This window comes from Heptranchias perlo, chromosome 15 (genome assembly GCF_035084215.1).
Source record: "Heptranchias perlo isolate sHepPer1 chromosome 15, sHepPer1.hap1, whole genome shotgun sequence".
Taxonomy (NCBI): Eukaryota; Metazoa; Chordata; class Chondrichthyes; order Hexanchiformes; family Hexanchidae; genus Heptranchias; species Heptranchias perlo.
The window spans coordinates 40,372,952-40,503,902 of NC_090339.1; the positions used below are offsets into that span (position 1 = coordinate 40,372,952).

At 42.1% G+C, this 130,951-nt stretch overlaps 1 protein-coding gene across 2 annotated transcripts; it reads right to left on the reverse strand.

Moving 5' to 3' along the window:
- Nucleotides 1-6,156: 6,156 nt before the first annotated feature.
- On the reverse strand, nucleotides 6,157-112,850 carry gab3 (GRB2 associated binding protein 3). 2 transcript variants are annotated; one of them, XM_067997118.1, is made up of 10 exons: nucleotides 112,643-112,850; nucleotides 50,376-50,676; nucleotides 36,633-36,861; nucleotides 30,766-31,226; nucleotides 29,203-29,288; nucleotides 25,838-26,096; nucleotides 18,817-18,907; nucleotides 16,890-16,995; nucleotides 12,803-12,916; nucleotides 6,157-12,307 (listed from the first exon to the last, which is right to left on the reverse strand). In XM_067997118.1, the coding sequence occupies exons 1-10, from the start codon at nucleotides 112,712-112,714 to the stop codon at nucleotides 12,167-12,169; spliced, it is 1,860 nt and encodes a 619-aa protein (XP_067853219.1). In that variant the 5' UTR covers nucleotides 112,715-112,850; the 3' UTR covers nucleotides 6,157-12,166. The 2 variants fall into 2 exon arrangements, with proteins under 2 accessions (XP_067853219.1, XP_067853218.1); XM_067997117.1 differs by having other exon boundaries at nucleotides 25,838-26,099.
- Between the last annotated feature and the right edge of the window lie 18,101 nt (nucleotides 112,851-130,951).

Here is a 130,951-nt window from a genome sequence, read left to right on the forward strand (position 1 = left end):
GAAAACAGAGAGTAGGAATAAACGGGTCGTTTTCAGGTTGGCAGACTGTGACTAGTGGGGTACGACAGGGATCGGTGCTTGGGCCCCAGCTATTCACAATCTATATCAATGATTTGGATGAGGGGACCAAATGTAATATTTCCAAGTTTGCTGATGACACAAAACTAGGTGGGAATGTGAGTTCTGCGGAGGATGCAAAGTGGCTTCAAGGGGATATAGACAGGCTAAGTGAGTGGGCAAGAACATGGCAGATGGAATATAATGTGGAAAAATGTGAAGTTATCCACTTTGATAGGAAAAACAGAAATGCAGAGTATTTTTTAAATGGTGAGAGATTGGGAAATGTTGATGTTCAAAGGGACCTGGATGTCCTTGTACATGAGGCACTGAAAGCTAACATGCAGGTGCAGCCAGCAATTAGGAAGACAAATGGTATGTTGGCCTTTATTTCAAGAGGATTTGAGTACAGGAGTAAAGATGTCTTATTGCAATTATATAGGGGCTTGGTGAGACCGGATCTGGAGTATTGTGTACAATTTTGGTCTCCTTGCCTAAGAAAGGATATACTTGCCATAGAGGGAGTACACCGAAGGGTCACCAGACTGATTCCTGGGATGGCGGGATTGTTGTATGAGCAGAGATTGAGTAGACTAGGCCTGTATTCTCTAGAGTTTAGAAGAATGAGAGGTGATCTCATTGAAACATACAAAATTCTTACAGGGCTCGACAGGGTAGTTGCAAGGAAGATCTTTCCCCTGGCTGGGGAGTCTAGACCCAGGGGTCACAGTCTCAGAATAAGGGGTAAGCCATTTAGGACTGAGATGAGGAGAAATTTCTTCACTCAGAGGGTGGTGAATCTTTGGAATTCTCTACCCCAGAGGGCTGTAGAAGCTTAGTCATTGAGTGCATTCAAAACAGAGATTGATAGATTTCTAGATATTAAAGGCATCAAGGGATATGGGGATAGTGCAGGAAAATGGCGTTGAGGCAGACGATCAGACGGATGGCCTACTCCTGCTCCAATTTCTTATGTTCTTATGTTCTTATGTTTTCAAGCTTGATGGTATGGACACTGTGGGCCTTAGCCCTTCACCTTGCTTTCTTATTAAAAGAAATATGTAGTAAATCAGCTCCTTCACACTACTGGGTATGTGAACTCCTCCAGTTTCATCCTCCACAAATGCCTTATCAGTTTAAATAAAATATTCATTTTTTCTTTTTTACTTCTTTGCTCCTTTATTCTCCTCCCTTCCTAAATGTGTTAACTCATGCTGAAGTATAGTTGTCTGAATGCTGTCAGTCCTCTGGTACCTTGCCCAGAAGCTATTCATCATGTGTGAATCTCGGTAGTAACTCTTGGCAACCTATTTAACGACAGCAAATTGCATTTATATAGTACCTTTAAAACAGAAAATGTCCCAAGGCAGCTCACATTAGACACAAGTAGGAGTTGGGGTGAAGGAAAGTTATGGGAGGTGATTGTAAATGCAGTAGAAAGAGGTAGGTTTTCAGGAAGTATTTGAAGGTTGGGAAGATGTATTCACCAACTGGAGAGTGGAAGGATGGGCAAACATGCATTAGAACAGAGTTGGAAGAGTGAAGGGTGCTGGAAGTCATGCAGAGCGGGAGGAGGTTACAGAGGCAGGAAGGGGTGAAGCTGTGCAGAGATTTGAAGGCAAGAACATGGTTTTGAAATTACTGCACTGAGAGAACAGAAGCCAATGGATATTGACAAGGACTGGAGTGACAGGTGAGAGGGATTTTATGCAGGATAGGATACAAGTGGTGGAGTTCTGGATGAGTTGGAGTTTTTATAATGTGGAGCTTGGGAGGCCAGCAAGTAGGGTGGTGGAAAAGTTGAGTCTAGAGATGACAAAGACATGGGCAAGGGTTTCAGCGGCAATGGAGGTGATGTAAAGACAGAAAAGAGTGATATTTCAGAGTTGGAAGAAGGCGGTCTAGGTAACTAGATGTGAGGTTTAAAGCTCAGGAACAAGGAGGAAACCAAGACTGTAGAGTTTGAGCAGGCATCTGGGAAGGGGGTAAAGGTCAGGTGCTAGGGCATGGAATGTCTGGTGGAGAACAAACAGGATGGCATCAATTTTACAAACAACTGAGTCCAATCCTTAACTGATATCTGTGTGCTTCCCAGCAGGAATAACTGAATCACGATCAGAAGCAGAAATCCTGACTAACTTTTCTTCTACCCAGCTTGGGTGCTGAGGTTGATTGTAGTGAAGCAACTGCCATCGATTTTTTTTAAACTATAGAAGCAGCAAAATAAAACCAGTGGAACACTAATGCCAGTTTTAAAATTTGCAATCCTTTGAGTGTAATCCCATGATAAAGTCTTAATATGAAGTCACCCGATGGTTTATTGGATAAATGCACCATATGGTGTGGTCCTGCACCATATAGACCAGGAAGGCCTAATCCCTGGGCTATGTTGAGCCCTGGACTATGTTAATCCCTGGGCTATGTTGAGCTAGCTGATCTCAGCCCTAGTCATTATATGGGATGCTACTATTGACCTCTGTATCTCTGGGCTGGAAAGTTAAAAGAATCAGCCTTGGTTCTTGCTCTTGATCGCTACCCATTGACCCTTGTTTGGGCATTGGGCTGCTGGTGCCATATGCTTGCATTAGAGGAGATAATTAGGGAAAGAAGTGTTAACATGGATGTTGAAATGAAATGAAGTGATGGCACTGCTTTAGGTTCTCATATGAAATGATTCAAATGGGAACAAAGCATGATGAGCAACACAGAAAGCTGATCACATTCACTTGCTATAAATGGCCCATCTCCAACTACTTAAGGTGTTAATAGTGAATTGTCTGACATGCTTCATGTGGTATCCAGCCAACCTTTGATCCTGATTTTGGTAATTTGATGCGAACGTCAGAATTAGTGTCTCAAACCGTGAGTTATCGTACACCACTGCTTGTAAGTTCAAAAGCAATAGAAAAATTCCCAGATTTTTTGAAATATAAAACAGAAAATGCTGAAAGTGCACGGTAGGTCCATCAGCACCTGTAAAGAGAAAAGATTAACAAACTCGATTGCGATGAAAGGTCTCCATTAAAAACATTAACCTGTCTTTTCCCTTTTCAAATGCTGACAGAACTATGGTGCATTTTCTGTTTTTATTTCAGATTTTTAGAAAGTATCGACTAGTTTGCTTGGCAGAGCTTGACATAGTTTTTGTGTGAGTATAAGGAGGTGTTGAATGTCAGAGAAAAATTAGTTGTTAATAAAACGACTGATTACTGCTTTCAAGATTAGTCACGTTTTTGTCCCTTGTCCAAGAAATCATCTGTAATTACAATTTCTACTTCTCTTATGGCAGATCAGGTACGGTAGCATAGTGGTTATGTTACTGGGCTAGTAATCCAGAGGCCTGGACTAAAATCCAGAGTCATGAGTTCAAATCCCGCCACGGCAGCTGGCGAATTTAAATTCAATTAATTAATTAAATTCAATTAATTAAATAAAAATCTGGAATTAAAATACTAGTATCAGTAATGATGGCCATGAAACTACCGGATTGTCGTAAAAACCCATCTGGTTCACTAATGTCCTTTAGGGAAGGAAGCCTGCCGCCCTTACCCGGTCTGGCCTATATGTGACTCCAGACCCACAGCAATGTGGTTGATTCTTAATTGCCCTCTGAAATGGCCTAGCAAGCCACTCAGTTGTAAAATCTCGCTACGAAAAGTCATAATAAGAATAAAACCCGTCGGACCACTAGGCACCGGACACGACAACAGCAAAACACCAAGAACCGTCACCACACGGACTGCAGCGGTTCAAGAAGGCGGCTCATTACTTCTCAAGGGCAATTAGGGATGGGCAATAAATGCTGGCATTGCCAGCGATGCCCACATCCTGTGAACAAAGATTGAAAAATTATTTTGTACATCAAAAAATATATTTTAAAAAGCATGTTGTTTGCGCTTGACATGCTTTCATTTTCTGAGATATTTATTATATTTGTAGAAAGTCATTTGGTAAAAAAGAAAAAATATATTTCTCAAAAGCTGAAATAGACTCTATTCCTCAAGAAGTTAATTAATTTAGATTCTATCTGTCTATCACCCCTTTCAATACTTTTTTAAATACCTAAATTGAATTTTCTGGAGGAACTGTATGGTGTGAGTAGTTATACATTAGCCTTTCACCCCTGGTGAAATTTACCCCTCACAGTTGTGACAGGTGTGATCATTTCTCATTTCATGCCATTAAAAACAGCATTGCACAGTGGTAAAGTGCTTCATCCAGGATATAAGCCAAATTAACATTTTGGCTTTGTTTCATTACAAGCATTCGCTGATCATGGAAGCAACCCATTTCCTAAACTGAAGGGGCTCGCAGAGAGAAAATGTGATTTATTTTCCATTTCAAGATTTTAGTTGCCTTTTTGTGCTCATCAAGATGAAGGATGAGTGCTGGAGAATGAATTGGGTGCTTTCAAACACCCTGTGTCAGTACTAAGCACTCTCAGGTTAGGCACAGCATGGTTAGATACAAAGCTCAGTCTAGTATGTCACAACAATGTGGCCCCAAGATTTACGGAGAGGTGGGGAGGGTGCTGGGGAGGCCGAAAGCAGCCGAAGAACCCAGTAAGGCTGGGGACACAGAAATCCTGCCGATGTTAAGGCAGGACCTTATCAATATTTTTTAGTTCCGTTTCCCATCTGGCACCCGGCCAAATGGACAGCATGGCTGGCGGCCAGGAGGGAACACCAGCGGCAAAAGGTTGCAGCCGAGGACCCTTGGGGACAGTCCTCTGCAATTGAGAGCGGGGAGATATGCCGCGATTGAGAGGGGATGAGAGGCCACAATTGGGTGAGGGAAAGAGAGGTCAGCAATCGGGAAGGATGGGGGGTTGGAGGCTGGCGCTCGGGGCTGGAGGAGGCCAAAGGCTTCCTTGAGGGGCCTGGGCAGATCACTCTTGCTCCTCCTAGTCCACAAGGAGTGCTGAAAAAGGCACTTACCATGTGGAGCCTGTAGCTCCCGCCTCCCTTTCACTACGGGATTTTCCGGCCCCTAGGAAACTTGTGCAGCAACAGTCAATTTTAAATTGGGCCCCTAATGTGCGGTTGGAGCCTGATTTAAATATGTTAATTACGTGTCCCGCTTCTCCACATCGGGACACTCGGACGCCTCAATATCCGCCAGCCTAAAAAAGGTAATGGGCACGTGCGCAGCGTGTCGAGGGCGCGTTCCCCATATTTAACCTTTTAAGCCCCCCTCCCCATTGTGGGGGGGTTAATATCGAGGCCTGTATCTCAGCTCCAACTGTAGAAATGCACCCTCTGCTGGACCAGTGTGACATTTTTTTCCATCTGCCGTACCAGCCAACCTATGGTTTTGTTGAGTGAATATAGTGATGAGGAAATTATACTTCTGCCTGTTACTTATCTTGCTTAAACAGAGTTCCCTCTCCTTCACAACCAGGATACATTGCTTGGTTCTCTGAGATGAAGAATGATGCTGGTTGTTACAGCAGTTACCTAACTTTTAACTGTCACATTCAGACAGCTATCAAAAGTGTCACAAATAGTTAAAAGTGTTGTTGCTTTTATTTTCTGTCTTCCTATCTTGAAAAAACTGATTCATATTAGGGTATGGTTCCATGGGTGCTTGCAACCTTCTGGCATCTTGAAAAGTGCCCATTGTGCAAGGTGCGAACCTAGACAATGAAATAACCAACTGTGGAGAGCATCATCTTTTCCGCTCCCAATATCCACATACATATACTTTCCAGTATAGGTTTGGACAGCCTTCAGGAATAAAAACCCAGGCTGATTTTCCCCCTTTCTAGCCCAGAGGCACTGATGCCTATTGTAACACCTCCAGGCCTGCCCAGCTGAATCAACTAACTTGGCACAGACCAGGGATCAAACTTGATTCAATTATTCCCTTTCTTTTACCAATATTTAGGACTTTACAAAAGGTTTAAATTTCTGACTTCACCTAAAATTCAGTAGAATCACTGGAGACCAGGCATTTTTCTTTTCATTGTACCTATTCTTGAGAATGATTTATCCCATGTCAATCATTTCTTCTTTTGCAACATGCAGTCAGCTAGCATATGTACACCATTAACTTCACAATGAGATCTACTTTAAACTTACAGACCATGTAGAGGAGATGTTTAGCACAACACAGAAACAGTTTATTTTAACAGAAATATTTTACAGAGCCTTATATACAAATATTTACAATTGACAAACAAACAAGGGGAAGTTCTGAACTGCATCTGTCCCAATCCCTTTTCCTTCCTAAACTAATAATTCCAGTGAAATCCCTTTATTCTGAAAACTGCTTTTTGGGTTTCATAATTAGGTATTGTGGCTAAGTATCCCTTTAATAATTGTGTAATGTTTTTGACCCAGGAAATTAGAGGACAGTAAAATAACTGCTCCCTTCCCAAAAAAGAGCAGAACCTCCTTTCCTGAACACAATAGAAAGGTGCAACACATGGGCTGCCTCAGTTGCACAACTGTGTAAAAGTTTTGGCAATCACTGTGTAGACGTGTGCTTATTAGTTTGAAACATCTGTAATATACCAAACGGTACAGAAAAGATTAATGCAGAGCACTATTTCAAGGGGACATGGGGGCACAAATTCAATGTGGCAAATTTTGGACTAATGTCTAGAAGTTCTTCACATAAGTTGTGCTCAATGCATGGAATGGAGTTCCAGATAAGATTGTGGAGATGGAAACCCTGGAATCATTTAAGAAACAGTTGGATGCTGTGATGGGAGATTGTGGGCTTTTCTAGATAGCTGAGCAAGGATGGATCAAATGTTCTTCCTCATCTGCATCTATCTTCTGATCTCATGATTTCCAAGGTAAATAGGAACAAGATTCAGATTCATTTTTCATTCAGACATAGAAAAAATTATATTGCTCTTTATTAAGAACTATCTCTTTTTAGACAATGTGATTTTTTTGCTAATTTATTCATGTGACAGTTCAGTAGTTAAAAAAAAAGCAGACAAGAAAATGAGACAGGAAGCTCTAGTCTCTGAAACAACTGGTAATGTAATTCTTCTTGAAGTGTATAAGGACCTTGTGACCTTTTCTTCTACCGAGCACAGTGCAACTTTATATTAACTTATTTGGCTGACTCTAAGTGGGTCGATTTTTATTTTCTTGGCAGCTGCTAGACAACATTTGATATCTGTGGTTTAACTTCTCCACAACTCCGGGCACCTCTTATTGTCATTTGCACTGTAATCCCTGATCCCATGAAGATGCCATACATGCCATTAGGCAGTTCTACTTATACAATCTGGCAGCCATTTGCTGCTCCACTCTCCAACATTTGTGGTCCTTGACAGACAAGCTGCTCTTTCTATCTCTGAGGCTCCATTTATAGCCTGCCTGACTGTGGGATGTTTCCTGAGTTGTTTTCAATGCTATTTCTTCGCCTTTTCTTGGTCTCTAGACAAGGGAGTGCTATTAAAAATAAAAACATAAGATGAAGGAAACACATAGCAGGTTAGTCATCTGCTGTAAAGAAAGAAAAGACAGGTTATGATGTTTCAGGTGTGCATTCTTCATCAGAACTGAATTGGGTCATTTTAACCCAGTATATCTGGCGGGAAATTGACGAGAATAGATCCGCTGCCCATTTTACACCCCGCCTGATTTTACTTTCCATTAAAGTCAATAGGTGCTGAACTGAGGCTGTGCAAACTCCTTTCAAGTAAGGCTCTAGTAACCAATAGACAAAGACTTTCATCCCATTAATCTGAGCTGTATTTGAACCCAGGTCCCAGTGTCTAGTCCACTGCTATATTCAGCGCTTTTGCTAATTCTGTTCATGTGAACAAAGTAACCCTTCCCTTTTTGCTTTGATGAATCAATCCACAGGTCACACAGCTGATATTAATACAATTTACCAGCATTCATCTTATTGGGCAGTTGATCCCACCCCATCAGTTTCCCACCGGGCAGGTTAGGTTAAAATTAGGAATATTGGAACAGGAGAAGGCCATTCAGCCCGTCGAGCCTGTTTTGCCATTCAATTAGATCATGGCTGACGTGTATCTCAACTCTATTTACCTACCACCTTTGCTCCATATCCCATAATACTCTTACCCACGAAGAGTTAAAGATGGAAAGAAATTTGAATAAGATTGGAAAAAATCTTGATTAAGGATGCACATCCGAAAAGTCATAACATTTCATTTCTCTTTACAGAGGCTGAGTGATCTTCTGTGTATTTCCAGCATTTTATGTTTTTATTCCAGATTTCCAGAGTTTGCAGTTATTAATTTTATCTTATCGGAATGCTGTTGGAAGATAGGATTTTCTCATCTTTCACAGAGCAATTAAAGAGAACTATTTTCTCTTTCTGTTTCTGTGTGGTGGTCCCCAGCCTTTACCTGGCAACTACATGAAGTAGCATGATAGAAATCAGGAGCTCAATATGGCAAATTCCAGGTGCAGACCTGCATCCCAAGAGTTGATGTAATCCTGACAACGGCCCTCAAGTAAGACCTTTGATTATAAGTTAGTGAAATTAATGCCATTTGCCATTATTATTTTTATTTCCACAGAATGGATGTAGGTGAAGTGAGTGATGACATGTAGTAGAACCGTAGAGTGTACCAGTTAAATAGTGTTTTACCGTCTTTAGCACCTAAAGCAACTGCTCACCTGCTTATCTGCCCTCCTCACTACAGCAAAGTTCACAGGTGAGAAGCCATAAAATTAAAGAGGGTGAAATGTTTATAGTGCCTAGAAGTAACTCTACAGTCAAATGCCACTTGTGTGAACTAATTGGACCTGGAGTGGTGGATGGGCAGGATGTTCACATCATCTGTCAGAAAAAAACACATCCTTAGCTTCTCTATCTGTTTTATGATGAAATATCAATACCGAATTTACTTTACATGTAATCATGACCACAAAGGAAGTAAAAGTATTTCTGTTCTGGTAATTTACCTCTTACTGTACTCAGTCTGCAAGAGATTGAATCTGCATTGTGCAATAATAATCATGGGTTAATACCTTTGTTAAAATATCAGGTGAATTTAATCTGAACATGTTAATGCATAATGCTCAGTGCAATTTCAACCCCTAGGAGAGGAGCTATCTTGGCATTGGTTGGAATGAAACATTGATACAATTGCCACTTGTGTGAACTAATTGGACCTGGAGTGGTGGATGGGCAGGATTTCTGGTTATCTGATTGCTCATATATACTCTTAAAATTTTCCTGAAACAAATAGAAAATGCTTGCACTATTGTTATTTGTTATATAGAACGGTGGCTTTATCTTTGATAAAAGAGGAAAAATTTGGGAAAAAAAATTGCTTTTGAATTTATTTTGGGTTACTATTCCAGTATGTTGTTGCAAAAAAGCTGAACTCTTTTTTATTTTAAAATGTGATATTTATCCTTCAGTTTTTGCTCTTTTTCTTAGTTGGTGGGAAAGGACGAGGAGGATGAAAGAGGAGAAAGTTTTCTTTATTTCTGAGAGTTATAGGGAAGATTTTCTTCTTAGCACTCCCAACACACAGTTAATTTTGTTAGGCTAAACATTAAAGAATAAAAAATGATGGACTGGGAGTGCATAGTTTCTTGATATATACTACCTACAAGTGGTAGAATCATCAAAAAAGAAAATTTCCCCTTAAATTTTAGGGGTCACAAAATGATGCCTTAGCAACCGTTGTGCTGTTCAACCCCTTCCATTAACCTCAAATTCATTCCAGTGCGACCTTATTAAAAAAACAATTTCCCCAATTTTTCTCCCCACTTTTCCTGAAGGTGTTGGCTCTTAGTGGCGTGTGGTTTCACCAATAACATCAGCCCTCTTGTATCTCGTCCAAATGGTCATTCTCATGTAGTGCCTACTGAGTGAGTGTTGAGCAGGGGACTTGACAATGGACAGCATCACAGCAAAGCCTGAGTGAGATTGCAAATATAGTGCAACATATAGCCAACCCCTATCGCCCCACTAGTCTGGATAATCTAATGACACTTGCTGTCCAGCACAAGAAGAATAATAACTTAGGTGTGGTAATGGAAATTGTACCCCACTTAATATCAGTGCCTTTAGGCGGCAGCAAAAAAAATAACTGCTGAGTCTAGCTACTGCAATGGCGTTAGAGAAAAAGTATCAGACATGTATCTCACAAACCATTTTGGAGGTATCATTAGTTTAAAGGATAAGATAATTTTCAGACTTTTCAAGGGTTGCAGCACTCTAAAACATACCTACACCGACCCTTCATTTTATTTGTGCTTGTAAGAAAGGATTTGCTTAAGTAGCTGAAGAAAAGAACTGAGCAGAATAATTTTCTGGTTGCTATTTAGGTAGAAAAGGGAATGTTACCTTTATTGGGTTGAACCAGGTTTAGGCTTGATTAAGGTGGAGTCAAACAGAGCTATTCCTCAGTCTATTCACCCGTACTTTCCTAAAAAATTGCAATTGACTATAAAAAGAACAGAAAATGTTGGAAATACACAGGTCTGTCAGCATCTGTAAGAGACTAATATTTTGGTTGGAGACTCTTCATTCATTCTTACAAAGGTTCTCTATCCAAGACATGAATTTGTCTTTTCTATCTTCCAATGCTGTTGGACCTGCAGTGCATTTGCAGCATTTTCTGTTTTTATTTCATATTTCCAGCATTTGTTTCATCACCGTTGATGTTTCTATTCCTGAGTTAAATTATAAATCTGTTCTTTTTTTTGACCCAGAATAAGCACTTCTGTGTAATTTGAAAAAATAGTAACCTGTGCAATAAATGTAATAATAATTCCAGCAAAAAGAGGGACCTTAGAATGAGGCAGAAATTCTTATTTGATTAGAAAGTGAAGATAATTTGGAAAAATGTCACTGGAACTTGTGGAACTGTCCAGCAGCACCACTACAGCTTTCCAAAAACTTTTGCAATCCTATTTCATAGAGGTATCCCTTTGCCTACTCTTAGGCTGCAAACTAAAATCAAAAACTGTAAAAAAAAATGGATTTTTTTAAGCCTAGAAATGATTACTGTTAGCCAAAAGACTAAATTGATATATTTGTCATTGTCTTTGGTGGCTGAGATGGTGGAAACCACCTCTACAAAATACCAATATCAATGGTTACATCCTGCTCACTTACTCAAGGCTGAGACATCTTGCTATTTGTTTAAGACTTCAGTTCTGCTTTCATATATGGAGAGGCTCTTCTGACATCTCTCCTGCACTTCTGGACAGGATACAAGAAAAGTTGATGCCTGCCTCTGTTAAGACTTTGCCTCCAAGATCTCTCTCTCTCTCCCTCTGCAATCAACACTAGTATAGTTAGTACTCCTCCTAACTTTCCTGTCTTGTTCCTCTCTCAGCTCCAGGAATATTGCCCTGCAGTTTTCACCTTCCCTACATTTCCACTGCGTTGAAATCAGGACACATTGCATAGTCTCCTACTGCTTCAAAACCATGAAACTCCTTAACCCTCTTATTTCTCCTACAATCGGCAGGCTTCTAAAATTCAAGCTTGGTGTCACCTAATCGCTTTTCCTGATTTTACCTTGTTTTTCTCTTTCACCCAACCAACATCACTAAAACAGATTATCTGGCCATTATCACATTGCTGTTTGTGGAACCTTGCTGTGCGCAAATTGACTGCTGCGTTTCCTACATTACAACAGTGACTACACTTCAAAAGTACTTCATTGGTTGTAAAGCGCTTTGGGATATCCTGAGGTCATGAAAGGTGTTATATAAATGCAAGTCTTTATTTCTTCTTTCTTTTTTAACCTTGGTGGTGTCCTGTACTATGGCCTTTGACCCTTCACAATGGATTTTCAATTAAAAAGAAAATTAAAGGTTACTCCAGCAGCCAATAAAGCCACTTGGCATTCTTGTTAATTGTATTCGACACAGTACCTGACCAAAAGCATTGCTGTCAAAACATAAACCGAAAGTTGCTCAAAATAAACTAATGTGGTGGCATCATTGTTAGAAATACAATTCGTTCTTTGTATCTCTGACTGAGTTAGCAATGAGCAAGCTGCCTGTTTTCATTGTACTTTCACTTCTTATTTTAAAAAGAAAGTTTTTCAATTCAATTCCACAATCTGTTATTTCTAGAACCATATTGGCCTAGCTTGCGTCGTATTCCACTGCTGGTAAAGTTTTGTTATAAAAATCTGTCATTTTAAAGTTTTTGACAGGTTACAAGATTGTCGCACATCAGTCCACTCCTGCTTAGTGTTCTGCAAAGCCTGGGTCTTCTGTTCATCCACCTGGACATAGTCCACTCGCTCTTCCAGCATGGACGAAAGGAACGGCTTCTGTGTACAAGACAAAAAAGGCAATCTACTAAACATGACCCAAGATGTGTTATCTCTTTCACTCACACCTTTTCTCACTCTTACTCACTATCTCTCACACTCTTTTACTCTTTCCTGCAATTTCGTTCTTTCTCTCACTTTATTTTACTGTCTTTTTAGCAGTCTCTCTTGTACACGTTCTCTCACATTCTCTCACCCTTTCTCACTTTCCATCTCACAATTTATCTTGCACTCTCCCATATTCTCACTGTTCCATCACACTCTTTCTCTCACTCACTTTCTCTGAATCTGTTTTGCTATCATTCCTTTCTCATTTTCACTCATTAGTTTACTATCACTGTGGGCATTTTGCTTTAATAGATTTGTCATTGTTTTTTGTGTATTATCTAAGAGAACAGCCTTCACTCCGTTATATTCTTAATTGCTACATATATTTCAAAAAGCAAACTGATATGCATTAATTTAACACAATCATGCAGAATTTGGACAAAATACCTTCTGAACAGGAGAGGGAGACGTTGCATTGAAGTCTAAGGCTAGATAGTCAAGGTTTAACGGTCGGGGCCAGTGATTGTTGCCATTACCATTATATACAGAGCTAGAGCGTTCCTGTGGATAAAGATATTAAAAAATCAAATCCAAGGACTAAAATATTTCACAACAATTATCATTCATTTATGAATGGTCTTGTTTTGTAACTCCAAACAGTAGAATATTGTATTTTCCTTACTCTGATTATATGTACTAGTGTCTCAAAAACATTGTGCAGTCATAATAGGCAGCCTAGTAGTTATGAATCAGAAATGCAGAATATTGACATTTCATTTCAAAAACTACTTCTGATAATGTACAGTACAAAGAAAGTCACACCTTTTAAAAAAAAAGTTTCATTCTGAATAAAACTAAAGGCACTTTATCTGAATGCACGAAACATTCGTAACAAGATAGATGAATGGCACAAATAGAGATAAATGGGTTTGATCTAATAGCCATTACTGAGACATGATTGCAAGGTGACTAAGGTTGGGAACTAAATATTCCAGGCTACTTGACTTTTAGAAAAGACAGACAAAATGGAAAAGGAGGGGGTGTAGCCCTGATATAAAGGATGAGATAAAGACAGTAGTGAGAAAAGATCTTGGCTCAGAACCTTAGGAAGTAGAGTCAGTATGGGTTGGGATAAGAAATATCAAAAGGCAGAAAACAGTTGTGGGAGTAGTTTATAGGCCCCCTAAAAGTAGATATACTGTTAGACAGAGTATTAATCAAGAAATAAGAGGAGCTTGTAATAAAGGTAATGCAATAATCGTGGGGGACTTTAATCTTCATATAGTCAGGGCAAATCAAATTGGCAAAAGTAGTTTAGAGGACGAGTTCATGCAATGCATTTGAGATAGTTTCCTACAACAATACGTTATGGAACCAACCAGGGAACAGACTATTTTAGATCTTGTCTTGTGTAATGTGACAGGGTTAACTAGTAAACTCATAGTAAGGGATCCTCTGGGGCAGAGTGATCATAATATGATAGAATTTCTCATTGAGTTTGAAAGTGACATACTTAAATCCGAAACTAAAGTCTTAAACTTAAACAAAGCCAATTACATAGGTATGAGGAATGAGTTGGCGAAGATTGATTAGGGAATTAGATTAAAAGATATGATGGTGGATTAGCAATAGCGAACATTTAAAGAAATATTTCATAATTCTCAATGAATATACAGTCCATTAAGGAATAAAAGTCCACTGGAAAAGTGATCCATTTGTGCTTATATAAGAAGTTAAGGAAAGTATTAGATTAAAAGAAGAGGCTTATAATGTTGCCAAGAAGAGTAGTAAGCCTGAAGGTTGGGAGAGTTTTAGAAACCAGCAAAGGATGACCAAAAAATTGATACAAAGGAAGAAAATCGAATGTGAAAGTAAACTAGCAAGAAATATAAAAACAGATTGTAAGAGCTTCTAAAAGTATGTAAAAAGGAAGAGAATAGTGAAAGTAAACATGGGTCTCTTAGAGGCTGAGACAGGAGAAATTATAATGGGGAATGAGGAAATGGCAGAGACGTTAAACAAATATTTTGTATCTGTCTTCACAGTAGAAGACACAAAAAAAATACCAGAAATAGTGGGGAACCAAGGGGCTAATGAGAATGAGGAACTTAAAGTAATTAACATTAATAAAGAAAAAATACTGGAGAAATTAATGGGACTAAAAGCCAACAAATCCCCTGGACCTGATGGTTTACATCCTAGGGTTCTAAAAGAGGTGGCTGCAGAGATAGTGGATGCATTGGTTGTGGTCTTCCAAAATTCCCTAGATTCTAGAATGGTCCCAGCGGATTGGAAGGTATTCAAGAAAGGAGGGAGAGAGAAAACAGGGAACTACAGGCCAGTTAGCCTGACATCAGTAGTCAGGAAAATACTGGAAGCTATTATTAAGGACGTGTTAACGGGGCACTTAGAAAAATCATAATATGATTAGGCAGAGTCAACACGATTTTATGAAAGGGAAATCATGTTTGACAAATCTATTAGAGTTTTTTGAGGATGAAACTAGCAAGGTAGATAAAGGGAATCCAGTGGATGTAGTTTATTTGGATTTTCAAAAGGCATTCAGTAAGGTGCCACACAAAAGGTTGTTACACAAGATAAGAGCTCATGGGGTTGGGGGTAATATATTAGCATGGATAGAGGATTGGTTAACGAACAGAAAACAGAGAGTAGGAATAAAGGGGTCACTTTCAGGTTGGCAGGCTGTAGTAACTAGTGGGGTGCCGCAAGGATCAGTGCTTGAGTCTCAGCTATTTACAAACTGTATTAATTTTGACTTAGATGAGGAGACCAAGTGTAATGAATCTAAGTTTGCTGACGATACAAAGCAAGGTTGGAAAGTAAGCTGTGAGGAGGACATTGAGTCTACAAAAGCATATAGACAGGTTAAGTGGGTGGGCAAGAAGGTGGCAGATGGAGTATAATGTGGGGAAATATGAGGTTATTTACCTTCTTAGGAAGAACAGAAAATCAGAATATTTTTTAAATGGTGAGAAATGTTGGAGTTCAAAGGGATTAGGATAATCTTGTACACGAAACACAGAAAGTTAACATGCAGGTACAGCAAGCCATTAGGAAGGCAAATGGAATGTTGGCCTTTATTGTAAGGGGATTGGAGTACAAGAGTAAGGAAGTGTTGCTGCAATTGTACAAGGCTTTGGTGAGACCACACCTGGAGTATTGTGTACAGTTTTATTCTCCCTACTAAGGAAGGATATACTTGCCTTGCAATGAAGGTTCACTAGATTAATTCCTGGGATGAGAGTGTTGTCCTTTGAGGAGAGATTGAATAGAATGGACCTATACTCTCTGGAGTTTAGAAGAATGAGAGGTGATCTCATTGAAACATAAGATTCTGAGAGGGCTTGACAGAGTAGATGCTCAGAGGCTGTTTCCCCTGGCTGTAGAGTTTAGAACTAGAGAGCTTGGTCTCAGGATAAGGGGTCAGCCATTTAGGACTGAGATGAGGAGATATTTCTTCACTCAGAGGGGTTGTGAATTTTTGGAATTCTCTACCCCAGAGGGCTGTGGATGCTCAGTCGTTGAGTATATTCAAGACTGAGATCGACAGATTTTTGGACTCTAAGGGAATCAAGGGATACGGGAATCAGGCGGGAAAGTGGAGTTGAGGTTGAAGATCAGCCATGATCTTATTGAATGGCGAAGCAGGCTCAAGCGGCTGCATGGCCTACTCCTGCTCCTATTTCTTATGTTTTTATAATTAAGAATCAGTTGTGGAGAGTATTATCATGATTTGATCACAAAATGTAAAGAACATTATTCTTTTTAGGAATGAAAAAATTGTCTATTATACCCGATAAGCCTTTCCTTTTTCATAAATCAACCTCACATTCTCACCATATGCCTAAATCCCTTCTCTATTCAGAAACATATCAATTGTCTTTTTTGAATCCATTTACTCCACCTGCTTCATTGGCCTTCGATAGTAACTTGTTCCATAACTGAATTACACTTTGGTTAAAAAACTAAGCTTCCCTTGACTTCCCTTCTTACCACTTGTTTCCTGAATTTTAGCTGGTGATGCATGTATATTCAGACACTTCACCACAGTGGACAATATCGCTGGCTCAATTAATCTATTTCTGTCAGCTTACCTGGAAAATGCCAATTCATTTCTGCATTATTACTGTGCTTTACATATTTTTCTTTCAATATCTAAACTTTCTACTAAAACTATGATAGACAAGGGGGTAGAAATTGATTCTCATTACGCTCATTTTACAGGCATAATACAAGAGCAAAGAGGACCAATTTTGGGCCACACTGTCCTACGCCCCAGGGAGGCCTGATAAATGTCTGACCCGCAATGGGTCGTTTCATTTTTCATGCATCTGAGGTGGCTGCCTAAAACAGACTTGCATATGCTAATGGGGGGCTCACGCCTGATTAACAATCCTTTCCAGAAAATTTGGTTACCCTGAGCGGACATTGCATTACCAGAGGAATTCTTCCCCATGCTGGGCTACATTATACCACAAGTACTGGACTATAACCACGTGTTTGTTTTTTTTACCATTGCAGTATAATTTTCCTCGCTGTCCCCATCGAAAGTGCTGTAAAAGCTTCTGGCTGAATTACATTGATTTTCTGGTGTGATGCAGTTGGCTGTACTCCACCTGCTAAAAAAGGAAAAAAAGTGCGGTCAAAGATCTCAGCACAGCAAACAGCACTAAAAAATTGCACATAGAAGTTTAGGGTCAGGAATAGTCCATTCAGCCCCTTTAGCCAGTTCCACTATTCAATTAGGTCATGGCTGATCTGTACTTCAATGCCATTTACCCGCCTTTGATCCATATCCCTTGATACCCTTACCTAATATAGAAACATGCAAACATCAGGTTATTTTAACATTTGAATATGAATTTTGAAAGGTTTTTTTAAATCAAAAATATCATTTCTAAAATAAATTCACCAAATGATTATTCTGTAATTTAATTGCTCAGTGTGAAACTAACACAATTCCCTTCAATCCAGCCCTAGAAGGTAGCCAGAAGCGGTCGACAGCCATTTGTCATCTACACATACAGTCCAGAGAAACAAAATCAGTCAATCGTTAGACTTTGCTCCAGCTCCTCTGATGTAGCTAAGCCATACATATCAGAAGGTGCCAAGTTCAATTCCTGGTCTGTGCTGGGTTAGTTGATCTTAATTAGGGCAGTTGCTTGGGTGTTAAAATTGGCTCTTGTGCCCCAGAGCTAGAGAAGGGCCACTGACTGCAATCTGGTGAATGCCTTCTAGACATTGGGTGAGAATGGGATTGTGCTTTTTGTGATGCCTTTCATGGTAAGATATCCTGACACCACTCACTCTCTCGGCTCACACGTAAGAATGGCCACTTTAATGAGGCACCAGAGGAGTGCTAATTCCTATGAAACTGTACTGTACCAAAATTTGGCATTCTTTGGGAGAGAAGGAAAGAAATGTAGAAAAACTAGGAAAAATACTTTGGTTTCCTGCTTACAATGGTATAATCCAATATATGAATTTAGAATAAGGATGACAAATGTGATAAAAGCATGATACATAACCGTTACACAGTAGCATGATTTGCAAAAGACTTTCATTTTCAATGTTGATCACCCTGAATTATATAATTGTCTTTTAGATTTTTCAAATGCTGGTTGCACATCAGTAGTAAAATAGTTTCATATCTTCCACCTCCCAACCCAGCAGATAAGGAAACTTCAGCACTGGGTAAAATAAATGTGTTTTGCGGGTCTCTCGTTTAAAAGAAAAAATATATTATGAGAGATAATATTAAACATAATACATGCTCCCCTTAATGAGTAAACAGAACTCCTTCCCCATGTAGAACAAGGTAAATCAGACCAAAAGGTCTCAGGTTTGATTTCCAATATATGCTTCTATATGGGGAGAGGTGACTTTTCTCATTGGAGAGAGCGGATATCATTTTTAATATTGCCTTGCTTATAATGAGGAACAGTTTACTAGTTTCTGCAGACCTGCAACACCATTTTCTCAATGTCCACAAAGCTTCTTGTCTCTGGGACTGACATGCTGTGTTAGCTAATCTCAGACAGGGCAGCAGTTCAGGTACTACAGTGCCTATTGGCCGGGGAGGGGAAAAATCAGCCAGGGCTCCTGCTCCTGAATTCCATCCAATGACCACAGCTGTAAGTGGATGTGCGTGAACATCAGCCGGGAACAGAATCGAGCAGAATTGTGGTGTTGCTCGTTGTGGTTGGATAGTCTGCCGACACTCTAAGCTGAAGGTTCGGATTTTAATACTGGCAAATAAATAAGTTAAGATAACACCAATCAGAAAATCCAGCCTTCACTGTCTGGACTTTGGCAATGTACTGGAGAGTTGCTGACGCATAAGGAACTGGACCCCGGCAAGAGTGGGTGCCTTCATGACAGGAAGGGGCAAATTGGAAGAAAGAAAACAGAAATCTGTTCATGTAAGTGAGTGTACTTACAATGGCATACTTCGTGTCCTGCTGACACAAGGATGGTTGTAGTGTCCCCTGATTGTCGAGAGGCTCGTCAGATCTAAAGGTGGCGGTTTTACTGTAATTTAAACCACAATGAGTGAGCACACAGGTTCACTAATGCACAAAATAGTTGAAAAGACTTCTTCTGCCTTAGGAAAAATTACATTTTTTTTCTGTTTTCTTTACACTGGCAGTTTGTTACAGATTTCAGAATTTAGAATCATAGAATCATAGAAGTTTACAACATGGAAACAGGCCCTTCGGCCCAACATGTCCATGTCGCCCAGTTTATACCACTAAGCTAGTCCCAATTGCCTGCACTTGGCCCATATCCCTCTATACCCATCTTACCCATGTAACTGTCCAAATGCTTTTTAAAAGACAAAATTGTACCCGCCTCTACTACTGCCTAAAGTTTTAAACATTCAAATTTTAAGCCTTGAAGGGATAAGCACAGGCTCAGCGCAGCACAACTTCACCTTCGGAAACCACAACCGAGATTCTCCGCTGGAGTTATGCTGGCTTCCCAGCGCAGCTCCAGCAAAATGTGCCGGAAAATGCTCCCTGCTCGCCCCTGCCACTTACGGTGGTGATGGTGGGCATACAATATGTCTGCCAATATATTGCTAGACGTTACAAATTTCGGGTCTGCACTAGATATTCTCTTGGGTTCAGCGTCACTAGTCTCTCCCATAAGCAGACCCCATGTCCCCTATGATGAGGAGTTTATCTTTATTGTCCAATATCTAGTCATATGATAGCATGGCCCAAGGTTCATATCAATAAAACCTCATGTTGTGTAAAATGAATACAGTAATCTCGCACATGTCCCCATGTCTATTTCTCCTTCTGTTTGGAAGGTGGACTGATAGCAACTCATGATAGGAGACTAATTATAAACAAAGAAGTTGGTTTATTTTACATAAAATGCAGGACTGAACAAAACACAGTCTTTAGGGAAATTCAATCTAATCTCTACTGCTTCTCGTAACCTCAAAAATAACAAATTATACTGGCCTACCTTTACATTTAGAAGTCAATAATCATTCAGTTGATAGGTTCTAAATTTAGAAAGAGGGATCTCACCCCCTGTGACTGCTTCCACTCTCAGTTCGTCCACACCTCCTATATATGAGGCTTGACCTCTGACTTTCTCTCATCCCTCCATTTCAAAGGATTAAGTCAGTTGAGTTCCCAATCAACCGTACACTTTGGCTTAGGAACATCCCCCACTTTCAACACATACATGGTCTGTTCAACTAAGGCTCTGCTGTGGTTACGTGAATGAAACCATTCCAACATATTACACCCAATTTCCCCTCTGAGATGTGTGAACAAATCTCGTTGTCTTAAACTGATGAGGTCTGTGGGAAACACCATTTGCCCAGCTGGTTCATCTTATGTGCTGAATTCTAATCCGTATTCCCAAACACTGTATATTTGGGATTTAAACTCTGCTGAATTGAATTTAACTCAATACCCATATCTTGATATGTATTATCAGAAATTTCTTGTAGGTCAAATAATCAAAAATCCTGAAACATGACAGTGAACATCCTGAAATCCCATACAAATGACAAATATGACATCTGATATATTTTCCACCATTTGCGCCATAGCAATTATGGACACAAGAGACACCTGTTCATCCCTGGCATTCAAAATTTCTATCGGCAGCAGAGCACCCCTTTAAAATATAAATAGCCAAAAGGCCAATGCAATTGATTGCAGAGTCATCAATTGCATCGGCTTAGGCACTGCTTCTCAAAATTATGACTTTTATTTAACACTGTAATCAGCAGCAGAGACTGCCAGCTATGCTGTACGGCAGAAGGCCTCCAAAGCCTGCTGCAGCCAATCTCTGCCGCTCCCTCACTAACTACAGGTAAACTCCCTGGTGGAGGCTTGGGACTTCCACTAGTGTGAGGTCCAAGTGGAAAATCCAGACTCAAGTTTCTAGCTCAGACAGATTGGATTAAAGTTTTATCTCTATGTAAAGATGCTCAGATGGAAAGTGTTTGGGGCAGTTACAACCCACACCTAGTAGGTACAAGGCCATAGCGCAAATGTGTACCTAATGTTGGCTGATTCAACTGATATTATTAATCAAAGAGACCTCAAAGATGTCTGGTTTGGGAAATGGAAATGTTGTACTGATGTCCCTGCCCAGTGTGAGCTTATGGCAGATCGTCAGGCACAATAGGTAAAGCTTTGCTCTGCATTTAACTTATATATTATGTTGGGTGGAAAAAAATGAAAATCCTTTCAAGTCCCAAATGCTAATATCTCACATTAATAAATAATCAAACAACAAATAATCTCATGAATAAAAAATGTTCTGAGCAACGGTTTTACCCTCGAAATGTCTTTTCTTTTTTTAATTTGTTTATTTCGAACATTTTCAGGATTTGTTTCAAATAATCCAATCAGTTTTTTTCCCCAAAAGTTTTTTCCCTTTTCTATTTTTATTTTCAGTATGTGCTACAGGATATTACATAATGAAAATAAAAATAGAAAACATGTGGGTTCTCCATGGGTGGGATAGAACTCATCATTAGGGAAGTTGAAAGAGACCTGTGGGTGTTAGTAGAATAGTTTAAGCCCACCACTCCCTTACCAGGTCTCTTTAGCTGAGAAATGATTCAAACTATTGATGAACTTTGCATTATTTTTCTTGCACCATTTAGCTAGCTAATTATTAACATCCTCTGTTTTCCTATTAGTCTCAGTCTCTTACCTAGCACTGGAAGTACATCGATGAATTTTATCTCATATCCCCTCAGTTTGAATTTTCTTCATTTACAAACGTTTAACAGGACAGATGTACCATTACTTATGAACTAAGACGACAAGTTAAAGGTTATTAACCTGTTTGGTTTATGTTACCCAGATATTGCTAACAAAGGGCTTTACTGTCTCAGTACCAGGATTACTCGTCATTTAGAAGGCTGTTTCCAGTGGGGTTCCGCGGGGCTCAGTACTAGGTTCCTTGCTTTTTGTGGTATATATCAATGATTTAGACTTAAAAGTAGAGGGCATGATTAAGAAGTTTGCAGATCACAGAATCATAGAATGGTTACAGCGCAGAAGGAGGCCATTCGGCCCATCGAGCTCGTGCCAGCTCTCATGAAGAGCAATCCAGCTAGTCCCACTCCCCCACCCTTTCCCCGTAGCCCTGCAAATTTTTTCCCTTCAAGTACTTATCCAATTCCCTTTTGAAATCCAAGATTGAATCTGCCTCCACCACCCTTTCAGGCAGTCCATTCCAGCACATAACCACTTGCTGCGTAAAATAGTTTTTACTCATGTTGCCTTTGGTTCTTTTGCCAATCACCTTAAATCTGTGTCCTCTGGTGCTTGACCCTTCCGCCAACAGGAACAGTATCTCTCTATCTACTCTGTCTAGACCCCTGATGATTTTGAACACCTTTATTAAATCTTCTCTCCACCTCCTCTACTCTAAGGAGAACAACCCCAGCTTCTCCAGTCTATCCACTTAACTGAAGTCCCTCTTCCCTGGAACCATTCTAGTAAATCTTTTCTGCATCCTCTCTAAGGCCTTCACATCCTTCCTAAAGTGCGGTGCCCAGAATTGGACACAATACTCCAGTTGTGGCCAAACCAGTGTTTTATAAAGGTTTTATAAAGGTTCATCAGACCTCCTTGCTTTTGTACTCTATGCCTCTATTTATAAAGCCCAGGATCCTGTATGCTTTTTTAACCATTTTCTCAACCTGCCCTGCAACGACCTGTGCACATATACCCCCACATCTCTCTGTTCCTGCACTTCCTTTAGGATTGTACCCTTTAGTTTATATTGCCTCTCCTCGTTCTTCCTACCAAAATCATAGAATCATAGAAAGGTTACAGCATGGAAAGAGGCCATTCGGCTCATCGAGTCTGTGCCAGCTCAATGCAAGTGCAATCCAGCTAGTCCCACTCCCCCGCCCTTTCCCTGTAGCCCTTCAAGTTTTTTCCTTTCTAGTATTTATCCAGTTCCCTTTTGCAGGCCATGATTGAATCTGCCTCCACCACCCCCTTAGGCAGTGCATTCCATATCCTAACCACTCGCTGTGTAAAAAGTTTTTCCTCATGTCACCTTTGGTTCTTTTGCCAATTACCTTAAATCTATGTCCTCTGGTCCTTAACCCTTCCATCAATGGGAACAGTTTCTCTCTATCTACTCTGTCTAGAACCTTCATGATTTTGAATACCTCCATCAAATCTCCTCACAAATGTCTCTGTTCGCAGAAGAACAACCCCAGCTTCTCCAGTCTATCCACGTAATTAAAGTCCCTCATCCATGGAATCATTCTAGTAAATCTCTTCTGAACCCTCTCTAAGGCCTTCACATCTTTCCTGAAGTGTGGTGTCCAGAACTGGACACAATACTCCAGTTGTGGCTGAAACAGTGTTTTATAAAGGTTCATCATAACTTCTACACTTTTGTCCTCTATGCCTCCATTTATAAAGCCCAGGATCCGTATGCTTTTTTAACCGCTTTCTCAACCTGTATCACTTCGCACTTCTCTGCGCGAAATTTCATCACCCATGTATCCACCCATTTCATCAGCCTGTCTACATCCTCTTGAAGTCTATCACTATCCTCCTCACTGTTCACTACACTTCCAAGTTTTGAGTCATCTGCAAATTTTGGAATTGTGCCCTGTACACCCAAGTCCAAGTCATTAATATATATATAAAAAAAGGCAGTGGTTCTAGTACTGACACCTGGGGGAACACCACAGTATACCCTCCTCCAGTCCGAAAAACAACTGTTCACCACTACTCTCTGTTTCCTATCACTTAGCCAATTTTGTATCCATGCTGCCACTGCCCTTTTTATTCCATGGGCTTCAACTTTGCTGCCAAGCCTATTATGTGGCACTTTATCAAACGCCTTTTGGAAGTCCATATACACCACATCAACCGCATTGCCCTCATCAGCCCTCTCTGTTACCTCATCAAAAAACTCAATCAAGTTAGTTAAGCACAATTTGCCTTTAACAAATCCATGCTGGCTTTCCTTAATTAATCCACACTTGTCCAAGTGACTGTTAATTTTGTCCCGGATTATCGTTTCTAAAAGCTTCCCCACCACTGAGGTTAAACTGATTGGCCTGTAGTTGCTGGGTTCATCCTTACACCCTTTCTCGAACAAGGGTGTAACATTTGCAATTCTCCAGTCCTCTGGCACCACCCTCATATCGAAGGATGATTGGAAGATTATGGGCAGTACCCCCGCAATTTCCATCCTTACTTCCCTCAGCAACCTAGAATGCATCCCATCCAGACCTGGTGACTTATCTACTTTAAGTACAGCCAGCCTTTCTGGTACCACCTCTTTATCAATTTTTTGCCCATCCAGTATCTCAACTCCCTCTTTTTTTACTGTAACTTTGGCATCAACTTCTTCCTTGGTAAAGACAGATGCAAAGTACTCATTTAGTACCTCAGCCATGCCCTCTGCCTCCATGAGTAGATCTCCTTTTTGGTCTCTAATCAGCCCCACCCCTCCTCTTACTATCCATTTACTATTTATATGCCTATAGAAGACTTTTGGATTCCCCAGATGATACAAAAATTGGCCGTGTGGTTGATAGGAGAAAAGCTGAAGACTGCAGGAAGATATCAATGGATTGGTCAGGTGGGCAGAAAAGTGGCAAATGGAATTCAATCCGGAGAAGTGTGAGGTAATGCATTTGGGGAGGGCAAACAAGGCAAAGGAATACACAATAAATGGGAGGATACTGAGAGGTATAAAGGAACAGAGGGACCTTGGAGTGCATGTCCACAGATTCCTGAAGGTAGCAGGACAAGTAGATAAGGTGATTAAGAAGGCATATGTGATACTTTTCTTTATTAGTCATAGCATAGAATATAAGAGCAGGGGGGTTATGCTAGAACTGTATAAAACACTAGTTAGGCCACAGCTTGAGTACAGTGTACAGTTCTGGTTACCACATTACAGGAAAGATGTGATTGCACTCGAGAGGGTACAGAGGAGATTTACGAGGTTGTTGCCCGGACTGGACAATTTTAGCTATGAGGAAAGATTGGATAGGCTGAGGTTGTTTTCTTTGGAACAGAGGAAGCTGAGGGGAGATTTAATTGAGGTGTACAAAATTATGAGGGGGCATGATAGAGTGGATAAGAAAGACCTTAGCAGAGAAGTCAATAACCAGGGGGCATAGATTTAAGGTAATTGGTAGAAGGATTGAAGGGAGCTGAGGAGAATTTTTTTCACCCAGAGAGTGGTAGTGGTCTGGAACTCACTGCCTGAAAGGCTGGTAGAGGCAGAAACCCTCATCATATTGAAAAAGTACCTGGATATGCTCTTGAAGTGCCATAACCTACGAGGTTACGGACCAAGTGCTGGAAATTGGGATTAGGCCGCTAAGCTCTTTCTCAGCCGGCACAAACATGATGGGCCAAATGGCCTCCTTCTATGCTGTAAATTTCAATGATTACATTTACACTCTGTGGCTCCAACTACAGCCTTTCCCTCTGGGTGCTCCCAATGACTAATGCGAAGCATACAAGCGAGTTGTGAGAATATATCTTGCCCCAGACAAAATGACTTTCACATTTACATTTACACCCCCATTGTTTATAATGAAGAAGACAGTATAAAATAAAACCTCTTTCATGGTATAACTACCAACCAATAAAGTAACTTCACCTGCACCCCTATGAAAGAAAAAGGTAAGATCAACTAAAGTTCTCAAATGACTTATTACATAAACATGTTATTAAAAAATTGAATTGAGATGTAAATTTTGGGGCCTTTGGAGTCAGTCATAATCTCTTGTCTGTTCCCAAACTGTATTTCTGTCTAATTCTGTATCATTCGTCATTGTATAAAATTACTTCTGTTTGCTATTTGTAGCAACATTTTAAATGTGCTCTTCAAGCTCATGTTTACAATTTCACTAAAATAATGAATAAACAAAATCCTACCCTATGTGTAGATATATATCATGTGCATATTAGAAATCACCCTTACTCTTTCTGATTCGAGGCTTGAGGTTCCTGTTAACCGGAGGAGGTTCAAGGTCTATAGGAAGTGTAGGTAATGGACTGAGAGAAGGCAGATTGTCAGTGCTGACTGAGGGGAAGACCAGGTTAGTACAGGCTGGACTCATGGGGATGTAACCATCTGATGTGTAGTCAGCTGCAGACATTACTGGAGAGGATCCTGGATTCATAGGAACATAGCTGTCATCAGCGCTGTCCGTGGTACTACATTGCTGGCCAGGAAGCTTCTGCTTTAACAAAGAAAAATACTTGTGTTTACATAATGCTGTGTTGAAACATCCCAGAGCACCTAATGTGATGTATTACATTTTAGATTGCGGTGCAGAAGCTCACAATGGCACACACACGGTGGGTTAAATAGCCTCCTTCTGTAACATAAGTTCTATGATTTAAATAAACAGAAAGATTACGAGGTATGTTAGGCCAACTGTACAGAAACATATTGGCCCAGAAATTGGTGGCAAAATAATGACGAGTTTAATGTGCACGTCATTACTAGTGTGTAAATTGTCCAGCAACTTGTGGCGAGGAAGAGATACCCCATGAGTTGCAAATCGCCACAAATTGCTGGACGATTTGTGCCCCTCCGCCGTTAGCCTCATAAAAATGGCAGCTCGCTGTGAACCTCCCCGTCAGTTTCAAGATATTGCTGCATTTGCGCATTAATTGGCAATTAAACTTGCCACATAAAGTTAGGGTTGGTAATTAATAATGTAATGACCCTTTCAATGATGAGATTTTTATGTTCACACAACCTCTCCAGCCCAGAAAGGGAACAATTGAAACTGTGGAGTCTCATTCCTACAGGTAGTAAATTGTTCTTAGAGATTTTTTAAATTTAACATTTTAATTTTTTTATCTTACTTTTCTTGTCTCTTTTTTTTTCTCTCTCTTAATTCAATCTTTCGTTCCCTCTTTTTACTTCTCTTTCTGTACCTGGTTTGACCCTAATTCACCCTGTTTCCTTTTCTGTCGTTCCCCTGCTTCTTTCTCAATCCTTAAATTTTAATTGGTTAAAGAGATAGATTGTTGGTCCCATCATTCACCAAGGTCCCAGATGCCCCATTGCCCTCACTGTGCCATTATCACCTCGCACTTCCAGCAATTAGTGGCACAAAAATTTTTGGAGTTGAATGCCCTCCTCCTTTAAGACGCTCCTTAAACCTATCTCTTTGACCAAGCTTTTGGTCATTTGTCCTAATATGTCTTTATGTGGCTCAGTGTCAAGTTTTGTCTGATAACGTTGCTGTGAAGTGCCTTGGAACGTTTTACAACATTAAAGGCACTAAATAAATGCAAGTTGTTGTTGTTGATTATACATGCATGATTAGACGTATCTGTATGGAATATGCTCATTTGTAAATGTGCCCAGTGGTGCCCTACTTGCTGATGATAAGAGATGATGGGGGAGAATTTCAGGTCGGCCGCTGGGCATAAACGGGGTGGTAGCGCCCCAAATATGGTGAGGCATGACTTACTGCCCCATTCCTGCTGACGATATCTTCCCGAAGCCCTACCATTGGGTGGCTGGAGCTCCTGTCTGAGTTAAAACATAAGCCCTTTTAATATGCAGATCTGGGTCGTACGACATTCACAGGACTCCAATTGCCACCTTAGGACTCAATCGGGTGGAGCATGTGCCATGAATGCACCGCTAAGTTTCTGCTGGTCGTCCAGCTGAAGAGGAGCCAGAAGGTAAGTTTTAATTTCATTTTGAGGGGTTGGGAGGAACTCCACAAAATAACCTGGGCCACTGCCGCACCGGTCCACCCTACTGAGAATGGACCCCCCCACCCCATACCTACCTTTTTCCAGGCCAAGATGGCCAATATTGCGGCAGCCCAGAGCAGGCAAGCTGGCCCAGGGTGCTTGTTTTGTGTCCGCCGGCCCTATGTTAATGTTACCCTCAAAATGGACTGGGACTCTCAGCGGTACTATCGGGCAGCTAGCGGGCACACTCTACTGGAGGGAAAATCTACCCCAATGGGTGTTATCATTGGGGGAGGAGAAATCAAACCAGATGGGACCTATCTAATTCTTAAGAGTACTTTGTTAATAATTAAGTTTTTTGTGATCTCTATAGCTTGGAAATTGTAGCTGCATACAAACACTCAGTACATTTGTATGCAATTCCTCTGCCCATTATTTTAACATAGGCATTAACTTATTTATTTAAACATGTTAATCCCTCTATTAAAATAGGTGATACATGGGGGTACATTTTAACGGGAAGCTAGGAAAAGAGTGGGTCGGGGGGGGATTTCCTGATGGGAATCCCGGAAGTATGGGTTTCCTGGACGTCCTTACGATTTTGACATAAGGACGTCTTTCAGTTTTTTTCAGTAGGTTTCCTGCCCGACAGCTAGCCAGATTGACAGACTGGCCAGCAGTCGGACGGGAGAGCAGCCAGGGAGCAGATACCAGCAGGTAAGTCTTAGTTTGGGGGGGAGGGATTGGTCATCGAGGGAGGTACAGTCATCGGGGGGGTGAGGGGGGTCGGACATCGGGGGGAGTCTGAGATTGGGGTCGGTGGTCATTGGCAGTTATCAGGGGCTTAGTCATGGGGGCGTCAGATATTGGGTAGGTCGGACATCGGGGGAGTTGGAGCTCGTGAGGGAAGGGGTCGGAGCTCATGGGGGCATCAGAGATTGTAGGGGAGTCGGACATCGGGGGGGGGATTGGAGCTCGTGGGGGAGGGGGTCGGAGATCGTGGGGGGGGTCAGAGATCGTGGGGAGATTCGGAAATCGTGGGGAGGGGTTTGGAGATCATGGGGAGGGGGTTTGGAGATCAAGGGGGGGTTTGAAGATCATGGCGGGGGGGTGGTCGGCCGATTGTGTGTGTCAGATCATGGCAGGTAGGCTTGTTGGGCCTGGAGGAAACACTCCTGCTCCTCATCAAGCAGTGCAACAAAGACACTTACCTGTTGATCCGGGCCTTCTCGCCTCCTCTTACGTGGCGTGAAGCAGACGGCCCGGGAATCCTGGCCCACAGCAGTTAAAAATAAAAATGCTGGCCCGCAGCTCCTTAAAAGATTTTACTGACTGACCCGCCCCTCAACCCGTTCCCAATCCACCTCCAACCCGTTAAAACCGGAAGTGGGCAGGTTGGAGGCGGATTGGGAACGGGTTTTACATTTTTACAATTTTTACCTTCCCACCCGACCCCAACCCACGCGTTCTTGGGAATAAAATTTACCCCATGAATTTGGTACAAATATATGGAATAAGCTTGATGGACTGAGTGGCCTTTTCTATTTCCAGACTTTCTTATTTTCCCATGTAGTACCTATGGCCTTAGAGCAGATATTTGTGCTTCATTCTCAGAATACTCACCATATTTAGATTAAACCCTTCTTCTGTAGAAGTTATGCCGTTCCCTTGAAAATCAGCAAATGGCCTAAAGTTACACTCCTCAGTATCTGAAACACAATATTTGGTTATTAGCTTTAAATATACATCACTACCTTATAACAAACAAATCAGAAAACAATAGAAATTGTCACTGGTTTCCAATTTTACTTCAGAGTTTGAGCTTTTTTGTGTTTCTTTCCCCTTGACTATACCCATGGAAACAAGAATGAATACCATCTAGCATTAACTAAAGATTTTTACGTTCAGAGAATGTGAAGGCCAAGTTACTTAATAGATTTCAATAGTAGCTTTATGAAGCTCTTTGCCAAAAAAAATTGCTTGGGATGAAAATGTCATGTGCGGATAGTTGCCTATGAACACATTAATGTGTTTGTATTAGATTCCCATGTCTAGTATTTTAACTAAATTATTAACCTATTTAAAATAAAACAAGTAAATTACTTTGTTAAAATAACCGATGCAGGAATTTCATACAAAATGTATTAACATGTTTACATTCTACTACCGCATAACACTATTTCACCCCATCTGCATTACTACGCCCAAATTAGAGGCTGAATTTCATTTCCTGATGTGTGCTGATATCATTTAAGGACCGGATCAGACTTGGCTGTGATGTCCACCCCACTCCTCCTATGATGCTGCTATCCTGCTGCTATTCACTCTCTAGTTTCACATATGAAGAATGGCCATTTGGGTGAAGTACTAGAGAAATGCTGCAGTCCATAGAACCATATCCCAACAATCTCCTTCAGGAGAAAAGGAGAGGGAATTGGAGGAATAAAATGAACATGCCTGTACCAGTCATTTCCCCTACTTAACTTTGAATAACAACAACTTGTTTTTATATATCACTTTTAACATAGGGAAATATCTCAAGATGCTTCACAGAGACATCAGGGAGGGCAAGAACATGGAGGATTTAAACACAGAATAAGAATTTTAAATTTGAGGCATTGGGGGGCTAGGAGCCAATTTTGGTCAGTGAGAACAGGGGTGATGGGCAAGCAGGACTTGATGCAAGATAGGATATGGGCAGCAGACTTTTGCATGAGCTTAAGTTTAAGGACAGTGGAGGATGAGAGGTCAGCCAGGAGATCCTTGAAATAGTCAGGGCGACAAAGGTATGGATGAGGGTTTCAGTGGAAGATGAGCTAAGATAGGGTGATGTTACAGAGGTGAATGTAGGCAATCTTTGAAATGGAGAGGATTATGGGGGTCAGAAGATCAGCTCAGGGTCAAATAGGATGCTGAGGTTGCGAAAAGTCTGGTTCAGTCTGAGACAGTGTATAGGGAGGAAGCTGGAATTAGTGACAAGGGTACAGAGTTTCTGGTGGGGACCAAAGACGATGCATAAATTTATTACATGGCATCAAAATGTGAAGCATGCTTTAAAAATCTACTTTGGGTTATTTTCTGAAAATATGAGAATATTAATCGGTGTTAAAAATGTAATAAACATTATACACTTGAACAGAGCAAGGCCCTACAAGACTACACCAATATCCAGTTCAGTAATATTACCTTTCCAACTTCTTGTTTTCTCTAGATTCGGGAGAGGGACTCTTTTGGGTATTGGTGCTGGATTTACAGCATAGGCACCATCTCCATTCTGAATCACTTTGTGTGTCTTTTCACGCTCCGTTAGTTGGTTTGGCTTCGGTGGCCGTGGGGGTGGGGTGTTGGACAAAAGGTGAAGCCCCGTTACAGCAAAGGGCAAAGCATTGTGGTTTTTGTCAAAGTTAAAGATTTGTGAGAATGAATAAACTGATAATGGAGATGAGGATGCTGAAGAAGGTCCACTTTGATCTTGGCTGGGAAGAATGACCATGTGTGAATCTTGCACATTTTTATATAGAGGTATACTGCAAGACGTTTGCGTTGGGGTGCCGCTCTTGGGCTGTAGATTCTCCAGAATATCTTCTGATCCTGTCAACTCAAAGGATTGATCGAGTGATCTATCACATGGGGAACAGCTGTTACTTCTGCAAAAAGAAAATCATCCAATTCATAAAGAGAAAGAATAAAAGACTTTCATTTATATAGTGACTATCATGTCTCTTAGAAACATCTCAAAACACTTTGTATACAATAAATTACTTTGAAACTTTAGAGACTATGGTTAGGTAGGCAACATGTAGCCATTTCGCAAATGGCAAGATCTAACAAACAACAATGAGATGAAAAACTTGTTAATAAGTTTGAGACAGAAATGTTGGACAGAACATCAGGAGAATTCTGCTCTTCTTTGAATAGTGCCGTAGAATTTCTAACATCCGCCTAAATCACTGAAACAAGCAGAAGAGGCTTTGGTTTAAACTTAACTGAAGGATGGTGTCTGAATAATGCAGCACTCCCTTCATACTGCACTGAAATATCAGCCTAGATTATGTGCTCAAGTCCTGAAGTGAGGTTTGAATCCACAACCTTCTGACAAAGACGTGAGAACCAAGTTGACTCATGAGTGCCAGGTGGCTATTGGAAACTGATGATTAATGCTATCGTATTATATAATTTCAGCTAACGTCAGTTCAAATCACAAGGTAAATTCAGATTGGCCCATTTGATCTCATCCCTCCAAAATATAAAATCTAACATTTTTCTATTACAGTATCCATCTGTTTATTAAATTAGTGCAGTATTGATATTTTAACTCCCCTTCCTAATAAGGCTATTAACAGGCCATGTTATAATTATAACAAACCAAAAATGTATAAACATAGTGGGTCCTCCCCCTGCATTACCAGGTTGTTGCTGTAACCTTTATGTGTTAGGACTGTATCACAAATAGAGAACCATAATGCATGCTGCTTTTAACAACCCGAGTTTCACAAGGGTCTAATAAATAGATGAAAATGATAATTGAAACTTAATTGATCATTTGAGCAGAGTTAGACACAAAGTAATATTTTATTTTTCCAATTTTCTCTCCTTCTCTCCTGAAGGCGCAGTCTCTGGGGTACAGTTACACATGTGCTATCAGGCTTTGGTATCATGCCATACAATCATGAATCATGGAAATTTATGGCATAGAAGGAGGCCATTCTATGGAATAAAGCCACCCAGCCAAATCCCACTTTCCAGCTCTTGGTCCGTAGCCTTGTAGGTTACGGCACTTCAAGTACACATCCAAGTACTTTTTAAATGCGATGAGGGTTTCTGCCTCTACCAACCTTTCAGGCAGAAAGTTCTTTTTCGCCCTCTGGGTGAAAAAGTTTCTTCTCAACTCCCCTCTAATCCTTCTACCGATTACTCTAATTCTATGCCCCCTGGTTATTGACCTCTCTGCTAAGGGAAAGAGGTCCTTCCTATCCGCTCTATCTTGGCCCCTCATCATTTTATACGCCTCAATTAAATTTCCCCTCAGCCTCCTCTGCTCCAAAGAAAACTACCCCAGTTATCCACTCTTTCCTCAAAGCTAAAATCTCCAGTCCTGGCAACATCCTCGTAAATCTCCTCTGTATCCTCTCTAGCGCAATCACATCTTTCCTGTAATGTGGTGACCAGAACTGTACATAGTACTCTGGCTGTGGCCTAACCAGTGTTTTATACAGTTCCAGCATAACCTACCTGCTCTTATATTCTATGCCTCGGCTGATAAAGGCAAGTATCCCGTATATCTTCTTAACCATCTTATCTACCTGTCCTGCTACCTTCAGGGATCTGTGGACATGCACTCCAAATTCCCCCTGTTCTTCCACACTTCTCAGTATCCTCCCATTTATTGTGAATTCCTTGCCTTGTTTGCTCTCCTGAAAGCATTACCTCACACTTCTCCGGATTGAATTCCATTTGCCACTTTTCTGCCCACCTGATCAGTCCATTGATATCTTCCTGCAGTCTACAGCTTTCTTCCTCACTATCAACCACACGGCCAACTTTCGTATCATCTGCAAACTTCTTAATCATGCCCCCTACATTTAAGTCTAAATCATTGATACATACCACAAAAAGCAAGGGACCTTGTACTAAGCTCTGCGGAACCCCACTCGAAACAGCCTTCCAGTCCCAAAACCACCCATCGACCATTACCCTTTGCTTCCTGCCACTGAGCCAATTCTGGATCCAACTTGCCATGAGGCTAGTTTTGCATAATAAAGCCTAAATAGTGACAGCTGATAGCTTATTCAACTGCAAGAGGATATCAATGCTGAGGCCAGTCCTGTCCGTACTCAATGTCGACAGGTTCACACTTTCTAGTAGGGGGGGGATCACTGGATAACGATCAGAGGCAGGAACCTTTTTTTTCTAACCAAGAGCATTAAAGCAAATTATTGTGCCCAGCTGCAGCACCATTGAGATCAGCTAACTCACAATAGACCAAGAATTTAATTAGGGTCTGTATGGATCTGTGCCAGACTTGAGAAAGGGACATTCCGAGGTCATGTGCTCCTAATGTAGTGCTTTATTTTTGCTTTTCACCCATGAACAAGGACACAAGCTGGAGGAGGAAAAGAGGAACATAGGAACATGGAAACAGGAGTAGGCCATTCAGCCCCTCGAGCCCGCACCGCCATTTGATAAGATCATGGCTGATCTGTGATCTAACTCCATATACCTGCCTTCGGCCCATATCCCTTAATACCTTTGGTTGGCAAAAAGCTACCTAGCTCAGATTTAAAATTATCAATTGAGCTAGCATCAATTGCCGTTTGTGGAAGAGAGTTCCAAACTTCTACCACCCTTTGTGTGTAGAAGTGTTTTCTAATCTCAGTCCTGAAAGGTCTGGCTCTAATTTTTAGACTGTTCCCCCTACTCCTGGAATCCCCAACCAGCGGAAATAGTTTCTCTCTATCCACCCTTTCTGTTCCCCTTAATATCTTATAAACTTCGATCAGATCACCCTAAACTTTAGAGAATACAACCCCAATTTGTGTAATCTCTCCTCGTAACTTAATCCTTGAAGTCCGGGTATCATTCTAGTAAACCTATGCTGCACTCCCTCCAAGGCCACTATGTCCTACCGATGGTGTGGTGCCCAGAACTGCTCACAGTACTCCAGGTGCGGTCTAATCAGGGTTTTGTATAGCTGCGGCATAACTTCTGCCCCCTTGTACTCTAGTCCTCTAGATATAAAGGCCAGCATTCCATTAGCCTCACTGATTATTTTCTGCACCTGTTCACGACACTTCAATGATCTATGTACCCGAACCCCTAAGTCCCTTTGGACATCCACTGCTTTTAACTTTTTATCATTTAGAAAGTACTCTGTTCTATCCTTTTTTGGTCCAAAGTGGATGACCTCACATTTGCCTACATTGAATTCCATTTGCCACAGTTTTGCCCATTCACCTAATTTATCAATATCCCTTTGTAATTTTATGCTAACAATGCCACCAATCTTTGTGTCATCGGCAAACTTAGATATGAGACTTTCTATGCCTTCATCTAAGTCGTTAATAAATATTGTGAATAATTGAGGCCCCAAGACAGATCCCCGCGGGACTCCACTAGTCACATCCTGCCAATGTGAGTACCTACCCATTATCCCTACTCTCTGTCGCCTTTCGCTCAGCCAACTTCCTAACTAAGTCCGTACTTTTCCCTCGATTCCATGGGCTTCTAAATTAGCTAACAGTCTCTTATGTGGGACTTTTTCAAATGCCTTCTGGAAGTCCATATAAATAATATCCATTGACATTCCCCTGTCCACTACTTTAGTCACCTCTTCAAAAAATTCAATCAGGTTTGTCAGGCACGACCTACCTTTTACAAATCCATGCTGGCTCTCTCTGATTAACTGAAAATTTTCGAGGTGTTCAGTCACCCTATCCTTAATTATAGACTCCAGCAATTTCCACACAACAGATGTTTGGCTAACTGGTCTATAATTCCTTGGTTTCCCTTTCTCTCCTTTCTTAAAAGGCGGAGCGACATGTGCAATTTTCCAATCTAGAGGGACGGTTCCTGAATCTAGAGAACTTTGAAAGATTATAGTTAGGGCAACTGCAATGTGCTCACCTACTTCCTTTAAAACCCTGGGATGGAAACCATCTGGTGTTGGGGATTTGTCACTCTTTAGTGCTATTATTTTCTTCATTACTGTTGTTTTACTTATGTTAATTTTATTGAGTCCCTGTCCCCGATTCAATATTAGTTTTCTTGGGATTTCCGGCATGTTATCCTCTTTTTCTACTGTAAATACTGACGCAAAGTAATTATTCAACATGTCTGCCATTTCCCCATTGTCAATGACAATATCCCCACTTTCAGTTTTTAAGGGGCCAACACTGCTCCTGACCACCCTCTTTTTCCTAATATAACTATAAAAGTTCTTCGTATTGGTTTTGATATCCCTTGCACGTTTCTTTTTAAATCCTTTTAAATAAGAGCAGTTTCTTTATTTCTGAATTGCCTGCTTCTTGATCGCCCTGCTGCTATTGTGTTTGCACGCCTCCATCAATAAAGCCATGAGTTGGCCCTAGATGGTATGTAACATCAGTCTGGGAAACCTTCTCTCCAATTTTTGTTTGCACCATGTGCAGAGGCACCTGACATCTGATCAGTGCCACCTGGTACCATACTGTGTACAGCAGAAAATGGGAACTGAATGATGTGAGTGAGCAAACCTCTAGCTCCTGTTGATGAAATTTCTAAATAAAAGTCAGTTTCTACTTTAACTCCATGTCTATCAATTACTCAACAAAGATTACACTTGTGACCCTGAGCCTTCATGGATTACTCTAAATTTTACAGAGCAAAATGGTGCAGGTTCCATTCAGATCCATGCTGAGTTAGCTGACAACAGCCTTGGCTGCAGTTGGAGTAATGCAATTGCTCTCACTTCCCTGGGTGAGGGAGAGCAAAAATCAGCCAACATCCTGGAAAGTACATGTGCATGAATATTGGGTGAGAACAGGAGCAATTTCAGTTATGGTACCCTCAACAGTGAAATCGCCTTCCAACGCTCACCGTTTGGGCTCATACATAAAGAACGACCACTTGGTTTGGTCGAGGTATTAGAAAGCCGCCATGCCTGTGGAACCATACCCAGCAAAAGTCAGTATCGTCAGGGGAGGGAGGAAACTGGAAGAAATATACTGCAGGTAGTATTAGCTGACACTCCGTAGACAGCATTTAAATCAGTTTAAACAATAAAATGTCACTATGGCGTAACATTCTGTGAATTAAATATATGAGCCAGTAAGAAATCAGCAGGAATTCAGCAAGATTGATAATTAAAAAAAACAAGTGAAATATTTAGCTGCGCTAAGAGCTTCCACATCCTTTGAACTGGCTGCTGAAATGGTTGATGTTTGTACCTTTGCAGAGGTGCCTTTTAATTAGCTCTGTCTGACATAGAATCACTGGTGATTGCTAGCAAAGAAGGACAAATGTTGCGGTCCTCTACATTAACAATTTTATTTTTTTGGTCTGTTCAAATCTTTTACCTGACGATATCTATGGATTTGGTCTCGCACTGGGATAAAATAAGATAATCCAGAGGTATGGCAGTGGACAGTGTGGACTCAGACTCACTCCTGCTTGAGTCGGCTTCAGTTGCAGAATCTTGTGTTGAGGGAAATTGGTCTCTATTCATTGACTGTGATGTATGAGTTGAAACGGCGGGAGATGGTTGAAGAGATGAGGAGGTGGTAGGAGAGGAACTCCCGAGAGAATCTGAAATAGAAATATTCATTATTGCATCCTATACTTAACATTCATTTCTGTTTGGATAGCTTGGGAACACCATCTCTTCCAAGTTCCCCTCCAAATCACATGCCAACTTGACCTGGACATATTATTGCCGTTCCTTCATCGTCGCTGGATTAAAATCCTGGAACACTCTACCTAATAACATCATGGGAACATCTTCACTGCAAGGACCACTAGAGTTCAAGAAGAAAGCCTACCACTACCTTCTCAGGGCAAATAGGGATGGGCAATAAATGCCGGCCTTGCCGGTGATGCCCACATCCGAGAATTAATTTTTTAAAAAGCCAGGTTAAATGCAATTCCACATTAAAAGCTAAACATCAGAATTTTGCTCCACACACCAAACTACCTGTGAGCAGATGAGCTAATCAGTACAGAGAATATAATAAAACATACAGCGTACTCTTCAGCATCCTTTCCCATCCCTCAGTTCAGGATCTTTACCCATGTATCATTACTTGCAACTAAGGTGCCTAGTAATTTTATATGACTAATCACATTAAATGTACACATGAATGGTCAAACTATATGTGATTTCATTTAATCCGCTGTTCCCCTGTCCAACTAATGTCTTTATGCATAGTTCCAGTGCTATGAATTTTTTGATATTGTCAAATTGACATTAGATAATTCTCCTGAAAAGGCTATTTCTGTAACCGATGGAATCTCAACATCTTTTATCAGAAATAAGAATTTTAGGATATTTTCTGGAATGTGTGGTACATTCCCAATATTAATGTTTTTTCTCGAAATTTTCCGCTCAAGGTGAACGAAGTTAATGCTGCGAAATGGAACAATTTCTATTCTCAACATATATTTTCAGTATCAAGCATTCCCAGGTCAGTTATAGCACACGTCAGACGCAGTGTAAAGCAGTTTTGTGCAATGGACCCTTGCTACTAGGAACTGGATTGAGACTGTCCAAACTAATTTCACATGGGACCCTCGCAGCCAGCAGACAGATAAGACTTTTGCTTGAATTGGATTTGAACCTGAATCCCACATTCTTTCCATATAAAATAATTTCCCCCAACATTTCCCCCTTCTTCCACCAATAGATTACTGTCAAGGTAAAATTTTAATTTTATTCTACTTTCTATTTAACTTTAAATATTCCTGCTAACATATTTAATATGACTCCCTTCTTTCTTTGTTCTCAACAGGCTTTGCTTACCTCTGGCATCCCAAATGATTTGCTGTTATTACACTGTATCCCATCAGAGGGCACCAAAGGTAAGTTGCTACAGCTGGTTGAATATTGGGTGAGAACAGGAGCAATTTCAGTTATGGTACCCTCAACAGTGAAATGTTTTATATATATATCTATGGTTGCTGCACACATTCAACATTGATGAAGCTCTAAAGTCATCACGAGATTGGATATATTTGAAAATTTTAAAAATTGAAGCTAACACAGCCTTTTATTTCTATTTATTTAAACCCTGTTTAGGTTCCCAACATATTTTTTTCCTGTTGTCATTCTTCTACTCAGTGGTCAGTTTTATTCTTCGCTGTAAATTTTGCTGCGGTCCTCCATGATTGACAGGACGGGGACTCCTGTGGGTGGAACTGGGCCTGACAGTTCTTGCCCTCTCACCCCGATGGAAATGCTCCACCAATGCACAGTACTCCATTCAAAGGTTAGTTGGGAATGGAAAAAAGTCGCCCAATACGGGCAGATGAGTTAGAATACTAGTTCAAATAAGAGGGAACACAAGTTAAGTTAGGAATAAAAAGGAAAAGTCAGGCAGGACTTTTTCACCTAAAATGTAATAGAATTGAGGAATAAATTGAGGAAAGTCCTTGAAGCAGACAGTATAAGTTGATGCATGTGACAATGTGATGTGTTTCTCATACATGCCAACCTTGAAAACTAGCAAAGGCTGACCAACAACATCAGAAAAGCTAACAAAAAGCCAAAAAGATGAGAACAGAAAAATTAAAATTAAAATAAAGGTTCCTTCTGGTTAATATTCAGTATGTTATATTTCACAAATGATAGTTTTTTAATTTTAAGAAAGGAAAAAGTGGCATTTAGATTTTCAACAGGTCAACCAAACCATCACTTCTCCAGAAGGTAGCTCATCAGTTACTCTCCTCTCCCCCCGCCCCTCCCCACTCAGGTACTCTACCCGCTCTGTACCCCATATAAGAACAACAACTTACATTTATAGAGAGCCTTTGACGTAGAAAAATGTCTCCAGCCATTTCACGGAGGAATAATTCAAAACATTTCACAGATGCATACTCTTCTCCACCAACTCACCCAGCTCATACTGGTACTTTTCTCTTTCTCCCCCTCAATTCAAACGGGTACTCTTCTCCCCCTGCAATCAAGTTCCAACTGCTAATCTGCTACTACTACACCCCATCCAGTTCCAGCGGCATTCTCACACCCCGCCCACCTCAGTTAATGCTGGCACTGCTTCCCTCCTCCTTAGATAATGCTGGCACTATTCCCCCCTCAGTTAATACTGGTTCTCCTTTACTCTCCTCAGTTAATGCTGGCATTCTTTTCTCTCTTCCTTAATTACTGCATTCTCTCCCCCAACCCCATCACTCAGTTAATGCTGGCACTCTTCTCCCCCCCCCCCATTAAAGCTGGCACTCACCCTCCCCTATCCCAAAGCATCCCTCCCAGTTTTTACCTACTTCCCTTCCCTCCTTGATTGCCCCCTTTCCCTTTGCCTTCCCCATTCCCCCCAATCCCACTCCTACGTGAGTATCGCTGCTATTTGGGGTGATTTTGGCCACTGTGTGCTGTAGGCGGGAACTCCTGTTCTTATAAGAATACCAGCCTACAGTATACAGAAGCCAGACCACTTCCATTCATGATAGGAGCAGTGGTGGGGGTCAGGGTATGTGCTGGTTTTTGTCAGCAAAATGTTGGCACACAGATTGGACGAAAATGCTGATTGTTACTGTGAAATGCTAACACTTGTATGGTTTCTAGAGAGAGCAGGGATTAAAGGATATGGTGAGACGGTGGGTAGATGGGGTTGGTATATAATATAGGGGTTGGCCTTTTCCTGTTCCTCAAATTTTTATGTTTTTAAAGCTTTGATGCTTCAAAGTTTAACATTCTGAATAAATACCTTTAATTTTCATTTCTAAATTTGGGCTATAAAATGTAAGTTGTGTGTTTTTCTTTTCTGGGTTGTTCAATGAATGCAGAGAAGTCAAAACCTTTATTTACAATAAGAACCCATTGCCTCAGTCATTGCTCCCCAGTCCCCAGAGTAGCCAACAATATTTATATTATTTTTGTTGCCAATTTTCTGACTTTTGCTGGGATACAATTCCACAAGCACCATTGGCCCTTTGGTACCTCACTTAAGTGGCCATTCTTCATCTCTGAGTTTAGAGGATCAGTATCAGTAGCCTCTTTGAGCGTGGAGGGCATTATAGCTCAGCTGTACTTGAAGCCCTAACACGCACATTTTGTAGCAGGAGTCACTGGATAGCGTTCAAGAACTCTGGTTTTATTTTTCCCTCCCTAGCCCAGCTGCAATGAGGGCAATTGTAGTAATCTGATTACCACTTTGGCTGAGACCATCAAACTCAGCACAGACCGAGAATCAAACCTGGGACCTTCTGGGCTGCAGAATCATATGTGAGATGCTTTGGACTGCATGGCTCAGTTAAGTGTATCTTATACCAAATGAACCATCGGGGATGCCTCGTGCAATTGCTCAACCTATGCTGCAGAATGCTTTGTGATTAGTGTCAATATCTAAGCCAGCTGTATCTCCCTAACAATTTGCCTCGCTGCAATACAGACTCTGAGGGGTAGAAATTACTAGCGCATGTTAAACTCTTGAACATTATGATTTAGACAGAGACAAATTTATTGGGTAAGGGAGAATTATGGGCTGGTACAAAAGCCCTCAGTGTCCCTGACTAAGAAGGGAGAACAACAAAACCACGGTTCCTGCTCTTGATCGCTATCCAATGACTCCTGTTGAAAAGTGTGCATCTGCATAAGCTGGGGGTGGGACAGGATTAGGCTCAGCTATGATGGGCTCGATAACCGAATAGCCCTGCTAACATTCACAAACGAAGAATGGCCACTATGGTGAGCTAGTGCGACTTATGGATCCATACTGCATCAAGAGTCAGCACTTTCATATGAGAAGGGGAGAGACTTGGAAAAAAAACAGCAACAAGAGACAAAGAAGGGAAAAAATCCCGAGGTAATGTGAAACATAGGATCTGACTATGATGCCCTTCGGTAACCTTCCAGCTACCCTTTAAGCTACAGTGATTTCCCTGTGGTACAGAGAAGCTAAAGGAGACTCTTCAGTTCGAGTAATCAAATCACCATACATCAATGTCAGCTCCCTGCAAACCTGGCAACAACATCAAATATTCATGCGCAGTTTCTAATTAGAGAACATGAAAAAGGCTTCAAGAGAATTCTTTAAAAATAAAACATACATGGGGAAAAAAAATTGGATAGGGCCTGTTATTGGGCGGGGGTAGTGGGATCCGATATCCCCCATGCCCAATGGCCCCTGCGCAGGCAGGACGAGAGTTTTGTCAGGCCTGAGGACTTACCTGCAATCTGCGTTGGAAATCAACGATGAATGAGGATTCCATGCAATTTGCACTTTCCACCAGCAGGGGGAGCTCCAATCTTTTAAAGGCAGACTGTCTCTTAAAAATCTCTTAAAGGTAGCTGGTACCTGTTATTTGCTGAAAATAACAGTCTGCTGTCTGCACGGAGTCTGAACAGAGACCAGATATCTCACGTGCAAAACATAGATGCAGCTCCCGCCTCTATGTTTACAAACTGATGCATTATGTTAAAACATTGAATAAAGGTTGCATGCCACTAAATCCCACATTCTCCAATCTGAATGCCAGACCTCACCAAACTGCCGATCTGAGCTTGTACCAGGCCTGCGAGAGTGCGTGCGCCAAGGTTTTCTGCTGATGTAGTAGAGGCCTTGGTGCAAGAGGCGGACAGAAGGAGGGACATCCAATATCCACAGGGGGGCAAGAGGCCCTCTAGGCATATACCCAAAAGGCAGTGGGAGGCAGCAGGGGACAAAGTCAATGCCAGGCACACAGCATCATGAACATGGATGCAGTGCAGGGAGAAGTTCAATGCTTTGACATGAGTGGTCAAGGTGACTGAGGTCAACTGTCAAGTGGTGTCTCCTACCAACTACACCACTAGCCGCATCCACTGCTCCACGCTCTACATTCCCCATCACCCACATACCAACAAACTCTTTCCATCAGTGCTCAACTCTTCCAATCAGATGCTTCCTCTCACCCTTACATATTACCACTATTGCAAGCCGCCCACCCACAACTCACAGGCCACATACACTGGCAGCTATTCGACCACGACAGGCACATCAACCAGACACACGTCCCGCTTTCTTGCAGGAGAAGGTGGCGCATATCAGGAGGCTGCAAGTGGCAGTGGCATTTAGCCCCTCGAGCCTGTTCCACCATTCAATGAGATCATGTTTGGTCTGTGACCTAACTCCATATATTTAGCCTTAGCCCCATATCCCTTAATACCATTGGTTCACAGAAATCTATCAATCACAGATTTAGAATTCACATTTGAGCTAGCATCAACTGCCGTTTGCAGAAGAGCGTTCCAAATTTCTCCCACCCTTTGTGTGTAGAAGCATTTCCTAACTGCACTCCTGCACGTCCTGGCTCTAAATGTTAGGCTATGTTCCCTAGTCCTAGTATTCAAGTATAGAAGCCCTCCAAAAACAGTTACAAATGTCTCGGCAGCCAGAAGCAATAATCCAGCCACTAACCTGTAAATTCTGCATGGTCCCTTTAAATTGTGCTGGTGGGGGTCCTCTATGACACATTCTGATGGTTGGGGTTAAGAGTTGAGTACTAGACACCATTTTGGGACTTATCACTTTAAATCAGTGTTGCACACTGATTATATCCATTTTCTCCTTACTTTACATGCTTCCAGCATTCGGTATTTGTGTACGCTCTAACTCCTATACCAAGATGGCGTCCGGCACACGTCACACTGGGAATGTGCGTGAGCAGCCAAAATGCCATCTTGGCACTTCAGGAAGCCGCATAACACCGAAACAACGGGCGCTACTTGGCCCAATTTAGCGCCCATAATATATTCAAATGAACACAATATATGTGTAACATTTACATAGAAACATAGAAAATAGGAGCAAGAGTAGGCCATTCGGCCCTTCGGGCCTGCTCCACCATTCAAAATGATCATGGCTGATCGTCTAACTCAGTACCCTGTTCCCGCTTTTTCCCCATATCCCTTGATTTAATAATGAAAGCTTGTGAATTGGCTTTGCAAGCTGGAAAATGTAAATTATCACAGCAGGTTCATTAAAATACAAAGAGCTAAAGAAAACATTGGTTGGTTAGCGAAACATGATTGGTGCGCAAGAATGAGGCTTACAATTAAGCTGCTGTTTAATGCCTCCTTTTAAAAGAAATAGAAGTTATTTTTAACTCCCCATGAATTGGGTAAAGGCATTGCCCAGTATAGTATGAAGCCATTTAGTCACGCAGTCTCTCATTCAATCCCCAGTTAGGAGCTGGAGCAGTGATTCTGGTGCTCCAATTGGCCTCAGTACACCTTGGACTAGGAAAGGAAAATCAGCCTACTCCTGATCACAATAAAGTGACTCCTGCTGGAAAACGTGTGTAGACGCAGGCAGGACCCGATTGGCACCAGTACTTTAATTGCTGTGACCTCATGGGACACTTACTATATTTTACATAGAATTGAATAAGGGCAGGATTTGGCTGTAAACTGACCTTGGTAAAAGTGGTTGGTGTATCAAGCAGTTCATCTTTAAATCATTGCACCATGGAGCAAGGATGTCACACATTGCTCTAGGTGCTAATTAGTAACCACATTATGTTTCACAAGACAATGCAGCCCAAAAGTAGGTCAGCAAAAATATTGTTGAGTGGGCTGAAAAATGTAACCCACAGTGTAAAAATATCTCTCAGTATAGGACAGTGTATATCACCTTAAAGAGAATGGGGGATACATTCATATTCCCTGTTGGTTCAGTGCTGATTTTGAAAGTAATCCTAAGAGGTGGAACAGCTGAAGTTAAAGGTGTCTTTACATTAAAGTGCAGCAAATGAGAAATGAACAGTTTTCCTGCCATCTCAGCCAGTTATTCTTCATCACTTTGGAGAAGACATTTTGAAGTGATCAAATCCAAATTTTCAAGATTATTGAGGGAATTGAACTGCACAAATTATTCACTGTGGTGAAGCTTGAAATATGAGGGCACAGCTTAAAATTTGAAAATTAGGAGTAAGAAGGGAAATTAGGTGGATCTTCTTCACCAAACGAGTAATAGGATTATAGAATAAATTGGGGTACCCAATCGTTTGATCAGTTGTACTTTAAATATACCCTAATTTGCTTTCTCCTTCATTTCATTCTCCCTCCACCTTCACTTCAGTCTTACTCTTTTTCCTCATTTACTTCAGTCTCGCTTTCTTCTTTCACCAGTCTCTCTCCTCTTTCTCTTCGGTCTTTCTCCTCTTTCACTTCAGTTTCTCTCTCCACTCTTTCATTTCAGTCTCTCTCTCTTTCTTCTTTCACCAGTCTCTCTCTCTCTCCTCCTTCACTTCAGTCTCTCTATCTCTCTCTCTCTCCCTCCTCTTTCACAGTTCGCGCACAGTAGGGACGTCACTGGGTGTCAACCTAAAACCAGTGATAGACCCCTCAAGTATGCTAATAAGGTACCTAGTACCCATTTTAGGACCCATTGCAGATATGTGTTTGCCCTAAGCACAACAAGTCTGCTCCACTCAGGACTTTGGTCCATATGCAACTTAACCAATGCTCCTTAAAGGGCCAGCTGAAGGCTGCCACCAAAAAGGTAGATTTAAAAAAAAGCACTTACCTTAATATGGAACCAGGAGCAACAGTAGTGCTGTTCTCAGCACTTCTGCAGGCAACCTGACGGTGCCCGATTGCCACTCCCAATCACCCCTTCCCAGCACTTACCTGAGGGCTGCTACCAGCATCACAGTGGCCCAATATTCATCCACGCTTAGCCAATTAACTGCCTGGGGATGTGCAGTAGGGTCTATTGGCCTTTGCCTGATCCTAAAAATTCTTGTGCTTTTTAGTATACTGTCTGTTTAAGACCATTGGATTAAAGTGCTGTATTTATGAACTCAGTGGTGGTGCTAGACTCTGCTAACTGCCCTTTGATACTTTGAATAAGGTCTTTCCATTATCAAATAGGTTTCCTCTCAGGAAGAAGGAAGGTTGATGAGGACTAGTTCATCTCACAGCAAGTATACCTTGTATTGATTACAGACAAGAGAGAAGGATAGAGAAAGAAATACACCAACACCAAAGCTTCTTCCCATTTGAAAGAGGCTAAGTGAAATAAAAATTGGTTGTTGATTACCATTCAAGTTTACAGTAATTACATCACAATTGTTAGTCCCTCAGGATAGAAGTCACATCAATGATTTGCAGCTTACTGACGAATAGTATCTATATTGAAATGTCAGATAATTTGGTGGGCTGATTGGCTGTTTCTTCCATTCTTTCTTTGTTTAAACCAGGGAACCTACTTTGGTAAAAGTTGGTTTAAATGGAAATCATTTTTTGTTAAATTCCTGTTTCTTTTCCCCAGTACTGCATAGCTTCTGCATGTGTGCTAGAAAATTTGCAACAAGCTTAAAGAAAATGCCATTTTAATTTTGCTTTCCTTTTGCAGAATCATAATTTTTGTATTGTGACTGAATCATGGTGATTTTTGTTGTGCATTCAATGTACAGATAAAAATGTTTGGCATTGAGTTGAGCCTCGAGCTGCCCTTCCATTTTGAACAAGTTACAATGGACAGAAAGGGCACTTAACTCACCATGTCAGCACAAGTGGTAAATGCAGTGACCCCCATGGCCTTTGAAGGCAAAAGCATCTCAAATATAAGCCATTCATGAAACAGAACAAAATAGTTTGGCTTTCTAGTATCAAAGCTATGGTGCTTTTGCTATTTGACCTAAGGCTTTTAACAGACAAGATACTGTCTTTATTGAGTTCCAAGAGACCCTACTGATAGATCAATAGCCTACTAATGTGTCAACCAGTTACTTAGCAGTGTTGTAGGGCAGTGTTGTAGGCCTTTTTTTTGATAACTGTGACCTAAATGGGTTTCCTTGTGCCGCCAGCTGCAATGGAACATACTCTGGACTGGAAGATGGGCTGTGTCATCCTAGAAGAGACAGTAACCCTTTTGATGGTCCAGATGCCCCTATAGGGCTAAACCTTCCATCCTGAATTAGAAACCACAAACAGACAGGACCCTGTAACTGAAAATAACACAAGGTGATAAAGGTACATTTTTTTTATCTCCCTCCCTTGAAGGCACGGACTGTTGTTGGGGTAGGATTCTAAAGGCATTTGCAGCCCTATGACAGGCATGGTCATTCTGCATGTGTGAGCCTTGACAGTAAAGCCCAGACTATTAGACTATGGCAGGCATCACATTTGAGCTGATTCAGTCCTCACCCAAATTCCACACATGCACCTTGCACCAGTTGTCATTGGATGGGGATCAGCAGCTCAAATCCTGGCTAATTTTCTAATTTTTAGTCCTGGGCACTGAAGCCAATTGTGGCACTTGACTTGCTGCCCAAGTTGAGATAGTAGACAGTAAAAACTGGAAAATGAGCCTGGGAACTTCTATGTGTATAGTTCCTGATCACTATCCAGTGACATTTACTGGAATAAAAACAGAAAGTGCTGGAAATACTCAGCAGGTCAGGCAGCATCCGTGGAGATTTACTGGAAAGTGTTCATTTGTGGATACTGGGCAAGGACAAGAGTGGGTTTGGCTGTGATTCCTTTCACAGTTGAATAACCTACCAAGGCCTATTGTTTAGACTCGCACCAAAGAATGGACACTTGGGTGAGTTACCTATAGAACAATACACCAGCAAAAGTATGCATCCCCAAGCACAAAAATTGACTTGTAGTTTCAGTAATTTTTTTGTTGAGAGACCTAAGTGAAGAGACAATCCAATAATGCAGGACACAATCAAGGTTAAAGAAAATAAGGTAAATAAGGAAGTAATGATTAAGTAACACCAAACTTGGATTTTAAAAACCTGAAGATTGTAGGAGGAAGGAAAGATGAGGGAGGTGAAGAGTCTACAGTTTGGAGGTCTAGGAAAGAATGAGTTATAATGAGTTTTTATTTCAACACTGTGACGATGAAGCATTTGCTGCTCAGAGGAATGATAATAGTTGAATTTTAAAAATAGAGAGAAAGTCAAGGAAGTGCGAGAGAAGGAGAGAGAGAAAGAGACACGAAAGAGTAATTTCTTCTCATTTGGCAAAAATGTTTTTGTGTTTTGTCCAGGAGTTTGAGAAGTGTTAGAAGAAACTTCCCAGATATAAGAATAGTATTGAAGTATTAGACAGACATGGACTTTGTATGAGGACAGTGGGCCATCTGGAAAAATGGTCTGTCAAATTAAAAAATATTAAGATTACTCTCTTCATGAAAAACAAGTGTAGCAAGCATTTTTTTTCAGCTGGGAAGGAAAAAGAAGCAGAAAATTCATACATAATTTTTGTTAGAACAATGCGATGTGCAAGTTATACAATAATGCATTTTGATGTGATTTATGTCATTACGTTGTGCATTTGAAAACTTTTATCTTTATGTTTGTTTCTGATTCTGATTTTCCATTTTAAATATCACAATATGATAATATTGTATTGTATCTAATAATGAGGTACCTTTGATGCACATGGTAAATATTATACTGTAATACTTCCAGAAAACCATTTGTCCTGACACTCTATAGTATAAAACAACATTATCTCTATGCTCCAATTAACTGACCAGAAAGATAAATAACCATAGCTTTCTTCACCAAGTGAAAACAAAAAAGAATTGCAGCAACAATGTACAGTCCTACCTACTTATCTAAACCCATTTATGTCAATATCTCGCTTATGTCGACAAAAAAGTAAAGTCTCAGTCCCATCTTCGCACATTAATACAAAAAACTAACCGTCATGTTGTCGTCGACATAAGCTCTGGCTCACTTAAGTTGATAAATTTTTTAAGTCCCCAACAACACTAAAGGCTTATGTTGCTTACTGCTTATGTCAACAGGGATTCTCCGCTGCTCCTTCTTGCCAAGGTCTCTGTACTCGTAAATTCTGCTCACACTTTGTCATGCTGGAAGACCCCGACACAGGGGAAGGTGATACCCAGGATGATGTCTACCACTGGGTTGGCTTTGGAGCTTATGTCTTCAGGAGGTGAAAAGGACACTGCGGACACTAGAAATAGGCCGGTTAGTCATGAGAACGGGGTCAGTGGAGGCAACTAAATATAATCAGGGTCCACTAGGGAAACAGCTTCGTACAGGGGTCAAGGGTCGGGCACATCCCAGGCAACAAAGGCAGGGTATCGATATCTAATCAGAGCGGGGTACTGGGAACTGATCAGAGCAGGGAATCGGAACTTTTTGGTAAGCTTTGTAACTCTGCGCTACATTTGGCACTTTTATAATATGTTACTATTTGCTATAGTTGGAATTTTCTTTATTAAATAATGTTACTTTGATCGGCGTGTGTCACAAACACAGTAGGGATGGGTCTATAGGCAGTGATTCAGGATGTCCTGGTCAATTCAAAGCGAACTGCTTATCTCGACAAAATTAGAACGGTCCCCGAAATGTCGACATAAGTGGGTAGGACTGTAATCATCTGGGTGGAATAAACCACACAACCGCTGTCTGATCACACTGGAAGTGTCTTGATAGTTCTATTAACCTGGAGTGATGCTTGTATCTTGTCAAAAATACCCCTAGCAATATCAGCTTGCCTCAAATCAGACCTGATAGAAAAATCCAGAAATGTTCACAGCAATTGGATTCAGACTCAGGAATTAGAAGGGCCAGTTTCCTCTGCAGAAGGGTCAAATTATGGCTTTCACAAGATTACAAGATAAATGTGGATGAAGAAGAACTGTCAGCCACCTTAGTCACATCCGTCCAAAAGATCCTCTTGCCACTCACTCCCTTCATGGCATATCATTTTTTATATATGATTTCAGGATTTTTGCCTCCGCTCACCTACCCGTAAGTCCATCCCATGTGTTGATCACTCTTTGTGTGAAGATCTTCCTGCCATTAGTCCTAAATTTGCCTTTTACTAGTTTGAACCTGTATTCCATTATCCTCCACTCACATTTTAATTTGAAGTAATTTTTTAGATTTACCTTTTCCATACCATTCAAAATTAAATATATCTCTATGAGGTCACCCTTCAGTCATTTCCTTTCGAGATTGAAAAGCCCTAGTTTCTCCAGTGTTTCATCATAACTCAAACCTTTCATGCAAGGAATCAGCCTCATGGCTGTTTCCAGTACTTCAATGTTTCTTTTATATCTTCATGGCTAGAAGATGGATACAGTACAGAAGATATGGTCTGACTAAAAGCACTACACAATTTCAGCATGATTTCCTCTGACTTGTACACTACTGTTTTGGCTATATAATTCAACATTCTATTTGCTTTGTTGATTGTTGATCTGGAGTGGTTGGACATATTGAGTAATGAGTCCATTAAGACCCCTGGATCTCCTTCAACTTCCTCCTTAGCCATTTTGACACCATTAATGTAGTATGTATATCATCTGTTTTTTTCCTACGTGCAATACTTGGCTGTATTAAATTTGATCTGCCATTGTTCTGTCCACTTATGTATCGTATCCAACTCATTCTGCATTTCCCAAGCTGCCTCCTCAGAATCAACTCGGCCTCGTAGTTTAATATTATCTTCAAATTTGACCAATTTGCATTGAGTTTCTAAGTCCACATCAGTCCAGAAACTAGTCAACAAATTCCACCTTACACAGCTAAACCATTTCACAACTTCCAAATCAGACACTTCTCCCAAATCACAATACTCCAAAAACTTGAACTGAAAGCAACCTCTTTGGAACTATAGCTTCACTGAGAGTAAAGCATCTTCACAGTCATAACAGCACCAAATTGACCATCAGAAAAGTCTAAAGGAGATTGCGAAATAATGGAGAAGGAATGAGGCGAGGTATGGAGGCAGACACGATTAAACTGCACATGCAGGATTGGGGGTGGGGGGCGTCAGGACGACTTCTTTATACAAAAAAAAGAAACCCACGCCAACTTCATTCTGCAGTAGTCAAGGAGCTGGGTTGAGACCATGAATGTGGAAAGTCTGTGGCCAGAAGGACATGCTGTTACATGTGCTTTGATCATGTCCTCATTTTCAGCCATTCATGACAGCAGTCAGAGAGGCCACAATGAGAATGGCTGGCCTCAGCCCAGCTCCTTGACTACTGCAGAATGAAGTTGGCGTGGGCTTTTTTTTGTATAAAAATGTCGACCCGACGCCTTCCCCAACCCCCACCCCCCCCCCACCCCCGCCGGAAATTGAGGTAATGTAGAAATCATTATATTTGTACCTGTTCCATCATCACTCGAGCTAAACCCGCAGATCAGACTGATGTGCCGTACCCATCTGTTCATTTCATCCTCGGTTTTAGCCACCAAGTAAAATGTACGAGCCGGAGTCTTAACTTCGAAAACGTAATTGTTCTGGAATTCCTTTTTACTGAGCTTTAACCCAGCTTCAATATTCTCACACTCAGTGAGGTTTATCATGCGGAGCGGTTTCTTGGAGTGGTGGTTTTTGTAGTATTCAAGAACATCTGGGTTGCCACTCAGTCGACCACTACGCAACACAAACCAACGCTTCCTCCACGCCTGGAAAAAAAGAGAAGAGTCAGACTTAAGCGTCACCGAATGAGCAGAGATTTTTCAAAATTGTTTTCTCCCTTCTTGTAGGGGTTGACTCTCATTGGAATACACTTCCTGTACCTCATCCTAGTTGTCATTCTTCATTTGTGAACTTAAACGCTGACCGTCAGTATGTATTTTGATTATGTTGAGGGGGCAGGGGGGGAACCACAGCGTACACCCTTGTTATTATTAGGCAAGGGTATTTAGGGTTACGGAAACAAGGTAGGTAAATGGAGTTAAGATACAGATCAGCCATGATCTAACTGAATGGCAGAACAGGATCGATGGCTGAATAGCCTACTCCTGTTCCTACGTTCCTTGTCCTCACCTGATGTCCACACACATACACTCTTTAGCAGGGATCAATGGATACCAACCAGGAGTGGGAGGCCTGGCTGAGTTATCACCTCTCTCTTGTCACAACAGCCGAGATAAACTAACTCATCACAGACCTGGGTTTGTGCAAAATTTATCATGACATTATAGGGTGGATAAGTATAGGTTCTAGGCTACAGCATCCTGCACCATATATGTATGTAGGAATGCTATGCACATCCAAAGAATATCAAATGGAAATTTGTGAAATGCCTCATGTATGCTAGAAGCGTGGGATAAATTTGTGGTTCAATGTGTCCTCGTTTGCATAACATTCCACTCAAAGGACACTAGGGTGGAAATTCATTTAGGCGTGTTTCTGGGCTCAAAATAGGCAAGCACACACCAGAAGCCGGAGGCCCGAGGATCTCCCAAAATTGGGCGTTGGGCCTCATTCTAATAATAGAAGCAAGCTTGCCGGCACCTATTGCACCTCTAGAGGCAGCTTGACCGAGGTCGGAAATGAATTTGGGCCTCAGATAAGTCCTAGTTGGGGGAGGGGGGGAGCGTATTATTAACTAAAATTATTACCCAGTCCTCGTTGACTTGAAAGCATTTTATAAATCTGATTCATTCTTACAATTAAAAAAAAGGAGAAATGGAAACATTTCTTTTCCTCAGAGGATGATTAAGATGACATAATAGCGTATATCTTTCTAGTGCAATTGGGAGGTTCTCTGTCAATCTGTATGCTGACTCAGAGAAGATGGGGCTAGGAAAGGAAGTGGAGAAGCAGTGTAGAGGTGTGGAAATGTTAAAATAGCAGAAGTAGACCCAAAAAGTTTGAATTGAGATCAAAGCCTGAGACAGCTCCCCCGATGGTTAAACATACTAGGAAAACAAACTAGTTCGATACCTAGTTTGCACTGAGTGAGCTGGTTTTAGATGGGCAACAGATGGGGTCGTCCCAAACCTAGAGAGCAGGAAAATCAGCCAGGGTTCACACTCCTGACTACTACCCCTACTGGAAAATACATATGTGCAGACATTGGGTAAGAACTGGAGTAAGCTTGGGTTGTGATGTTTCCTGTGGTGGAAAAACTTTGCAACATTCACTGCCTAGGTCCACATATGAAGAATGGCTACTTGGGCAAAATACTGGAGTGCTGCTAGCACCATGGAACTGTACCCCAGCAAGAGTCATCCCTTTCAGGAAATAAGGGGGAAAAAATTGGGGGAATTAGCTGCTACAACTGTGGAACCATACCCAGCATGATTCAGAATCTTCAGGAGAGATGGGAAGGGGAGAAAAATTGCCAAGAAAATTTAAAAAAGAATTATTATCTGCATGTTAAAATAAATAGTTCCACCTTTTGTATGTGTTATAAAATATGAAATATGACTTCTCAGTTCATGGTTTCTTTAATTACACAAGTAGCACAAATGGGAAGACACCAACACTGAATATAATTGTGATAAACCTTTTCTTTTCTTTAATAGATGAAAGACTGGTACAGTATTCTTTTGTAAGTACTGTCACATGGGTTTGGACACAGCACATGTGGTAAAAATGTTTTAACATACAAAGTACAATTTCCTTTTATTTGAATCTCTCAGCTATGGGTGCTGAACACATTATTGTTCGTTAAAGGAGAAGCCCCAGTGTAATTATGCAAATTGTATGTTGGGCAGTTTTCTCATTCATATGATGTACAGTTCTTCACTGCACGGAATTCCTTCACATACACAATCATACCATCACAAAATAGATACAGACGAAGAAAGCCAATGGGCCCAACCTAGCTCACCCATTCAGGAAAAAACCTACACTTCCCTACCACATTATTCAACTGTTTCTTAAAACACTTTTGCACTGTTGTTGTTTTAGTTCATAATCCAGGAAACTTAGCCTTTACATTATCATGCTAAATCTGACTCCCTTATCTTTTTGATCATAGTATCATAGTAGGTGCAGCACTAACTTGGCAGGGGGATGGGATACAGAGTGGAGCTACAATAGGGGGTGATGTGCAGCCAAATATAGAGAAAAAAACAAGTCAGCTTGGAAGACAGGGCAAATATGTGAGGGCAAGGCTGGATGGCATCTATTTTAATGCAAGGAGTCTTGCGAATAAGGTGGATGAACTGAAGGTGTTGATAAACACATGGGAGTATGATATTGTTGCTGTCACAGAGACATAGTTGAGGGAGGGGCAAGACTGGCAGCTCAATATTCCGGGGTACAGAATCTTCAGGCGAGACAGAGGGGGAGGTATAAGAGGAGGGGGGGTCGCAATATTAATTAAAGAATCAATTACTGCCATAAGGAGGGATGATATATTAGCAGGTTCCTCAAATGAGGCCATATGGGTGGAGCTTAAAAACAAAAAGGGGGCAAGCACTTTGATGGGAGTGTACTATAGGCCCCCAAACAGTCAGGGGGAGATAGAGGAACAGATATGTAGGCAAATCTCAGAAAATTGTGCAAATAATAGGGTAATAATAGTGGGGGATTTCAACTTCCCCAATATTAACTGGGATACTCAGAGTGTAAAAGGCTTAGAGGGTACAAAATTCTTAACGTGCATCCAGGAGAGCTTTTTGAGCCAGCATGTAGAAAGTCCTACAAGAGAGGGGGCGGTACTGGACCTAATTCTAGGGAATGTGGCCGGCCAAGTGGAAGAAGTGCTAGTAGGTGAGCACTTTGGTGAGAGTGACCATAATTCGGTGAGATTTAAGGTGGTCATGGAAAAGGACAGGGAGGGGCCGGAAATAAAGGTTCTAAATTGGGGGAAGGCCGATTTTAATAGGATAAGGCAGGATCTGGCCAAAATGGACTGGGATCAGCTGCTTGTAGGAAAATCCGCATCGGAGCAATGGGAGTCTTTCAGAAGGGAGATTGAGACCATACAATGGCAACATGTTCCCGTAAAGGTCAAGGGTGGTTCCAAGAACTCCAGGGAACCTTGGATGTCAGGGGATATACGAGAATGGATTAGGAAAAAAAGGAGGGCTTTTGGCAGATACAAAAGGCTAAAGACGGAGGAAGCCCTAGAGGAGTACAAAAAGTGCAGGGGGATACTTAAAAAAGAAATTAGGAGATCAAGGAGGGGCCATGAAATAACACTGGCGAGCAAAATAAAGGAAAATCCTAAGATGTTTTATAAGTATATTAAGGGTAAGAGGATGACTAGGGAAAAAATAGGGCCCATTAGGGACAAAAATGGCAATCTGTGTGTGGAGCCGGCAGATGTAGGAGGGGTTCTAAATGAATTTTTTGCATCTGTTTTCACTATGGAGAAGGACGACGTAGACATAGAAATACGGCAGGGGGACTGTGATATACTCGAACATATTAACATCGAGCGGGAGGAGGTATTGGCGGTTTTAGCAGGCCTAAAAATGGATAAATCCCCAGGCCCGGACGAAATGTATCCCAGGCTACTGTGTGAGGCAAAGGAGGAGATTGCGGGGGCTCTGACACATATATTCAGAACCTCTCTGGCCACAGGGGATGTGCCAGAGGACTGGAGAACCGCTAATGTAATACCATTATTCAAGAAGGGGAGTAGGGAAAAACTGGGGAACTACAGGCCAGTGAGCCTAACATCAGTGGTAGGAAAATTATTGGAAAAAATTCTGAAGGACAAAATTAGTCTCCACTTGGAGAAGCAAGGATTAATCAGGGATAGTCAACATGGCTTTGTCAAGGGAAGATCATGTCTGACTAATTTGATTGAATTTTTTGAGGGGGTGACTAGGCGTGTGGATGAGGGTAACGCAGTGGATGTGGTATACATGGATTTCAGTAAGGCCTTCGATAAAGTCCCCCACAGGAGACTGGTCAAGAAGGTACGAGCCCATGGAATCCAGGGTGCCTTGGCACTTTGGATACAAAACTGGCTTAGTGGCAGAAGGCAGAGGGTGATGGTCGAAGGTTGTTTTTGTGACTGGAAGCCTGTGGCCAGTGGGGTACCACAGGGATCGGTGCTGGGTCCCTTGCTGTTTGTGGTCTACATTAATGACTTGGATATGAATGTAAAAGGTATGATCAGTAAGTTCGCTGATGATACAAAAATTGGTAGGGTGGTAAATAGCGAGGAGGATAGCCTCAGTCTGCAGGACGATATAGATGGGTTGGTCAGATGGGCGGAACAGTGGCAAATGGAATTTAACCCGGAAAAGTGCGAGGTGATGCACTTTGGAGGGACTAACAAGGCAAGGGAATACACAATGAATGGGAGGACCCTAGGCAAGACAGAGGGTCAGAGGGATCTTGGTGTGCAAGTTCACAGATCCCTGAAGGCGGCGGAACAGGTAGATAAGGTGGTAAAGAAGGCATATGGGATACTTGCCTTTATTAGCCGAGGCATAGAATATAAGAGCAAGGAGGTTATGATGGAGCTGTATAAAACACTGGTTAGGCCACAGCTGGAGTACTGTGTGCAGTTCTGGTCGCCACACTACAGGAAGGATGTGATCGCTTTGGAGAGGGTGCAGAGGAGATTCACCAGGATGTTACCAGGGCTGGAGCGCTTCAGCTATGAAGAGAGACTGGGAAGATTGGGTTTGTTTTCCTTGGAGCAGAGGAGGCTGAGGGGGGACATGATTGAGGTGTACAAAATTATGAGGGGCACAGATAGGATGGATACTAAGGAGCTTTTTCCCTTCGTTGAGGGTTCTATAACAAGGGGACATAGATTCAAGGTAAAAGGCGGGAGGTTTAGAGGGGATTTGAGAAAGAACTTTTTCACCCAGAGGGTGGTTGGAGTCTGGAACTCACTGCCTGAAAGGGTTGTGGAGGCAGGAACCCTCACAACATTCAAGAAGCATTTGGATGAGCACTTGAAATGCCATAGCATACAAGGCTACGGACCAAATGCTGGAATATGGGATTAGAGTAGACAGGGCTGATGGCCGGCGCGGACACGATGGGCCGAAGGGCCTCTATCCGTGCTGTATGACTCTATGACTCTATGACTCTATGACAAGAGGAGGCCATTCAGCCCATCGTGCCTGTGCCGATTATTTACCTCATAATTGTATGGGTTTCTTTTTTTTTAAATGGGTACCTGCAAAATTGAACATGGCAAATTACTTTTTTTAAGCGTCTGCATTTAATTGTTAGAAAAACTTTGGATTTGTACTAAATTGAGTAAATTGATGTATGTCATAATCATGTGGGTTGCTTTTGAAAGTTGAATTAATCAAACATGTAAGTAAGGGATGATCCATACTAGAATTTGGCATCACTTCAATAATTCAGTAAGTATTTAGAAGATATTTATTTCATTGTATGGAAACTTTTGATAACTGGTTTACAGCTGTGGCTGTTTTGAGGTATCTCAGTAGGCTTATCTTTGACTGATTTGTTTTTGAAAAGTTAAAAATAGCATATTGTGTCCAGTGGACCAAGCTCACTTGATACTACACCACTATTAACAGTGCATTCACACTACATATTTAGCATTGGTGCAAATTGGTTTGGGCATCCCATCAATGCTAAATTTGTGTTATGTAAATTGGGTGTCGAGGCCCAAACTGACTCTGAAGTGAAGTGAAACTACCTCGTCCCAGATGTTTCATTCCATCCTGGTGGGACCCTGACTCCAGATTCAGCCACATTTACACTATAACTGCAGAATCACATGAGACGCTACAGTTGTAGTGTAAATGCACCCTAATTGTTCCTTTTATGATACTCATAGACCTGTGAAAAATTAAATGTATGAGTTTACTGCTGGGATAGGGGAGATGTTTTTAACAGTGTAACTGCTGGGAGTTAGCTAGTGATTAATGGTTCACTGGAATCCAAACTAAGACAGGAACAATATAAAAGTGGCTTTAAAGGATTCGAAGGTTTTTGCCTTCACACTACCTGGAAATTTATTTCACATATTGACTATTCTTTGTGTGAAGAACGTTCTGACATCACAGGTAGTAGCAAAGATGTAATTCCAAAGAAAGAGCATGGGATGAAAAAAGGTAATCTTATAATAGAGAATAAATGATTGACAAAGATACTGAACAAATATTTTGCCTTTGTATTTACAGAGGAAAATGAAAGCCCTCTGGCCTTAACATTGACTTTAACAACTTCAAACCTTAACTACAGCTCCCATTTTCTCTCTGGCAGCAGGTGTTGGCAATGGTGGGATGGGTATGTTGACGTTTCCAGGGATTAAGTGGATAGAATGGGTTGGTACTTGGGTAGGGACAACCCCCCCTCCCCCTTGGAACACTACAGACGGGTGATCCGCACCCTTCGTGTCGACATGCTTTTTTTCTTCCACCAGACTCTTTTCCCTCCCCCTTTCCCTGGCTGTGTTCCTTTTTAAATGCTCTTTATCTGTAATATCTTCCAGTCCTGAGGAAGACCTGAAATGTCGAATGACTTCTGTTTTTTCCACAGACGCTGCCTGATCTGCTGAGATTTTCCAGCATTTTCCATTTGTTTTCAGATTTCCAGCATCTGCAGTATTTTAATTTTTGTTTATGCACAACATGAAGGTGGTTTGAGAAAAAATGTTATAGAGTCTTATTTATTTTCAAGTGAACTAATGTAACACGCATAATATAATTGAGCAAATAATGCTTTATAAAGCATAGCGCCCTTCAACTGGGATAAATATATATCTGAGGTCATTCCTCTCATTAGATAACGGCAACTATGTAATTTATACTGGTTTGCTGTGACTGGGTACATTGGGGAAAAAAAATCAATCAAAAATCGATCTTGAAGGCTTGAACACACTTTACAGCCAATGGAGGGATGCTCTCCATTTACTATGAATCCAATACTATCCACATTCTTATTATAATGGCATCCATTTAAAAGAAAAACTTGTCCGTGTCCTGTACATATTTCGACATGACTGTAATGATACTTATATTAGTCAGTTATAAGTAACTGCTAATCAATTATTTATCAAGTATGACATATGCCTGATGTTATCACATCATTTCTCTACCACTGTGTTGATTTGCGGTACTTTACACGGTATATACACCCTAAATATAAATAATAAAGGGCTTACTGTTGCTTCTACGAAATCATAAGCCTTATCATTAAAAATGTGTTTCCTCTTTTTTTAAACTTTCCAATTTCTTTATGTTCCTGACACACACGTTTAAATTGAGAGAAGTTGTGCCAAATTGGAACCATAAAATTGCTGTGGTGGGCCTCGGAGGCTTGATACAGTAGGAGGAAGAAGGCAGCTTCCGAGATGCCTGAAAAATCTGCTTTAAAAAAAATGTGATGCTGCTGCTGGGGTGTGTGCACCGCCATATTCTAAGAGTAACTACACAGGCCGCACTGCAAATAATCCTGAGGCCCCCACCACCAATCTTTGACCGCTGGATGCCAAGGCCTAACGGGAGGCCCCGTCTTTCAGCGTTCAAACAGAACAAATGGCAGGAAACATTGTGGAGAGTGTGTTTCCCCCATTTCGATATGATTTGCATGAGCCCACCCACATATGGGTGGATACTGCAATGTGTGTCCCTGTGCATTTTTGCTGTCCTCTCACTGCAGGTCTGCTCGAAAACCAGCAGAAGGGAGCCGGGAGTCCTGGGCAATGTATCAAGAACATGTAACTACCACTCAGTATTGTATTAGACTAGTGAGTTCCAGGTTCTATTTCTGGGCTATGCTGTGTTAATTGATCTCAGCTGGGGTATTACAATTGCCCTTAGGACTCTGTGGTATGCAGAAGGAAACATCAGCCAAGGTTCCCGCTCCTGATTGCTAGCCAATTGGAAAATGCACATGTTTGGATGTCAGGTGAGGATAGAATCAAACTCAACTGTGATGGTGTCTAGAGCCAAATGTCCTGTTAACACTCACTTGACAGGCTCACACATGAAGAATGGCTACTTAGGCAAGGTTTTGGAGGGATACTAGTGCTCTTAGAACAATATCCAGCAAAAGTTGGTATTGGAAGAGAAAGAAATTGGCAAAAAACCTATTTCTTTACACTTTTGCATTTTGTTAACCTAGAATACAATGTAACACTGTCATACATATACACTGCATTTAAGGTCAATGGGGTAGAAATTGATTATGGCCTATTTTCGGGCACATAACTAATGGTACGCAGACAGCGCATGTCTGAACTGGGAGGCCCAAGGCTTGCCCTTAATTGGCTTGGGCCTCATTTCAATACTTTGGGGGAGCTGCCAGCGTCTGTTGTGACTCCTGAGGCAGCTCGCCCGTTTCAAGGGGATCAATTTTGGACGACTTGTGTTGCCAGCAGCTGCCCTCAGGTAAGTCCCAGGAGATCGGGGAAGGACATTGGGAATGGGGCTGTGGACCCAGGAGGAGCACTCCTGCTCCCTCCAATTTAGGAGAGGGGACTTAAAAAAGGGGTTAGGTCTCTCATTTACATATGTAATGTGCCTAACGCTTGTTTCAGGCAGTCGTCAGGGGCGCCTGAAAAATCGTCTGACCCAATCTGGGGTCGGTGTGGGAGACAGCACCATGAAACTGATACTTTTTGGCCCCATTCTGTGCCCAAAAAATAGGTGTAACAGGGTCCAATTTCTCCCTCCATGTATTAAAAACGTGCAGCTAACAGTTTAAAGATGAAATGATGGCATATTTTTAGCATCCCAATCGTCACATTTATTATTTACCTTGCTGTTTCTCTGGGAGTGATGCCAGAAGCCAGCAAGGGTCCTATGGGATTGTAAATGGGATTTTGTATTATATAGGTTAGGAACAAATGTAATACAGCTCCATCTATGAACACTTGAAACCAAGGAGCTGTGACCTTTCCTAAATTGTGAAATGCGTGTGTGGGCGTCTGTGTGTGTATGTGTTTTGGGGAAAGGGGGCGGTGCTTGATTTCCAACAAAGATATTTAAAATATAACTAAAACAGCATATGACTAGAGCTACAAGTCTATATTTGACCTGCTGTACTGGCAATACATATATAATACATACAGTACAATTCATTTCATTATGGAATAATTAGGTATAATTGGACCAGCCTTTGACTTTTAGTCAGATAGCTATGCAGTATAAAATAAGACATAAATATCAACACACATCTTATTCAATGCTAATTTTTTTTAAAGTGTTTCTCCAACTTTTTCCAGCCCCCTCAAAGACTAATGTTGCAATACAGTTGCATGGGTGCTGGCAATCATCTGGTATCTCACCCAAGTGGCCATTATTCATATGCAACTCTAGATAGTGAATGTCATCAGGCTATTTGACCTTGAAGGGTATTACAGATAAGTCGAATTCTGTTCTTGCCCAATGCCCACAGAGGTGCACTTTCCACCCCGGAGTTGGGGTGGGGAGGGGCAGGGGAGAGAAGGTGGCATCAAATAGCGATAGGAAGCATTAACCCTGTTACTTCTTCCACTCCCTAGCCCAGGGTGCTGAGATCAACTAACCAGGGATTAAACCCGGGGCCTTCTGGTCTTTTTGGCTTTAATACTTCATTGGCATGTTTGGGTGCTGTCTATAGCCCTTTACTTTATAAGTATGTTGTGGGCTTACATTAAAGATAAAGTGAGAATAAAATTAATTATGCACAATACATTAGTATGCAGCATTCATATTGTAATGCTCATGCATATCTGTACAATACGGCTGGGTCAAAAATGCATGATTGTTATCAGTCGCACAATCTTATTGTGATTCTGTCTACTTAAAATAACAGCATTTACGAGCAGTGTGCTATGTGCTTCTCATACAGTAAAACAGTCAGCAGCTTCTCTCGTTCCTGTTCTATTATTAACACAGTCAATGCTGATCCTTTGAGAATGAACTGTTGTCAGGTGACAGGGTATAACTGCCACATTAAATATGACAAGCACTCAATATTTTTCATTGCTAAAACAGCTCTCTTCAAAAAAAAACAGCCCTTGTTGTGTTTCAAACTACAATGAAAACAAAGAGGACACCATTCCTTGCAAGTACCTGTGAAACCAGAAAAAAGAAGTTTCTTTCTGGTTAACAATTTCCTATAACAGGAAGTTGGTTGCATTTATCAAAAATAATATACAAAAAAGGAAGTGTTAAAAAAACACCCATTTGCTGAGCTAGAAGCATTTCACAGGTCAGATGACAATGTTTGAACTTGTAACGAAACAAGAGCAACAGTGGCAAAAGATTGGGAAACCAGTTGCTGTGCCTTACAGTGTCTGAACTGTAAGGAGACATTCAAGTTCTGTTTTCCAAGTTGTGCATTTTATACTTACTCATTCTTTAGTGGAGTTCCCAATTTTCTATTTACCGTTCTTTTTTGTGTTATATTTTAGTCATGCTTATTTGGGAGTTCCACTTTGGATTGCGAGGCCGAAGCTCTCTGAAAAAAGCTTTCTCTTAAATTTCCTCACACCCTGCTCAGTAGCCTGTTAAAACTGCATTGTGGTCCTATCCAAGTGATAGGACCCTGATTTATAGGGACCTCAGCTGCCCGAAAAAAACAGCGGTATTAAAATGGCCGCAGGACGGGAATTGGTAAGTGCACCGCTTCCATTTTAACTCCTGTTCCACATGGTCTCTGCCAAATGGAGGGAGTTCAAATTCACCCTTAAGAGAGGTTAGGAGAAATTTCTTTATGCAGAGTTGTTATGACATTGAATGCTTTGCCATAAGCAGTAGTTTAGGCGGAGACCATTTCATCTTTTAAGGGAAAAGAAGATAAACATTTGAAACAGAGGGCGATAGAGGAAAGGGAGCAGGGCAGTGGGATTAGTTTTAAATTGCTTTAGCAAATAGCCAGCACAGACATAATGGGCTGAATGCCCTCCTTTGTGTTGCAAACTTTGAGATTCTATGGTTCACACATGCACAAAGATCTACGTTGCTGCACCGTGGTGCTGGTCAGTTTGAGGTTATTGTGCACTATAACATGGGTCTGCCAACTGCTCATCACAGTGCTACAGCCTGATCTCAGGTCAGTAAATCTATAACTGCATAAAGACTTTAAAACTTCCTGTTTGTTGGTGGTATAAGATTAAACAGACTGATGTGTGTTTCTTTTTAACCACAGAGACGCACCTTTAGAACACGGACTAAGAACAAGAAAAGCAAACTAAACAATGCAAAAAGTTCTAACCTTTCAACCATTATTGAGACGTTTTAAATTGCAGTGAGGTGAAAAGAAAATTCTTCTGGTCACTAGCGAGATGGTAAATGCAAAATTAAAGATTTCCTTTGTTCGGTATGTCCAGTGCTCTTCAGAGGAATTTTTTACAAAAGCATTTGCAACGTTGCTACACATAGAGTGACCAGAAGAATTTATATCCAAGTGTACTGAATGGTTAACTGTTCATGGTGTTTTAAGACTTAATAGATAACTAACTCAAGGCTGACAGGATTTGAATGTAGGTCTCCTAGAGGGGTGATAAGGTCAGAGACCACTCATAAGGTAGTAAGAAGATTGAAGTGGTAACTCATGAAATGTCACATTATCCTCCCCTGCTACCTCTTCCCTATGCTCCAGTGTGACAGAGGAAAGCGCTACCTTATCATAACCATATTAATATGTTTCATATATGATGCATTTAAACAGAAAGAGGACGGCCAATTTGCACCATTGGCACCCAGAAGGGAAACAAAGAATTAGAGGGCAGCAAGTGCCTATTTTTCTTACTTTTATATGAATTGATCCAGGAATTAAAATAGGAGGCTTAATGAAGACAGTAAAGGTCTTGGGATATTCTAGAACCCTCACGCCAGAGATACCAATGAGCAGAAGGTTTATGACAGCCAACATTAGTCATTAATAATAACAAAAAATGATGGCATCATTTAAAAGATGGTGATAGAGAAGGGCAACTTGATGCTATAGTTTGTTAACACGCCACACAATACTACAAGACCAGTCGAGCCCTCATTTATTTGTAGAGAAACTCACTAATTTTGTATCTCACTTCTAAAAATAAACACAGCTGTGTGTGTTTAAACAGGTTTGAAATCTCACTCCTAACATTCCCTCAATATTTACATGAGTTTGTATCTGTGATTCTCCATATAACAATTTCCTCGACTGCGGCAGTAACAGAAGGCCAGTGTTACCCCCACCCCTGCCTCCCTCCCCCAAGACAATAAATTTATAGGTACGTCACCCAGCCAGAGTTAATCAGTGGCACTGGCCAAGCCCTGAGACAGGGGCCCCGATATTAGCGGGGAGGTGGGATGGCAGCGAGGGGGGGCGGGGCGCGATTGGGCGCATGGGTAACCCACCCAATAAAATCTGTCCGTTCCCCACGCACTCGGGGGTCAATTGGAGCCACTTAAAATGGCTTCCGGGTTTGCCGTCCGAAAGCTGCGCAGCGGGAAGACTGCGCACCCGCATCACAGGCTGTCAGCTGGAGGAGCTCTATTTAAAGGGGCAGTCCTCCAATGGCTGCTCCTGGAGCAAACACCCACACAGCACAATGGAGCAGCACAGGGGAAAGGCTGCTCCTAGATTTAGTGATGCCTCACTCCAGGTGCTACTGGATAGGGTGAGGAGGAGGAGGGATGTCTTCTACCCTGCGGATGGGAGGGTAGAAGACATCCCTCCTTGTCGCTGGGTCAAAATCCTGGAACTCCCTTCCTAACAGCACTGTGGGAGAACCGTCACCACACGGACTGCAGCGGTTCAAGAAGGCGGCTCACCACCACCTTCTCAAGGGCAATTAGGGATGGGCAATAAATGCCGGCCTTGCCAGCGACGCCCACATCCCATGAACGAATAAAAAAAAAAGTGGCCTGCCTCTGCCACCAAGAAGGTCTGGCTCGAGGTGGCAGAGGAGGTCGCCAGCAGCAGCAACATTTCCCGCATCTGGATCCAGCGCAGGGAGCACTTCAATAACCTAACTAGGTCAGCCAAAGTGAGTACAGTTACTCATTCTCCTACATTCCGTCTTCCACATCACCGCCCCCACCTCCCAACTCATTCTGCACTGCCAATACTGCTCTATCACATCACTTCTCACACCCACTCAAAGCTCATCCTCAACTTACCTGCACTTCCTCACCTCCCCAGTACTCACCCCACCACTACCAATGAACCCAATCCTCATACAATGTCATGGCTCTGTCTCACACTCACCCTCTGATGCATCTCTCTCACGGTCAGCCACATCCAAACCAATGCATTCATTAGTTGGCCACGTCACCATCATTCACGCACGTGTCTGTACTTTCTCCCCTTATAGGAGAAGAGAGCCCAGAATGCACCGGACAGTGCGTGGACCAGAGGGGGGCCGCAACAGATCCTCGTCCTCACAGACGCGGAGCAGGAGGAGCTGGAGCTGAGCCGCACCCTCGAGTGCCTGTCCGTCGGGGATGCCGAGACTGCCACATGACAAATGTCTGGTGACAGGTCTTTAACATTCAGCACACACAATATTGATTGATGTTAACATGCCTTGCCATCTTCAGCACCTCAGTACGCTCTTCGCAACATGACACATCTGTGATCATGCTTAATATTGCCTTCTGTTCTCTTACAGGGCCTTCAGCGATCGCTGTGACGGTGAAGGGTGATTCCTCAGAGGACCTGCCGGCAGATACACACACCTCGGTGGGTCCAGTCCGCCATTAGTTGGGGTCGCACATGGTGAGTCACCACACACAAGTGAGCATGAGCAGACACTGCTGGCAGGGGCAGCTGTGGAGAGTCCGTGTCGGTGGGAGCACTCCTCTCCAGGCTCTGCTCAGCTGGACACAGGTGCTGAACCCTGGGGGCCATCCTTTAAAAGGAGAATGATCGAGGGGCAGCAGCACATTTGCGAGGTGCTGGAATAGGTGTCATGCGCACTCTCCACAATCGCACAGAGGATGGAGGAGTCCAACTCCTGCATGAGTGGAATGATGGCAGAGGTACAGGAGGGAATCTCTAAGATACCGTCACAGGGACGTGAGGGCATCTCTGAGATAGTTTCACGGGTAAGTGCGGGAATGCGATGGAGGGAAGGCTAGCCTCCAAGGAACTTCAAGCACAGCCCACAAATGAGTCCATTCAGGCCCTGACAATGGCCGTTCGGACTCAGGTTGAACAACATTCTGCCACCTTAAACAGGCAGGCAGATACACTAGCACTGGCCTTACAAGGCTTCACACATATCCTCCAAACTGTCGTCCAGCAGAGTGGTAGGAGTGGTGTGGGCCTGGCCCAGGGGAGGGAAGATGGCGAAAGGGGCCACTCAAAGCGCCCCCACATCTCACCCGTTGCCCCCCTCTCAACCTGTACCCGCAATGCTGCCTCCTCTCCAGGTGGCCGAGTCTGTCCCTGCACAGGTGCAGGTGGAGTTGTCTTTGGAGGGGCCCTCAAGGGCACCAAAACACAGAGGGTGTAGGCCTAAAGCATCTAATCGGTCAGGGCATGGACAAGAGCAACCTGCCACTACCTCTGCTGCAGCCACAGGGGAGGCACCACGTAGAAGTAGTCGGAAGCGAAAGGTGAAGGTTTTGTAAGCATGAAGGGGATGTACAAGGGTGTTTGTTGATTGGTCATGTTTTTTATTTATCTTTGCTTTTTGTTAAATTCACATTAAATATTATTGTTGTCACCGCTACTGCCACATCTTGGCCATGCTTGACTGGTTTCTGTAATAAGGCCCTTTCATGAGGTTCACCATGAACGCCCACACTTGATGCCACCCATTGGGTTACTCTGCAGTGGGCATATGTGTAGTTGCAGGACTGTTTTGTGCAGTAGTTGGGGGGGTGGGGTTGGTGCTGGTGTGGCCGCTGCTCTGTCCAGGTGGTGAGGACTGGACTCTTCACACTGTCTGATGTTAGGAGAACAGTTCACATATCAGTGACTCCCTGGCCTCACGAGCAGCCAGGTGAGCCGCTGTTCTGCCCATGGGTTGCTCCTGTTCCTCCTCCTCCTCCTCAATGTGGGTGGCAGATGTGGATGGGGCTTCCTCAAGCAGCACCCCTCTCTGTTGTGCCATATTGTGCAGGGCACAACACACGACGATAATGCGTCCCACTCTGTCTGAAGACACCTGAAGCGCACCTTGAGCAGCCCTATAGCATGCTCAATTGCACACCTGGTAGCGTTGTGGTTGTCGTTATATTGACGTTGTTTCTTGGTGGTGGGGTTCCTCAGGGGTGTCATGAGCCACGTGTGCAGGGGGTATCCTTTGTCCCCGAGGAGCCAGCCCCTAAGGGTGTTCAGTGCATGGAAGAGGGGCAGGATGTTGGACTCCCGGAGGATGAAGGAATTGTGGCAGCTGCCAGGGTATCTGGCGCACACATGAAGGAATCTCTTGCGGTGGTCACAAACGAGTTGAGTGTTGATGGAGTGATAGCCATTCCTGTTGATGAACAGTCCTGGCTCGTGTGGGGGTGCTCATATTGCTATATAGGTGCAATCGATTGCACCCTGCACCCGTGGGAAGCCAGCCACAGCGTGGAATCCCACTGCCCTCTCCATCTGGCTGAGGTCATCCGTGGAGAAGTTGACGTAGTGTGAGGCCTGCGAAACAAGCCGTCGGTGACCTGCCTTATGCACTTGTGTGCAGACGACTGAGAAACGCCAGCGATGTCCCCGGTGGCACCCTGGAATGATCCGGAGGCGAAGAAGTTGAGGGTAGTGGTGACTTTGACAGCGACAGGTTAGGAGATGCTGCTCGGCCCAGACGGGAGCAGCTCGGCATGGAGGAGGCTACAGATGTCTGCAACTACCTGGCGACTGATTCTGAGCCTCCGTATACACTGCTCCTCAGAGAGGTCCAGGAAGCTGAGCCTCGGTCTTAAGACTGTGTTGCGAGGGTAGTGCCTCCTGCGACGTCGCACTCTCTGTTGTTGCCCTCCGTGCTCTTGTGCAGGTGCCTGTGGTGCAGCGCTGTGTTGTGGAGCTCTACGTGGCGGAAGTGGACGGCGTGCCTGACGAGGCTGGTGATGTTGCTCGTCCTCGGATGAAGTGGTGAATGCAGCCTTGGCGCCCCCATCCTGACGGTATGAGTTTGAGCGGGTCCGCAATGTAGTTAAAAATGTTTGAACAGCAGAGTTTTGGGTGGAAAGTAAGAATTTTGAGTGAAAACACAAAGGTGTTGCAGCCAAAACTTTGTCTGAAGTGACAGAGTGCCCTGCTGCAATGAATGACATTTTCTCCCCACCTGTCATTTGCATCTCCCACTGGCTGCTGGCTGAAACACGTCTGTTGCAACAGGGAGTGTTTCCCACAGCACGGGAAACTCGCTGAGGATCCTTCAAAATCATACCCCTGCCAAAATGTCTAGTTAATCAAGTAGTTCAAGTATTTCAACTATCGGACAAACTATGCAAATTATCATCCCAGCGGCTTTAATTGCTGGTGGGATTCCCGCATTCGGGAGGCGCGCGCGCACTCGGGAGTGTCATTGGGGAACCTGTAAGTCAGCGGGTTGGAGCAGGGCTCTGAACCCACTCGGCATTTTAGCAATTTTCAGAGCCCCCCTGCCCCCAACTCACCCATTCCGTCACACGAAAATCGGCCCCAGGGTGTCCATTCACAATTCTCAATCAGGGAATAAAGTGTACTATGAGACACTTAAAAGAGATGCAGGGAGAGGAATACAAGTGCTCTGAAGAAAGTCCAATTAAAACAGTTCTGAGTGGCAAGACAAATGGCTGGGTTGAAGCAGCTAGCTTACTCCAAAGGTAGAATCACCCAGAACCACAGACTGAGCAATTGCCCATAGGTAAACAGATAGATAGAAGTAAGACAAGTCACTGTGGATCCTCGTCCTCAATTTCAACTTCTTCCACGGCCTTGCTCTATCCTACATCTGGAATCTTCTCCAGCCCTATATTCAGAACACGCACTTGCCAAAACAGCCAACAGTTTGGCCCAAAAGCACACTAGAAGCCTAAAATGACTAACCAGATACTTATTTTAATGGAGGTGAGGATTCCTTTAAATAGCATTTGTGAAAGCTGCTCGCCTATTGTTCCCGCCATGATTTTCTGGGTGGGTTAAGGAAGTGATGTTTCAAGTGCGCACAGACACCAATTTAACAAAAGGGTCCTGATTCATATGCTGGGCCCTTACTATCATATTTAAATGATGCCTACACTTGTTGCAGACCCGTTGCCGTGGACGCCTATCAAGTGCCCGGACCAATCCGGGTGCGGAAATTCCACACTGCGGAATTCAACTTTGTTGCACCCATTTAGGACCCCCAAAAGATGCAAGATACATCGCAATTTCTCCCCCTTAATGCTTCCAGTTTCTGCACAATAGTCTCTACTAATTTCTTTCTGCTCTATGGATCACTTTGCCCCAATTACTACGACTGGAATTTGTCTGTAGATCTTCTTTGAGAAATGTACTTAAGAAAATTATACAGGATCTCCAGTTTTTGTGTGTGTGTGTGTGTGTGTGTGTGTATGTATGTTAACACTGGACATTTCAATTTCTGTGATAGTTTGAGGATTTCTAGATTATTCTGCATGTATGCAAACTGACTCATTGCACAATTTTTGAGTGGTAGCTGGCTCGGAAAATCTGACAAGAAACAATCACTGGTTCCAGGCGAGAAAGCTGCTGAAATACCAGGTGGTGATTTTTAACTGCCACCTGCCTTAGTTACACAGGAAAACCGGGTGGTCGGTAGTTGAAAATTGAGAAAGAAAATTGCCCTCCCCTTAGCTGCCAGAGGCCCACCTGATGCTATTTTCAGGCTAGCCCGCAAATAAGTGCCAGCGCTCCTGCCCAAAACAGGCGGGAGCCTAATTGCCTACGCAAATCCCAAGGGGTCCTTTGCTGGTTTTAGGACCTCGTTTGCAATTTCTGGTACCAATGGGTACAGCGTGCGCCATCCACGCTCCAGTGGTTCTAGGTGTTGAGTGGCCTAACCAGCTGTCCTTAAATGAACCGCTGCAGGCCTTTCAAAAACAGGTACGATTCAGGTTTAAAAATGATTAATGCTTCTCCTGACCCCTCATTGGCCCCCACGATGCCCAACCCTTTGCGGTCCTCTCCAGCGATCGCACCCCCCTTCACCTACCTGCACCGGCCGGGCTCCTTGCTGGAGCCACCAGATTTTTGTGTCTCTCTGATCAGCGAGCTGCTCGAAATGAACAAGCAACTTGCCGATGGTATGGAAACAAGGCCCAACCATGAAAAGTGGTGAGGACTCGCGCTGCGGTGATCAGGCAGGCCCAGTGGAAGCCCCACCCACTTCACACACATTTTGAGCAAAAGTTGAACCTCTTCCCCATGTCTTTCACAATGCGTTCCCTGCAGTTCTATTTTCAAAAGCTCTTAGGGTTTTTTAAAACAACTGTTATGCAATATAGTAAATCGGACTGATACAAAACAGTGCATAGATCTGCTCAATTATTAATGAACCTCCTGCTTAGATGAAATAGGTTCAGTGTAGTTTTTCCTCCAATTTTCTTCTGTCTTCCCCTCCTGAAGGCACTGACTCCCTGCTAAGATACAGTTCCATAAGCACCAGCGATCCTCTGGTGCCTCATCCAAGTGGTCTTTCTTTCTGTGGCTATTCGATCATAGAGAGCATCACGTCCAAGCCTGATCCTGTTCTGCCCTGATGCCCACACATGTGCACTTTCCAGCAGAAGTCACAATGGTAAGTATTGCAAAGACACAAAAATGGTAGAACAACTCAGGAGCTGATGATCTGACTCTGTAGTATATTAAAGCAGTATAGTAAGTGTCTCTATTCAGGAATTTCACAGCCGCTTTCCACTGTGCAGGCAGCAGTATAGCTCTCATCCAGCCAAGGTCAGGTGTGGAGCAGAATATCCCATAATATAGCGTGTGCTGGAAGCAATTTACAGTTTGCTTCCCTACACTAAGTAGAGTTGTTTTGCTCCAATATGGAATCCACCGCTTTCTCTACAAATTCAGACTGATTTACAACCTACTTTGCTTGATATGTAGCTGCATTGATAAATGACCTTTGGCCTGGAACTGGCCTTTCCCGTTGCCAAAAAAAATGCAAAAGAGCTCTGTGGCCTAACATTGTTATTCACTCAACAGATACCAGTCTCAGATCAGTATAACTGCAGCTTAGGGTGACCATTATATTACAAGTACCTACTGGGAGCAGTATCTGGCTGGCAGACCCAGTTTATATTGCTGTCTCCTGCATTGCTCTCTGGCTAAGAGAGATGGAGCATCAGAACATTAGTTACATTTTACTATTAACTGACAGCTGATTGCCAAGTCATGTCAGGTCTCCATTGACATTATAAAGATTCAAACTGAAGCTTTAAAACTCCCAAAGCAGTAACTTTCTAAAGTTCACTTCACACGAGTCTGTAGTTATACTGCAGCAGGTGTGCAGCCCAGCTGTGTAACACCTCTTTCTTGAACTGGTCTCACATCTTTTACCAAACTGCGCTTTGTGTGACTCTGCACCTGAATTACACTGCACAACTGATATTGATAAAAGCAGTAGCCATTCCATTTCAACACAAACCGTAAAATCAATGCAAGCTGGCTGGTAAGACTACCGTCGAATATCACAAGGTAAATACAGATAAGAATAGCCTAATGCTGTGCATAAAAAAGAATAAAATCAATTAGCTGGTCCATACAAGAGTCCAAGGAAGTCTTCAGAGGGTGGCCAGAAGTGGTTTGGGTTCAACAGTTCATCCCTTCATCGATTTGACCTCTTCCAAATCATTGTCCATAACAGAATAAGGCTTTCAAATCTAAACAGTGAAAAGACTGAAAGACTCACAAACAGAAGAAAATAACAAACTGACACAACAATAACGTTGTAATCAGTGACAAATGGTGACCAGAAGAACAAGGATAAGGACATACACGTGTGAGGAAAATGTCATACCAATTGATGGTCTGTAGTTATGAATGAGAGTGTAAAATCCATCTTCATGAATGAACCAGAATTTGGTGGGGGAGAGAATCTGATGGTACAGAGAGTTAGACTGGCCATTTATCTCCAGGATCTGGGTTCAAATCTACCTCAAACCATTGGGAAGAAAGATTCCTCTGTCCGCTGGCTGTAAGTGTCCTACGTGGAACAACCTAGGGCAGTCTCATTCTGATTTCTAGTGAGCATTGGCCTATAGCACAAAGCTGCTCCTAATTTGGCAATCTCCCCTCAAAAAGTACATTGTTGGCCCATACAGGATTGGGGGGGGTGGTGCTCAGTGGTCAGGCTCTGGAGTCACTTTGTTTACTTTGCAAGGCTACATCTAATAATGATCTTACCATCAGAGGCAATCCTGGAAAGTAAGTGCGCTATAAACCGTGGCCCTTTTCTGAGCGCCAAATGTTGGTACTACGCAGACCAGTGGCTAATTTTCTGTACACTTAGTTAAGTTCAAAATTAAGTGTCAGAAGTAAAAGTTCAGGTAGCAATCACCAGGACAGCAAAAATCCCCTTACGATTGGCATTAACTGCTGTTAAAACTTAACTACAGTACATCAATTATTGATCAGTAATGTTATTTTTGCAGATTTTGGAAGTTGGGCAAAACTTGAAGTAATTTCATGAATATCATAATCTAAATATAGTTTTAACCATTCATTTGTGAAAAATATAATGGGAAATGAGCAACACACACAAACACACACAAAGGTCTCAGTTCACTCGTCTTTATAGTGCCCACACCATTGCACCCAACAAAGTAATTTTTCCACGACAGACTTTATTCTATTTGAATGTTTGAAATCCAGAGGCTTTCAAGCCAACACACCATACATAACAGAAATTATTTTTAATAAAGGCATGAATGAGTTAAGTTGCCAAACTTGGCCATCTGTCTTCGGCAGTTACCCAGATGAGAAACATAAGAGTGCATTCCTGGTCTTGTCATCTCAACTGCACGAACCAAATTTTCCAGAAGCCATGGTTTTGATAAAAAAAATGTGCTTTCTAACTTTAAAAACATAATGGAATGAAAATTCCTTCGGTTCTTTAAAGTCTTGGCAAGCGTTATTCTTACATAACCTTTTGTAACATAAGGGGTCAATAGCAGGTCATCCTGTTCTATGTGTAACAGTCAGTCTCATATCACATGACTTGGAAAGACCAAATGTTCTTAACTGAAAAGGAACATAAACAGGAGATTGTGCAAAGTGGGTCTGTCGCCATGGCTGTATGGAACAGTTGGATGTTTATACCCTACTTAGGAGGAATAGAAAATGATAAGTCATTCAGTGATTTGTTTTATATTTGCATACAAAAGCTTGTACTTCATAACACTAACCCTGTATAATGACTCACTGATTGAGTAAGATGATGCATTATAATTAAATGATTGCTCTCCTAACTGCTGGACAGCCAGCAGACCTTTAACAAAAAAATTCTGGTAGTGTGGTAGAGCCGTTAACATTAGGGAAATGGTGAAACCGATTGCAATTCCATTTAAACATATGGAGCACAGTTTACTTTTAAAAGTAGGTTACATAAGAACATAAGAAATGGGAGCAGGAGTAGGCCGTACGGCCTCTCGAGCCTGCTCCAGCATTCAATAAGAGCATGGCTGATCTTCGACCTCAACTCCACTTTCCCACCCGATCCCTGTATCTCTTGATTCCCCTAGAGTCCAAAAATCTATCTATCACAGCCTTGAATATTACACTGAAAGGTTACACTAAAATAAATGGCAATTTAATGAGTGAGACTTGACAAGCCTGATACTTGACAGAAATGTTTTCCTAAATATCTTTTTTTTGAGTCATAACACAATTTAATTTTTCTTTTGAGTCAAACGCTGCCACCTTATCTCATTATGAGACTTGCCTGTTTGTGACGTGCTAAATAACGCAATCTGTAAGGATTTGTACACAAGACTAGTACCTTTTTTGACTAAATGTGTAGTGGGGGAGGTCTCCAAAATTCACCCCTTCTCTCCTGAAGGCCTTGACTTATGCTGGCATACTATTTCACAGACACCCTTCAGTGCCTTTCCTAGGTGGTCTTTGGCCCCTCCTCTTCTGACGATCTTGACTCTTTCTGGGGTATAGTTCCATAGGTGCTCTCTGGCACCTTGCCCAGATGATATTTCCAGGTAATAGAAACCCTGGTTGCTTTTTGCCAAGTTTTTAAACTGAACTTTTTTCTGTGTGTTTTTGCCTCTCTGAGGAGTTAGAATTGCAAAGCATTGCCAGGGTAAACATTGATGATTGGCTTTTCTTGTCTATCTTTTCAAGTGTTTGTATGTAAAATAGTATTTAAAGAGAAAAAGTTTGAAGGTAGCAAATGTTTCATTTTGTTCAGTTTTATTTCATGCAATACCACAATAAGGTGGAAGTCTTTTAAGGTCCTTCTGTTAATTTAGCAATCTGATTCTTCGACCACAGATTTCATCAGAATGCAAACCACTAACAGTTCTAATTTCACTGGTAACCAAGACGGGACTTGAAAATAATGACTTGAGACTCAGAATACAAAGTAGGTGGTTACACTACAGTTAACATGAAGTTTCTGAATAGCTATATCCTGAGTGCAGAACACCTACCGGGACTAAAAGGGATAATGAGGATAGGTTGCAAGGACTAGGCCTGTATTCCCTTGAGTATAAAAGATTATGGGATGATCTAATTGAGATGAATAAGATGATTACAGGAGTTGAAAGGGTAGATAGAGGGAAACTATTACCTCTGGTGGGGGAGTCCAGAACAAGAACTTAAAATTAGAGTTAGGCCGTTCAGGGGTGATGTCAAGAAGCACTTCTTCACACAAAAGGGTAGTGGGCTAGGTCAATTGAAAATTTCAAAACTGAGATTGATAGATTTTTGTTAGGGTATTAAGGGTTACGGAACCAAGATGGGTAGATGGAATTAAGATACAGATCAGCCATGATCTAATGGAATAGTGTAACATAAGAACAAAAGAAATAGGAACAGGAGTAGGCCATACGGCCCCTTGAGCCTGCTCCGCCATTCAATAAGATCATGGCTGATTTTCTACCTCAACCCCACTTTCCCGCCCTATCCCTATATCCCTTGATTCCTTTAGTGTCCAAACATCTATCGATCTCAGTCTTGAATATACTCAATGACTTAGCATCTCGAACACACTCAATGACTGAACAGGCTTGAGGGGCTGAATGGCCTAATCCTGTTCCTATGTTCTACTTGTCTCTGCCTCTTTCATGTTACTCTAGGATTTCTGGAGCTTCTCTGGGTGGAGCTAAGCCGGCCCCTGCAGCAGCTGCAGACCTAACTCAGACTTGCAAATGAGGCGGGAAGAGGCATTCTTGGCCTCCCGCCTCATTTTTCTGGGATTCCGCACAATGACTCTTGAATCTATGGCCTGCCCCCAGATCTCTGCCAACCGGAGGATGTGCAAGGGTCTTAGGGCAGGCCAAAGGCAGGCAGTTTCTTCATAAGCAGCTGGAAGGCTACATTTACATTTGTACCTAACTTTTAGGCACAAGGCCAAGCCAGGGGGCGGGCCTGCACCAAGGGTGTCCCATGGGGCAGGAAATACAGGCACGCCTATGTCTGGACAGGAGCAGCAAGTTGTGGATCGAGGCAGAGGAGGGCCAGGAAAATCAGCCCCCAAGTGATAATGAAAGTTCTCTATTAAAACTAACTTCTACACTGATTTTGCTTTCTCTTGCTCTCCAGTAACAGAAAGCAAGACAAATGCCAGGAAATACTTGCACAGTCCATGCATGCTTGAGATTGCGATGCTCACTGAGGATGGTGGGGGATCAAAATCTGATGCACAAGTTTCCAAATAAAAGCAAGAGAATTGGTCATCCAATTGATTGGCCAAAAGTGCAACTTACTGAACATGGATTCAAACCAAACCAAGTTACACTGACATTACTCTGTATGAGGCCTGATCTCAGTTACTTTCTGTCTGTGTCTGTCTCCCCACCTTTTTTTCTTACAATTTGCGTATCTCTCTTGCCACATTCAGTATTAAAATGAAAAATGGGGTAAGAGTTCATCTGGTCCTGGTATGTTGCAATATTGCAAATGCTTTTGTGAAGATCTCTTTTGTTCAGTATTTCTATCAAAATTACAAGTGCATTCTTTTAGAATGTGTTTACAATTTTGCCAGCGTTATTGAACAGAGGAAATTTTACAAAATGTATTTATGGCATTCTTACCCATAGAGACCAGTGAAATTTTTAATCAAATGTCAGATTCAGCAGAATTAGTTTTGAATCCAGAGCCTGTGTTCCTGTACTTCAAGCCAGCAGGTAGAGGAAATTGCTTGCAAGTGCAAATATATAGATTTTTTTTTATTATAGGCACATTTTTTTTAAAACTGTTCCCTTACAGCAGCTGAACTAATCAGAAGCAAAATAAAAAATATGCATGGGAATGTGAAATAACTGTGCGAGCACAAAAGTGGTTGAGGGAGATAGTGACCATTCTTTTCGGGTGCACGAGATTCAGAGGTAGAGCACATATACCATTTCATGAGCAAGACTCCAAATTAGTTCAGACCTCAAACCAACATCTGAAATAAGTCTTGGTTAAACAATGTCAGACATATTGGCTGAATTCAGGCCATTTAGTCTTCCAAATGGATTCAGTAAAATTTTGCAACTAAACCCCGCATCCATTTGGAATTCCACAGGATACCTGCATATCTCTTTAGTCATTTTTGTGTTGTGACGATGTCATCAGGGCCCAACTACTACTTTAACCGGTGGCCTGAGCGGGGAAGCTGTTGTGGCTTTCCCACCAGGTGAAGCTAGCGGGGAGAAAAGTCGGAGTCAGAAGAGGCTCAGAGAGGTAAGTTAAAAAAAAATGTTTTTAAATTTCCTTGTGGGGCTAGGAGGAGTTTGACTGTATACAGAAATAAAACACAAACTGTGTGGTTCTAGTCTTTCTCTAAAGACACATGACTCATAAGACTTGCATTGTTGAGCCGGTCATATGACTGTTTCCATGAGGTCAAGTTATGATGTAGGTAACAAATGATCTCATCTTAAACCTGATGAACAGGCTCCCCCAATGCCTCAATTTATAAAAACGGCAAGTGACAGTAAATACAACAAGTCTGGGTGTAGACCCTTTGTGAGATCTGACCAAGGACCAAGATCCAAAACATTGACCTGCCTTTTCTTTTTCAGATATTTTTAGACCTGCTGTGTATTTCCAGCATTTTCTGTTTTTATTTCAGGTTCTAGCATTATGATGCTATATATAGCCTCAGCACCCTTGGGCTAGGTTAAGAAAAAAACAGCTAGGGTTCCTGATCCTGATCGCTATCCAGTGATCTATGCTGTAAAGTACACATGTCTGGATGTCAGATGAAGCCAAAGTTGAGCTGAGCTTAAATGCCCTCCACTGTAGCATGTTGAAGCTCACCGTTTAAACTCATACAGAATTAACTAGGCAAAGTGCTAAAGAGCTGCAATGGAACCTTAGTGCAGGATGGGGAGAAAAAAATGGTCTCATTGAACTCTCCACTGCATAATTCAGAAGCAACTTAGTTGTATGTGATAAGACATAACAGAATAAGGAGGGAGCTAACAGCTATAATTCATCCTCAGGTATCTGCTGAGATTCATAAACCACTTGAACTTCATTCCATGGTTTCCCCATAATTCCATTATTAAATTAAACCTTTCGTTGAAGTTTCCTCTTAAACCTCCATTAATCCCTATGGGGGGAATTCTAAAACATTAATTCCTTATGGATTTCTGAAGTGTTACTTCACCAACGCTCAGTACTTTTTCTGATGTGGGTGCCGCACCAGTGGTAATGGTATAAATGCAAAAAAAATGCTAGGAGAAAAGGAGAAATTTGGATCAACACTGAAGTTTGGACAGCATGCAATTTTAACAAAAAATAAGCTTCACTGCACCCTTGTCTACCAAGTTATACTACTAGGCTCTACCCACTAACAAGTGAATTCTGTGTATTTGAAAGGGGTAAAAATCCTAAATATTGGCAATATGAAATTAGAATATTCTTCAGAGGTGAGATCTAGTAACAAGGGAGACTGTTGCTAATTTATGATTGTGGTAAAACTTGTTAATGCACAATTATTCTCCATAGATTTCAGTATTAATAAAAAATAATGGTTGATCATTGCAATTAACTCTTTAAAGAATGATGCTGCTAATTACAAACTGAAAACTAGGAACAGAATTCAAACCAAGAACAAAACTGTTACTGCCCAAACTCATTTCATATAAAACTCCTACTGCTAGACAAAGGACTTGCATCCCATCCCATCAGCCCACACTGGATTCATATCCAGGCCCCACGAGAAAAATATCAGTAGTAGCCACTGCCTCTTTGTGATTTGAATTTGCATGATGCTTTTGCATAGAACTGGGAGATATTCAAAGCAGAAATTTTGGACAATGCTGATGTGTGGAGTGCTAAACTGTGCAGCATTTCTGATTTGAATGCACAAAGAATATGCAAAGCATAAAGGCTCCTGGAGAGTATCTGATTCAAAGATTTCCAGAAAGGCTAATGTCTTTTATGCTCTTGAGATCTTGTGATAGAGATTTCTCCTCATACCTTTCCTATTCAAATGGGATCTCAGGCTCTTATATTGGACTGAGCATTACTCAAATAAAATAAATGGAAACTTCCGTAATGATTTGGTTCTCTCCACAGATGCTGCCTGTTTCCAAATTCAAACACTATTAAATATTCAGAGGGTATTTTGGACCTTTTGGGTGATTAGCCCATGGTGGAACCAGGGATTGAACCTTAGCTCCCAGGGACGCACAAAGTTCAAGGCACCTTGAATTGAAAGAGAACTGCCAGACTCATCTTCCTCTCCACTGCTGAGATTATTCCAAACTGGTTATCAGGCTCTGTTGCATTTACAATTAAATGTAGCTTTGCAAATGTTCAGAATCTAATTGAATTCAGCAGTTTCTCAACTGTTCTCTTTGATTAAAAAAAAACTAAGTACTGTTTTGGCAACTTTATTGGATTATACCGGCTCTCCTCATCCCACTTCCAATTTCCAGGACTTTATTTTGCATATTTTTAAATGCAATGATTGGAATGATAATTCAATTACATGGAGGAATGCTAAGTGGGCAGGCAATTAGATATTAGGAATTAACTGAGGGATCAGCCCTGTTTGTACATATGAGAAAGCACCCAATGTGAACCAGTCGTAAAGAGTTAGGCCCTGAAATTCCTCAGGTTGCGATCCCAGCGGTTATGCGGGAACCATGCCCAATGGTGCCACCCAGCATTCACATAGCTGGAGTTTGCAGGGTCTGTGGGAGGGGACCTCATTAGCACGAGATTGGCAGGAATAAGCAGCACTTCAGGTGCATCACTGGCATCCACTTTGCCCGTACACATGGAAAATCCAGGCCTTGCTCTCTCCAGGGTGGGAGGAACATAGTTGCCCAGGCATCCACTCCGACACCAGCAATCCTCTCATTGGCCCCCTGAGTAAGGGATCAATTTGAATAAGTACTCCCCAAAATGTTTTTGATACTTCAGGATCCAAGCTGCTTGTTCTGGCCTGGACCTCGGAGCTGGTGCCCACATATGCCCTTGTGGAGGCTGGTACCCCTCAGTTCACTGGACATGCCAGCAGACATACAAATGCCAGGTACCAACTGTAGATCAACATCTGCCCGTCTTTTGCATTGTAAGGAGTGGACGAAAGTTCCGTCCCTGACGTGTCAATAAGGAAACTCCTGGAAATGAGAGACCCAGGGTAGCCGGGTCTCTGTTATTTCCCTGGGGGTTCTACTGGTCTCCCACCAGAGTTACAGCAGGAGACCAGAGGAAACCCTGCTGAATTTCAGCCACTTAGGGTGAAGGGAGAAGTGAAGTAAAGAAGCTAATCCCAGTTTAATTGAATGTTACATCAACTCTGATTTCACAATCATTGTGTAACAAGTTACTGGCAGATCTTCACTTTTAATCTGGGTAGGTCACCAGGTATGTGTTAGTGGCATCCCCTTTCCTCCAGGGGAGTGAATGAAATATTTTAGTGCCACCCTATCGACTTGTATAAAATTGGCCTGGTGACGGTGAGTTCCTCAACAATTACAACAATTACCTTTCAGGATTTGGTCTTTGCTTGGAGTGCAATCTCAAATTACTGAAGCATTCAAGAAAGGAGGGAGAGAGAAAACAGGGAACTACAGGCCAGTTAGCCTGACATCAGTCATCGGGAAAATGCTGGAATCCATTATTAAAGAAGTGGTAATAGGGCACTTAGAAAATCATAATATGACTAGGCAGAGTCAACACGGTTTTATGAGAGGGAAATCGTGTTTGACAAATTTATTAGAGTTTTTTGAGGAGAGTTTTTTTTTACTAGCAGGGTAGATAAAGGGGAACCAGTGGAAGTAGTATATTTGGATTTTCAAAATGCTTTCGATAAGTTGCCACATAAAAGGTTGTTACACAAGATAAGGGCTCATGGGGTTGGGGGTAATATATTAGCATGGATAGAGGATTGGTTAACGGACAGAAAAGAGAGTAAGGGTACACGGATCATTTTCAGGTTGGCAGGCTGTAACTAGTGGGGTGCCGCAAGGATCGGTGCTTGGGCCTCAGCTACTTACAATCTATATTAATGAATTAGATGAAGGAACTGAGTGTAATGTATCCAAGTTTACTGATGGTACAAAGCTAGGTGAGGAAGTAAGCTGTGATGAGGACACAAAAGGCACAATTTAAATATGCCGGTGGGAAGAGTCTGGAGGGGTTGATTTGCGGGCGCCAAACCTGGAAGGGAAGTACGCAGATTGCGATCTGCAATAACGTCTCTTCCGGGTTTCCTGATTGACAGGCTGGCTGCCGACAGGAGCCGCACATCCAAGGTGGGGGGGGGGGAGAAAGAGAGAGAGAGAACCTCATCGGCAGTTAGGATAGAGATGGGGGTGTGGGGGGAACAAAGATTAGAGTGGAGACCGGATATCGGGATTAGAGGGCAGACATCGGACATCGGGATCAGAGTTGGGGAGGGTCCAGGCGACATCATTTTTAAAGTATGTTTATTTAATTTGTTTGCAATGGGAAATGTAATTTTATTTCATTTATTTAGTTATTTTTCACTGATCCGGCCCTTCCCATCTGGTTTCACCAGGCGTGAATGGGAAGCCGTGGGAAAGCCGCCCAGATAGAGTTAAAATCTTTTTAACAATACACAAAAAAAAAACTACCTTAAATACCTCAATGAGGTACATTTGCTCCTTTAATTATCAGCCAGCCAGATTTAAGTGGGGGCTGGACTTCCTGGTGAATGCACGCACACAGATTTCCCTGAGTCTCATTCAAAAATGTGCGGGTTCTAACTGGGATGTCTGCCCGCTCCCAAAAACAGCGATTTTGATTGCCCCCCCAAGTGTACAGGGCTTTGATGAGACCTCACCTGGAGTATTATGTATAATTTTGGTCTCCTTATCTAAGGAAGGATATACTTGCCTTAGAGGCGGTGCAATCAAGGTTCACTAGATTGATTCCTGGGATGAGAGGGTTGCACTATGAGGAGAGATTGAGTAGAATGGGCCTATACTCTCTGGAGTTAAGAAGAATGAGAGGTGATCTCATTGAAACACATAAGATTCTTAGAGAGCTTGACAGGGTAGATGCTGAGAGGTTGTTTCCCCTGGCTGGAGAGTCTAGAACTAGAGGACATAGTCGTAGGATAAGGGGTCGGCCATTTAAGACTGAGATGAGGAGGAATTTCTTCACCCAGAGGGCTGTGGATGCTCTGTCGTTGAGTATATTCAAGGCTGAGATAGATAGATTTTTGGACTCTAGGGGAATCAAAGAATAAGGGGATTGGGTGAGAAAGTAGAGTTGAGGTCAAAGATCAGCCATGATCTTATTGAATGGCAGAGCAGGCTCGAGGGGCCATATGGCCTACTCCTGCTCCTATTTCTTATTGCATGTGTCATAGACATCTACGATTTGGATTGACTGAGTTTGAATTAAACCTTGGCCAGGTGACTAGTGTGCTACTGTTCACTGTTAGAAACAGATTAAGGAGGGAAAAAAAGTCCTTTTTAGGAAACTAACAGGAATCCTGAACACTATGTTCTGGTAAAATAACCTCCTCAATTTTAGGAACTCATCAAGAAGAATTGTCTTATTTAAATGCAAAATGCTGGTATGATTAAAAGAAGATAAAAAGGAAGTACAGTACTGTGATGGCCATTTCTTGTACAGTCCAAAAGTGGACTAGGACAAAGCAATATGAAAAACCACGATGTGCGTGGGTGAACTGGGCACAATTGTGAATGCTCACATTTTTTTAAATGCAGGAATTGAAAACTGCTCTTTTTCTGTTTGGTTTTTCGATAATCATAATTAGTGACAAGTTATTCTTGAAACCAGACTGTCCAGTTCAAAATTAAATGGATGGTCACTCTAGTTGGTGGATGGATGGATGCACGTTCACATCCTCAATTTCTCACAGAGAGTGCTTATGCCATCTTGGAGAAACAGCAGATTTTATTTACCTCATTAGCAATATACAGGGAACATTTCTTTTAACTGTCACGTAACACTGAAAGCATCTGTTCAAGGATAAAACAATACTCTACTTTGGTTTTTTTTGCACCTGATTTTACCTTTTATTTAATTTTAAAAAACAAAAAAACTTGGTAAAACTTAGATTTATAGTTTGAAATCATGCTGTGTGTTATTAGTGATAAACATGTTAATGCATTGCGTGGAATTCCTGTGCTGATTGTTTTAATGAAAGTGTCAATCCTTTTAAAATAAAATATCTTCATTAAAAAGCAGACAAAATTATATGAATGTCTCAATATATTAATTAGTAATATCACACAGTGAAGTTCAATCCCTTAGTATGATTAATATAGGTAAATTGTAAAAAATAACTACCAAAAATGGAAATCCCCAGCTTCAGCATACTTTATAGAGATTTGTTTTTAACTTAATTGATCTTTGGATAGATTATTATATATTTTGTTTACATGGTGGTCTCAGGACCATACAATAATGCATTCACATATCAGATGCAAGCGTGCGGCAACTGGAAAGGTCACATGTGGGTGGTTGGTCTCACAGTGACACCCCACATTGTCAAATTGTCTGTCAGCCTGATAGATCAAAGAATGTCCACTTGGATGAGATAATGGTGGAAGCATCTGCTACCCATGGAACTGTACCATAGCAAATTCAAAAAAGTCAAAACCTTCAGAGGAGGAGAGAATTAGAAATAAAGGCTTAAGTTAAAAGCACTATATTTTTCAAATTAGTTTCATAACTGTTAATCTTAAAAGTGTGACAGATAAAATGTAGAATTCAGCATATTTGGAGTTAATAATCATTAAATTCTTGTACAAATATTAGCAATTCCTTTATAGACGATCTTAAATGGAGATGCCAACCCACTTATTTTAAATACCATTAGTATTCACATAGAGTGATTTCCAGGCGTAAAGGATATAATTTCTTCTGTTCACTAATTTTAGCAAAAAGGTAGCCACAAGGAACGTGATGTATTCATCCAGACACCAGAGGGGGAGCTAGGCATTTTCCGTTGGAACAAAGATGATGTGCTAATTGTAATCAAAGACTTTTCCTGCAAACAAATAATCAATATTTATAAAGACAAGCACGACGGTTTGGTGACAATGAAGGTTCAAGAATATTAATGAAAGATTTGTGAATGTTAGGAGAATTAACAATGAGTTTGGGGGCATGAAAATAATTAATTAGTCCATGTACATCACGCAAGCTTCATTTAGCTGTTTGCTCTGGATGAGTGCACAAGAATAGATCTAGTGTATCCCACCTGTCTATATCTGTCCAAGTATCAGTTTGGTTCTACAATTAGTATGACCTCAGATTGCCTCATTTACCCACATTCAACCTCCACAACTACCCTACTTCAATCCCTTCAAAGTGAAAGAAATGGATGACACAATTCAAGTGTGCCATGACAGGTTTCAATATCAATACTATGCAAAATAAAGCTTTCCCTTTTCATTATGGGGGAGACATTTGCAAGACATTTCGACATGCCTTCTGATACTGCAAATGATACAGATTATGACAAGGCTAAGAATGCCCCAACTGATCATTTCACTCTCGAGCAAAATGCAACATATGAATTTATTGTGTTTCAATAAACTGCATAACATAACAATGATTTAGTAAATGGCTTCACACATGCTTATGTTGAAAAGCAGCAAAATGTAATTCTGTGAAATCAAAAGACAGAACACAGAAGGATATTTATTTAAAAATTTGGGCCCTAGAGCTTTTAGAATTGGTGACAGCATTTGAACCAACTGAAATTTCATGTGGAAATTAAGCAACAAGTTTTTGTTAACTGGATAAAGATCAAGCGCAAACCATATTACACTAAGGCAAAACCACAGTCAAGCCAGGTCAATTAGAGTTATTACTATAGTGCAAATTACCCTCACACAGGTTGTTGTCCAGCAAAGGATGCCATGCTTTCAGAAAACAAAATAATTTCTCCCAGCTCTGTCAGTCATCCCACCAAAGACTTCTACAAAAACGTGGTGACCCAGGTACATATGCAGAAAAATATAGCCTGTCCAAACACCACAATGTGCAGCAAAGTACTGAAATACTGTATATAGCTCTGGAGATGATGGTACATTTTTGGGTCTTTTCTACCCTCTTGCTGGATATTCCAACTTCCATATTTTAGCTTACTCTCACAAGGTGAAGGAAAGAAGGCTACAGCCAACAGTCTTGAGAGTATCTTCTGGCTCTGATATCTAGTTAAGTTTTTGATAGCTTTCCCAGGATAACAAAGAGAAAACCTTTCTTTACACTTCTTCACAGGATTCATCATCTTCAAAAATGGCAGAAACTAGCACTATTAACTGGCTTTATCCGCCAAATAAATGTATTGAATAGGTGAAAAAATTAAGTAACAATAGTTTTATACATATACAATCTATATGATGTATTATAAATATACATGCACGTCCTGTCAATTTTTTTCTATTATACATTCCTATGTCCATATTTATAATGGAAACTGTCTATGTAAACTTATCATGCTATAATTATACTCTCCCTCCAATAGAAATGTTGCAATGCCACCAGTGGCAGGAAGGTGTAATTACAGTGCATCACATTTATACAGACAGGGGGTAATTTTAACTTTGGGCGATTGTGTAAAACAGGCAATATCGGATCAGCCGCCCATTATACACATCTCCCAATTTTCATTTCCATATCTGATAGCCCCTGTTTTACACTATCGCCCAATGTCAAAATTACTCTCATTGTTTCTTTTATATATGTAGACATAGGAACTTAGTCTACAAATATAAAAATAAGGACAAGGCATACAACTTTAAAATGGAGAGTGAATAAATTCTGCATGATCTAATCCAATTATCCTTTACCATCTACCCCACTTCACCTGAAGACTACATTTGGTCTTGACTCCTCATTTGCAACGCTAGAGATCAACTAGTATATACATTTTTACAGTAGATATTAGGCTATACTAACTCCTCGAGATATGGAAAAATAATAAAATGGTTTGCAATGTCTAATATTAAACTATAATTTATAAATATATCTGTAGTTGTTTTCCTTTTCTCATATTCTTACCAACTGGCCAACGAGAGCTAACTGGCCTAATTTGTTCTCCTCGTAAGTTCCAGCCAGCTCTCTGTTTCTCTCATTTGAACAGCTAGGCTCATTAAATACCCTAGAAAGCAGTTGCCAGGACTTCATGCATTTGAATAACTGTGAGTTAAATTCAAAAACATAACCAAACAAATTATACAGTTTGTGTTTGAATTGTATGGCCTGTCTCCTCCCCTCAGCCTAGGAGGCAATCAAAGTCCTTGCAACATTTTTATCAAGTTAGGCTGGGAACATGATTCTGAATACAGCTAGTTTTGATCTCCATGGGGCAAATTTTCAGCTTCACCACCTGGGCAATTATCTGGCAGTTCAGATCACCGGCCCATGAGAGAACCTGCCTGATTTTCATTCTATTGATTTCAATGGAGTGGAATGAAAATCAGGCAGATTCCTTAATATGCAGGCAATCCACTCTGCCAGATTACCACTCAGGTGGTGAAGACAAAAATCTACATCCTTATGTACTGTCACTGAGTTAGAGGAAGCACTACCAAGCTAAAGCTAGCCAAAAATGCTTCATATTTATTTTCCATATAAGAACAGAACACCCCCAATTTGATAATCAGCAACAAGCCACCAAAAGTAGAATATATTCAAGGTGCACCAATTCAAATTACTGTTGACTCTGGGTATCCATGAATCCAGTTACCAATCTATTGTTACTAGTTCCGAGTCTCATGTCTGACAACAGATTTCCATTCCAGAGTTCAGAATTTCTGAAATTTGCAGAACACCTTGGAGTTTGCTACCACTGAATCATACTGCAGTGGCCTGTTGCAAACTCAGAGGTTGTAAGATTTATGAGAACCATCAAGTAGTGCATCTAGACTGCTCAATTGGCAGTGCCAACTTTGGACATTCCTGTGTAATTACCACTCCACCACAAGTGTTGTTTCATTATACATTGAGAATCAAATTGCCTCATGCTATTGCTTCCAGGCAGAATCATAAGATTGTGATGAAAGATCTCAATGCAAGCGCAAAAATGAAGTAGCATGCTGCCACACCAAACCTAGTAAAACATGCCCGAGTGAGAAATAATAAAAGTGAGGAAATCCAATTCAACGCACTTATTTACATCATGATTTGCAGAATTGGTTCCACTATAACTGTGCAAAGAAAGACAGACATGCATTCATACAGCACCTTTCACAACCTTAGGCTGTCCCAAAGCATTTTACAGCCAATTGAAGTACTTTTGAAGTGAAGTCACTGATGTAATGTAGGAAATGTGGCCACCAATTTGTGCCTAGCAACTTTTTTTTTATTCATTCATGGGATGTGGGCGTCGCTGGCAAGGCCAGTATTTATTGCCCATCCCTAATTGCCCTTGAGAAGGTGGTGGCGAGCCACCTTCTTGAACTGCTACTGTCCGTATGGTGAAGGTTCTCCCACATTGCTGTTGGGAAGGGAGTTCCAGGATTTTGACCCAGTGACAATGAAGGAACGGCAATATATTTCCAAGTCGGGATGGTGTATGACTTGGAAGGGAACGTGCAGGTGGTGTTGTTCCCATGTGCCTGCTGCCCTTGTCCTTCTAGGTGGTAGAGGGCGCGGGTTTGGAAGGTGCTGTGAAGAAGCCTTGGCGAGTTGCTGCAGTGCATCCTGTGGACAGTACACACTGCAGCCACGGTGCGCTGGTGGTGAAGGCAGTGAATGTTTCAGGTGGTGGATGGGGAGCCAATCAAGTGGGCTGCTTTGTCCTGGATGATGTTGAGCTTCTTGAGTGTTGTTGGGGCTGCACTCATTCAGGCAAGTGGAGAGCATTCCATCACACTCCTGACTTGTGCCTTGTAGATGGTGGAAAGGATTTGGGGATACAGGAGGTGAGTCACTCGCCGCAGAATACCCAGCCTCTGACCTGCTCTTGTAGCCACAGTATTTATGTGGCTAGTCCAGTTAAGTTTCTGGTCAATGGCGACCCCCAGGATGTTGATGGTGGGGGATTCGGCAATGGTATTGCCGTTGAATGTCAAGGGGAGGTGGTTAGATTCTCTCTTGTTGGAGATGGTCATTGCCTGGCGCGAATGTTACTTGCCACTTATGAGCCCAAGTCTGGATGTTATCCAGGTCTTGCTGCATGCGGGCACAGACTGCTTCATTATCTTAGGGGTTGCGAATGGAACTGAACACTGTGCAATCATCAGCAAACATCCCCATTTCTGACCTTATGATGGAGGGAAGGTCATTGATGAAGCAGCTGAAGATGGTTGGGCCTAGGACACTGCCCTGAGGAACTCCTGCAGTGACGTCCTGGGGCTGAGATGATTGGCCTCCAACAACCACTACCATCTTCCTTTGTGCTAGGTATGACTCCAGCCACTGGAGAGTTTTCCCCCTGATTCCCATTGACTTTAATTTTACGAGGGGTCCTTGGTGCCACACTCGGTCAAATGCTGTCTTGATGTCAAGGGCAGTCACTCTCACCTCACCTCTGACATTCAGCTCTTTTTTCCATGTTTGGACCAAGGCTGTAATGAGGTCTGGTGCTGAGTGGTCCTGGCGGAACCCAAACTTAGCATCGGTGAGCAGGTTATTGGTGAGTAAGTGTCGCTTGGTAGCACTGTCGATGACACCTTCCATCACTTTGCTGATGATTGAGAATAGACTGATGGGGTGGTAACTGGCCAGATTGGATTTGTCCTGCTTTTTGTGGACAGGACATACCTGGGCAATTTTCCACATTGTCGGGTAGATGTCAATGTTGTAGCTGTACTGGAACAGCTTGGTTAGAGGCGCGGCTAGTTCTGGAACACAAGTCTTCAGCACTATAGCCAGGATGTTGTCCGGGCCCATAGCCTTTGCTGTATCCAGTGCACTCAGCCGTTTCTTGATATCACGTGGAGTGAATCGAATTGGCTGAAGACTGGTTTCTGTGATGGTGGGGATATCAGGAGGAGGTCGAGATGAATCATCCACTCGGCCCTTCTGGCTGAAGATGGTTGCAAACATGCTAGACTCTGCCATCATTGAGGATGGGAATGTTCATAGATCCTCCTCCTCCTGTTAGTTGTTTAATTGTCCACCACCATTCATGAACAAACAGCAAAGAGATAATGACTAGATAATGTTGGTTAAGGGATAAATGTTGGCCAGGGTAAACTCCCCTGCTCTTTTTCAAATAGTGCCATGGGATCTTTAACATCCACCTGAGAGGAGAGATGGGAAGGAGAGTTTAACTTTTCATCCGAAAGATGGCACCGCTACACTTCCTCAGTACTGCACTGCAGTGTCAGCCTAGATTTTGTGCTCAAGTCTCTGGAGTAGGACTTGAACCCACAACCTTCTGACTCAGAGGCAAGAGTGCTACCAACTGAGCCACGGTTGACTACAGGGTAAAGAATTTCCTATCAAATAATCAGTAATGTATCAAGAAATTATGAATATTCCTGGAATCCTAACACATTATGCAAACTGAACACAATATTGATTTTTTGTGGTTCTATACCAGATGATGCAGCCATCATTATCCAGTATCACATAGTTGTGATCTCCCTTTCAGGAACAGGAGAGCCCTGATGTACCTATTTTGTTTCAGAGTTTGTATATTGCATTTTGGAAAGTCTAGTTATTTGTTTATAAAAAATATGGCGGGGATTTTCTGCAGGACTTCTCCCTCTTGATCACTGTAACTTTGGAGGAACAGCTGCGGAAATCCCAGAAAAATTATGTAATTTTCCAGGGTTTCCGCAGCTCTTTTTCCAAAGTTACACCGGACGAGCGGGAGAACGCTTGTGGAAATTCACCCCTGTACTGTCAATCTATCTTAAAGAAAGGGAAGAATGTAATGCAGTTTCCTTTCGGAAAAAGATGAGGCAATGATTGTATCACTTGTAACAACCAAGGACATTTTCTGTGAATAAATAATCAGTGTTTATAAAGACAAACACAACAGGTGGAGAGCGATTGTCTCTGCTTCATACGTCTACTTCTTCAGTAAAATTAGCAAACAGCGGAAAATATACTGCTCAGTTGCAATTTCTTTTTTAAATGTTACCCTGCCTATGATCAATTTGTTAACATGATAAAATAATTGCATCAGTCTTAAACTTCTGATATAAAAAAGCGTTTTTCAGATATGATATCGAAGGGTGTAAATAACTAGGTAAAATAAGCACCACAAGAAAATGTTCTAATGGGGTTTGTGGTAATTCTGTTAGCAGCTGATGATATCATGTTTCTTAATAAAGAGTCCTCCATATAAGTCACCCTTCCCAGAGGTCCTTTGCTTTCCACGGCCTTTCTGCTCCTCGAGTTCCTCAGAATCAAGCAACTCCCTTCTGTGGTTATACACCCACTGTCTTTACTGTCAGCTGTTATCATTTTGCAACGAGCAGCACAAAATATTTCTGAATTTCACTGCCTGCCAACTCCCCTACCTAACCCATGCTCCACTAAAAGTGCCAACAAAATTATTTTTAAAACTGATTGGGACCAACTGTCAGCCTAAATACTGTGATTAAAAAAAACGCTACACTTCATCGAGCTATGTTCTGCACATTGACATTGCGCCAACAAACTGCTGATTGTATCAGTCCAGACAGGAGTTTGAACTGGTATAGCTACTTGATTCCTACGTCAATTTAGTTTTAATAATGCAGCTTCACAGCCAGCAGTTATGACATGCTGATAAAATGCACTTCAGGTGCCAATACGATACTATTGATCAAAGGGGGGAAAATTGTTCCAGTTTTGAGATGCAGTCCTAAAATAGTCACCTTGTACCAGTTATGTAATTTGTATCTATATCTATTAATAATTTATATGGACAAAAAACTGCAAATGTTGGAAATCATAAATACAATACTGAAAATGCAGGAAATATACTGCAGGTGCATCAGTTTTTAAAAGCAGAAAAGTTGACGTTTCAGGTAGGTACCTGTTAGAGCTGGAAATTGGAAGATAAATGGGCTCTTTTATAGGACTGAGCAAAATGAAGAGGAGAGAGAACAACACATAAATGTTAATAGTCAGATATCCAGACTACTATGACAAAAAGGGAGCTAATGGGTTTAATAGCATTATCTTTTAGTTTAGAGTCCGAATAAATAGTCTACACTTGACCAGGATCAAGTGTCCAGGAAGGTCTTACTTAAGCATCCCCACAGCATGAGAGGGTGTAGAAGGAGACGAAGTAGAACAGGAGAGCCACACCCAGCTGCCAGAGCAAGGACAGCACAACTGCTAGTAGAGAACTTCCAATAAATAAAGGTTGACTCCACCAAATAAAGTCACTTCACACCTGCCTCGTCTCCCCCAACACACCCTCACAAAGTCCAAGACTTCTGCCAAATTCTTTCATAAAACAGAATTCAACATTTCCCCTGCTATCATCCAACTCCCAAAAGTTGAAAGCATACACAGAAATGATCTCACAACTCTAAGTGATCAAACTGCCTTTACTTGACGCAACAACAATCACATAACAATATAATCTTTCACTTTCTATAACAACTTCTTAACACTTTATGGTAGCTAACTTACTTACTCTAATTCCTAATCTGCTACTCTTATGAAGTGATAGAATATACAAAGCCATTCTGCCTGAAATAAAAATTAAATGTAAAACTTTTTTTTGTAGAGTTAAAAAAATTGTAGCATTACCAGGATAAAAGTCTTTCAGCAAGATTAAAAATTAAGTAAATAAGGAAGTTATGCCACACAAAAAAGTCTTAACTGTGTCAGCACTGATAGCACTGATACTGTGCTGACTGTAACTGCTGATATAAACCCTGCGCAGAAGTGTGTTGTTAGTTTCCAGGAACCAGAACTACTAAGCATATCAAAATTTCAAATTTGCATACACAGATGCTAAGTGATCACTTATATCTGCACTGGGTGCAAAATACACATTGAGCTGTTCCAGGTATTACTGGGCATGCAGGGATTAACACAAAGACAGAAACGGCTGCCTCAGCATCAGATGCTCAATATCATGAGCAGCAACAGACATACTATCCACACTCAGATCAACGTATTAAAGATCTACTTTCCTAATTTTGATGTTGTGAAAACTTGAGTTCTATCTACTATACATTTTTCTGCAAGGAAAACAAAACTAAGACGTACATGCGTTGTAATTATCCTAAAAAAAATAGAATCCTAATCAGTTGAAGTTGTAAAAATTCATGAGAATAAAAGACAGATGTCAATCTCTAAAAGAAAGATATGATGGTTTCCAAGTGCAAATGGGATGAGCTATGCTGAAAGATTAGATAAGCTCAAACTGTATGGTTTAGAAATGTTAAAGGGTCTTCATCAACGTGTATAAGGTGTTAGAAATTAAAGCAACCAATGCTGGAAATACATAGCAGCAGTGTGTTAACATGTCAAGTGTAGACTATTTATTAGGACTCAAAACTAGAAGATAATGCGATTAAACCTATTAGCTCCCCTTTTGTCGTAGTAGTCTGGATATCTGTCTGTTAACATTCAGAAACCACAGACCTAGCATTTATTCTTTACAATAGACTCAATTTTGCCTGACTCCAAGAGCCTTCAAACTTGCCTCTTCTATACCGTTATCCTCCTCATCCTCTGCATAACATCAAAATAAAGATAGTCCCATTCAGAAATCCAAGTTTAGAGTGTAAAGCAATACTTTGATCCTAACTCAACCCCCAAAATATTCAAAAAAAATCACTATACAGGCGAAGAAACACCAACGTGGTCTTCTTAGTGTGGTATCCGCCTCAGGGATATCTTGCTATAGTGACAGTAATTATTTGGGGCAGGTTTGAGCGGAAATGGATGGTAATGAGGCAGAGGAGTTAGCCATGCCTTCTTGACACCCTTTTAAATGTGGCAGTTCAGGCTTCTAGTGGGCCTTAAAGGGAACTGATGGCTTTTCGGTAGGAGAATGCAGGTGCAGCTTCTTTTTGTGGCAGATTTGAGGCAGTAGCCTTTAAGAGCACAGTTTACACCCCAGATCTTCTCCAAAACGGGTGATAATTTAAAGGAGAATCCAGGCCAATGTGTATATAAACTATGATCACTGATGCTTATGGGACCATACCCTTGAAAGAATCATTGCCTTCAAGACAAACAGGGGAAAAATTGAGGGGGGGGGGGAAGGAACTTCCCACATTTGTAGACAAGGTAAACACATCAGCCGCTGTTTGATTTACTTCAGTATCGTTACTTTTCTTCTTCAAGATGGGACACCTCTGCTTAAAATGTAATATCTTTCCTACAATTGTATTAGTTATTCAGTCTTTCAAGACATTGTTGTCTACACAGACAGAACTACCATCAGATGATATTACAGGCTGGAAATGATATGAGCAATATTAGCGATGAACAGTTTAGTCCAGGAGCGTCCAAGATTGTTTTTGTGGACCAATTTGGAGCATACCATGGTGCCACTTCTAAATTTTAATTCATTGTTCCTATTAACTTGCATATATTGCAAGCTGCCAATGCTAACAGATTTTGGTGTTCTGATTTTGGATTTATTCATCAATGAGGCAACAGTGCTAATAACAGCCATTTCCAAACCTCCAGACCCACAAAATTCAAACAGGGCAAACCAACAAATAAAAACAAAAATAACAACACAAATGAGTTGCCTGGGCTCTGTGGGTCAGACAGCCAACATAGGAACAAACATAGGAACAGGAGTAGGCCATTCAGCCCCTCGTGCCTGCTCCGCCATTTGATAAGATCATGGCTGATCTGTGATCTAAATCCATGGGCTTGATTTTATCACCCGCTATCGGGTGCGTTCTCGGCGGGGGGGCCCCGAAAATCGGGGAATCCCGGAGTGGGACTGGATCCCGTCTCGAATCCGCCCACTTCCAGGTTCCCCACGGACGCAGCGACGTGCGCGCGCAGACCCCGCAGGCAATTAAAGCCAGCGGGATGCCACTTGTAAGTATTTATCTTGCTCGTTCAGGTCGTTTACAAGCCTGATTGAGCTGTTTTATTAGGAAGGGTGGGATTTTACCTTGAACTGAGACTGTTTCCCATACTGGGGGAAACACTCTCACTTCAAACGGACGTGTGGCAGCCAGCAGCCTGTGGCAGCTGCCAAGGTGCATTCCACAGGTGGGGGGGAGGGGGGGGGAGACCCTTCACCAACGCAGGAGGCCACTCCGTCACATACGGCAACGCTTGCCCTCCACCACCCTCCTCCTAGCAAGAAGATTCACCGACGTGGAACCGCAACCCCGGTGCGAGGACACACTTACCTACCTTGCAGAACCCCTCAGACCTACACCTTCCAGATGGGGGCCGCCTTGACCTCCTCGGAGGACGAACAGCATCACCAGCCTCAGCAGCCTCGCAGGCCACGCCGTCCGCCTCAGACACGTGGAGTCCCACAACACGGTGCTGTGGCACATCCACCTGCACAGCAGGAGGGAGGGCAACCGCAGAGAGAGATGCGTCGCAGGAGGCACTGCCCTCGGCACAGGGTCTACAGACCGAGGCTCAGCTTCCTGGACCTCTCTGAGGAGCAGTGCATACGGAGGCTCAGAGTCAGTCGCCAGGTAGTCGCCGACATCTGCAGCCTCCTTAATGACGAGCTGCTCCCGGATGGACCAAGCAGCATCTTCTTACCCGTCGCCGTCGAAGTCACCACTGCCCTCAACTTCTTCGCCTCCGGATCCTTCCAGGGTGCCACCGGGGACATCACCGGGGTCTGTCAGTCGTCTGCACACAAGTGCATAAGGCAGGTTACCGATGGGTTGTTCCACAGGGCCTCGCACTACATCAACTTCGCCATGGATGACCGCAGCCAGGTGGAGAGTGCGGTTGGATTCCATGCTGTGGCTGGCTTCCCACGGGTGCAGGGTGTAATCGATTGCACCCACATAGCAATACGGGCACCTCCACATGAGCCAGGACTGTTCATCAACAGGAAGGGGTATCACTCCATGAACGCCCAGCTCATCTGTGACCACCGACAGAGATTCCTACACGTGTGCCATCCTGGCAGCTGCCACGATGCCTTCGTCCTCAGGGAGTCCACCGTCCCGCCCCTCTTCCACTCACCCAACACCGGCAACGGCTGGCTCCTCGGCGACAAGGGATATCCCCTGCACACGTGGCTTATGACACCTCTGAGGAAACCCATCAACGAGCCGCAGCGTCGATATAATGACAGCCACATTGCTACCAGGTCTACAATTGAGCAGGCTATAGGGGTGCTCAAGATGCGCTTCAGGTGCCTTGATCGTTCTGGGGGAGCGCTCCAATACGCGCCACTCAGAGTGGGACGAATTATAGTTGTCTGCTGTGCCCTGCACAACATGGCACAACAGAGAGGGGTGCCGCTGGAGGAGGCCCCATGCACATCCGCCACCCATATTGAGGACGACGATGAGGAGGAGGAGGAGGAGCAAGAGGAGGAGGAAGGACCCATGGGCCGAACACCGGCTCACCTGGATGCTCGTCAGGTCAGGGAGGCACTCATATGTCAACGGTTCTCCTAACATCAGACTGTCTGAGGCGTCCAGACCTCATCATGTGCACAGAGGAGCGGCCATACCAGCCCCCTCCACAGAAGAGTGGTGCCATTACTCCTGCACCCACTGTAGTGTGACCCAATGGGTGGGACCAGGTGTTCATCGTCATGATGAGCCCCACGAAAGGGACCTATTGCACAAGCCGCTCAAGAATGGACAAGAGATGGCAGTAGTGGTGAGAACAATTGTGTTTATTGTGTATGTGCAGTAAACGACTATAAATAAAAACATAACAAATTGTCATACACCCTGGTGCATTCCCTTTGTGTTCATAACACCCGAGCCTTACGTTTGCGGGAACCCCTACGTGGTGCTACCCCTGTGGCTCCAGCAGAGGTAGTGGCAGGTTGCTCTTGTTCGTGCCCTGACCGGGTAGATGCTTTGGGCCGACGCCCCCTGGGTTTCGGTGCCCGTGAGGGTACCTCCACAGACTGCTCCTCCTGCACCTGTGCAGGGCAAACTCGGCCACCTGGAGAGGAGGCACCATTGCGGGTACTGGTTGAGAGGGGGGCAACGGGTGAGACGTGGGGGCACTTTGAGTAGCATCCCCACTTCCATGTCCCCGTTCACCATCTTCCCTCTCATGACCTAGGCCCACATCACTCCTTCCACCCTGCTGGACGGCAGTTTGGATGACCTGTGTGAGACCTTGCAAGGCCACCTCTAATGTATCTGTCAGCCTGTTTATGGCGGCAGAATGTTGTTCACCCTGAATCCGAACAGCCGTTGTCAGGGCCTGGATGGACTCAATGTTGAACTGTGCGTGACGCTCGAGGGAGGCTAGCCTTTCCTCCACCGCAGACGTTCCCGCACCTACCCGCGACATTATCTCGCGGATACCCTCCTGTACTTGTGCCACCATTGCCCTCATGCAGGAGTTGGACTCGTCCACCACCTGCGCGATTGTGGAGAGTGCGCGTGGCACCTCTTCCAGTACCTCGGCAATGTGCTGGTGCCCCTCGATGACTCTCCTTTTGACTGGTGGCCCCCTGGGTTCAGCATCTGGGTCCGGCTGAGCAGAGCCTGGAGAAGAGTGCTCCCACCGACGCGGACCCTCCGCGGCTACCCCTGCCACCAGGGTCTGCTCATGCTCACATGTGCGCGGTGACTCACCATGTGCAATCCCAACTAATTGAGGAGGGGGACCCACCGAGGTGTGTGTATCTGCGCTGGTGGATGCTTGGCTCATATTTGACGATGGACCCTCAGAGACCGGCATGTCCTCTGAGGAATCACCCTCCACAGACACGGCGCTCGCAGACGGCCCTGCAAGAGAACAAAGGGCAATATCAGGCATGTGGACAAATGTTGAGGTGCGGCAGATGCCAAGTGATGCTAAGATCATTCGTGATCATGAGTGCTGAGTGTCAGCTTTCCGTTACCGGACGTTTCTGCAGCCCCAGCCTCACCATCCGCCACGGACAGGCAAAGCAGCGTGTGGCTGATCTCCAAGGCGTCCAGCTCTGCGTGCGTTAGAACCACCTCGTGTGGCAGGCCCCCTCCGGTGCGTGCCCTTTCCCAGGCGTTCTTGCATCTCTTCTCCTGTCAAGGCAAAACACAGATGCGTGATTGAGTGATGATTGCATTGTGAGATGCTTCAAGCATTGGTGTGGGTGGGTTGAGCGTGTGGGAGATGGATGGGAGGATGCGTGTGCCACATGCCCATCCCATTGTATGGGGATTGGGGTGTGTGGTAGTGTTCAAATGGGGACAGGGACGGTGGGTACGTGCAGGCACGGTGAGGATGATAGTTGAGTGGCTGTGAGGATTGATGCGGGAGCGCTGTGGTGGCAGTGCAGAAGGGGTTGTGAGGTGTTTGAGGTGATGTGGAAGACGGAGTGTGGGAGAATGCATTAGTGTACTCACTTTGCCGGACCTAGTGAGATCATTGAATCTCTTGCGACACTGGATCCATGTTCTTGTGGTGTTGCCCCTGCTGCTAACCTCCGCAGCCACCTCCGTCTATGCCTTCCTGGTGGCGGAGGCAGGGTACTTCCTTCCATTGCTGGGGAACAACGTCTCCCTCCTCCTCCTTACCCCGTCCAGCAGCAGCTGGAGTGAGTCGTCATAAAATCGTGGGGCAGCCTTACCCCTGGGGTGCTCCATGGTGTGCTACTTCTTGTTTGCAGCAGGAGGAGCATTGGTGGACTGCCCCTTTAAATAGAGCTCTACCATCATTCAGACGGCACTGCGCATGCGCAGGCCGCCGGCGCGCAGCTGAGCAGCGGAAAACCCGTAACCACAGGTAAATGACTTCAATTATCCTGTGATCGTGCGGGGGACGCACTAATTTCACCGGGCGCGTTACCCACGCACCCGACAGCCCCCCCGCCGGGAACCCGCAGGCCTGCTAACATCAGGCCCCATATACCTGCCTTTAGACCATATCCCTTAATACCTTTGATTGCCAAAAAGCTATCTATCTCAGATTTAAATTTAGCAATTGAGCTTGTATCAATTGCCGTTTGCGGAAGAGAGTTCCAAACTTCTACCACCCTTTGTGTGTAGAAATGTTTTCTAATCTCGCTCCTGAAAGGTCTGGCTCTAATTTTTAGACTGTGCCCCCTACTCCTAGAATCCCCAACCAGCGGAAATAGTTTCTCTCTATCCACCCTATCTGTTCCCCTTAATATCTTATAAACTTCGATCAGATCACCCCTTAACCTTCGAAACTCTAGAGAATACGACCCCAATTTGTGTAATCTCTCCTTGTAACTTAACCCTTGAAGTCCGGGTATCATTCTAGTAAACCTACGCTGCACTCCCTCCAAAGCCAATATATCCTTCCGATGGTGCGGTGCCCAGAACTGCTCACAGTACTCCAGGTGCGGTCTAACCAGGGTTTTGTATAGCTGCAGCATAACTTCTGCCCCCTTGTACTCTAGTCCTCTAGATATAAAGGCCAGTATTCCATTAGCCTTATTGATTATTTTCTGCACCTGTTCATGACACTTCAATGATCTATGTACCTGAACCCCTAAGTCCCTTTGGACATCCACTGTTTTTAACTTTTTACCATTTAGAAAGTACCCTGTTCTATCCTTTTTTGATCCAAAGTGGATGACCTCACATTTGTCTACATTGAATTCCATTTGCCACAGTTTTGCCCATTCACCTAATCTATCAATATCGCTTTGTAATTTTATGCTTACAATGCCACCAATCTTTGTGTCATCGGCAAACTTGGATATGAGACTTTCTATGTCTTCATCTAAGTCGTTAATAAATATTGTGAATAATTGAGACCCCAAGACAGATCCCTGCGGGACTCCACTAGTCACATCCTGCCAATGTGAGTACCTACCCATTATCCCTACTCTCTGTTGCCTTTCGCTCAGCAAACTTCCTAACCAAGTCCGTACTTTTGCCTCGATTCCATGGGCTTCTATCTTAGCTAACAGTCTCTTATGTGGGATCTTATCAAATGCCTTCTGGAAGTCCATATAAATAACATCCACTGACATTCCCCTGTCCACTACTTTACCTCTTCAAAAAATTCAATCAGGCATGTCAGGCACGACCTACCTTTCACAAATCCATGCTGGCTCTCTCTGATTAACTGATAATTCTCGAGGTGTTCAGTCACCCTATCCTTAATTATTGACTCCAGCATTTTCCCAAGGCTCATAGCCGTAATTTGGAGGTATCTGCTTTACGCATATGACCTTCCCCTCTACTATTTTAATGATGATATTAACCCCTTAATTTTAAATCGGTTAATGTTTCCATCAAGATAACAGACAAGAAAATGTTATCCAACATTGTAAGCATTCGTGTGGTAATATTGAAAACAGTGATGTATCAGCTTCAAAAATCTAGTTATAAGCATTAACATGTTATATTTTTTGTAGCTTTCTCCCTTCCCATCTCCTGAAGGTGCTGACTTTTGCTGGAGTACAGTTCCATGGGTGCTTGCCCAAGATGCCATTTCTCGTAGGTAAGCCCAGGCAGTGAGAGCCGCCTTGCCATTTGAAAATGGGGACATCATAAGGAGTCAAATTTGATTCGTCTTTATACACACGAGCACACACATACAAATTTTCCAGCAGAGGTCATTGGATAGTTATCAGGAGCAGGAATCATGGATGACTTTTCCTCTCCATTGCTCAGGAGCATTGCGGCCAATTATTGTGCCCCTTACTACCTCTCCTGTTCATTTCAGTTAACTCAGTGCTGACCAACAATCAAAATTGGAGATCTTCTAGTTTGTATGGCCCTGCATAGCATGCCATTGCAGTAGCAATTGTGTTGATTATGGGACATTCAAATTAGTAGCAGAAGATGAAACATCACAATCTTTGCAGTAATTTTGAAATAAAGATTGCAATTTTAAAACTGTTGAAAAATAATCTATTATCTATACCAAAAACAGTGCATCTAGCACACATTTTGCTTATTAGACTCCTGACGTTGCACTTTGATATAGATACAAAATAATCGTCAAAAAAGAGGAAGAAAGACAGTCACTTAATATTTGTAACTCTGACTTGGACTTTGAAAGGGGAAGGGGATGAAAAAGGGGGGTTGGGGAATTGGAAGGGTAAAGGAGAAGGGCAGGGGAGGCTATGGATGGGTTGGAAGCAAGAGGGGTGAGAGGGATGGGTGGGGGAGGGGAGGGTATAGGATAGGAGCAAGGAGGTGAGGAGATGATGGGAAAGGAAAGGCTTAGGAGAGGTGATGGCAACATTGGGGTGATGAGAAGGAAATGGGATGTGGGGCTGTGGGAGTAGGTATCAGGCAAGGTGCCTAGAGTGCCATCCTTTACACGTTACGTTCTGCTGTTGTCCTGCACTCTGACAATCTTAAATTTCCCTGCAGCCGTGGCCAGATCTCTCCCTGACTGTGTGAAAGCATTTGATGTACAAAACTCCCATTGTCATAGCTTGCAAACTTCACCGCATTTTATTGCAATGTTTAAACCAGATTGATTGAGTGCAATCTGTGCACTAGAATGAGGGCAACATTGGCGGCCATGCCTTCAGCTGCCTAGGCCCTAAGCTCTGGAATTCCTTCTCTGCCTCTCTACTTCTCCTGCTTTAAGATTGCTCCTTAAAACGTATCTCTTTGACCAAGCTTTTGTTGACCTGTCCTAATATCTCCTTGTGTGGATCGGTGTCAAATTTTGTTTGATTACACTCCTGTGAAACACATTGGGACGTTTTACTACATTAAAGGTGTTATTTAAATGCAAGTTGTTGTTGTTGCTGAACAAATGCATTTATTTATCTACTTAATTTCTAACAACTTCTTTCCAACTCCTCTCAGTGACCATTTGCGCACTCTCCCCCGCAACAACGTAACCTCTGAATTGCCATGAGCAACACCATGGGAGATCTGCTAATATTATTTTGAAAGTCCTAGTGTACTTACATACACCCATCATGGATTTCTCAAATTGGTTCATTTGTTTACAAGGAGTTATTTCCAATTTTCTCCTTTTAAACTGCCAACTTTTTTTCTGCTAATGAATCACATAATTGTGACATTTGCTGGTCATTGTAATCCCTCCATAATCAAAAAAAAAGGGACATGTTTATAGACCCCATGCCCTGGGAATGAAGGCAGTTCCAAACCTCCAGATAATTGCATCAGTTACTTGTAAGTTAAAAAAAAGAGAAAAACATGTTTTGAATTCCTTTTACTGCAAAAAAAGGAACCTCCCATAGTCCTTTCCTCTTTATCTTTTGTCTACATTTGTTTTGTGGGAGTCAGGCTGTGTTGATAGTGTTAACCCTGTGTTCTACTAAAATAAAATCCTTCTGCCCACTTGAGTGAGGTACCAGAAGCCTGTTGGAAAGATTAAGATTACCTCCATAGTTGAAATCAGAGATCCTTTTGGGAAAAATTATAATGAATTGAAGGATACTTTTCGGAATTCGAATCTGCACAATGTGAAGAGGCAAGATGCCCAAAAATGGAGAAGGCTGGGGAGGGGGAGAGACTGGCACTGCTAAGAAGAAAAAAAGAAAAAGGAAAGAAGAAAGCCCCCTATATGAAGAATGGCTGTTTGGATGAGGTACTGGAGGGCTACGGGTGCCCATGAATTCGGAACCCAGCAAGTGTTAGAAAGGAGGAAATTTTAAAAAGAAAAAAGTAGGGAAAAAAATCCACCCTTGAAATAACTGCCTTTTCCAACAAAAATAGTAACCTGATAAAGGGTTAAAATCTTTATAAAAAGTTCAGGATTGTGATATGCTAAAGCCTTTTTTTTTCTAGTTGCCAGCTGCATACAATGCAACTTCCTTTTAAAACACAGGTGCCATATTTCTTAAAATCAGAAACTGAGCATACAGGCCCTTCAAACTGGAACTGCTTTGAGGAGTTCCTCCTGATTTACTGGAAACCGTAAGTTACAACCCAAAAGCACATATCTTAAACAGTCAGAAACTTGGCAAGCAGTTTTGAGGCTTGGGGTACATAACAGGCGTTTTGTCACTTGATGGGCAACCCCACCTAAAAGTGAAAAGCTAACAGATTAGCAACCAGTGCAGGACTTCTCAAGTGTACTATTATTTGGCTTTCCCATTTTATTTGCGTTTCTATGGGAAACCAATTACAAGAAAAAAGCATTGTTTTGACCACTGACTGACTAAATGCAAAGGGAACTACATTAGGGAAAGTAGTAGTAAATTAAGGAACTTCACTACTAATCTACTTCAACCATACATTTTGTTTAAACCCATGGAATCAGATGACTTAAAAAGGCACACAGATATAATAGGAATTTAAATGATCAGAAATACACTGGTCCTGACAAGTTAGTGTTCTTGGAACTTAACGACATTCATGAGATTGTCATGCTGTAATGTGCAAGCCTACAATTTGTCCTCATTTCAGTCACAAAAGATTTTGGAAGCTGCATGACTCACCATCCTTTCATCTTAGTTACTTTATTTAAATTCAAACTAAATAGCTGGAATGAAGGTCTCTTTTTCTACACTGGGGACTGAATAATTAAGTGTGCTAGACACTCAGGGCAATGGGTGAGAATTTCACTCTGGTCACTATATTTTGGTGATCTCGTAAACCTAGCATGAAAATGTCCTATGTTTAGTATTTCTAGCAAAATTATAAAAGCTTTCTTGGAGCCTGTTTATGATTTTGATATAAATAGCAATCACAGGAAATCACCTCTTTATGTTTACAATGTTGCTGAACACAGTGACCAGTATAAATCCTTACTACTCTCTTTACACCTAGAGGATAAAGGTGTTGAATTCTATCCAAACATATGGGATGAAGGTCTCTTTGCTCTGATGGAGAATTGGGTAATGTGCTGCCTGTTGTTTAATCTCTGAGGCCTATGTTTGAATTCAGCTCAAATGGACAGGTGAAAGGCTGCTGCAGTTCCTGACTGAAATGAGTCTGGATAATTTCAAACCTAGTTGCCAGTTTAAGTCCAGAGGATGAAAAAATTCACATCAAATTAAACAGTTGTCATTGTAATTATATAGTTTGAGTGTTTTTGGATGGTCCCTTTCTTGAGTAAGTGTCCTGTTTTGTATAAACGGATAATTGGTAGAAATGGGCTTATTCCCATCAGAACATCTACAACCACACCCCCAAAAGGAAGGCATCACTAATAATATGAAATGGGTCATCTGCCCAAACTAGAGTGGGTAATTCAAATTATAATCTGTCAAATTTAGGTCACCAGCACAGTCAATCCTGTGCGGTGCCCACTATTTGCAGAAACCTTCTAGCGAACTGGTGGACATCATATGGTCATACTCATCCGGGCTTATAATATAGGTCTAAACATGGGCCAGCAGTTGAAGACACCCTGCCCAGTGATCTGGACTTGTGATCAGCTGATTTAGCCAACCCCAGGAGCAAACTCACCAGGACATCATCCAACTAAATACAAGCATCGTCAGTGAGAAGTGCCACCAGACATTAAGGCGCTGCCATTTTAAATAATGAAATAGAGGCTGCAGACTTTGGCACTGCTAACCTGTGGTTGCATCTCGTATTTCAAAGCTGTCTGACTATGTGCATTTATAGATAATCCCTTAACAATCAGTATCTGAAAAATAATCAATCGTGCAACTGATAGAGCCAGACAGACAAGATGGAGATTGTAAAGTTGTTTTAAACCTTAATAAAGTTATTCCATTTGCCATTCAATTTTGCATTTTAATGAACCCTAACACAAAGGAGAAATTGCTGTTATATAGTGACTTATCATATCATCAGGACATCTCAAAGCACTTCACATCTCATGAATTATTTTTTGAAGTGCAGACACTGTTGTTATGTAGGTTGGGTTTAGATAAGAATCTTACAACAACATTTACAGAAATCTCACTGAGAAAGACAATACATACATAATATGGCAAACGGAGAAATGGATACTGGGCAGTATGTCCAAGCAAATTGACAGGGTATTGAAGATGAGCCCTGCACATCATGTAATCTATGAACTGTTGCAAGCATTGGAATATAATCAAGAAAATAGATGATTTCCAATCCTACAAGCCCATAATGAACGCAAATACACATAACATGTATTGTGTACAAGTGAAAGATTCCATCTGTGCAAGAGTGAAAATAGACCAGACCACCTATGGAGAAATGCACTTCCTGATAGCGAGTGTCAATAGACTATTTGGCTTGGAGGACATCACAGCTGATTTCACCCAACATCAGCACACACACTCCCAGCAAGAATAACTGGATAGCAATCAGGAGTGGGAACCTTGTTAATGTTTCCACACCCTAGCCCAGAGCAACTGAGATGAATTGAGATCTCCAACTACAGAGCTGCACTGAGGCCTGCTACAGTGAAGTCCCTGTCCCCTCTCAGCTGCAATGCTGCAAGGAAGTAGTGAGGGACAAAAAAGGGGGAAAACTCAGGTAAAAATAATTTTAAACTTCTTGGAACAATAGTTAATAATCAAAAAAAACTGTATGGCTATTTCAAATCAGTGCTAATTAAAGTGGAGTTCTGATGGTACAATAATATACATAGAATTTCTCCCAATAAATGGAAGTGCAGGTAGGTTGTTTGTCTTCACAACCTTGCCAGGCTACATAGGTGATTTGATTACATTGGGTAAAGCCAGCACAATGCGATAGTACCTTCTTAACTTTCCCTCCCACGTTGAACAGAAATGAATTAACTGAATGGAAAATATACACACCACTGGAACATTGCAATGGAGTTTAAGTGAAAACTGTTATTTATACGCATCAAGACTTTGATCACGAAATGCTACACTGGCCAAACACAATAAAGTCATAACTATAGCATTACATTATAAAATTAAAGGTTTTTTTTATTACATTTTGCTTCCATCACCCTTCCATACAATGTCAGAAAAACAAAAATCGGTTTCAAATCTTAAAATGCTCAGGGAATAAAATGACTAAATCTTACATTAGCATAGTACTGTCTAATTTTCTGGTATCCCCTTGTTACCTGAAGAAATTACAATTGCCATATTCCAAATTCAGGCAAAGAGAGTTACCAGTTCACAGTGTTTCCAAATCATGACAGTTTGCAAATCAGAAGGTTTAAAAAGTATGTAAATTGTTTCTGTGTAGCTTATGTTAATACCCTGGCTAATATTCATCCCTCAACCAACACCAGATTAAAAGCTCATCTGTCTCATTGCTGTTTGTGAGACTTTACTGTGTGCAAATGTGAGGCATTTACCTATACAATATCAGTATCTGTCAATGTGAAGCGCTTTGAGATATTTCTGAGAGATCTGAAAAAATGCTAAATAAATGCAATCCGTTCTCCTTTCCTTATTTTACATGTTTGTAATTTCACTTTAGGTTTGCTGTTGTGCACAATGAAACTTACTTTAATTAAGAAACAGTGATCCTCTTGTTGATCTCCATGCTGTTGTGTTGACAGTTATTTTAAAAAGGTCAAATTTAACTCTGCCTATGGCTCAGTTGTTAAGGGTAGTGTGTAACTAAGCCATACAGAGCAAAAGGTCTCAGGTTTGACTCCTGGTCCATGCTGAATTGATTAATCTGAACTGGGGCAGCAGCACAGGTGTTACAATTTACCCCGGTGCCCTGAGCTAGAGATGGGAAAATCAGCCAGGGATTCTTGCTCCTGATCATCATCCAGCGATCCCTGCTGGAAAGTGAGTGTGATGTTGGGCAAAGACAGGATCGGAGTTGGCTATGATGCCCATGGTTAAGTAACCTAGCAATACTCATTGTCTATGAAGATATGAAGAATGGCCATTTGGGCAAAGTTCTGGAGGATGACCAACATCCATGAAACTGTACCCCAGCAGGAATCAAAATCTCCCAGAGAAAAGGAAATCAGAAAATTGGCAAAAATAAAGCCCCTTCAAACTTACATGATACCAGACATTTGATAAAATCCAAATTATTCACAAGCGAAATTGGAAAACTGAGTATAATTGTAAAATTCACTTGCCACTGTTAAACTTTATCTCGCAGCACTTAATATCTTGAACATGAATCATTTTCACATTTCGTCTGACTCCTGTAAACAATTTTCTTTATCATTCTAAGGATAAATGCAAAAATTACAACACATGGGCTTTTTGGCGATTAACACAGAAAGAGCTTCAGATATCTTTACAAATTGTAAGAGGAGAACTTATTAATGTCATCAGAATACTGAGATGTGTTACTGCCTTGAAGCACATTGTATATTATTCTTTATTATATGTATAGCAGAATCTTTCAGAATTATCTGCCAGAATGTCTATGGAACAAATCCTTCTCCAAGACCTTGTCTTACTGGACAGCCTGTTAACACCAATCTCCTTATATCCAACATAAACCAACCTCACAGCTCAAGAAAGTTTACATTCAAATTATTATATTTGTATTGTACTTGTCTTCATTCTGTGCCTGAGGTACTCCTATGCCATTTGTCTATCTGCTGGTTTTCATTATCCCCTAGGAGGTCTCCTCTATTATTGAGGAAAATGGAGATTCCACTATAGGTTTGAATATTTTCTTACTGGATCAAAATGGAGACCATAGTGGAGATGACACTGTAAATACCCAGACTGGAAAAAAAGGTCTGAATGGATATCAGGCTTCATTGATTGAACATACAATTCAAACTGTAATAATATTGTCCCATGTGAATCATGAGGTACATATTGTAGTTATATTAGCCAACAGCATACCGTAGCATAGAATACTCTCTGCACGTATCAGAAGATACCTCGCACCACATACAGCTTATTGTTAAAGCCCCACAGTTCTCGAGCGTGAGTAACAAAATCCTTTCATGAAGTAGAACTGGAAAACCCTGTTATCGAACGTGATGTTCAATCTATCAGCATTGTTGGGCTGCAGTTTAAGATATTTCTGTTTACATTTTGTAGTTTATTTTCTTATATTTTTCTCTTTTGTGCACCATGCACCCAGCCAAGCTGTCCTGTAGCTATCTGTAAGGAGGTTCACAAGATGGACATGGGGGGGGGGGGGGGGGGCAGTGAATTTCCACCTGTCAATAATTCTAATGTAATAAAAATTGTACTCACATCAACTTTTTCACTAAATTTACATTTCATCTACTGATAACTTCCTCTCTAATTTTCTCTTCCTCTTTAATTCTCTAATTTCTGCACTATGCCTCCCCAAATGTGCATGGTGGAGATCAGGAAATCAATATTGAGAAAAGGTGGGCATATTAGTCAGTGACAGGGTGCATTGGAGGTATATACTGTGCCAGAATATTGCCTAATAATTTAAACCACTTCTATTAGAACAGTTATCTGATTGCACTGCCATTGGCCTAGTAGTTAAAGGCACTACCCCCACATAATACTAAGCCATACATCCAGAAATTCCCAGATTTGATTTCCAGTCTATGCTGAGTTAGCTGATTACAGCCAGGGTGGCAGTACATACACTACAATTAATCTCAATGACACTAAGTTTAAGAGAAATAAAATCTAACATGGCTCATACTCCTGATCACTATCTATTAATCGTTGCCATTAAGTGTTTCAGCTAAAGAGACGGTTAGCCTTGGCTTCAACGCTCTCCAAAGCTGAATAGCATGCTTAGCCTCACTGCCTAGGCTTGCACATGAAGAATTTGGAGAGGTATAGAAGAATGGTTGATGCTTGTGAAACCATACCCCAATAAGAGAAAGTGGCCTAGAAATTTGTTAGCGTCACGCCTGTTTTTCAGGCGCAAAACGGGCATCTAAGCATTCAGTATGGCGGACTGCACACGGGCACTCTTTCCGCCCCAGAAGTGCGCCGCCCATCATATTGAAACGGGCTTCTCCATAGGCATCCAGAGCACGTGCTGGAAGTATATTAAACGGTCATTAAAATATTTAAATAAGGGTCCTAAGTTTGTTGTAGGACACTTTTGTGATATTGGTCTGCCCCAGCGCCTGACTCGCCAGGTGATAAACTCGCCCAACAACTCATGGTGCTAACAGGCAGGAAGGACCCTTCAGCAGTGCTATATAAAGGGCTCATCCACTACATACAGATTGTTGCTGTCCATTTAAGCAGCTGGTTAACTTCTGGGCATGTTTTGGCCTGTATTCTGACTTAAAAAACTCAATTTTGACTTCTGAGAAAAAGTTTTTACTGGAGCTGGACAGTTTTTGGCTATCTTTAAAAGGAATTTTCTCCAGTCATGGGTGGTCTGGTAGCCCTTGGGGCTGGAGGACGAGCGGGAACAGCAAAGTAGACAGGAGAAGCAGGAGCAGCTGAGAGAAGAGGGAGGAGGTAGAAGGAACTGTGCATGAGGCAACACCTACAGCGGGTTTTCAGGTAGCACTTCTCCTACCTGAACTTCTCTGAGGAGTAAGTCTTAGGTGTCCTCACTTCACAATGAAGGCTATCAATGAGCTATGTCACCTGCTGCAGCCAAAGCTCGTGCCTCCAACCAGGGCAAGGACAGCATTGCCTGCGGCTGTCAAGGTCACCGTGGCCCTTAACTTTTATGCAACAGGCTCCTTTCAGGCTGCAGCAAGTGACATCAGCAACATCTCACTGTTTGCATTCCTACATGGTATCAGGGAGGTCATGCGATTTAATTAAAATCATTCTTCAAAGTTACAAAATTGTTAAAAGAGGACACTGAGGATAAAGCATTGCAAAGGCCTTATTTTCAAGTACTCGTGAAAAATACATTCTTGCATGTAATTTAATAAATTATATATTTAAAAAATATTTTAAAAATTTACTACAAGATGACTTGTTTTTTTATTGGAGCTACCATCCTTGTCATTTTTCTGAAGCTAGGCACAGAAGCATGGCACTTTGTCACTAAACCTCAGCTCAAGCCACCCGCTTCCCATTGGTTTCAATGGATTGTCAGGGAGCTGCGATTAAGCAATGAATGGGTCTAATTTTCTCTGGTAGCTTACTAGTTAACATGTTGACTTAAAATGTCATTTTTAATCTAGTTGTTAAATTGTTTATTTTAAACTGGCTATTGACTGCATTTAAACAAAACACAAATGACTTTTACGTTAAACCTGTCAAACTGTATGCTACCAGAAAACATTAAACTCCAACATGTTTTATTTCAGCAACTAGCCTTGGAAACATGACATTGTGACAGCCTTGCTCGGCAGGCTGGCCGATCTGTGATTTAGGGAAACGCTGGGGATAAAATTTGATTTCAGAAATAGCGCAAAACGGGCAATAATGAATGAGCAGCACTGTTTTACACCCAACCCGAATTTCTTTTCCATTGACTTCCGTCAAAGTCAAATTCCACCCCAACATTTTTTAAACTACATATAGAGCATCTACTTTTAAGATGAATGGCCACAAATAAAAAGCATGTTATATAATAAAACCAAAAGTGCAGTCAGAAGTGGAACTATGTCATTGTATTGTACTTCTGAGATCCTCTTCTTATGAGTGAAAGGCTATGGATTCTTCTAAAAAATATGTCACCCCCTATGCAGCAAGTTTTTAAAAAATTTTAATGGAAATTTTTGTGAATTTTGCATTCATCAAAGATGCTAGTGTTGGGGAATGGATGGCTTTCCATTCTGGGGACTGGCTGTCAGCATCAAACTGTCCCAGGCCAGGCACAGTACAGTATGATGCAAAGTAAAGGTGTCTTTACTTTGCCACAACAATGTGTCTCAACATCAACCTCCTATTACATCAGCATAACATTTTTTCAGCTCCCACGTCAGCCATTCTGTGGCCTCCCAGAGTGAGAGAGCCAATTACTGCTGAAAAGGGGACAACTAGGAGCCCACTAGGGGCTGACTGTGACCATCCCAACTTATTTCATGTAGGACCCTTATTCCCAGGAGAGAAGACTTTCATCCCATCGCTCCCTGTACAACCAAATTAAAGAATATTTTTGCATTTGCAATATCAATAACACAAGATAAATAAAAACCCATTTTATTTTGTACCATAAATCTAAGCAAGAAGCCGTAGAGTAATTTCGGTAATTACTGCAACCCGTGTGAAGCCTCTCTAGCAGTGTTTCTAGTGAGTTTAGGGTTCTGTCTCTGGAGTCCCACAGAGTGAAGGGGCAAGGAGGGAGTAGAATCAAGTCGGTGAGAGAGATCAGGACAGGGAGAGAAAGAGAAAATGAAAAGGAGTACAATTCTCTTTCACCCTGAGATCAGGTTATTGTTTCCTCTCCCCTCGGGAAAAGGGGTGGAGTTACTGAGTGAGAAAAAGTGTGAGTGAGTGAGTGAGTGCAAGAGAATCAGTGAGTGCGTGAGCTTGAGTGGGAGTGAGTGAATATGGAAGAGTGAGAGAGAATGTAAATGTGAGACCGAGTGAGAGTGAATGAGTGCGAAAGATTAAGTGAATATGAGAGTAAAGGGGATGAGTTACTGAGTCAGAGAGAGAGGGAATGAATCAGTGAGAGTGAGCATGAATGAATAAGAATGAGAGTGAGGGAAAGTGTGACTGAGTGAGAGAGTGAGATTAAGAGTTAAGTGTGAGAGTGAGACTGAGTGAGAGAGTAAGTGTGTATGAGAGTAAAGGAATGAGTGTGAGAGGGTGAGTTACTGAGTGAGTGAATATAAGAGTGACTGAGAGCTTGTGTGAGTTGCTGAGTGAGTGAATAAGAGTGTGAGTGATTGTGAATCAGTGAGTGTGTGAGTGAACACAGTGCATGTCAATGAGTAAGCCCGGGAGAATGAGTGCGAGTCAGTGAGTGAGTGATAACAGTCGTAATCCAGAGGACTCACAGCAGCCTACAGCGAGCTCCGACCTCAGTGCTCACCTTCTCACCTACCCCACTCACCCTTTCGTAGTCTTGGTTGAGGTGGGAGAAGGAGAAGATAAAATTCAGTTTTTACGAATGGCAAGTACCACTCGACTACTCCAATGTTATACAAGACCTCACTGCAGCTAAAGTACGAATAGTTGGTTTCTGAGTTGTCTTGCAGCTTATATACTGAAATAATATCAGTATTTCAAGACCTTTATAATTTTTTGATGCAATTTCCTCGTGTTATCTATCACTTATCATTCTGTCAACTATTTTTATATTACCTATTGCAAACATGCCTTTTCATGATTGTACATGTGCAGATTTAACACCAGATTAAGTAGGTAGCGTGTAGTATCATTATCTAGTAAAATGTAGGTGCCCCAAACTGAACCTTTGCAGGGGGCTCCCACAAGGCAAATACCATCCATGTTAAAGGGCCTGAACATGTTCTCACCCAGCATCAACACACAAGCATTTTCCAGCAGAAGGGTCACTGGATAATTACCAGCAACAGGAACCTTGGCTGATTTTTCCCCTCTGTAGCCCAGGGACACTGTAGTACCCCAATTGCTGCCTTGAATGAGATCAATAAACTCTGTAGAAACTGAATAGCATAAGCATGTTTTAATACTCCTCATAATACCACATGGCCCATCTCTTTCCAGATTCAACTTCATGGTAACTTCAAGAATATGCCTAGCAGCACTAAATCAATGAGACTTCAAATACTCCAACTTTTGTGAGTGAGTCGCACAGCTGACACGTATATTTTGCCCTATACCTTCCTCATATAATGGTTGGAAAACTCACCCATCGGATGATGTAAGAAAAGACAGTAAGTGTAGTAGGAGCACTCACAAGCCTGCTGAGGGAGGGGAGAATTTGTCACTCTTCCTATTGCTGATCCCTACTTAATGACCCCTGCTGTAAAGTGGGCATGTATGCATGCTGGTTGGGGATAGGATCAGGCTTGATTCTGATGTTCCCAATGGTTGAACAGCTTGCCAACACTCACTGTCTATGCTCATTCATGAAGAATGCTGATTTGAGTGAGGTACCAGAGGGCAGCCAGCACCCATGGGATTGTACTCAAAGAGTCAGCACCCAGAAGAGAGGAAGGGAAGACAAAGTAAAAAAAACAACTAGCCTTGGAAACCAAATATGTATTTTGTTTGTACATGGTGCTTCTGTAAATGTTTAAAATGGACAACTGTTTGTTTAAGGTGCTTGGATGGGCACATATAACTGCAATGACTGGTTTTACTTGTCTCAAATTATGCATGATAATTATATTATCTATAATAAGCACATTAGGTAAGACTAAAGTGTTGACTTGAGCTTTGACGTTTTTAGGAAAGAATAATAATTTGGTGTATTATCAAACACCATAGAACACTAAATAAGCCGGAGATCACAAATAACAAAATAGATAGATACAATAGAGATAAAAGGAGAAACTGTGAATGCTGGAAATACGAAGCACGTCTGTCAGATAGTGATATTACTGAAATGCGAACCTGTCTTTTCTTTTTTCGAACGCTGCCCAACTAGCAATATATTTCCACCATGTTCTGTTTGTATTTCCCACCTATAACCTGCTGATCAATCTTACTGTGCTTTCTCTTTCATAATGTTAAAATGGAACTAAAACTGTACATTTCCAAACAAATTAAAATGGTGATATTTAAAGCATGTTATATATATTTTATATATATAAACAAAATGAAAGTGAATATATGTTAAATAAGTACAGATAATATATATTAACATCTATATCTCTTACAAGTCGGATTGCACTTATTCATTTTTGTTTGATGTACTTTATAAATCTTTGAAAACATTAATATACCATACGCAATATACACGTTTTGTGGACCATAATTGCTACTCGGTAAAAGCTGGTACTTGCGGGAAGAGCTAAACAGCTAAGTGCAAATCCACTGTTTTATGCACCAGACATTGCAGGCAGCACTGTAAACAAGTTCAGTTTGACCACTGATGTGAAGTTACTTTTTGCAATGCGTTTTACCGTCCTTCTGCAGTTAAAACACTTTCGTGTCCAGGCTAGGATTTCATTGGACTGGGTTTTATTTACGGCGTTATCATTATTTTGACGAGCATATCTTTGACGGAGGCTGACAGTCTCCCAAGGACGGTAGAGGCTGCCAACCCACCCGGCCTGATTTCCATAACACCACCTCTTTCCCAAAAAGGTTACTGCAAAAAAGACGGTTGAACACTGTCATCTGTGAAATAGCTGACCACCACCAAATATAGATATCTGCAGTTTCAGATATACCATTGCACACATCCAATTCTTTCCAAATATGACTTTTCGGAGATATGTTATCTAGAATTGACACCACAGGGTCACTGCTGGAACATTTCTTTTATTTATTGGGAATTAAATAGGAGGGTTATTTATATGTATTAATCTAATTTGTAAACTGAATTGTACAGGTCCGTTAGCTGAGCTGGGCGCTGGTGGTGGGGCGGGGACTCATAGGCTAATCATCGTCTTCAAATTAGATTCAGTTATCCAAGCACATTTGACTATTCTATGCCTTATACCAATACCGTTCAATGACTTTCAATTGCAGCACAAATCCAGCGTGCAATCGTGAATTATGAAAGGCATGTTCATAAAAGGTTAGCAAACTAGGAAGAATATAGCAAGGACGAGCATATGGTGAGGATCACATAAATAGTGTCAGACTAATCATGTTTAGATTTGTGTTTATAAAATCACAGTTTTGTGTCACAGTACCAAACAAAAAAAAACCTAAATGTTTCTATTAAGTAGAGAACTCTCTGTCAAATGTTCTGTTCTTGAAGAGTCTGCAACGGGTCGTTTACAATGTCGGCTACGTGACCCCTGGTATTGTTTTGAAATGATTGACGCGATGAAGGGACTTTAGGAACATTGTGAGGTCCGAGATAAAATGTGTAATTGTTTGTAGTGAGTCCACACTCAGCCAATTGCTCGAATGTTGTTAACTACTATTAAATAATGATTCTCTTTTTTTGTTCCTGCTGGATCGCTGCTTGGAGAGCGCCAGTAACCTTATGGCACAGCTTCCGATTTGGTGATGTTTTGAAAACACGCCCTAATTTCTCAGAAAAACAGGCGGACGGTTAGTTGTACAGTGTGTGTGAAGCGAGGGGCCCCAATGTGAAAAAAACCGCACACAACCGAAATAACTTTACTTCCAACAAATTAAATAAACAAAAATAAACGAAGCTGTCTTAAGGTTTTCATATTTTAAGATAATATATAAATCCTGAAATAGATTATGCCATGTTCGTCCATAAATTATTAATTTCAGCTACAAATACTTAGCGAAATATTGTCAAGACCTTAGCAACGACTGGTTAATAAAAATGCCTTCTTGTAGAGCACTGAGTGCTGTTTGTTATAGTATGTGCCTGCACTCTAGCAGGTCTGAACTGTATCAGCATCAAATAATAGTCGGTTTGAAAGCAGTTCCTTACTTACATAGCGCTTTAATTTCTTTTCTGGAGGTGATTTGATGAGCCACCCAGTGTAAACGATGTCTTCTGCACTCATGACTGCAAGTGGAGAAGAGCCACTTCTTGTGTGGAGTGTGTTCTGTGCTATTTTTTTCTGTTGTTATTGCTGTCAGTCAGCTTCTCCATGCACAATGCGGTGTAAAATCCATCACAGTATCTCTCATCTGTCTAATGGCACAACTTCCTTGTGTTAGAGGCGGAGGCGCTGCGAGCGACCGCGGACACCAGTTCTCCCACCCATTACAGAGATCCATCCAATAATAGTCACATCATGGCATGACGTTTCGTAAACAACAAACACACATAGTATCCTCCCCCTCGGAAAATGCAGAAAGAAAAACTGAAAGCACTTTCAAATGACCCTCAAGGCACAATTACCGGGTAAAAGGAGATGGAAATTAAAACGCTTTGAATAGTTTTGTTTTGGTTGAAACACGCCGAGTCAAAAAGAAAACAATATTACGTTTTAATCGTTGTAACCATCTTAACCTAAGCCTGTTATTTCTGTATTTTGGGTGCTGTCAGGTTAGTTGTTTTGACAAGGTTCAATCGCGGGTGAGATGAATTTGGGTTTTGAAATAGAATGGAAACTGACACAATCTACAATTTGGCAAATGGATGAAATATTCTTCTCAGTTGCGTAAGTCAAATTCAGCCCACGGAATGCTGATAATCAGCATAAACGATGAGGTTTTGTCCCCAGCAAACAGAGTTGACAACTCTGTTTATTAAAACCGTATCATTAAAATCGATACTGCGGTTACACTAAATAATTTTTTGTCCTTCTCGACTTCTTATTTCTACTTTCGAAGTTGTTTTCCCGGTTAGTCTTATTGCACCTGGTGATATATGTTAATATATGAATTGGCGTCACAAAGCTTTTGTAGGATGATGACGTGAGGGGCGCGAAATAATCAGTTCTAATATTATACTGTCTTCCCTTCCCAAGCACTGCACGCGTTGTTGGCACAGTATTCATTGTGCGCAGAGACATTGATGGGGATATTTACAGTGTTATAAATGTGTCTCATGATTATGTAAATTATCATTATTTCCCCTTCTCCCTCAATCCAAGTCTTGGCTCCTTTTATTTGAAAGAATGGGTCCTAAACTTGAGGATTCTGGCTGAGTCCTGATGCAAATATTTATTATTGAACAAAAAGTTTATTGCTTGATAGGCAATTCTTCTCTGACCTTCAACCTTCCTGTCATCATCCATCACAATATTTCTAATCTCTCTCTAATTCAATCAATATTACTATGGTTAGTGTTCCTCTGAAAGTTCCTCTGTTATTTGTCCTAAGTTGCAAAGACAATATCCTACATACTATTCCTCCACTCTGCATCCTCTCTGTGTCAAAATCAAATCTCACTGCAGTCTCCACTCTAACTCATTCTTCCCCAGGAACTCCTCACCTACCTCAGTATTTCTATAATTTTCAAGGTTTTATAATCCAATCTCCTTTGTCCTAATTTGGCAGGAGGATGGGCACCAGAATGAAACATTAGAGAGGAAAAACAAGGTGAACAGAGGATTGGGAGATACAAATAGTACTAGAGTAAAGAATAGTTCAGAAAGAGGAGGGATCAAACAGGGAGCAAATGCGAGGCAGTCTAAGATGAGTTTGGAGTGCATGTGTCTAAATATATGTAGCGTGGTAAATAAGGTTGGTGAGCTGCAGGCACAAGTCGCCACATGAGACTATGATCTAATGGCAATAACAGAGACCTGGCTCAAAGGAGAGGAGGATTGGGTACTTAATATTCCTGGCTACAAGGTATTCAGGAAAGATAGGGAAGGAAAGAAGGGGGTGGGGGGGGGTGGCAGTATTGATGAAATAAACTATTAGTGCACTGGTAAGGGATGATGTAGTTGAGGGGTCAAAGACAGAATCTATTTGATTATAATTAAGGAACAATAGAGGAGCTATTACACTACTGGGTGTATATTATAGGCCATCAAATAGTGGGAAGGAGGTAAAGGAACAAATTTGCAGGCAAATTACAGAAAGGTGCAAGAACTATAGAGCAGTGATGATAGGGGACTTCAATTATCCTAATGTAGACTGGGAAAGTAACAATATAAAGGGCAAAGAGGGGGAGGAATTCCTGAAGTGTGTACAAGAGAACTTTCTCGATCAGTGTGTTTCTAGCCCAACGAGGAAGGAAGCAGTGCTGGATCTAGTTCTGGGGCATGAAGTGGGGCAAATGGAGCATGTTTCAGTGGGGGAGCATTTGGGGAACAGCGATCATAATATCATTAAGTTTATAACAGTTAAGGAAAAGGACAAGGAACATTCAAGCGTAAAAATACTTAACTGGAGGAAGGCTAATTTCATTGAGTTAAAAAGGAATCTTGTCCTGATGCACTGGAATCAAAAATTGGTCGGCAAAACAGGGAGGCCTTCAAGGAGGAGATGGTTTGGGTACAGAGTAGACACATTCCCACGAGGGGGAAAGGAAGGTCATCCAAAGCTAGAGGTCCCTGGATACTAAAGAAATGGAGATTAAAATGAAACAGAGAAAGGAGGCTTATGACAAGTGTAAGGTTCATAATACAGTAGAGAACCAATTTAAATACAGAAAGTACAGAGGAAATCTAAAAAAGGAATGAGGGGCAAACAGAGCGTATGAGAATAGACTAGTGGCTAACATAAAAGGGAACCCAAAAGTCTTTTATAAACATACAAATGGTAAAAGGGTAGTCAAAGGAAGGGCGGGGCTGATTAGCAACAAAAAAGGAGATCTTTTTGTGGTGGCAGAGGGTATGGCTGAGGTACTAAATGAATACTTCACATTGGTCTTCACTAGAGAAGAGGCTGCTGCCAATGTAGCAGTAAAGGAGGAGATATGAATGATATTGGATAGGATAAAAATAGATGGAGGAGCTACTTAAAAGGTTGGCAGTACTCAAAATAGAAAAGTCACCCAATCCAGATGGGATGCATCCTAGGTTACTGAGGGAAGTAAGGGTAAAAATTGCAGAGGCTCTGGCAACAATCTTCCAATCCTCCTCAGATATGGGGGAAATGCTGGTTGCAAATGTTACACCCCTGTTCAAAAAAGGGGAGAGCGATATTAGATTAAAAGAAGAGGCTTACTATGTTGCCAAAAAGAGCAGTAAGCCTGAAGATTGGGAGGGTTTTAGAAATCAGCATAGGATGACCAAGAAATGGATAAAGAAGGAGAAAATTGAATATGAGAGCAAATTAGCAAGAAATATAAAAACAGATTGTAAAAGCTTCTACAAATATGTAAAAAGAGATTAGCTAAAGTAAACACGGGTCCCTTAGAGGCAGAGACAGGAGAAATTATAATGGAGACCAAGGAAATGGCAGATATGTTAAACAAATATTTTGTATCTATCTTCATAGTGGAAGACACAAAAAACATACTGGAAATAATGGGGAACCAAGGGTCTAATGAGAGTGAGGAACTTAAAGTAATTAAGATTAGTAAAGAAAACGTACTGGAGAAATTAATGGGACTAAAAGCCAACAAATCCCTTGGACCTGATGGCCTACATCCTAGAGTTTTAAGAGAGGTGGCCGCAAAGATAGTGGGTGCATTGGTTTTGATCTTCCAGAATTCCCTAGATTCTAGAATGGTCCCTATGGATTGGAAGGTAACAAATGTAACCCCACTATTCAAGAAAGGAGGGAGACAGCAAACAGGGAACAATAGGCCAGTTAGCCTTACATCAGTAGTTGAGGAAAATGCTAGAATCTATTATTAAGGACGTAGCAACTGGGCACTTAGGAAATCATAATATGATTAGGCAGAGTCAACACTGTTTTATGAAAGGCAAATTATGTTTGACAAATCTATTAGAATTTTTTGAGGGTGTAACTAACAGGGTAGATAAGAGGGAACCAGTAGATGTAGTATATTTGGATTTTCAAAAGGCATTCACTAAGGTGCTACACAAGACATTGTTGCACAAGGTTAGGGCTCATGAGATTGGGGGTAATATATTAGCATGGATTGAGGATTGGTTAACGGACAGAAACAAAGAGTAGGAATAAACTGGTCATTTTCGGGTTGGCAGGTTGTAACTGGTGGGGTGCCGCAAGGATCAGTTCTTGGGCCTCAGCTGTTTACAACATACATCAATGACTTAGATGAGGGGACTAAGTGTAATGTATCCAAGTTTGTTGACAATACAAAGCTAGGTGGGAAAGTAAACTGTGAGGAGGATGCAAAGAGGCTGCAAAGGAATATAGACAGGTTAAGTGAATGGGCGAGAAGGTGACAGATGGAGTATAATGTGGGGAAATGTGAAATTATCCACTTTGATAGGAAGAATAGAAAAGCAGAATATTTTTTTAAAGTGTACAGGGCACAATTTCAAAATTTGCAGATGACACAAAACCTGGAAGGGTAGTAAACAGTGAGGAGGATAGTGATAGACTTCAAGAGGATATAGACAGGCTGATGGCATGGGCGAACACGTGGCAGATGAAATTTAACACAGAAAAATGCGAAGTGATACATTTCGGTAGGAAGAACGAGGAGAGGCAATATAAACTAGAGAGCACAACTCTAAAAGGGGTACATGAACGGAGAGATCTGGGGGACATATGTACACAAATCTTTGAAGATTGCCAGGACAAGTTGAGAAGGCTGTTAAAAAAAGCATATGGGATCCTGGGCTTTATTAATAGAGGCATAGAGTACAAAAGCAAAGAGGTTATGCTCAACCTTTATAAAACACGGGTTAGGCCTCAGCTGGGGTATTGTGTTCAATTCCAGGCACCACACTTTAGGAAGGATGTCAAGGCCTTCGAGAGGATGGAGAAGAGACTTACCAGTATGGTACCAGGGATGAGGGACTTCAGTTACATGGAGAGACTGGAGAAATTGAGGTTGTTCTCCTTAGGGCAGAGAAGGTTAAGAGGAAATTTGATAGAGGTGTTCGAAATCATGAACAGTTTTGAAAGAGTAAATAAGGAGAAACTATTTCCAGTGGCAGAAGGGTCAGTAACCAGAGGACACAGTTTTAAGGTGATTGGCAAAAGAACCAGAGGCAACATGAGGAAACATTTTTTTTACACAGAGGGTTGTTATGATCGGGAACGCACTGCCTGAAAGGGTGGTAGAAGCAGATTCAATACTAACTTTCAAAAGGGAATTGGATAAATAATTGAAGGGAAAAAATTTACAGGGCTGTGGGGAAAGAACAGGGGAGTGGGACTAATTGAACAGCTCTTTCAAAGAGCTGGCGCAGGCACGATGGACCGAATGGCCTCCTTGTGCTGTAACATACTATGATACTCCTTTCATATCGGTGGTGTCCTGTACTATAGGCCTTGGCTTCTCAATTTAAAAAAAAAATAATGTCATATCACTGGGTGTGACTTTTGTTTCTACAAGGGTTATGCTCAAGAATGAATATTGAAGATTTTTTCTAGTCACTACGGCCTAGAAATTCAGCTGCTCACCCTTGTTTTTTGGACATTAAACGACTTCCTAGGCCTCCAATATGGTGGGCAGGAAGCACAAGCTTATTATGAGCTGGAAGTGCACCAGTTGCCATATTGGTAAGGTGCTAGCTGCACTCAAGAACTCCAGACCTACATGCGGCCTAACAGGTGGTATTTAAAGGGATTGTCTGTTAGGCTCCAACCAACAAGGTAAGGTTTTAAAATATACTTATTTAAAATAAAAATGAGTGCTCCTCCCGACCTCACATTAAAAGGATATAGGCCGCCGTAACTCCGGCTACCAATCCTCCCCCCCCTCCAGTCACCCACCTTGCTCACTTACCTGAAGGCCACTGCTAGCATTGCAGCGACCCGATCTTCAGCGATGCCTCGCTGGGCGAGCTGCCTCTTACTCTTCGCAGCTCGCCTGCTTCATAGAAATGGGTACACCCGAATTTCTAGGCCCATGTGTTACCTTTCTGTCTTACCCTTGAATTTCTTGTCCCCTTTTTCACTCTTCCCCAAGTCTATAGCTGGGAGTTCTGTATTGTTAAGCAGCGGTCCTCTACCTTACCAAGGAACCATTCTTCATGCACAAGCTTGATAATGAGTTGTTGACAAACTAATCATTTGTGGAGGTCAAGTCGGCCAAGCCTGATCCTATCCATGTCCAATGTTCACACACATTTACTTTGCTGCATAGATCACCAAGGAGTGATGAGTGAACTGCTGTTTTTTCTCTTCCTAGCCCAAGGATGTTGAGCCTGCTTACAGTGCCTCCACCAATGGAATGGCTGAAATCAAGTAACTCAACAAAGACTATGGAATGAACTTGGGATCTTCCTGACCAGTAAGGCTTAGTACCACATCAGAAAGTGCATTTACCCACTAAGTCATCAGTGGGTCTGACTTATGCTTTCCAATACTTATGATAGCTTTAAGGCCCCATGCTACTGTAAATAACTAGCAAAGTGAATCTAACTGAAAACGTTATGACTGCCAAAGTCTCAAGATGTAGGACAATGGTTGCCCTGATGGTCTACTGAATAAAGATATCATTTGGCACTTAGAAAATCATAAAGACCAGGCAATCCTATGTGTGATTCTCAGTTCATGTTCTGCTAGGTGATCTCAACCAGGATGACAGTTGCATTGTCGCAATTAGCCTCAATGCCCCTGAGCTACAAAAGGGACAAAGGTAACCATAGTTCCTGATCCTGATTATTCTCTAATGACTGGTGATGAAAAGTACATGCTTGTGGATGTTGAAGGAGGACAGGATCAGGATTGACTGTGCTGCCCTCCACAGTTGAATAGCTTGCCAACACTTATTTTTGAAACTCACACGTGAAGAATGACCACTTGGACGAGTTAGAGAAGGTTGTCTGCTGCCACTGAAACTGTACCACAGCATGAATCAATGCCTTAAGGAGAAGAGGAGGAAAGAAAAAAGGCTGCAGTGTGTTTCAAAGATGTGACACATAGAATGATTTGTGATGTCATGTGAACCCCTTGGTGCATAATTGACTTGATACATTCCAGCCCATATGTTATGCAATATTTACATGTAAGTACAGGCTGACACACACCATTACACATTTCATGAATATAATTACAGTGTAGTTACCATGAATAGTGGAGCTCTGAATCCCAAAGTAGTATTGATGAGGAACTTGTTTATGATACCAACCATTGTGGACAGATTTGTTTTATATATTCAGCATTTATTTTTACATAGGAAAATAAAATATTAGAATGCATTCTCTGGAAGGGGAAACAGAAAGACTCTTTATACCCTTGTGAGAATTATCTGGTTCTGGATTCTTGCGGACAAAAGTCAATTGTTTCACACTAAGCATTCCAGCCTTCCAGCCAACCATATATTGAGCCTTTCCCTAATAGAATTATAAATCCTGCAACATTTAGATAATTTATTCATAGATCAAGTATTACATAATTTGGGTAATGGAAGTGAAACTCTGTATTAAATGTGAACAAAAGAGCTTTGGCTGATGTTTAGAGTAACTCCATTATACATATGCTCACCCACATCATAATGAAATGCTATTCCTTATTGCTCAGTATAGATAGTAACAGTTTTAATAATACCCTGTGAACTTCAGCGGGGGAGACCATGGGCGGCCGGATCCTGACACTTACGTTAGGGTACATCCCCTGCAGATTTTCAGTGCCGTGTTTATTACGGTTTTAAAAAAATTGACATACAGTAGAATCCAGCAGCTCCTGCGGGCTTACAAGCCCTTCTGGACACTCTCAGAATTTAGGCTGCCTAACTGGTACATTGCACTGACACTGATATGAACACTGACAATTACTGAAGCTTACAGTGGGACAAACTGGATGCAAGCTGGAGGCACTGATTACTCGTATATCTTGTGGTATGCCCGCCTTACTGTCATTGTGATCCATGAAATGAGAGCTGACTCTGTCATGACTCTGTCATACTCACTGACAGAGCTGTAAGGAGTTGAGCAGATGAGCCAATCTCATAACCCTCCCTCCCCGCCTCCCCACCAGTTGGCTGGAGCTGGTCATCAACACTAGGCCCAAAAAGAGAGAGTACCTGTATTTGTTGCTGCTGCACAATCTCCACTTCCTTGTCTTCATCTTGTATTATTCGTTGGCTGTTCCAAAAGCTCATTTTACTACAGAAATCCTGTAGGCAGATAAAATTCAAACAATAACAACTTGCATTATATAGCGCCTTTAACGTAGTAAAACATCCCAAAGCACATCACAGGAGCGTAATCACGCAAGAATTGACACCGAGCCAAAGGAGGAGACATTAGGATAGGTGACCAGAAGCTTAATCAAAGAGATAGGTTTTAAGGTGGGTCTTAAAGGAGGAGAGAACGGTGGAGGTCGGAGTGGTTTTTGAGAGGGAATTCCAGAGCTTAGGGCCTACACAGCTGAAGGCCACCAATGGTGGGGTTAAGGAAAGGGGTGTGGACAAGAGACCAGAGTTGGAGGAGCATAGAGTTCTCATAGGGTTGTAGGGCTGAAGGAGATTATAGAGGTAGGCCATGGAGAGATTTGAACATGAGGAAGAGAATTTTAAAATGGAGATGTTCCCGGACCGGGAACCAATATACGTCAGCAAGCACAGGCGTGATGGGTGAATGGGACTTGGTGCGAGTTAGGATGCGGGCAGCAGAGTTTTGGATGAGGTTAAATTTATGGAGGGTGGAAGATGGGAGGCTGGCCAGGAGAGCATTGGTATGGTAGAAGCTCTCGCAGATATTTCCTGTTTGAATTTTGTGGGAGTTGAGAAATGGCCGTTCTTAGTATTATGGCTTCACCGATGGATAAATCCTAAACAAGAACATTAATTTAAACATTATATGTGGCCTGTGAGTCTCTGTGGTGTTCACCCACATAGCCCATGAAGACAAAAAGCTGGGACATTCCTGGTCTAGTGGGCAAACACATCACCTGGTATGCTAATGAGTTATATAGACCAGAAGGTTCATGTTCTGTTTCGAGTCTGAGCTTAGTCACAGTAGTTGGGGCCTACAATTGGCTTCCATACTCCCATATTAGAGAGGGCTAAAATCTGATCCCCATCCAGTGAGTCCTATTATGAAGTTAATGTTTGTGAACCTTGGTGACACCAGAACGATAATGCCTTGCAACTATGGTTAACTAGCTTGTAAACACTCACTGTTTAGATTCCTTCATGAAGTATGGCCGATTGATTGAGGTGCTGGAGGATTTCCGGTGCCCCTGGAACCATTCCGGAGCAGAAGGCACCATATTCAGGAAATTGGGAAAAATACACTTATTTTCAAATTCTACAAATTATTGCAACAACTACCATTTATATAGCAGTGTTGACATTAAAAAAATGTACAAAGGCCCTTCACACGTGAAAACAGACAAGAAATCGGATTCCAAGCCATGGAGGGAGAAATTAGGGGGATGACTAAAAGCCTGGTTGAAAAGATGGGTTTTGAGAAGGCAAATAAAGGAGGGGAGAAAAGTGAAAAGGTGAAAGGGTTCAGAAAGGAAGTTCCAGAGAGTTGGAGGCAAGACAGATGACAGATGTGCCACCAATAGTGGGGCAAAAGGAGGATGCACAAAAGGACAGAGTCCAAGGACCAAAGGGTGCAGGGGCGTATAAGGCTGGAAAATGTTGCAGAGATAGTGGGGGGGCATGGCTAAGGAGAAATTTGAAGAGAACATACAAAATTGACGGATAGTAAAAAAAAATCTACTGGTCCATCCAGCCTGACCCACACAGTAGTAATACGTTATGCATCACAATACATACAGTTCCCACCTACCCGGAGCCATGTAATCTCCTGGGAGAGGCGAAAAACCAGATAAAAACCCAGGCCAATTAGAGGGGGGGGGGGATAAAACTGGAAAATTCCTCTCTGACCCCTTAGGCAATCAAACCTAGTTCAGGAGATTACACTGGCCTTAATTTATGTTACAGGATACCTACTTCTTGTACGAGGTGATCTCTGCCCCAATCAGAAACTGCTCTCGCTTGAAGGAATATACCAAATCAGTGTTCACCGCACGAGTCAGCAACCTGTTCCACAGGTCCACTTTTCTCTGGAGAAAGAACTGCCTAACATCCAAACTCGTTCTGTCCTTGCATAACTTGTAGGTGTGACCCCTGGTCCTCCCAAATCTATTCTGTTGAAATAATTGGTCTACATAAACACAATCAAGTCCCATCATTATTTTATAAACCATGATCAATTACCACAAAGTCTATGCTTCTCGTTCAGCCTATCTGTGTAACTAAGGTATTTTAAACTTGGAATTAGTTTTGTGGCCCTCCTCTGCACTTTTTCCAAAGCTTTGATATCCCTCACCATATGAGATGATCGAAACTGGGCACATTATTCTAACCAAGGTCTTGTATAAGGACAATATAGTATGCTTTGTTTTATAGTGAATTGTCCTGTGAATACACCCTAGAATCCTGTTCGCTTTAGCTATAGCTTCACAGCATTGGTCACGGATCTTTCAAGATTGATGCACTTAAACACCCAGATCTTTTTCTTTCACCACCGACTTTAATTCTGTTCCCTATGGGTGCATGTATATTTACCATTAGACCTGCCCACGTGCATGGCACTACACAATTTTAAGTTAAATGTAAATTACGGGCCCAGTCCCCCAGCCCATCTGGATCTATTTCTAGTAGTTGAGCCTTCTCTACAGTCCTAACTGTTGCACGTGTCTTGATATCATCCGCAAACTTTGTGTATTATTCCCCCAAGACCTACATCAGGATCATTAATGAAAATGGTAAATAGCATAGGTCCTAACATCCATCCCTGCCTGACACCACTGGTAACTGGTCTCCGTGCAGATCCAAATCCATTGAGGGACATTTTTTTTCATCTCGAGGTCTAGTTACTGTGAAATGAATAAATGTTCTACACATTGTTAGTTTTCTATCGTTCACATTAAACCTAATGCATGTAGAATATCTGCGAAAACATAGAAAGACGGTCCCACAGCATTGGATCTCCCATCCGATTGACGTTTTCCGTGTGATTTGACTGTGGTGTTCGATACAGATGTCCAAGCGGCGCCACCACATGGCCAGTGCCACGAACCTCCACCGCCCGGGGCTCAGCAAGCGCCACCTGGCGCAAATCAGGGAAATTCCCTTTCGGAAATTCTCCACCCACTCCGCACATTGCATCTGACCGATGGCCCGGGAGCGCTGACGGATGGATGTTTACGGACGATTGCCACGTTTTTTTTTGCGAAAATGCAAAGCTGGACCGCGGATAGGTTAGGGATTCATGATCTTCGTTCTATAGTTAGTCATGCTAATTATGACATTTAATTGTTTATTAATAACTAAAGACTCTACATCGTGAGATACAAGAGTAAGTGGAAAGAAAGGAATCTTCTATATTAAAAAAATCAGCCTCGCTCTTTCGCTCCGCCGGAACGAGCGGAGGTGCAAGACTTTCAACCACAGCAAGGAGGCAGCACAGACCCTGGTGGAGTTTCTGGAGTCAGAGTCATTGGTATAATTTGGGCAGGGTACCCGGCATGCTGGTCTGATGCAACATAGCCCGGCCACCGGCCTCTGGACTGCCAGTTCAAGGACTGAAAATGTTATTTTTTTAAAGAAAGATGCATAAATAGTAACAACCCATCTTTCTACCGCCAATTCCATAGGCTTTTTGGCCCTTCAAATTCTCCCCTCTTCGGTTGCCAACTCTGGTTGGTCATATTCCTGGAGCTTTCATCAAATGACCTCCCCCTCCAGTCATTCACCCAGTCGAATGGCCTTTTTTTCCCATCGCCAATATTTTTATAACTATTGTAACGTGTTAAAACACAATGTTATTTTTCTAATGCCACTATTGGGCTAGATCTTGCTCAGGGGGATATAAAAGATCCCATGGCATTATTTCGAAGAAGTGCTGGGGAGTTCTCCTGGTGTCCTGGCCAGTATTTATCCCTCAACCAACATCACTAAAAAAAACAGATTATCTGATCACTATCATATTGCTGTTCGTGAGACCTTGCTGTGCACAAATTGGCTGCCGCATTTCCTACTTTACAACAGTGACTACACTTCTAAAGTACTTTGTTGGCTGTAAAGTGCTTTGGGACATTCTGAGGTTGTGAAAGCCGCTATATAAATGCAAGTCCGTTCTTCCGTCCCTTCCATTCCCTTCCCCTTCCCAAACCTCCACTCAACCCTGACCCATCCTAGCCCTGAATCATCGTCTCTAGTTTCTCCCCCATTCTCTCCCCTCATCTTCTCCACATTCATCTCACCGAGGAGACCTATCTCCTGCTCCCTCAACCTCATTACCACCAAACTCTTCATCACCCACCTTCCCTTCCAGGTACCATTTTACCTGATATTGTAAGTGGTTCCCTTTCTTTAGGCGCTATCCTCTTACCTTTCAAAACCAACAGCATCACTCCCCTCTGTTCTCAATAACCACCGTCTCATCTCCAACCTCTCTTTCATCTCCTGTTATCGCCTCCCAGATCTGTGTCCGCCTCGCCCACAACTCCGTTTGAATTCCTCCAATCAGGTTTCCACCCTCCGACAACACCAAAACCAAAATGGCCCTAACCAAAGTCACAGCCTACATTCTCTGACACTGTGTCCATGATTTTTTTTGTATCCCTCCTTTCCTCCTTGACCTCTCTACAACCTTCATTACAGTTGATCAACAGTCCTTCTCCAAAACCTCTACTCAGTAGTCCAGTTCCGTGGGACTGCCTTTGCTTGATTCCATTCTTATCTATACAATTGTAGCCAAAGCATTTCTGGCAATGGTTTCTATTGTCACCCCTGCACTGTCACCTCCAAAGACCCCCAAGGATTCATCCTTGGCCCCTCCTCTTCTTCATCTATTCATCTTTTGGCCTCTTGGCCCAAAGCCATGGGGTCCACTTCCACACATATGCCAATGACACCAAGCTCTATCTCTCTGCCAGCTCTCTCAACAATAAGTGTGAGGTGGTCCATTTTGATAGGAGGAATAAGGAGGTCGTATACTCCTTGGAAAATAAGAGTCTAAATGGGGTAGAGGAGCAAAGGGATTGCAGGGTACAGATTCACAAATCTTTAAAAGTAGCAATGCAGGTTAATAAGGCCATACAAAATGCAAAGCACTGGGGTTCATTTCTAGAGAAATAGAATTGAAAAGCAGAGAAGTTAATTTAAACTTTTATAAAACCTTGGTTAGACCACACTTAGAATACTGTAAACAGTTCTGGTCTCCATATTACAAAAAGGATATAGAGGCACTGGACAAGGTTCAAACATGATTTACAAGGATGATACCAGAACTGAGAGGTTATAGCTATCAGGAAAGACTGAACAGGCTGGGGTTCTTTTCTCTAGAAAAGAGAATGCTGAGGGGTGACCTAATAGACGTCTTTAAAATCATTGACTGGTTTGATAGGGTAGGCGTAGATAAGATGTTTCCACTTATGGGGGAGTCCAAAACTAGGGGTCATAAATATAAGATAGTCACTAATAAATCCAATAAGGAATTCAGGAGAAACTTCTTTATCCAGAGAGTGGATAGAATGTGGAACTTGGCACCACATGGAGTAGTTGATGCGAATAGCATAGATGCCTTTGAGGAAAAGCTAGATAAGTACATGAGGGAGATAGGAATAAAAGGATAAACTGATAGGGTTAGATGAAGTAGAGTGGGAGGAGGCTCATGTGGAGCATAAATACTGGCATGGACCAATTGGGCTGAATGGCCTGTTTCAGACTGCTTGTCTGACATCTAATGTTGGATGAGCTGAACATTGGAAAGACCAAAATGATTGCCTTTGGCTCTGGCCACAAATTCTTGCCACCAATTCTATCCCCCACCCTGGCCACCGTCTCAGGCTGAACCAGACTGTTCCAATCTCATATCCTCTCCATCACAAAGACCACCAACTTCCACCTATGTAACATTGCCCACCTCCATCCCTAATTCAGCCCATCAGCTACTGAAACCTTCCTTCATGCTCACCTCAAGACCCAATTACTCCTGTGCTCTCCTGGGCCAGCTTCCATCCTCTGTAAACTTCAGTGCATCCAAAACTCTGCTGGCCGTACCATATCACGCACCAAGTCATGCTCGCTCATCACACCTGTCCTCACTGATCTCTTGTCTCTAGATACTCCAGTGTTTCAAATTCTAATTCGCTGAACTTAAATTCCTGCATGGCTTCACCCCTCCCTATCTCAATAACCTTCTCCATCCTTACAACCCACCCCCATGTACTCTGTTACTCTGACATCAACCTATTGTGCAACCCCTTCACCCTTAGTTCCACCCTAACCCTAACACTCTCTACCTCCTTTCAGACCCTCCTTTAAATCCACTTCTTTGATCCTTCCTAATCTCTCCTTATTTAGCTTGGCACCCTTTTCTCCTTGCATTTCTGTGACATGCCCTGGGACCTTTGTCTATGCTACAGATGCTATATAAATGCAAGTTATTGTTGTTGAAGATATATCGGATGATGTATTTCTGTCAGTTGCATATAATTACAATATGTCATATTATACATCACCCATCACGTATGGCAGGAAATTGGATGGATGTAAAAATGGACAGGTACCTGGCAGAACAGGTCCCTGACATATTTTCCACCCTCATTAGAAGTCAATTCTGAAAAATTGGAGGAAAAAGGGCTATCAAGGGGCTGGTGGCATGGGCGGACACATGGCAGATGAAATTTAACCCAGAAAAATGCGAAGTGATACATTTCGGTAGGAAGAACGAGGAGAGGCACAACTCTAAAAGGGGTACAGGAACAGAGAGGTCTGGAGGTACACATGCACAAATCGTTGAAGATGGCATGGCAGGTTGAGAAAGCAGTTAAAAAAGCATACGGGATCCTGGGCTTTATAAATAGAGGCATAGAGTACAAAAGTATGGAAGTCATGATGAACCTTTATAAAACACTGGTTCGACCACAACTGGAGTATTGTGTCCAGTTCTGGGCACCGCACTTTAGGAAAGATGTGAAGGCCTTAGATAGGGTGCAGAAGAGATTTACTAGAATGATTCCGGGGATGACGGACGTTAGTTACGTAGATAGACTGGAGAAACTGGGGTTGTTCTCCTTGGAACAGAGACGGTTGTGAGGAGATTTGATAGAGGTATTCAAAATCATGAAGGGTCTAGACAGAGTAGATAGAGAGAAACTGTTCCCATTGACGGAAGGGTCAACAACCAGAGGACATAGATTTAAGGTGACTGGCAAAAGAACCAAAGGTGACATGAGGAAAAACTTCTTTACACAGCGAGTGGATAAGGTGCCACATAAAAGATTACTGCACAAGATAAGAGCTCATGTGTTGGGGGTAATATATTGGCATGGATAGAGGATTGGCTAACTAACAGAAAACAAAGAGTCGGGATAAAAGGGTCATTTTCAAAATGGCAATCTGTAACTAATAGGGTGCTGCAGGGATCAATGCTGGGGCCTCAACTATTTACAATATATATCAATGACTTGGATGAAGGAACAGAGTGTCTTGTGGCCAAATTTGCTGATGATACAAAGATAGGTGGAAAAGCAAGTTGCGATGAGGACGCAAAGTGTCTGCAAAGGGATATTGACAGGTTAAGTGAATGGGCAAAAATTTGGCAGATGGAATATAATGTGGGAAAATGTGAAGTCATCCACATTGGGAGAAAAAATAAAAAAGCAAAACATTATTTGAATGGAGAAATACTACAAAATGCTGCGGTACAGAGGGATCTGGGTGTCCTCGTACATGAAACACAAAAAGTCAACATACAGGTGCAGCAGGTAATCCGGAAGGTAAACGGAATATTGGCGTTTATTTCTAGGGGGCTGGAGTATAAAAGCAGGGAAGTCATGCTACAACTGTACAGGGTGCTGGTGAGACCACACCTGGAGTACTGCGTACAGTTCTGGTGTCCTTATTTAAGGAAGGACATACTTGCATTGGAGGCAGTTCAGAGAAGGTTCACTAGGTTGATTCCGGGTATGGAAGGGTTGTCTCATGAGGAAAGATTAAACAGGTTGGGTCTATACTCATTGGAGTTTAGAAGAATGAGAGGAGATCTTATTGAAACATACAAGATTCTAAGGGGACTCGATAGGGTAGATGCTGAGAGGATGTTACCCCTCATGGGGGAATCTAAAACTAGGGGGCACAGTCTCAGAATAAGGGGTCGTCCATTTAAGACGGAAATGAGGAGGAATTTCTTCTCCCAGGGGGTCATGAATCTTTGGAATTCTTTAACATAAGAACAAGGAGCAGGAGTAGGCCAATCGGCCCCTCGAGCCTGCTCCGCCATTCAATAAGATCATGGCTGATCTGATCCTAACCTCAAATCTAAATTCATGTCCAATTTCCTGCCCGCTCCCCGTAACCCCTAATTCCCTTTACTTCTAGGAAACTGTCTATTTCTGTTTTAAATTTATTTAACGACATGGCTTCCACAGCTTCCTGGGGCAGCAAATTTCACAGACCTACTACCCTCTGAGTGAAGAAGTTTCTCCTCATCTCAGTTTTGAAAGAGCAGCCCCTTATTCTAAGATTATGCCCCCCAGTTCTAGTTTCACCCATCCTTGGGAACATCCTTACCGCATCCACCCGATCAAGCCCCTTCACAATCTTATATGTTTCAATAAGATCGCCTCTCATTCTTCTGAACTCCAATGAGTAGAGTCCCAATCTACTCAACCTCTCCTCATACATCCGCCCCCTCATCCCCGGGATTAACCGAGTGAACCTTCTTTGTACTGCCTCGAGAGCAAGTATGTCTTTTCTTAAGTATGGAGACCAAAACTGTATGCAGTATTCCAGGTGCGGTCTCACCAATACCTTATATAACTTTACCCCAAAAAGCTGTGGAGGCTGAGTCATTGAATACATTCAAGGCTGAGTTAGACAAATTTTTGATCAGCAAGGGAGTCAAAGGATATGGGGAAAGGGCGGGAAAGTAGAGTTGAGGTAAAAATCAGATCAGCCATGATCTCATTAAATGGCGGAGCAGGCTTGAGGGGCTGAATGGCCTACTCCTACTCCTATCTCTTATGGTCTTATGGTCTATTATGGTTGGGATCTGGAATGCACTGTAGGAGGCAGATTCAATCATGGCCTTCAAAAGGAAACTGGATGAGTACTTGAAAGGAAAATATTTGCAGGGCTATGGGGATAGGGCGGGTGAGTGGGACGAGCTGGCTTGCTCTTGCATAGAGCTGGCGCGGAATCGATGGGCCGAATGGCCACCTTCCATACTTTCATCTTTCTATGATTCTATGAAACTCTAGGCCTTGGTGTCCAGTTTACATTTTGAAATCTGGGACACTACAGTCCACTTAAAAAAGTGACAACTATATTTCTAAGTGCATACATATTTTTTAATCATATGGCATTTTCTAGCACCGTTACCTTAAAGAGTAAACAAAATGTGGAATAGCAATTACTAAATGCTTCTCCCATGATTCGCTGAGCCATCGCGGAGCTAAAAAGCCCTCATTAACCAATCATTAATATGAAAAATACCCAAAGTATGTGTTTACTGATCCTTGTTTGGAAAGAACCAATGTTATCCAATAGTAAAGTTTGCATACGGTAATAAGAGGGTTCAAAGCTTAACTCATTCAACCAAGCAGGACTCAGCCTGCGTTATTACAATAGCAACCAGTTATAAAGCACTGCATAATTTGGGGATTTGATGATATCATAAACATTCATATCGTCAGAGTTGCAAGGCTGGGTTTCAGCATAAAATTCAGTTTTTTTAAGTATACAAACAGGATAATTGGAGGTAAGTTGTTGAATTCAGAATTTCTCTCATCAGTGAGTTGAAACTTCAGAAGCAGGTTGGTGCCATTTTGGATTGGTTCCTAAATTTGCAAAATACAGATCCATTTCAGGTTTAAGGTTAGCTTAAAGCTTTAAAAATAATTATGTTTCATGTAAAAGATGGGGCAAAATATCTCTCTATCCATGCATGCAGCCATTTTCTGAGTTCCACAATTGTTGCACACATACATTAAGGAACAAAATGCCAATATTTTTGCATCTTACCTTTTGTTTGTTGTTGTTATGATGGCTGCTGTCTGACTAGGAAAAAAGTGTATTTGATGCTTTTTCTGTCATTTGATATATGCGTGGTCTAGTGATGGGCAACACTAATTCCACAAATATGAGAAGTTAGTCTATTATGAAATTGGATTCTTAGTGGTCCACTAGTAGTTTGTGCCTGATTGCCTGCTGCCTCAAAAATCAGGAATTTTAATATCTCTGTACCCCACCTCCAAAAAAGGCCTTTTATAGTCATTTACATAATGGGTGATAACAGTGTTCTGAAGTCCTTTTTTGTTCA

Excerpts from the sequence above, each read along its gene's own strand:
- gab3 (XM_067997117.1), bottom strand. The coding sequence starts at position 112,714 with ATGAGTGCAGAAGACATCGTTTACACTGGGTGGCTCATCAAATCACCT. Across the intron at positions 26,100-29,202 it reads AAGGGTTTAATCTAAATATG|CAGAAGCTTCCTGGCCAGCA; the intron begins GTGAGTATTCTG and ends TCTTTGTTAAAG. Across the intron at positions 12,308-12,802 it reads CTCCCTCTCCTGTTCAGAAG|AAGCCGTTCCTTTCGTCCAT; the intron begins GTATTTTGTCCA and ends TCTTGTACACAG.